Source organism: Ambystoma mexicanum, chromosome 5q (assembly GCF_040938575.1).
Source record: "Ambystoma mexicanum isolate Mex_15411 chromosome 5q, UKY_AmexF1_1, whole genome shotgun sequence".
Lineage (NCBI taxonomy): Eukaryota > Metazoa > Chordata > Amphibia > Caudata > Ambystomatidae > Ambystoma > Ambystoma mexicanum.
The window spans coordinates 165,983,328-166,127,506 of record NC_090933.1 but is presented as its reverse complement, the minus strand read 5'-3'; positions in this window follow the sequence as shown (position 1 = coordinate 166,127,506).

The window sequence follows — 144,179 nt, the reverse complement described above, 5'->3', positions numbered from 1 at the left end:
CCCACTCCTTTGACCGATTCAGATGGTATGAACTCCCCAACGAGTGACTCATGCGGAGTGAGGTCTTCCTCCTCTGGTGCAGGCCCACTGCCAGTCACAAGAGTCAAGTTGTAATTTCAGGCACGCTTAGCCCTAGCGCTGCATTTGAGGTCATTCGAACGCTTTTTGGACTCTTGCACCATGCGCACCTCATGGCTGAATGCACTCACAAGTTCCGCAACTTGCTTCCAGTGGGTATAACGGTGGGCAGCCGTAGTCTGACAATTAGCACCCACTAGCATGTCACGGCTGTGGTCCCGCACGTAGTCCACGAGGAAGTCCAGTTCCTGTTTGCAGAAAGGCTTCTTCCTCGACGTGCAGGAGGTCGTGGCTGTGTGTGGGGTCCCAGCCTGTGCTGCAGGTGCAACCTGGCTCCTCTTGGATTGTGGCGCAGACCCTGGCTGGCTAATGCCACCCTGATCAGTATGGCCAGTGGTTTCGGTGGATTGAGCCAAGGGAGTGGCAGGTGGAGGGACGACCAAAGGCCTGACTTGTGTCAGTGGCAGGTGGGTGCCCTCTAATGGACCATGCGCAGCAACATCCGCTGTGGCAGAGTCATTGACCGCAACTGTCCTGGGTGGCAGACTCACAACCGGGGTGTTGTTGGGTGCATCTGCCCCTGCACTTGCCAACACCCGGCTGTTCGGGGCAGCAGATGACATAACTGCCCCAAGGACACGTGTCTTGGTCAGGGCAGCCCTGCGTGCCCCTACGGTTTCCCTCCTGGCCTGTTGGAAATCTTCCAAGGGCTCTTCAAGTGCCAACGCAGCCTGCGCTGGCAGACCCTGAGCCTGGGTAGTGGTGTCCACAGCTACACCTGCAGCTACCACTATCTTTGGGCCCGTGGCAGTCGATGAAACGGACTGCCGGGTCACACGGGCACCAGTGCCAGATGCAGAAGCTGCATCTCCCGGAACCACAGGGGGTGGTGGCACGACTGCACCGACACATGGCACAACATCGTGCTCAAGTGGCGCACCCCTGCCTCTTCCCCCTCTGTGGCCACCCTGGACACCCTGGAGTCCCCCTACTCCCTGGTCACCCCGACCATGTCCCCAACCACGCCCGCCACGAGGAGGACGCCCAGCTGATGCGACCCTCACCTTTGGTGGCCTCCCAACCATGGCACAGATGTAGTAGTGCCGGCACAGATGGAGTAGTGCCAATGGGAGGTGTACACCACAATTGACCTGGGCAATTGGGGTGAAGGGGGTGGGATGCAAGATGTTAACAGCCCCCCTGCACCTGCAAGGCTGTATGTGACCCCGGTGATGTAGTGATGGGTCACGCAATGCTCAGGCACTCCAAAACTGCAGTAAAACCATGCACGCAACCCTGCAGCCTACGTGCGTGGAATCAACCTCCCGCAGTACGCGGTGGCACCCAGTAACACGAAAAACGCGTATGCCTGGGACACACAGGCTACTATGACCTCGTAAATGGGTGCGATACACAGGGGCACCCACAGTGGGAAAAATAGCGTGCGCGACTCACCGTCTGACTAGCGCGATGCAGAAAAACATGCGTAGCCAATACCCCACCAAAAGAAGAGATACTTCCTTGATAGCTGTGAAGTTCTGATGGCGCGCAAAACAACACGAAGCAGCAACACACTTCGGTCTCCATGAAAGGCACATACAGCGAACTGCTGGCCCCGCACACCTTTAACCCGTGCTGAGGGAAACGCCCGTGCGCATCACGTCACTTACGCGCATAGGCAATTTCCTCAGATTACACGCATTCACACACGGATGTGCAGTTTTTTCACTCGCGCTGAACCACTATGCCCACGTCACGAGGGAAATGCCCGCGTGCGTAACGTCACAGATGCGCTTACGCACTAAGGGCCTTTCCTCGAATTACACGCTGACGTGCAATTTTTTCACATGCCAAATCACTCCGTATCAAGCTGACCACCACGTGAAAACACATAGAAGACCACGCTCCTGCCCAGAAGGCCGATTTACTGCCCCCCAGAGCCCCGAGCATGCTCCCACCTGCCATCTGCTGCTGCCTGCTGCCCATGTGCCCTGCTATTTGCTGCCTGCACATCAGCCAGGGGTGCAGTTGCTGTGACTACCCCTGCTGGAACCAAAGACTCCCGACTGGGATACCATCTCTCCACAGCCCAGCCCCAGGACCCAGTTGCCCACCCACTCCTGCCTCTGGGGTCGCCATGTCGGGCACAACACCATCTGGCACCACTGGCAACCCCCAGCCAGAGAGGCAGAGGGCCACCAGCTTCAGTGCCAGGGAAGTTGGTGTCCTGGTGGAGCAAGTCCTGGGGCAGTATGATGCCCTCTTTGGAAGTTTGCACGCCGACAATGAAGGACGGACCAGGATCTTGATGGACATCATGACTGCCATCTACGCGGAGGGGGTGGCAGTCCACGACTTACAACATGTCAAGAAGCGCTGGGAGGACTTCAGGTCCAGGACCCTCAACAAGGCCCGGCGCCTCTCAAAGGCAGCGGATGCCAAGGGGTGCCGGGGCCACCTCGCCGACCACCAAATGAGGGTCCTGGAATGCATATGTCCAGCGTTCCACGTCCAGGTCCTTTTGAGGCAGACCTGTCTGGAGTCGAGGGGTAAGTGTACATGCATACTGATTGGACGCTGTGTGTGTTGTGGTGTGCCAGTAGTGTGCAGATTGCACATGTGTTTTTGTAGGGCCATGTAGGGATGTGTATGAACATGGGCGTGAGGCTGCCACATGTCAGTCCTCTCAGGTGTAAGACACATTGATGGTGTATGTGTTGGTAAGCATGCTGGGCAAATGCAGGTGTGGGAGCACACATGTTTGAATTTCTGTGTATATACATTGGCATGGTTGTGGTGTCACACATGGATGGTGGTTCCTGCTGCATGTATCTGCACTGTGTACACGTGCATGTGTGTGTATTTGACAAGTGTGCAACTGTGATGGAACTTGGATGCATATGACACTGACATGTAGAAGGCTGAATGCCAGATGTGACATGGATGGCGATATCATCACTGTGACAGTTGGTGGACATGTACACATGCATGTAAGTGTGGTGGCTTGTGTGCATGTGTTGTACACTCCCCGTGTTTCATGTGACGTATGCTCATGCTGTTGTATGTGTATGGATGGTGCTGGCTGGTGCAATATTTCTATGGAATTGCTCATGTGTTTGAGTACAAATGACATGTGTGTTGGGGAGTGTGATGCCATGTCTGAAGGATGACACTGCCACTCATGTACAACTGTCATGTGTGTATCAGTCCATTGTACAGTGCTCTGATGCCTGTGTTTTATCTCTCCCTGTCTGCAGCGTCAACTGATGAAGAGGGCGTAGAGGGTTCTGTGGAGCACAGCGGCAGGGATCGCACCACCAGCCGGAGATGCAAAGCCCGGCTCCCTCCCAGATTGTCATCTCTTCGGGGAGTGAGGAGTCTGGTGCCGCGTCCCAGGCCGCAGCTACCGAGGGAAGGTCGAAGAGGCAGATGTCAGAGGTGGACTCCTCGGCAGCAGAAGGGCCAGCTGAGACCCCACAGGGTCTGACAGAGGAAGATGGCATGGAGTCATCCAGGTTGGTGGGGGGGTTTGGTGGAGGAGGAGGCTGCAGAAGGGACACTCATGGGGTCTGAAGGTGGGGATTCCACTGGTGCTAGTGGTGCAGTGCAGGGGCAGGGACAGGAGGCAGCACAGGCAGCCGCGGAGGTGCCTGTGTGTAATCCTGTCCCTGATCCTGTCACTGCATCATCTGGCACCAGCAGGGATGCCTACGTCCAGACCCGTTTTCAGGGAAGGGATGAGCGCACAACAACTGGCTTTCCTCTCCCTGCGGACGTGGCTATCCGGGACCGTGTTGAGCCTGTCCTGGCTGGGATAGCGTTATGTCAACGGGGCAAGCGAGGTGACCTGCAGTCTTTTCGTGGAGAGACTGCACGTCGTCTAGCATGCCTCTTTGACCACGTTGACCTACTGGGACGCGTCACCGGTGCTGGATTCCTCCGTGTGCTGGACTGTCTTGCGACCCCCTCATCACCTGAACCCCCTACGCGCCAGTCGTCCTCCATGCCATCTTCCCATCCATGTATCTCCTGGGTACCCTGTGGGGCTGCCACAGTCGGGAGTCCGACATCCAGCAGGGGTGGCCACCACGACAACTGCACCCCAGCCGTAGGAGGACATGCAGGCAGCAAGAGCCAGGGCGCAGGCACAGGCACAGGCACAGCAGCAGCAACATGGTGGGAGCAATGATGGCTCAGGGCCTTCAACATTGGAGGGGCAGGCATCAGCCATAGGACAGGAGGACCCAGGATTTCAAGTGTCTTCCGTGTGGCAGCGGTTGGGCCATGCCATAGATGCAGAGTGGCAGCGGGCGGAAGAGGCACGGCTCACAATTGTCAGAACTCCATGCGGAGGGCCCTGAGGTGGGCCGAGTGCCTCGAGGCAATTGGCAGGGAGTTGGAGGTGAACATGTTGGCATCCCTGCGAACCCTCGGGGACATGGAAGAGGACCGTCTCCAGGACATTGAGCGGGAGTTCGATGATGCCCTGGCCCGGGACATCCAAAAGTGAGCCATTGGACAAGCCCGCTGCCATTGTAAATAGTTTTTAGAGTTAGGTTTCCTTTTCCTTTTCCTTTGATTTGTGGTGAATGGACTATGCCAAACACATTTGTATATAGATTTTTTATTAGTTAGTTTCTTAGGTAGGTTTCATTTCTTTCGTTGGGCTCATGGACCCTTGACAATGGATTGTACATAGTTGGAGAATGGATTTATTTGAACTTTTTCTTTTGATTTAACCATGGATCAATGGATTTTTCTTTTTACATTTCCTTTGGATTTGCGTTGGTGGAGGGAGAGTTTTGACTATTTTTCTTTAGGATTACTTTGGATTGGTTATACTTTTCATTTGGTTTTCATTTCATGTTTGCTATTTTGTTATGCTTTCATTTCATTGCTTTATTTTTGTACATAATACATTTTCATATTTTAGTTCCATGTGTGGGATTCGCTCATTGGGTTGATGCATGTGAAAATGTGGGTTTACACAATCAATGACAACCAGTGTGTGTGTGTAACGGACATGTGTTGATGTACATAGTTGACATTTGGTTTGTTTCTTGAGATAGGCAGGTCAGTGTGGGGTGGATTGGGAAATCACTGCGTCTGAATTTGGTTTGGAAGTGGGCCATGATTGGGGGCCTGCTGTCAGGTGCCCCTCACTCTGGGGGGTGGGGGTGCTGGGGGACATGAGTGGGGGCCTGCTGGCAGGTGCCCCTCATTGCTGGGGTGTAGGGGTGCAGGGGGACATGAGTGGGGGCCTGCTAGCAGGTCCCCCTCACTGCTGGGGGGTGGGGGTGCTGGGGGACATGAGTGGGGGTCTGCTGGCAGGTGCCCCTCACTGCTGGGGGGTGGGGTGCTGGGGGACATGAGTGGGGGCCTGCTGGCAGGAGCACGTCAATGGTGGGGGGTCTGCGTGCTGGGGGACATGAGCGGGGGCCTGCTGGCAGGTGCCCCTCACTGCTGGGGGGTAGGGGTGCTGAGGGACATGAGTGGGTGCCTGCTGGCAGGTACCCCTCACTGCTGGGGGGTGGGGGTGCTGGGGGACATGAGTGGCACATGAGTGGGGTCCTGCTGGCAGGTGCCTTCACTGCTGGGGGGTTGGGGTGCTGGGTGACATGAGTGGGACATAAGTGGGGGCCTGCTGGCAGGTGGCCCTCACAACTGGGGGTGGGGGTACTGGGGGACATGAGTGGGGGCCTGCTGGCAGGTGCCCCTCACTGCTGGGGTGTGGGGGTGGAGGGGGACATGAGTGGCACATGAGTGGGGTCCTGGTGGCAGGTGCCTTCACTGCTGGGGGGTGGGGGTGCTGGGTGACATGAGTGGGACATAAGTGGGGGCCTGCTGGCAGGTGGCCCTCACAGCTGGGGGTGGGGGTACTGGGGGACATGAGTGGGGGCCTGCTGGCAGGTGCCCCTGACTGCTGGGGGATGGAGGTTCTGGTGGACATGAGTTGGTGATCATTAGTGCAAGGTGACATGTGGCTTGGCTGGGGGGCATGCCCATGGTGGATGGGCTGCCTGCGGGACATGAGCAGGGGTGCAGGGTAGTCCCCTGTGGTGTGGGCTGCCTGCAGGGGCCGTGGAGGGGGTAGAGGGCACACCTGGGAGGACCCACACTGCCAATGCACATGTAGGACTCCCCATGCACCCCCGAAATACACGTACCCCGCTCTGACAGAAAAATCGCATGTGAAACTTCCTGCGAAACCCAGTAAGACGTGTAGCCCACTCGCACAGGGCCTATCGCATGTGAAACTTCCCGCAAACCCCCGAAATACACGTACCCCGCTCCAATCGCGTGTGAAACTTCCTGCGAACCCTAGTTATACACGTACCCCACTCGCAGAGGGCCAATCGTGTGTGAAAATTCCTGTGAATCCCAGTTATGCATGTACCCCACTCGCACAGGGTCTATCGCGTGTGAAACTTCCCGCGAACCCAAGTAATATGCGTAACCCACTCGCACAGGGCCTATTGCGTGTGAAACTTCCCGCGAACCCCAGTAATACGCGTACCCCACTCACACAGGGCCTATCGCATGTGAAACTTCCCACGAACCCCAGTAATACATGTACCCCACTCACACAGGGCCTACCACATGTGGTACATACCGCAAACCCCATTAATACACGTGCCCTGCTCGCACAGGGCCTACCGCGTGTGAAAGTCCCTGCGAACCCCAGAAATACACGTACACCACTCGCACAGGTCCGACCGCGTGTGAAACTTCCCACGAACCCCAGAAATACACGTACCCCACTCGCACAGGGTCTACCACGTGTGAAACTCCCCGCGAACCCCAGAAATACACATACCCCGCTCGCACAGGGCCTACCGCGTGTGCAACTTCCTGCGAATGAGTGGGGTACGTGTATTTCGAGGGGTGTGCGGGGCGTTTTACACACGATTGGCCTAGCGCGAGCAGGGTATGTGTATTCCGAGGGGTGCGTGGGGAGTTTAACACATGTTTTCGTGGTTGGGGGGCTGTATGCTGATCCACTGGCCTGTGCGCCATGTACTGGATGTGTGCGCTGTTCATGGCGAACGGGGCAGGGTTGGGGGCGTAATTGGCGCTGCTGCAGGGTCACTGCGCCACTCTGCGTCACGGCTACTTAGGGATGATAAAATCCATGAATACGATGTGCGCCAAAATGGGTTTTGGCGCACGTGGCTGGCGCAGCTGCTGCACGCGCACACTGTGCACCAGCCGTGTGCGCCACTTGTGCGCTGAATTCTTTGAGTTACCCCGCAAGTGTTTAAGTGACGTTGGTGACTTTAATGACATTTCCATCGATAATGAAGGCATTATATTTAGTGTCAAGTTTAGTGAATTTTGGTTGAGAGCCCACGATGAGTAACTCATTTTTTTTATCATTAAGGCAGAGCCCGTGGTGTGCCATTCAGGCCTGAATGACTGATTAGACTGAGTTGAGTAAGTTGACATCGGTTACATAGTCGCCAGAGATAGGGATGAGTATCTGGGTGTTGTCAGCATAATTTGTGTAAAAGACACCCAAATAGTCAAGAATATCAAAGAGCGGTTTAGTAAACACGTTGTACAATGTGGGCGATACGCAGGAGCCTTGCGGGACTCCGCAACGGACATGTGTATGGATCGGCTGCGGCAGAGGCTGAAAAGACCCTCATAGATCTATTTGCCAGAAAGGAGCTGATCCAAGAAGTAGCTGCGTCAGAGAAGTGGGCGGCTATCTTGAGGTGATGGCAGAGGATTTGGTGATCGACCAAATCAAATGCAGCAGAGAGGTCAAGAAGGAGCAAGAGAGCCAGTTTGCCCTTGCCTTTCAAGTCCTCGATTTGGGTTTTTAAGTCGACCAGAGCTGTCTCTGTACCATGTCTTGGACGGAAGCCGGATTGTCTAAGCCCTAATAAGTTGTTGGTCACCAGGTAATCCTGGATTTGGAGATAGGCTGCACAATCCAGAATTTTAAGTAGGTAAGGCACCGTAGTGATCGGCCTATAGTTGGTAGGATTGCTGGGGTCAAGGTTGGGTTTTTTGATTAAGGGGATAACCCATGCATCCTTAAGGTTGTCGGGTACTATACCCAATTTGAATGAAGAATTGATAAAGGTGGTAATGAAAGGTGCAAGGTCATGAGCTGCTTCCTTTACGACCGGCGCGGGGCAGGCGTCTGCTTGGCAGTTGGAAGGCTTAAGTTTCATAATGATGTTTTCAACTTCCTTGATGGAAAGGGGTGAGAAGGAGAAGGGTTTGAATGAATGCTTTGGAGCGGGGGTATTGTAGAACTGGTGGTTTACCCGCTGAATCCGAGAGGAGGCTTTTTTTGTTATTGATTTTAGCTTGGAGCAAGGCAATTTTGTTTAGTAGTGCTTTTTGTATATTGGAACACCAATCGGCGTCCGGGGTGCATGTCTCCAAAGGAGCTTCTAGGGACTCTAGTTCCTTAAGGATCTTGAAGAGTTCCTTGGTGTTGGATTGAGCTTGTGTGATCCTGATGTTGTACACTTCTTTTTTGGCTGTTAGGATAGCTTCTTTGTAGGTGATGGAGGCGGCTGTAAGGTTATTTCTATTGGCAAGAGTAGGTGAGCTTTTCCAATGTGACTCAGCTTTTCTTTTGGCTGTATACGAATTGTTTGTTTTACAACTGTTCGAATTACAATTGACCTTTTCACAATTGACCGAATGGTGAAGGTCAATTGTAACATATGTGTGGGGGGAAAACCCCCACAACCCCCCACCCAACGCCAAACCCCCCAAAACCCCTATATATATATATATATATATATATCTATATATAAATATATCTATATATATATATATATATATATATATATATATATATATATATATGGTCAGTTGTGAAAAGGTCTATTGTGACCCTTTAAATTCGGTCAATTGTTCATTCGAACAATTGTAAACTAACAATTTGGGTAATACCTTTCTTTTTGCTTTGCATAGTTCACGTAGGTGAGGGGTTAACCATGAATTAAGATGTTTGCATGTTAATATGAGTAGCTGCACCTGAACCTGGTTTGACCTTTATTTGCAGCAAAGTCAAACTGCCTCCCACTGAAATAAGGAACATTTAAGTAACCCTGCTCCCATGACTTACCTTTTAAGGCTCTAGTGCTTTGTCCATCAAGACATATCCTTTCAAGCCACATTGTTGCATTTCTTGCCTTGTTCTTCCCTGGAAAAGTATTGAGAGTGCTAATACATTTCTGTTCTGTATCTCCAGTCTTCTGTTCACATGGGTAGGTTTCTGAAGTGTTTTAATAGTTCGTTGTGTGTTTGATTTGTTTAATTTACTTATTGTGTAGAACTTTGATTGGACATTCTTTATTTTGGAATTTGCCCACTATTGTTATTTGTGTTGCTACTATCTCACATTCACACCCCTTCTAAAAGTACATCCTTCGTTTAGCCCATGTTATCACAATAGGAAAATGAGGTATAGCTCTTGGCTCAACCTGTTTTACCTTTATGATTGGGATCACTGTTAGTTTGTAGTGTTTGGGGGCAGAGAGGGCAGTTTAGCCATCACCAATCCTTTCACTCCTGCAGTGCAGAAGTCATTTGTCACATTTTACTGTTTAAAGTTATGATAGTTCTACTGTATATGAAATTGTGCATTATGTTGACCATAAAGTACTTTCTAAAAAATATTCTTTTTTTATATTTGATGCTGGAAAATTGCATTCCTCTATTCAATTACTTATGCATTACATATTGACAGGATATATTTTCTTGTTCTTGTATTTATATTTAGAGAGAAATTCTCTCCCACAACAGGTATTTCCCAGTCATATCATATATATTCAACAGAAACCAATTATGTGCCATTATGACGAGGTTGAGAGAACGTTTAACATGGTAAACGCCACATAGAAGTGGACTGCCGAGCTGTGAACACATATGAGATGTTATAAGGGAAGCTCCAGTATTGCAGCAGTTATCCTATTTTTGTTTGCTTTGTTCCAGCTGGTGACCATCTTGGCTACCTGTTCCTGTGCCTTTTATTTGGGACTCCCCTGGGTGCATGTGAAGCAGTCCTTTGCCATTTTCTCAACCGCTGTTGGGACAGAGTTTAGGGAGGGCTCGGCAGGAAAGTGTGTGCTCTACCTTAATCCATGCTTCCATGCCACTTGTATGCCTGTTGTGGACTTCAGAGGTTTAAGCACGTTCTCCAAAACCCATGCGCCTTGGGGGTACAGGAGGACTTATTACAGCAGAGGAATGAAACTAAGGAAGAGAACACACAATATGGTACTACTGTGAAAAGAAAGGGAATTGTTTAATGGCCTGTTGGGTCAAACCCAGTTCTGCAAACCGCCCTGCCCATCATTAAGGAAGTAGAAAACGATGAGCAAACAACTTCAAGTAAAGTTTCCTCTAACGGCTAGCATTTTGACAAGTCCTTAAAACACATACTTTGGAATGGAAATCAGCCCGGAAGTAGGTCTATCGATTAGTACCATAGATATGCTGGATTTGGGACACTCTAGAATGCTATTTTCAGAATTTACGCTAATGCCACGAACCTCATTGTTTTACGTATACTAATACTTAAATGCATTGCTGGCCCTCCCCTGTTATAGGGTGAAATCATGCACCTGAACAGAGCTTTGCTGGTGCAGTGTTTGGAATATCAACAGATTCTAAAGTTTGATTTAATTTATTCCCCACAATTTGAGGTCACTTTAGGGTACCCCCTCATTGAATCTACACCAGCTTGTAATAGAGGACAGAAAACTTTAACTGTCTAGTTAAATTGGTGCATGGCACATTGCCTCCCTATGGCACAAAAACCACAGCACGATAATTAGTTATTACAGCCTTTGGCCAGTCAAGAGCATCTGGGGTGTGTCAACCTCCTAGGAGAATATTTGAAGGTACATTCAATAAAGATAAAGTGTAGGGGTTGCCTCCACATCACCCCTAACACTGCCCAATCGATTCTGAATCAGGGGTAATATGTTCTTCAAACAAAGTTTACGCTCTTACAGTCAAGGAATATATCCAAGAAAGCCTGTGGCTTTTGGATGTTTGATCAGCAAACAAGATGTTGGGGGCTGGCTTTGTGTGGAGTATAAGGACTGGAATTCAAAAACGGTTAAGAATACGTACTCCTTGCACTGGCCACCATTCCACCGTAAGAACAAGACGACCACAGATTTACTCCAGTGGCCTTGAGAGGGGCTGTAATTTCTTTAGAATGTCAGACTGGATGAATCAAAAACTGAGTTCAAAGGCACAAATGGTACCTTTTGGTCTATGCAATGCCCCCTTCTCTTTTTTATCAGTGTGGCATTTCAGGACTACAGAAACCCATTATTGACAGGTAAATAGACAGGTCAATGGAAAATCTGACATGGGGGTTTGGGGTGCATTGAAAGGCCCCAAACAGAAGTCCCTATCACATAAACAGAAGGAATTTAAACCCTGAAACAAAAATGCCTTGGCCTTTGTTTTTTTTAAAGTAAAATTGAAGAGCCATGTGGAAAAGTGGCCTACCTGTGATTATCAAAGGAAAACCTGCATTTTAATTTACAGAAGAAGGAGGAAACAAAGATCCTTTTTACGTGTAAAACAGGATTTTTAAACAGTGACACCAAAAACGGCTGGCACAGGTGTGTGAAATGAAAGCAGTTTAAATGTGAAAATGTATCACTGTTAACAAAAAAATGTCAGGGAAAAGACATTATATGCAGGTTGACAAAAAGCAATGTATATTAGGTTCAAAACTCTAGTGACATTTGAAAAGCCACTTGTGTTCATAAAAAAAAAATTCAGTCCAAGACAGACCCTTTTGCTTGCTGTGGGAAACTTCACAAGGAAATCTCCCATTCACAGTCTGGATGTCACATCCCCCATCTAATTACCAACTGTGATAAAATGTCCTGCTAAAGGTGTCGCAATTCAGTGTTCTCAAAACCTGCTGATTCTGGAGGCATTGACTGCAAGAGAGGTTCACCTTGGCTGGAGCATGACTAATATGTGTGAAAATGGGAGCAGCAACTTCAAAGAGGAAGCTTTCAACACAAAGAGACTGGTAAAAAAACAAGCTCTGGGTGCAGGCTCAGCGGATGAAAATAAATGGCCGGATGGCAGGAGAAGTGCCATTTGTCCAACATGAAGATTCACAATTAATTTAAAAAGACTATTATGATTTAGGCTGTTTTCTCAGCAACCGTAAGGCGATTGATTTCATCTATGTACCATTGTTTAGGTAATTTCCAGGAGATTTTGGAGATATCAAATTCATCAACTTGTTGTAATGCTTACCTGGGGACTCTGCGGAAGAGCCTGAACTATTTGCCATGTGGCCGCAACACTCACCACCCCAAGTTTGTGCTGTTGTGCTCCCCCCCACTGGCTTGAGGAGGAAGGGATGAGGATGTTGGGTGAAAAACCCCAGAGGCTGCGTGGTCGGGTTATCTCCAGAGACTGCATTGAATTGGGGACTGCCGGAGTGCGTGCCTGCAACCAAAACACAGGTGTCAGGACAGGTGCCAATAGTGTACCTCAACTGTGGCTCCCCTTCTCTAGGTCCCAATGTCCCCCACCCTGAGAAAGTTGGACTTACCTGTGGTGAACCAAAGATGACACGTAGTGAACTCCGGAGCATCTGTTGCCAGTTACTTCACTGGTAGTTGCTTGTCCAGGCCAGCTGCGATTCACCAAAGGCTGTAAGTCTCCCCTATGCTTCTTGTGGCTTTTCTTGTCCTTAGCAGTTTTATGTCAAATGTTATTAATGTCTCTCTTGCTGCTAATTTGTCCTTCCTCTTGCCTTTAGTGATGACTACATATATGGTATCTCCTGCTGATTTCTGCTGCTGCTATTAATAACATGTACTGCCTTTCGCTGTATTTAGTTATTTGTTTGACCTTCCCTGGCTTGCTTTCTTACAGGTGCTGATGAGCTTCGGGTTCTGAGAGAAGCCAGTGGATTCCAGTGTGTGTGGTGATAAAAGAGGAGTTTTGACCTCCTGGGTGCAGAAAGCAGGTGAGATGCTTTCTCTGTCTCACTCCTTTACAGGTGCAGAGGAGCATTGGGTCCAGAGAGAAGCAAGTGGATGTCTTGTGCATGCAGTGATAAGAGGAGTTGTGGCATCCCGGGTGCTGGGATCAGGTGAGATGTGCTTTCTTACTCAGTGAAGGGTTGCCGATGGGGCCAGGTAACTGACTTCTCCTTCTCTTCTTTCTTTCAGGGCGAAGGCAACATAGATCGTAGCTCGCGGTAAGAGTTCTGCTGTGCATAGCGGTTGAAAATGCAAAGCAGCAAGGGGTGTGGTATAAATAGCAGAAGCCCTTTCAAGGCTAGCACAAGGCTTCTGCTTAGTTTCCATGGGTCTCCCAGTGGGCATGCTCGAAACCGGTCCAGTTGCAAAACAGGACGGCCATCTTGGAAGTGTTCTAGGCCATTGAAGCTAATGACACCACCAATGATGCACAAGGCCTCCTCTTACATTGTGGGTTTTTGTAGCCTGCCTTTGTACAGGCCAGGTGGATGTGGGTACTTCTGTGGGAGAGTGCAAGCAAAGTGATGCTGGTACTGGCATAGCCCTGACCTGTGATCATGACACCTGTGACTCATGGAACTGTAATGGCTATCTAAGATGTCTTTCTGGCAGATCTGAACACTTTTCAAATGTGAGAGTTGGTGAGTGGGTGGACAATAAAATAATACCTTGCATGTTCATAACTGTTATGCTTCTTATGGAAATGGCAGAAACATGCCAGATGGCTGTGCTTGGTGGTCGGCCTATCTAATTCCCCATGGTAAACTGGATCAGAAAAAAAAATGTTTTGCGGCAGTTGCTAGTAAAATTATGAAGTTGTGAGACATAGCTCATTTTTGCCAAAAATATGAAAGGAGAACACATGGCGATTACAAATGGGAATTGCCATATGTTGCTCCAGACCCCTAAACAAATCCTGACTTAGAGGCTGTTTTTGGTAGGAGAGAGAAGGGTAACTGTCTAATCCTAGTTGCAGGAATTATTGCAGGATGCGTCCCCAAGATTGTAAATTGGTAGTGTCTTTGCTGCTATATTAGGGGTACTGCACTAGGAGGAGGGGCAGACACACACACACACAGAAAAAGACTGACAGACATTGAGACGTACCATCTGACAGCTGTAAGGAATCACCAGAGGAGATTGCTGAGTTTGCATCTGTGTGGAGATGTCCATTTCTAAGAAGGCCTCAAAGCTGACAGGGTCTTATGGGGGAGAGCGGGAGGCCATCTTTGAGAGTGGAGGGACCAGACCCCTGCACTATCCTTACAGAGTGTGCTGCGATGCAGCTGGCTTTCCTGAACTTTAAACAGAGGATTTCTATGTAAGTAGAACTGATACCTGGGAAATCAAACGTTGGGGGAGTCTGCTTGCCTTTAATCCTTTCCCTTTATAGTGGGTGTGGGGGGGGAAACTGTGTGGATCCTTAGTCTATTTAACTAAAAATATTAATTTAATTAATTCCCTATTTGGCAGAGCACTACAGGGTGAATTTTGTTAAAATCCAAAATTAACAAAGCTCACTTCCCAGAGCGCTCAAATCTATAGCCTATAATTTAATTGGGTAATACTTTTGTCCTGCTGACCCCAACTTCTTTAAGGAAGAGGGGTGTCTTCATTCTTAAATCAGTCCAAACCTTTTATCCATCTTCCCCATCACAGACCTTTCAGTGGATTGGGGTCTCAAATCCAAAATTCCTGAAATCATTCCAATTTTTCTGTCTGTCTTCTTCAACACAGACCAAAGTAGGGTGTCTGAAAAACAAACAGCTAAATCACCATGTGTTTATTCTAAACTTAAAGTGTGGGGGTGAAACCGTAAATGCCATGTGTATTTGTACCAATCTTGAAATCCTACTGCTAGATTTGTAAGCCTGCAGGAAAATCAAAAGTGCACCACACTACATAATTGCTTTCGTTATTGATCAGTGTAATTATTTCTTGAAGTGACATTTGCAGAAAGTGAAGAATTGTGATTGTGTTATTTTCAACTCACTTTTGTGACTTATTTATGCTGAGAGAAGTTGATTGTTTTTGTGCCACGGATAAAGTGGTGTTTGATATTTTCATGCAAATTTCTATTACTTTTATTTAAATAAATACCAATATCTTTCCCATTCACCGACCTGGTTCTTGGCTGATTGTTAGCTCGCTCGGAGGGAGGGATCCAAGAGGCATGATATGCGTCAGAAGTAGGGCTGAAAGAAATAATCTGATAAATAGTTTTTTGCGTGACAACTTGAGTGGGGAGGGAAGGGACTCCCAATGTCGAGGGTGGTCTCTCAATAAGCTGTTAAAAATTGGGGGCTCGTGGCCAGGATTTAGCTGATTATTTCTGACCCATGACAAGTATATTGTGACAGACTATTCATTTTGATGCAATTGCATTAAGGTGGAGCAAAAGTCATCTTTGTTTTGTTAAAGTGCTGCAACGACTTGACTCCTGAGTTCCAGGGAGGTGTGTAGGTGAATAATTTAGATTGTGTAAGAATGTATTTGTGTGAGGAAATCAAACAGGAACAGGGTTATTTTGCCCCTGCATTAAAAAAGTTTTACTAAAGTACAAAAAAACAATTGTGAAAATGAATACTGTACAAAGTGGGGAAGCTAGAGTGCATCTCTAACTAAATTATTTCTTAAAGGAGAATGGGTTGAGGATGATGCAGGAAACTGGCAAAACAGAAATGTGCAGAAGGTTACCTCTGTAAGCAATGATATTTAGCTTGAAGGCAGAATATTTCATAAAGCACTAGAAGCATTTTATATAACCACAACTGCTCATGATGAACAGATACACATGGCTCAGCTAACTGCTCAATTATATTTTCATTTGCTTTTAGTAGAAGAGCATTGGTAAAATAGTGAGGCTAGTAGGATGAATGTGGCTTGAGACCTATGACAGGCCCAGGATCATGTTCTATAAATCAAAGATGAGCTGAAAACACTGCAGCAAGAGAGTGCAGAGCGAGAAATTCAGTTTTGCGCACTGAAAAATGCACATAACGAGTGTGTAGAAAATCTGAACACACTGCAATACAAGCTAAATGACCAGGCTGTGCATAATAGAGTCATTTGGATGGAATTATGGCCTTTCCATTGCAAATAAATCAGTTGAGAAATGGAAACAGTCAGTTAATTATCAAAGGGGTTGATTCCCAAAATGACTTTGATCAGATACATCAGCAGGTAAAGTACTATGAAACAACAGAGGACGCAGCTAGCTCAGGAAAAAGACCTCCTGAATCAGGATAACAGCAACCTTTTACAGAGGATAAATCAGTTGGAAATGGAGGTAGAAAAGAAATAGTCAGGTTCTCAGGAACTGACCAGAATTAGAGAAGAAAGGAATGAGCTTGTAGCGGGAGTGAGGCAAATAGAAGCTGAACTATTAGAGGCAGCAACATATAGGGTTGAACAAGAAAAAGAGGTTATTCTCCTGATGGAAAAGTGCCTTGAATATACATGCACCATACAAGGCTCACACAGGGAGGATGAGTCACTTCAGCATGAAGTGCCGCATGCCATCTATCAAGAACAGGGTGATATGAAGCAGTTAGACTTGCCCACGCCTAGCCCAACTGATCAAGAAGGCCAGTCCCTGTCTGATATTGGTGAGTATTCATCCTGCCAGAGAGAATGGAAAGTGGCCAGGCCAGTTTGTCCTAGAAAGTAAGGAATAATATGAAAAGTACTTCAAACCATGAAAACTCTTATAAGGAGAAAGTCAGCGAGTAAAGATTGGCTGAAGATATGATTACAAAGAGACCACCTTGCCTGATTCACTGAAGGAGAAAAGCCAGACCCTCAGCCTAGTAAGGGCTTTCTAAAAACCTCTATATTTTCAGGGAAAGGGGTAATTCCCCAGACTCCCTGACAGGAGGGATAAGAAAACTGAGTTCTATCCTGGGACTGAAAGGAACTCCAGGGAGAGTGACCTGAGAGTTCACTTTGGTCCAGGTGAGAGGAGTCTAGAGCCCGTGGTACTGGGAGATATTCCTAGTCGCATAGAGGAAGGGAGTGCCTACAAGAGCAGGAAGGGAGTAAGAGTAGCAGTTCTGAGTCAGAAGGTGAATGGACGTTGGTGCAGAAGAAGAAAAAGGCAGCGAAGGAGAGCAAGGGTTTTGTGAAAGACCCAATAAGACAAATCAAGGCCAATAAGAGCTTTCTGACCCCATGCGACAAGAATGCCATGAACACCTGGAACTTTATGAGCAGATGATGGGATCATTCCAGATCAGGAATTATGTGAAATGTATAGCATTTGCTAAATTGACGTTCTCACCTGAGTACTCCAGTTTCTTTGCAGGACTGGAGGACAAGGATCATCATAAATGGTCCACTTATAAGGCGGCTTTATTGAAACGTTTTTCCACCCATAGGAACCCACAAGAGCCTCGTAAGGCTGCATATAACTTGCAGTGTGGGAAAGATCAGGAACCTAGGGAGTTTGTGCAGGAGTTAAAGTGGGTATTTGCTCAGACGTCCTGGCGGGTGAACACCAATACTAGTGAGTTCAAAACCATATATTTCCTTGTTCTCCCCAAATACATAATGACTCAGTTGGTGCATGACTATCGTGAGCAAAGAACCCTGTGTTGGGTGATTGAACAGGCCACCAGGATTTATGAGGTCAAAAAGCATTCTGAGGGTAAAAATACAGCCAAAACCCCCAAAACATCCAACACACCTGCTGCTGCAAAGGTGGCAGATTTAAAAATGACCACTCCATTGGATCTGGCGACGGGGGGCCTAAAAGTAACCCTCTTGCCAACAAGCAAAATGGAAAGCAGAAGGGACCAACCAACCTTGCCCAATCAAATGGTAGTCAGTTGGGGGCCCAGAACAATGATCTCTCAGACGCTGTCACCCAAATAAGTCCTAGGTATAAGGTTAATAAACCAATCATGGGCTATGTATTCAATCCCCGGTCAAGGGGGTGAACTAATCAGGTAAGTACAAGCTAACAAAACCTCCCTCCAAACTTCCCTCAGGAGAGAAGAATCACTCCATCTCCCAATCTGAACTTTTTCCCCAGATATCCCCCGAATCAGAACTTCCAAAACAATCCTCTTCTCTCTCTCCGGTTCCAGGACAATAGATCCCTGAACCCGGTAGAAGGGAGATTCAGGATGGAAAATTATGGGGGGAGTTTCCAGACCCGAGCTACTCCGGGAGAAGGGATAGTTACCCTTTTTTTGGAGCAACAGAGGTATGACTAGAGACCTCCCAACCACCCAGACAAGGTCTTGCAACTGGAGCGACAGGTCCAGATACTGATCAATGATCTGGGGCGCATGCTAAGGGCTCAGCAAAACTCTCAACCTAACCCTGCTTCCCAGAATTCCCCAATGCCCTGGTCTAATGCCCCAGGGGGGAAATGATGGGAAGAAACCTCTAACACACCACAGGTTCCAGAAGAGAGGAGCCGGGGAGAGGAGATATCTAGCCCCAGGAATGCTTTCTTTCTCACCCAAACAGAACCCCTAAAAGCCTCTCAGGCTGAAAGAGTCTCTGGTACCCCCAAAATGTTAGACCCCATAGAGCAAAGGATAGCTAGGAGAAGTCAAAGAAGAACCCACTTTGTGGAGAAACTCCATTTATCCCCCTTGAAAGAGAAGAATCCCTTGCAGAATCAGGTTAGCAGACCTTCTCTTTACAAAATGGGGGATTCCTCCCAAAGGAAAGTGGGTCCCAAAAGACCCTGAGTGGGACAGGGTAAGTATGGAGACTGACTCAGAACCAGAAACTATTTAACCCCAAACATGTGACCCAGATAGAATGGAGACGGAGGGGGTGTCCTTTCTCCAAGCAGATTCTGAGAACTGTCACACTGTAAAGGTGGACAGCCAAGGTGCTAGGAAAAAGGAGGATTGCCCAAAAACTCCCATTATGTGTTTTTTACAGATTCCCAAATTCCGACACAGAAAATTGCCCATGATCACACAGTGTCAGAGTTCAATATTAAGAAAATGACCACCGGAATGTCATATAACACTTTCTTTGCTCCTTGGAGGAGAAAGAAGGCAGATTGTATGCACTGTTCAAGGTGCAGGGTCAGTGTGAATTATCAGCTCTGGTGGATACGGGATACCAACCACCCTCCTGTCAATAAGAACCTTCGACCAAATAAACTCAGGACAGGGAGAGGACCACCAAATTCCACTCACACCACTTCCCGAACAACTTAAAAATGTCAACAGGAATGATATTTCCATCAAAGGGACTGCAGATCTGGATATAAAAATTGGACAGCACCTGCTAAAACATTCACTGATAGTTGTGACTCCAGAGGGCACACCTTGTTAACTCTGGAACAATCTCTTGAGAAGGTTATCATCTCTGATCGACTGTGTAAACAAGGTTGTCTGGACACAGGCTAACTACCCTATCAAATTACAAATGAGTACCAATTATGTAAGCCTACATGGTACCTGTCACATAATTGATCAACGCTCTTAGAATGTAGAGTTCCAATTCAAGAATAACCAACTCCCAGACATCACTGTCATCTCTGGGGAACAAACTGTTTTAAGTGGCTATCCACTCTGTAACGGAACACCCTTAAAGGTTAAAACAGTCCAAAATCAGAAGAAAACTTGGGTCCTGTGAAACCATACAAGGAAGAACCCACTCAGAGTCTGACAGACATTCAGAGAAAGGGTGAGTAGTTGTTTTTACCCATTAAGGTAAATGAGGGGAAGGAACCGGTGCTCGCCAGAGTATGCTTGAATAATGGAAGGAGCTTCATCAGCGAAGAATTATTCAGCAAACTCCCAAAAGATCAGACCTTTCCCACATTTAAATTGATTGGCAAATGATACGTAGGTCTGGAAACCCCAAATTCCAGACATCACCTGCCTAGCAGCTGTATGCTAAAAATGTCAATTGGCAACAAAAGCATAGACCATAATTGATGGATCATGAGAGATGTCCCTTCCGCCTTTTATCTGGGAAATGACATTCTCCACCGATTCACAATCAATTTAAACCAAATTAATAATAACGCATGGTCTCAACTGGGGAGTAACCCCATGGGCTTTGACAACATTGAAAAAGCATTACGGTCAGCTCAATTGCTGCCTTATGCTGTTGAAGTTCAAATGCGAGAAGAGGTTATCATCCCAGGACAGGTGCCTCAATTTACTTTTCCCCTCAAAATTAAGCAAGGACAGAACCTCAAACATCAGGACGCCAATATAAATCTATATTCCCATCTCCAACAACAAGGTTTGTATTCAAAGCCAACACCTCTAGTAGTCTTAGAACATGACACCATTTGAATATTGGTGGAGAACAGTGATCCTCAAAGTATCACTTTGGGCGCAGACACCTTTATTGGAATGGCAGTTGCTGCCCAATATTATTCTATTGATTTAGGTAATGAAATCATGGGACCAATCCAAAATGACTGTCTTGACATCAGCAATGGTATTCCTCCCCAAAAGATTTTTACTAAGCATGGGGGAATTTCCTGGTGTACTCTTCCAGCCCCTACAGTGTGGAAGAGGTGACCTGTGAAATTAAGAGGGAGGAGGTAGTGTTCAGGATCAAGGACCACTACCTTGAATCCCCTGTCCATCTCAACACTGTCAAAAGAGATATCTCCACCCAAGTGGAGGATACTGCTGAAATTGCCAGGCCAGAGGTCTTTCCAGGTTTCATGCAGATGGTCCAGGAAAGGATGAATTTTGCTGATACCTGTGAGACCAAGGAGCCAAGAGAAAAGCTGAAACAGGTCTTCCCGGAATTCCAAGAAATCTTTTCAGAAGACTCATTCAACTGTGGACGCACATCCATTCATTTAACTAGCATTCCCAGGGACCACGAGATGGCTCCAGTATTTGTGAAACAATACCTGCTACCTCTCATATCCATGGAGTCACTCACTGAAATTAATAAGAATTTAATTTGTTCGATCCACAGTACCTTCAAGAACTCAATACTGGGAATCCTCCAACCAAATGGCCAATGGAGACTATGTGCAGACCATAGGGAGTTGAACAAATGAGTACACATGTCAAGATGAGGAAAGAGAAAAGAACCCAAATTTGGGATCCTCCTGTCCCCTCCTGTAAAATTCACAGTTTCTTCCCTTTTTCTCTTTTAACTAACAGTCCAGTTAGGCCCTTTCTGAAGAAGAGGGAATCCTCGAAACGTGTTGGCTGACTTATATTGGACATTATTGCTTGTTCATTGTGTTTCCCCTCGCATTTATTATGCTTGTAACATTAAATCATTGTTCTCGAAGGAAAATTGTGTTTCAGAACACATTGTGGTAGTAAACTGTGAATTTTACTTCACTTGTTTGACTTTTGAATATCTATATGTTTAACCGCCCTTGTGGCATATGTAGAAAGTGTGCAGGGGACAGGAGGACCCCAAATTTGGGTTATTTTCTCTTTCTTTCTTAAGTAGGGCTTTGTGCAAAGGCCCTTTTCCTCCCCCGCACCTCAAAACATTTACAACTAGTCACATCTGGGATTGTTAAAATATTTCCTACTAGTTGTTCTCCAAGATATTAGATGTGCATTGCTTATCGCATTTTCTAGTACACATGTCAAGATGGCCTCTTCCCTACATTGATCAGGGACTGGCCAAGATCCAAGGGTCAAAGGTGTATACCAACATTGACCTGACCAATGGTTACTGGACAGTACCCATGAGTAGGGAAGACCAGTACAAGCTTGCCTTTACCTTCGGGGGGAAACAGTACACATGGAGCCAAACCCCCTTTCCATACATAAACTCTGGCAATGAGTTCAACATCATCTTGCATAAGGCCATCCCCGATTTGGGCAAAAGTGGAAACTTGGCCTATGTGGATGAATGTTTTGATCAAGAGCCTCAACTATGAAGGAACATATCACAGAAATACATTTGCTATGTTCTAACCCAGTTGCAGAAGGCTGAAGCAAAACTGTCCTTTCAGAAGGCACAGTGGTGTAAGACCTGAGTGAACTTCTTAGGCCACAAGATCACACCTGAGGGTCTTAATCCCCATGCGAAGAAGGTGGAAGTCTTATTGAAATGTAAAGACCCTACCACTCTGCGAGAATTAAGAAGCCTTCTTGGACTTACTAATTATAGTCGAAAATTCATTGAACAAAATGCAGACGTCACTCGACCCTTGATCCATTTATAAAGGCCTGAGTCAAGTGGGAGTGTGGTCCAGAGCAAGTCGAGGCAGATAACACGCTGAAAAGAAACTTTTCCCAGGCTCTGTATTTGGCTTACCGCATAAAGAACAAGTAGTTATTTTTTGAGACAGGGTCCTCAGATACTTGCCTGACAGCTTTATTGTACCAAAAGCATAACAAGATCAACAAAGTCATCTCATACGCGAACAAGGTTTTGTCCTCTCTGGTGGAAAAATTCAATGACTGTGTGAAGGCACTACTGGCAACAGTGCACATGCTGAACAATTACCAGCCATTCATACATGGGGAGCACATCATTGTCAAGACTCCTCACCAACTCTTGCAATATCTACGAAGAAGCAGAATCCAGGCCAGGAACATTATTAATTCCAGAAGTAATTCCTGGATTCTGTCCATGCAAGGCATTCCTGTGGAGGTCAGATATGGCCAAAACAAGAAGAGTCCCCTAGCACAAGGGTTGGCAGACTTGCATGATTGTGGTCAAGAAAGCTGTCTGAAGGACGAAAGTCTAATGACCAACAACAACTTGCTGACATACTTAACGTCCCCAAATAAGGCCTATGAAGAAGACATGTGTAAGGGAATACCAACAGTTTATGTGGATGGGTGCTCCTACCATGTTGATAGCAACAGAGAAAACAAACTGCTGGATGTCATTGGGAATGCCTAGGTGAATGATACCCCGGAAACCTTTGCTGGTTATAAAATAGCACCACAAAGTAGTCAAGTTGCAGAGTTGATGGCCATTTATCAAGCCATCCTCACTGCAGTACACCACCAACTCAATGAACTGGTCATAATCACTGACTCTGATTATGTCAGGAATGGGTTTGTGGAACACCTGATTAAGTGGAAAATTTGAGGCATGCTTTGTGCCAACAAAATCCCCATAAAGCATGCCAAACTAATCTAGTCAATCAACGATCTGGTGACCTCCAATGCAATGACCATCTATTGGAAGAAAATAAGGGGTCATTCCAAAATAGAGGGGCCAGATAAGACTGGGAATGACCTGGCTGACCAGCTGGCTAAAACCATATCATCATAGAAACAGAATCCCTGCTGGGCAAAATCCAAGTTGGCGCTGTCACCAGGTCACAAATGTGCTAACAGCAAACGCTCGACAGCCCAGTGGAGTAAAGATACCCCAGATGCAGATTTGATCACTGCACAGAAAGAGGACAAAACCTGCTGCCTCCAGTCCTTCCATTAAACCTACAGCTGATGACTGTAATCGAGTACAAAGGGCATTTGCCGACAAACTACAGAAAGCACAAGATAAAATAAAGAAGGAGGGATGGTACCCTCCGTACCAGTATTGACCACTAATCAACCTCCAATTGAGATATCAGAAACAGATAACAACCCCCTAACAGAACAACTGAATCAGAAGCCTGTAACTCCTACCCAACTGGAGCCGCCTACTGGCTTCAGGATCAGGGAATCCACCACAATGGACATGATTAACATACTTAAAACCATGTGCACTACCAGCTGCCCTGGAGAGTTGCTTCCGTCCAAGTATATCTTGGAACATAAGGAGATGTTTGTTCCTTTCCACTGTAGATTTCTGAACTATCCCCCAGTCTATCAAGAGCGTAGCAGTTACACCGTTGCTAAAAAAAGGCAGGTTTGGAACCGACTGATGCAGCTAACATAAGACTGATCACTAATACCTTATTTTTTCTTAAACTTGTTGATAAAGTGTCTACTATACAATTACAATCTTATGTCCAGGCAGCTGGCATATTACATACAAAACAGTCAGGATTCTGGAGTTATCATGGCACAGAAAGTGCACTCTTGGACCTTCAGACATATCTGCTCCCCAAGCTGGAGCATAGCAAGTCGGGGCTGCTGATGTTATTAGATCCGTCGGAAGCCTTTGACTTGCTAGATCATACAATATTACTGGATCGGATGTTAACTGTTGGAGGCCTTTCCGGGGAGGCCATTATTTGGCTTAGATCATTCCTAGAAGGCCGCCAGTCACGTGTAAACTGGGGTGACAGTGCGTCTGTGTCACAAATCATAATATGTGGAGTGCCACAGGGGGCGTGTCTTTCCCCACTGCTGTTTAATATCTATATTCTTCCTCTATGTGGCGACCTAGGACTACTCCAGATATTCTTTTGTAACTACTCTGATGATTTTCAGCTTGTGCTGGACATCACTGGCGACCATGAGAAAGACCAACAGATGCTGAGTGGGGTTTACCACATGATAAAATGTTGGATGTCCACTAACTGGCTTTGTTTGAATGCTGCCAAGACTGAGCTTATGCTCTTTGGTCCCCGAGAGACACAAACTAAATTGGACCAAAGATATGCCAACTTTATAATAGATGGCAGCCAAATCAAAGTAGCTCAGAAGACGCTGGGCACATACATGGAAGTAAACTTAGATTGCGAAACCCATCTATCTGCTATTACTGCCAGTAAAAACGACCACCTTAAAGTACTTAGGCAGGTAGCACCACTGATCTCAGTGGAAAACCGTACCAAACTTGTGAGAGCTGTGATCCTCCCACACATCGATTACTACAATGGACACTTAGGAGGTGCAAATAAAAACCGAAATCCAACAGCTGCAAAAAATTCAAAATGCAGTCACACGCATCATCTTTCAGATGAAAAGATCAGAGCCCACGACCACAGCTAGGAAAAAGTTACGCTGGCCTCCAGTGACAGCAAGAATTCAGTTTAAGTTGTCAGCCACATGCCATAAGTGTATTTTTGGTAACACCCCCTCATACCTGAAGGATAAGGTTTAACTCTATCAACCCAAGAAAAACCTTTGATCAGCTAAAGGCTTCCTATTGGAATCTCATCGGGTGATTAGAACACGAGGCCTTGGACGCACTTCCATGTTCAAGGCGCCAAAGCATGGAATGCCTTTCCCCTACAACTACAGAACATGGAGAATCATATTACCTTCCGTAAACAACTGAAAATGATTCTCTTTAATTAGCAAACTGTCTAAATTCATCTTCCCACCACTCTATCTCTCAGCGCCTGGATGTCTACAGGCTTTGGCGTGGTACAAGCTCAATAACATAACAGGAGCCAATCATTAGGAAATGCTATCAACACCTTGAAAATCCCGTAAGCTTTCCTCTAACAGAGTCGGATTATACCAGTAAAGAGTATCCCTGGGTGTTGATGAGGTTTTCCAAGATGTTCTGGATCCAAGACGGTTTGTTGGTAGGGAGAGTCCTATCTGGCAGTGACCAGTGGGTCATACCTACCTCATTTTGAAGCCTGATGTTGAACCACGCCCATGATGCATCCACAGCTGCTCATAGGGGGTTTTATATGACACTGGAAATATTGTGCAAGGTTGCCTTCTGGCCAAACATGGGGCAGGACCTCAACATTTACCTAAAGGGGTGTCTTGGGTGTGCTCATTTCCACCCCAGTTCACTCACACACAGAGCTCCCCTACTTCCCCTACATAAAGGGGAATGACACTGCCTTGGTCAGATTTGAAAGTTGATTTTATCGGACCAATGATTAACTCTTCTAGAGGACAGTACACATTGACTGTGACATGCTTGTTCACAAAGTGGGTATAATGTCTTCCAGCCCCAAATTGTAAGGTGGAGAAAGCTGCTGCACCAATGATCAACCACATTTTCTCTCAGTTCAGCCTTCCGCAAAGGATTGAGTCGGACAGGGGAAGCCATTTTACCAGTGAGGAGATGGCGAAGATGTGGGAGATTCTAGGGGTAAAAGGAAAACACCACATTGCCTGCAGCCAAGCCTCAAGTGGAAGGGGTTAGAGGGATACAACAAAACAATTGTATCTTAAAAAGGTTTGTGGAAGACTCCGAACCCAGTTGGGACATCTGATTGCCACTTGTCCTAGTGGCTATTATGTCTACACCTTCTTCTGCAACAAAGATGTCTCCATTTGAGTACATGACCGGACAAAAAATGGTGTTACCGCAGCATTTGCTCCATAGTACTCAGAGGCAGGCACTGATAAATGCATCCACTACTCATGAGTACATTGAACATTTAAGGAAGCACCACCAGCATGCTTTTGGTAATGGTAATGGTAATGTTTATTTATAAATTGCCTATACACAGGCATGTGTTTCAAAGCACTCAAGGAGGGGGGGCAGTGGGGGCATGAAGAAAACAAATGGTCGCTCAGAGCCCTTGAAATTCAGAGACAATACTAGTCTGCACAGGCAGAGTAAGTGCTTATAATACATTTAACAGTTGAGACACAGCAAATAGTCTGGAGCGGCTATCCTGCAGTTTTACCAAGTGCATTTTGGGGTGAGGACAAGGGAGAACAGATAGACGATCTTCAGGTGCAGTGCTTTCGGATCGTGCACGTGCACAGATGGTCACAGGGAGGGGGCAGTCCATTTGGTAATTTCTCAAGTGCAGTAAGGGTGGGTGGGGTGTAAGGCCCTGAGGCAAGTGCCAGAGAGGACTGTGAAGGAGCCCAGAACCTGTGAGACTCTGAGGTACACCAGGTGGCCAGTCAGCAAGCTGTAGGGAAGAGGGGGTAGAATGGGGAAGAGCAAGGAGCTAGGTTAGGAGGGTAGAGGGAGAGAGAAGGAAGAGGAGAAGAGGAAGGTCTTGATGAGTTTCCGGAGCTTAAGAAGATTTGGCTCAAGACAGAGGGTGGGCGCGAGGCTGTTCCAGAGTGAGGAACCTGCTGAGGATAAGGATCTCCCACCAAATCTCTGCTTGGAGAACTGGCTCACTGTCAGAAGGATGGAACGTAGATCATCGGAGGGCTTGTGAAGGACAGTAGTTAGGGAGGCAGCGTTGCAGGTAGGTAGGCCCCAGGCTCCAGAAAGCCTTGTGAACAATGCAGAGGGTCTTGAACTTCATCCTTGCAGCCATGGGGAGCCAGTGGTGGGATTTCAGTATAAGAGAGATGCAGCACCTGGGCTTATGGCCAAGGATAAGTTTCGCGGTTCTGTTCTGGATGAGTTGCGCAGGACACCGGGTAGAAGCAGGGAGGTTGAGGAAGAAGCTCTTGCAGTAATCCAACCCTTCAAAGAATCAGGGCTCTGGAGACAATGAGCTGCTGGTGGAAGGTAAGAAAAGATAGAGTACCTCTGAGGAGGTGTGGCTGATAGACTTTTTAGAGATGTCTGAAATGTGAGAGTAGAAGGAGAGAGTGGAGTCAAAGATGACACCAAGTTTTTAGCCTTGCAGGTGGGTTTGGGTGCACGGCCAAGGGAGGCTGGCCGTAGTGAGAGTGGGAAAGTGGGAACAGGGGTCCCAAAGCGAACCATCTCAGTCTTACTGGCATTGAGGCAGAGGTCGTTTGCAGCACACCATTACTGAATAGTGGACAGTCAGATATGAGCATGGAGGAGGATACGGCTGAGGGTAGCCTGAAAGATAGTTGTGTGTCATCCACGTAGCACAAGATGTTAGAGGTGAAAGTGGTAATCACATGTGCCAAGGCAGCCATATAGACATTGAAGAACCACAGGGATAGGTGATGTAGAGGAAGAGCCAAATACCCCTAACAGAAGCTCCACCCCCATATTGCCTACATGTTGGGAACTGGAAATTGTGACATGCGCAGTACCAGTGAAGATGCTTATACCACAAAGAGTTCTCCAGACAAGGTATCCATTAAGAAAACCCTATGCGCATTTGCGAAGAAGCAATGGTCTTCTGGAGAAAGACCCGGACGAAGTATGGAAATATAGTGGGAAAGGGGACTGGTGACGTCACATGAAGCAGAACTGACGCACCTAGAAGAGACCCAGACAAAGAAAGAAATAGACGCTCTATATGATCTGAGGATGAGGTATCAGAGAAAAGCAACATTTCAGGATTGAAATGAAGATTGCTCATGCGAAGAAACACTGAAAAAAATGCAAAGTCATTTTACGATTGTACAGATGCTGCAACACAAGTAAAAAAAGTGATCCTGAGGCTGGCTATGTGGTGACTAGATTATGGCTATGCACCAAGGTATGTATATAGTAATATACAGAATCTGGATGTTTCACAATGCACTTTAGCAAACTTGGACGCCGTGAATGGAAAGACCTTGAAGTGTGGCGCAGTTGAAAACAGCTAATGGTGAAGGAACATTCAAGAAAGGCTGGCTGGCCCAGCACCAAGAGTCAGGGCTACCGTGAGCTTGGTTTTCTGTCAAGAAGCTACATGAACGTGAGAAAGGAACACACTTCTGTTTGAGGTGCAATGGAAAAACACTGAAGGTGTCAAGAGTTCATCATTTAGTAATATTTTATGCAACGAAAAGCTCGAAAACGTGGTCTCCAGTCACATGGTCAGATGGAAATAGACTTTGGGTCGAGCTACACTGAAACCAGAAGATAAGAACATGCCACACTCCCTTTTATTCTCAGGCACAGTGAGCCTCTACAAGGGTGAGTCCAAAGCCTAATTGAATTACAGATCGCAGGAGTGATGAAAGATGTTGAGCTAATTGGGTGGGGCGGCATGACCAGTCCAACGCTCCCAGCACTTGGGGTAATCAGCTTGTGTGCTGTTAGCAAGTGGAATATTCCAGAAGGGTACAAGTGTGTCACCAAATTATAGAGGGCCATGTACCAAAGAGCTCTATAGTTTGTGTGAACAATAAGGTGTCGAGGATTAGTATGACACAGAAGATGACTTGCACTTGGGATGGGCTTAGTTGTCCACCTGATCTTAGAGACCCAATCACAACCCCTGTCGTAAGGAACGTATACCTAGATGTTCCCTTTAAGCCTATCACATTCCCTAGTAGGTTTTCTTAGTTTTCCACGTAGGATGATGTCAGTAGTGACACATTTGTTTTCATATTATGCTTTGAGTGAGGACGAGAAATCAGGCGAACATCTGTTGATGTCCATTGTAACTCTCTGTTTTAGATCATTGTTAATAAAACAGTACTGAGTTTTGCCAACTTCCTGAGTTGGTTTGATTATTGATGTATGAGTAAGTTCTGCATCCCCATCCATTGCTTACTACTGCTACCTCGTCTTAAATGGGCCCTAAATCGGGGGTTCAGTTAAATCTTTGGTTGAGAGAGCGATTGTCAAGAGAAAGGCTCTGAGCTCCACCTGGGATTGGCGGTCGGAGAGAAAGAAGGTTAACCATGCCAGAGCCTGACCTGTGATGCCCAGGACGTCATGGAGGCATGGAATCAGGATGTTGTGGTTAACCGTGTCAAAGGCAAATGAAAAGTCAAGGAGAATGAGGACAGAGGGAGTGTTGGTGTCAAGGTTTGAGAGCAGGTCTTCAGAGGTGTTCAAGAGAGCAGTTTCCATGCCTCCAGATTCTCTAAAGCCAGACTGATGGTTGTGGAAGCAACCAATAGATTCAGTGTGGAGGGTCAGCTGACAGATAGCCAACTTCTCCAGGAGTTTGCCCAGGAAAGGAGTGATAGAGATAGGGCAGGTAGTTAGCAGGAAAGAAGGGGTCGGCAGAGGGGTTCTTGAGCCGAGGGTGCACAAGCGAGTGTTTAAGAGCAATTGGGAAAATTCCAGTGAAAAAAGGAGAGATTCCAGAGATCTGCCAAAGCTGGGGTGAGGGAGTCAATATTGTCCTTAATGGTTTTGGAGGGGCAGGGGTTCACCTGTTCGGATTAAGCCTTCATAGAAGGGATTTGTTTAGAGACCTCATTGGGTTTGACGGTGAGAGAGAAGAGAGTGGAGTGGAGGGGGGCCAAGGGAGGCTCCGGTGTTGGCATGTGCTGTGGTGTGGAAGAGATGGAGGAAAGAATGTCTTGGGTTTAGGTGATGAAATGTGCAGCCTGGGCTGAGCCAAGGTCATGGGTGGGTGTGATAGAAGAGGCTGCTGTAGCAGTGGCCAGTTCCTTGCAGACTTTGAAAAGTTCATACTTGATGCCACAGAGATGCACTCTTGAATATAGACTCTTTTTTGGAGTAGATGCAGACTCGGTATTGCCTTTGAAGGAGGCGGCAGACCAGTTTGTCAGATGGTTCACCTCGTGAATCCCATTTCCGCTCAGCTGCCCTACATGTGCGTTTAAAGGCAGCCAGATCAGAGTCATACCAAGAGTTGCACTTTTTAGAAGGCTTCAATTGGACTCTCATGAAAGGGGCAAGCGTGTCGAGAGTGTTGGAGATAGAAAGATTGAGGTTAGCGAGGGCTGTTTCCGGGTGGGAGTCAGCCACAGGAATGGGAGGAGGAGAGTAGGTGGAGGCAAAGGCAGCCACTGTCACTTATTTCATGGGTCTGGTGACCTTGAAGCCGAGTGGCCATGCAGGGTGTGTTACTGCAAGAAAAGAGGAGCGTTTCAGATGTGTTGAGAGAAGAGAGTGGTCAGTCCAGGAGAGAGAGGTAGGTAGAGGGATTGAGAAAGGGATGTCAGAAGAGATGAGAGCATCCAAGGTGTGGCCTTTGTTCTGCGTGGCGCCAGACGGTAGGATAGAGTGGGAGAGAGAGTTGCAAAGGTTTCAGAAAGGACATGAGGAGTCAAGCCAGTCGAGATTGATGTTAAGATCACCCAACAGGAGGAGATGAGAGGAGGAGGAGAGTAGAGAGGAGGCCAGGTCAGCCCATTCCGAGAGGAAGAGAGTGGACTGCCCTGGTGGCCGATAGAAGGTGGCCATAATGATAGAAGATTTAGGTGAGCGTGAGAGTCTGCAAACTAGGCACTCGAAGGAGGAGTAGGCCTGAGTGGGGATGATGGACACAGGTATCCATTCTGGGAAGAAAAGCACCACTCCCCCACCTGTCTTCTTAGGTTTGGGCACAGAGAGGATTTTGTAGCCTTCAGGGCGGAGTGTGTCAAAGCTCATGATGGAGCTCTCCTTGAACCATGTCTCTGTGATGGCAGGCACATCAACATCGATGAGTTCGAGGAGGTTGCAGATTTCAGACGAGTGTGTGATGGCAGAGTAAGTGTTGAGAGTGGAAATGCAGAGCATCTTGCCATCTTTGAAGGTCTTCCTCAGGGGGGCACACAGGCAGCGGTCCTACCGGAGGGTGACAAGAAGGCCAGAGGGATAGTGGAGGATGGCGAAGGAGCCAAGGTCGACAAGTGACCCGTGACAGTATGGCAAGGCGAGGGTGACTGTACAGAGGAGGAGGAAGGCACAGTGGACAAGGGGGTCTGTGTAGAGGAAGAGGAAGGCACAGAGGGCAAGGGTGCTTGTGCAGAGGAGGAGGAAGGCACAGAGGGCAAGGGAGCCCGACCGCAGGGAGAGGTGAGGATAGAGAGGCAAGCGAGGAGCCTGTCAAAGAGAAGAAGATTGGGTTCAGGACCCTGAACCATGATGGTTCCATTGAAATAGACATTAATGATGACTCTGGAAATGGCAAAGAGGTCAAGGAGAACCTCCCACCGAATGCCACCATTAATGGGAGAAGAGGACTTTCAGCAAGAATCTTAATTAAAGTGGATGGTCCGACAGACCACACTGACCTGAACCTGGTTGGCTAGAGAAGAAGAGAACTTGAACCCAAGGTTTTTCACTCACCTCCGAAACAGGTGAGGGTAATGGGCCTAGTTCAAGAGGCCAGAATGAGGAAGTCCAAAAGTGAGACATAGAAGAAGGAATGAAGAACCAACCATCAAGACCTCCATTTTCTCCCCATTCAATTTCAGCCAGTTGCTGCCCATCCACCCAGCAACAGCCACCAGAAAACCCCTAAGCTGAAACGCCATGTCCGATTGAGAAGCCAGATGATGATTTGGCTGTCATCAGCATAGGAGCAGCAGCGGAGGCCGTGGGAGTGCTAACTTCTGCCTCTGGCTTTTATGGATATTTGGTCTTTCTTGTTAATAGCTTGGTGGCATCAATTTGAATATGCACTGGCTCTTTGTTAAGTGTCAGCACTGCTTATTTTCATGTTGCAGCCATAACTTTGGAAGCACTGTTGACAATCATTCCACTAAATCTGCCTATGGTTTTTATCTACCCAACCCCTCTGTCTCTCTAAAGTTTGTTCTGTGTGCAATAATGCTATCACCATAGACTCCTGTTACCATGAATGTCTAAGAAATGTCTGTCTGGAATGCAATAAATGATGTACCTCAATTTACACAAGAGGTCCCTTTCCAAAAAAACTCGCTGGTGAAAACTTGGCTCAAGAGAAATACATGCTGATTTGAGATTAGTCCTGTGGACACTTGTAAAGGTGTAGTTATGGAATGGATTGCTGGATTGCTAATTCCCATACCTCACACAGTTTCAAATGACAATGCAACACTTTGAAATTCTTGACATTGGATTGCTGAACAATGTGCTCCTGTGTCTATTAGGCATCCTATGTTTTTCCAAAAGTATCCCCCACTAAAAACAAGCAATTTGTGGTCTACGGAATCAATGTAGCTGGATATTCTGGATGGGTGGATGAGAAGGAGCAATAACTCCTAAAACCTGAAGTTGAGATTAATCTTCCTCCTGTTTATAATAGTGACAGTCCGTATTGCTTTAGATACAAGCTATTTGGTTACTTTGTGGATCGGGGACACCACCCCCACAACCTCTACACCTTGCCCTTGGTCATGTGGTTCCTCTCACATCTACTGGCACCCCACAAGCACCATTCGCAAACTGAGCTTTCCTTTGCTCCATGCTGCAGCTGCAAAAACCGTCATTTAAGTGACATAAGCCTACGCTCACTCCGATCCTTGTTCTGCTCTTCACAAGAAACACAATGAAATGCTACAGAAACATGCTTTGAGAGGGGCTTCATTTGACACTTTCACAAATACTCTTCAATTGAGACTACATTTTAGTCAACAACCCCTGAACAAAGGCACACACGGTTACTTCCTGTGTTGTCACAAGTGAGCTTATTTATCCCAGAATGTTGCATTAAAATAAGGTTTCAAGAATAAAGTCATCCTGCAGGAGACCCATCTTTCCTATAATGTTCTGTATTAAAGCATCTGCCATGAATACCAATTCAACAAATGTTCTCTTCTCCTATGCAGGCCCAACAATCTTTTGAGTTCGACAGTCATGACCCCAGCCATCATTATCAAACTCCTGAGCTGGTTCCTGTCAGCCCAAGAAGGGTTTGTAACACCAGATCAACATTCTCCATTCCTGAGTAAACTGTTATGGTCCTTCACTAAGATTCAGAAACTCTTTGTAAATATTTCTCATATTCCCGGGTGCCCATGAGGTATGATATGATATTTTATATGATATTTTATTTGTATCGCGCTCATACACAAGTGTTTCAGAGCGCAACATCATCAGGGTATGTAACATCATCAGGCTACATGTGCCCACTCCTAATAATTGTCTCTGTTGCGCATTGGCTGAAACATAGATCACACTATTTGACTATGGGATTGACTTACAGGTTGAAAGCACTAGCTGCTTGCCCGGCCAAAGATAGAGCTAGGCATTGATTTTGCATGGCTATATTTGATGACCCATGGGACTTTTTTTGATGATGGCTATGGAGTAATGCTTGCACCTGTGCGATGGATATGCATGCAGCATTGCAAATGTGCATTAAGCTTGTGTTGCCTACCGCCTTCTTATTATCTTTCACTTCCTCTTCTTTATCCTGTGCATCATTATCCTTCTTAGTTAATTGTGAACTATAGTGATGTAATCAAACCATGAAGAAGAGGAGAACTAGACTTCAGTCCTCTATTTTGCCCATTCCTCTGCAGGTTCTCTATTTTATTTCTCAGATTTACATTAGTGTGCCCGAAGAGACTAAAAAGAAGATCCTAAAACTCATCCCTCGGATCGAAAATCAAGACGGCACGCGGAGGCATGGAGCATGGAGCCACCGCGCACCATTTTGCCTGCAAGTAAAGACCGTAAACCGCAATACACTTCACGAACAGGAAAGCAACGTGAGCAATGGCAACATAGGACAGATGAGAGGATAAGAAGTCCCATCAAAGTGCTGAACACGTTATTCGATGAAGAACGGGTACCTCATGGTCCTTTACCAAATTGGAAGATAACAATCGACCAAGATCAGGACAAATCAAGAAGTGCAGAAACCAGAATCACCAACGCACACATCATAAAAGACAGAGAACATAAAAGGTGGGCATGGGTACCGGAAGCACTGTCAAAATTCTCAAAATTGTAGCCACAAAAAACAACTACAGGCCAAGACCCAATTACACCGAGGAGCCCAGAAAAACAACAACACACTCATACACTGCCCTTGGGATCATGGAACACTCGAGGCTTTAATCACCTCACACAGCCAAGCGATGTTAACTTGGGCTCATTTGATTTATTTTGTTTACAAGAGACCTGGCTACTAGATCCGCCAACTTTAGATGGTTTTGAGGTAATTAGTGCACCAGCAAGAAAAGGCCTCATATGAAGACTGGCTGCGAGCCTACTTATAGCAATTCGATTAGGCAGTGGTTTACAGTTGAACACCATCTTGCTGATCGATAATTTCATCTTGGCATTACAATCTCCTGGAACCCAATCTCAACACAAATGGGACTCAACGCCTAGGGTCTCCTACTCTTAATTAACTTCTACTGGAATCCCAAAGTGCAGACTGACAGGAGATTTTTTAGCAAGATTGAGTCCATTATAGATGAAGCAACCACAGAACATGAGATCACCCACGTCCTGATATGCGGTGACTTAAATGCCACCTGCACTAATCAGGGAAAAGAAAACAAACCTGACACACATGGTAACCAAGGAACGGACGTGCAGTAAGAAAGAATCAAATCAACAGCCTGCCGAAGAGGTATACTGTAGTCCAGCCTAATGGCCTCCAAGGACCTTCACAACTTAAACTGTGTAAGGTCTGGTCACCAACTCTACATTCCGACATGGGAACACGAAGGTCGAGCAGCCGCCATCGACACGTTTATGTGTCAAGAAGTCTGTTGTCACTGATCTCCTTTTTTGAGGTCAAAAGAACAATTAACAGTGACCATAACATCTTAATTATGGCTTGGGTAGCATCGACACCTGAAAAGAGACAAAAAATGGATTACTCTATTGAACTGGCAAACCATGGCATGCATTTAATACTTACAAGTACCTCTGTAAAATGTATCCCGAGCAGTACCACAGAGCAAAACACGCAAGCAAAAGCCGTGAGGCACTAGCCAATATAGATTACTGCCCCTTGCTACAACCATAATTACATTCCTGGCAAGAGAAGAAAGCAAACCAAAAGTCACACATGCACAAAAAGAACATACACACTAGGGCTAAAAGAAGATTAATGAGGGAAAATATCAGCAAGGTGAAAATACAGCCCTCAATCGAAAACAAGGAAAAAGCTAAATTAGAGTTGAAGTCCTACAAAAACTGGTTGAAATTTTTATAAATGCACCCTTTATCAAGAAGATTCGGAAGCCATGCTTAGATCTATCAGTGCGAAACAAACCAAAGACTTCTGGGCACTAATAAACTCAGCTGGCAGCAAAACCCAAGGCGCACTTCTAAATAACGTCGGGAAGTGAAAATGGGTGGCCTATTTTGCAGATCTTTTCCAGAAACCAGCAAGAATCCCGGCATTTCAATATTCACTGCCGGCTGAAACATGGACCATCAATCACGAAAGTGACTTGATCAAAGACAAAATCAAGAAGCTGAAATCCTTGCCTGCCACAGGGCCAGTTGGGGTCACGAATGGTGGGCTCCCCTCATATCGGAGATAATCAACACCTGAGGCCAGTCTCAAAATATCCCAAAATCCTGGAAAACCATCAATTTGGTTCCCATCTTTAAAAAGGGTGATGGAGGAAACCTGGGGAACTACCGCCCCATAGCTCTCCTGGACGTGCTGGGTAAAATCTTTGGGTCTCTATTATTAGACAAATTCCAACTATGGGCAAAATCCTCAAAGTGCAACAATCCTTTTCAATCAGGTTTCGTTAAAAATATGAAAACCGTAGCTAACATTCTGGTACTCAGAACTTTGAAGGCGAAAATATTAGAGGGGAGCCCTAGAATATTCTTGGCTTTTGTGGATCTAAGCCAAACCTTTAACAGGGTTAACAGAGAAAAGCTATGGGCAAAGCTAACAACTTGGAAGTGCCCCAGCTCTATTTTAGACCCCATAAAAACTCTGTACTCCATGCGAGTGCGCCTCAGCGGTGCAAGGCAACGATCCAAAGAAATCATGACCTCGCGAGGCGTCAAACAGGGATGCCCGTTGGCACCAGTGTTATGTAACGCATATATGGGAGACATTATGGACAAAGATATCATCATAAGAACTTTTCTCCCCAGTTGGGCAAGTAGAAATCAACCGTCTCCTCTATGCAGACAACATAATCCTGCTCCACCACACAGCGATAGGTCTATAGTGTAGACTTGATGGTCTGTATGAATACCTAACTGAAAACGACCTCGAGATCAATGTCAGCAAAACAAAAATCATGATCCTGGAGAAAACTCAGAAATGTAAAGATCCCAGTCCATGGTTCATAGCGGGAAAACAGGTGGACAAGGTCCCAACATTTAAATATTTGGGCATAACTGTCAGTGGCAACCCACAAGAAACAGCTATGAAGGAGACTCTCTGTGCAAAAAGCAAGTATTTAACCGTGCAAACAAAGAAACTGGACAAAGAATATGGCCACTTTTCTTTACGAGCAGCCATCAATTTTTACAAAGCCAAAGCCATCCCCTCAATCATCTATGGCACCTAGGCAATTCCCAACATTCCAGAAACCATCTGGATAAGACTAGAGGGCTTTTTCTGGCGGAAAGTCCTAAACCTAACTCCCTCTACCCCGATGGCCTCAATCAGGAGGGAACTAAGCATGGTGTCCCTAAAGGCTGTAGTTGAATTAAATGGCTGGATGCTGTTCAGGAAGACACTAAGCCTTAAACTCAAAATTTACGAGTTACTCCGAGAAGAGATGAACAACGGGAAAAACAAGATGTTAAAGAAATGGGCACTCAAAAACCAAGCCCTTCTCGATGTGATTGGCAGTACGGAGGAGGAACTAGAAGATAACCCCACAAAAACAAGACTTAAAGAGTGGGACTGGATTCAAACACAGGAGGCTGCCGACAAAATAAGATGCCAAGGCATCTGCCAGCAAATACACAAAAAGTGAATGCCACGGTTGAATATCTGCTTAAATTCCCTAACAAGAGTATTAGATCAATGTTTTTAAGAGCCCACCTTAACTTGCTAAAAACAAATGAGATTCAAGCAATAAGATGAAGCTCAACATACAACAAATGCTGGTTTTGTGACAGTGCAGACAATGTGGAAGCAATACAACATTTAGGACTGTCTTGTAAGGGTACAACCACAAAGAGACTAGTGCATATGGACCATCTTTTCAAGGGCTTTTGTACTTAGAACGAGGCAAACTGGTGGAACCACCTGATGAACGGAAAGATTACCAGAAATGTGATCGCGGTCGTTCGATATCTGCAAAGTCTAGGCCTGGAGACATTGGAGGCTAGCACTTCAGGAAACTCTCCTGCAAGCGGTCCTCACTTATGAAAGATGAGCTCTCGAATAAGTGGAGAAACTAAAACAGGGATCTATCTATCTATCTATCTATCTATGAAAAACTAAAACTAAACCAATCAAAAAGTTCACTTATCATTTTTTTGAACCAGAGCATTTTCACAGTAACAAAGAGTTCAACGAGGAATTTTGCAAAAATTGTTCAATACAAAAAAGTTGAGAATAAAAATAAAATAAAAATGAGTATGCACCAGACCCCTCACCCATGACTCTCCTTCTTTCTTTGGCCATTCTGCAAAACAATTCAAAAAGATTTCCCACCCCCCTGGCTGTATCTTCTTTCACTTGTCCTTTAGGGTGCAATCATACATGTAAAAAGTTTAATCAGGTCAGGTGCTCCATCTACTTGGAATTGATGCTGTCTGTCCCCATTTTTGACATAGAGGGCCTCATTACATGGTAGGCGGTAGGGGAATACCAGTGCCCTACTACGAGGTCTCTCAGCGGGTCAGACCACACGTTAAGGAAGGGACCCGCTGATGGACTTCAGAGCTAATAACAATTTGCGGTACCGTTATTAGCTCTTTCCCCATTCCCATTGAGCCCTACGGAGGCTCGAATGGGAATGGGGAATGGTAATTGGCATGGGGACTTACCGGGTCCTCCAGGGTCGGAATGACCAGGTAAGTCCCCATACCGCCTACCCGGACCCAGGAGGCGGTAAGGGGTAGCCATGGCGCTAAGAGCGCCATGGTTACCTCCTACCGTTTAATGAGGCCCAGAGCCTAATTTTTCTAAGCATCTAAATATGTCAATGAGTAGTAAGTTTGTTTCAGTTCTTGTTCCACATTCTTCGTCCTAAATTATTTGCCCTTTTACATGCCTCACATCTGACTCAAGTTTGTTTTGTATTATATCGTAGTAAGACAGATTTTATGAAATTACATTTTTTCATTTTTACATTTTTTGCCAGACCCATGCTGGTGAACAAAAGTTACAGGTAAGTAACTTGTTCCTTTCTTGCTCCTGGATGATAGCTGAAAGTTCACTTCTGGGTGATGCAAGTGAAATGTTCTTCTCAAGGGATGCATCTCAAAAATCTCGAAAAGGTTCTTTGGATTGAGGTCCAATAAGGCAGGTGGAACAAAGTCTTCTATCTTCAGTGTTGTTGGGAATGACTCCCTCCCCCTGACCTTTCTCAGGTGTCTCAGTAGATTTCCCAATATCAGGACAAGTGCCTTTTTTCTGCTGGTCTTTCTTGGGTTCTTCTCTATGTCAAGAGAAGATCGATCGCACTCACACTCTCTCACGCCCCCCCTCACAATATCCACACACACCATGGGGTAGGTCTTCCATCTCCTGGCTTTCTCACAATACTAACTGTGGTTATAGCCCCCCCCCCCGATTCACTATCACGCCATTTACTGTGACTATGATGATGGTTTTGAATGATGTTCGTTATTGGGCGTGGATCCCAATTTTTTTGATTCTCAATAGTACCCAGTTCACTATCCTGCCAGGTATGTTTTTTCTCGGATCCCAGCCCCCTTTGGTTTCTTTCTCTCGCTCATGGTCTAGGCAGCTCTGGACTACCAGGGGCTGCCATGAAGATGACTACTCTGGATGCCCCTCTTTATTGGATGCAGGTCCCAGACGTCTCTTACTGCGGTATAGTCCCTCAGGTTTTCCCAACCCTCCTTTGGTTGATCACTGGTCGCTGCCGGCTGCTTCTTGGTCTCTCACCCTCATTCGAATACCTCCTCCTCTGTCCAAACTCTTCCCTACAGCTCTCTCGCTCAGCTAGTGCTTTGTTGTCCTGTTTCCAGACATGGCTTGACTACAGCGGTGCTCTTTGGACTGACTCTGCCGACGGGAAAGTGTACTATCCTTGATTGCTTTGTTTGGCTCCTGACCGTGGGCTCTGCAACTCCTGGTTCCTCCAGGCAGGATCTGTTTGAATGTCCCTCTTCTATTTCAGCTGTGCCTTGGCCAAAGGAAGTCTATAAAGACTAGACTGTTCTGTGTGGTTTATAAAGGTGCTCTTCATGATTCTGCACTTTTCCCTCGTCTCAGTACTGATCTTGAGGACTCAGTTTCTCTTCCTTGTCTCAGTACCTAATGGATATAGGTCCCTTGAGGAGACCACACTCATCCTCATCCCAGTTCTTCCTACCTTTCTTGTTTTACGGGAATGTATAGAAACACTAGGCATTGTATTGTAGGGGATTGGTGAGGAAAGTGGGTTGAGTTAAGATGAGCTACGGCGATACCATGTTATCCCAAGGTAGACACTAACCCCATTGGGGGCTTCCCTCCCCATGAGATCCACCTGCTGAGTACCAGCCTCAGGGGCATCATAGGGGTGTGGCCTCACCTCCCTGAACTCCTAGGAAGGGGCTCCCCCTAGGGGAGATGACATCTGAGATTTGTTGCACAACCTAGATTTGAAGATATCATTTTCCTTGTAAGCATGGAAACTAGTAACTCATATACGGGCATGGCCATACTGGAACTTCAGGTTTCGAGCTCAGTGTAATAATCAGATGCATCACCCTGCAGGTATATTGTAGGGAACCATACTAAATGTACATTATTGGCTTGCACAGAAATAATTGAATGTGGCAACCATCCCTAATTGGGTGGCAGACAAATGTTTAAATAATGCATCTATCTCCCAGCACCCCACCACACACTCCTACCATTAACATTTTTATAACAAAAATGCTTCCCCCATAGCAACTGAAAGGACTGGACTAAAAGTGTCTACTCCTGAACGCTTCAATCTGACTGCAAAATATTGCTAGTAGCTACGCTTTCCAGACCTCATCCTTGGAGAAAAGAGAAGCGCAGACACCAAGACGCGCAGACACCGAGATGCATGGGAACAGTCAAGTTACTGATTACTGACCTCATGGTTTCAGGTTGGCTGTGAATCCTAGGTGTGTCCAGAGAGCAGCCAGGGTTGGCACATGCGACCCCTGGAATCTGCTTGGCCACCCCATTACCTTAAACTATGATTGTGTGCACACTCGTACTTCACCCTACATAAGTGCCCCCACTCCAGTCGAAAACTCCACTTCTGTGAATAGTACTTGTAACACCATAACCTGCTTATCTAGTGTCTTTGACCCCCAACATCCCTACAACAGACTGACAGTAGGTGGTGGCCAAGACCTATGACTTGGGAAGCATCTTACCTGAAGTGGGAGAATGGAAGACCAGGCTCCCGTCCTTCACCTCTCGCGCTTGGCCTAGAGGGTCACGGCCCAGACACCCGCCGCGAGAAGAGTTTGTCCATTTACCAGACGACCAGGTACCCTGGTACAGGAACATACGGATGTGTCCATCTGCCTGCCCAGCAGCCCGCACTGGCCATGCCGACACCTGCGGCTCGGATCAGCTAGACTAAAATCCACACGTCGTTAGAGATGCCATGACGACCTAGACAACGGGAAGCACATCTGTACAAATATACACACTGAACATCTCCACACCAATCTACACGAAGAACATACTCAGTGCTCTGACGTAGGCGACAGGCATATTCACGGACATGCATCTTTATTATTTTTACATAGGCTTTCAGAATGCAGAAACGCAAGACGCATCATGAACTCATCTATAACGCTTGCTCACGCTTCTCTTGAAACCCGTTACCACCATGAGAGGTATAATGGAAACACGATACTGGTCATGGAAATATATGCTATTATAACCTAAAAGCACCTATGCACCAAACGGACTACTTATGCACCAGGCCCAAGTAGGCCTCAACCAAGAGCTCCCATGGACATTAACAAAGCAAGAGTCAGGTTGCTGATCCTGCAGAAAGAACCCGGAGGAGCAACCAGCCAAGGTCGCAATGTTGCAAACCCACATTCCAAGAACAAATCATCAAAGGCACGATGTTGCAACCTCGCACTCCGCGCCCCAAACGATAAAGTCACGCCGGCAAATTAAACCAGACGCGCAGTATAAAAAACAATATTAATTGTGCAGAATTCTGCCTCTTTCACGGTCCCTCCCCACGTGACCAAGCCGAACCTGACGAGATGCCAAAACCCAGGAGAGAAAAGGCGTCTGGGTCCCTCGCTACGAGACACAGGCCGATACACTTGAAAGGATCAATGGACATCTGCTACAGTGGGAGCGGTCAGCCTTCCACCTATGAATAAATCCTCACATTGTCTGCACGTACCCATATTGAAACATTGTTGCAATCACAGGTACACCGAGAGCTGGGAACAACGGTGGTCCCAGGCTGGGAAGCTCACGAGTGCACCAATCAGAACATGGGGCTCTTATCTCAGACGTCAGTAATATTAGCCAATCCTCAGGAGTCTTCATGTAACAATTCTTATGTATCTAATTGTAGGGACAACCCAGATATACCACCTGACTACACCTTGTCCACTAATATCATTCTCTATATGTGTACTATACTAACCCTACCACTCGAGCAACCAATTAAGAGTGGCGATAGGTTTTTTGTTAACTTTCTGAAGTGACGCAAGTAGCGCGTCATAATGCAGTAAAAAGGGCCTGCGAGCCCCACGATTGTGTGTGTGTCAGGACGAACGCGTACGCTCCTTGAACCATCCCTGCCGTTTTGTCTAAATAAACAGCAGAGTCACCTTGCTCCTTGTGTGTGTCTCATACTCTATCTCATCTGGGATATACGGGAGGAGTTGGGGCCTCCCTGCCCGGAGGTCTGCGGACGGCCCGGCCGACCCCGGCAGAATTTCCCCCCGACAAGTTGGAGGCACTGCTGAGATCTGTTTAAGATCGACTTTTATTTTTAATTTTTCCAGGCACTCCCGTTGCGAGGAGGCCCGGCGGCGCGGCCCCCTCTGCCGTTGCCCCCTTCTGAGGACTACAGGACCATCGCGGAGCTGCGAGAAGACCGGACAGCGCAATCCGGATATTGGCCCTCGGGAGCCGGTTGAGAAGTATCCCGCCCGCGGTCGGCGAGTGTCCAGACGTGGTCCAGACGAGGGGAGGTGGCGAGCCGCTTGGAGGGGTGCACGCAGTCCAGCGGCCCTGCATCGAGAGAACTTGGTGAGCATGACACGCACAACAAGCAATGCGAAATTGTGAGGGAGGGGGAGGAAGTAAATAAGGGAGGAGGGAGGTATTGTACAGATGTGCGGCGAAGGTTTAACTGAGGGTTGCCAATGGAATGAATGGTAGCGGACGAGTGCGAGAGCAGTCGGCTAAGTTACGCGAAAGAGGGGGGCGGGGCACGAAAACATCACGTGCAGCCGCTCGTAAGACACTGATGGCCTAGATTGCGACTACGTGTGAGGGTGGGTGTGTGTGGTTTCCTACGATTTGACATTTATTGATCAATGAGTAGATGAGGTTCCCTATTGTTCGAGCAAGAAACTCGATAGGTAGATGACGTTTCCCTGTGGACGGTAGCTAGTTACATAGTTGCCCAAAACGGAAGATAATTGGCTGGTTAAGCCCTCCTGTTGAGGGGCGTATCACACGCGAGGCGACGCAGCGTGCGCAGTCCGGTTATATTATTGATGAGATTACCTTGTTCCAGGAGAGACAGGAAGACAGCTGTAGGGTTAGCGGGGTAGATTGCAAGTGTATTTTGAACTTAAAGAACATAACAAGAATGTACCAGTAGCTCGAAGAAATCAGTGACGTCACCAGTAGGGATTTAATAAGATATCGCGAGCACAAGAAACTTTGGGTTTGAGAGTGATGGGGAAGAGAAACATGATAAAGGAGCGGATACGGAGATAAACGATAAACGAGTGGATCGAAAGAGGAGAAGGGGAAAGGGGCGTGGCTGCGCACGGAGAACGCCGGCCACGGCAAGTGTAAAAGGGGGAGGAGAACGGAGAAACAGGACGACTGTATAAGATCGTCGTAAGGGGTACGCAGCCGCGGGGGGCTGCGTGCGCTTCGGCCGCAGGGGGCCGTAGGGGAAGGAATATAATCTAACATCATACATATATACATATATATTTGTTTTTATTATTATTATTTTTTATTTTTTATTTTTATTTTTTTTTTATTATTAGTATTGCATAATTTGTCAAAGGATTGTCGTAAGTCCCCACACTTGCGGGGCAAGGTAAGCAATATAAGGTTGTATATTGTAAACTGCTAGTAAAGGGAAGGGTAACAAGGGGAGTGCCATTATGTCATACGGGAGAGGGTCGGGAGGGTGGGGGAATACCCTCACTACCCCACTACAACACATATGCACCACACTGCCACCACATAGGGAGAAATTAATTAAGTACAGCATAGAGTGGACCCAGGGGACGGACAACAAAATGTTAACACCATGGCCGCCTAATGGTAGTTTCGATCCATATGCCCAACATTCACTACTAAACCATCTGCACAATACGTACAAGGGGAAGAAGTTGGCAAACCATGTGGAAGTGTTTAACTTATGGAGGATGTTCCAGGGGTCCCGACCAGGACCAAATGGAATGTTCACTATGGGGGAAACACCGGAAGAAAAGGAGATTAAGAAAGAAGGAACGGATGGGGAAAAGGGGTGTGAAAGGACAAAGAATACGGGGAATGAAGGACAGGGAGGAGAAAAGATTGATAAATCAAACGACATAAAAAAGGAACCGAACAATGAGATACCCATAACACCGGGAGTGAAAACAGAGGGAGGAGGGTTGTACCCTTTAAGAGAATTAGGAGAAATAGAAGGACAGTTCAGGGCGGCTGAAGGATACTCGAACCCGGCATACAGCCCTCCACCATATGTGGCTCATAGGAAGATACCAATGGGGGAAGGGAGGATTGGAGAAGAGCAGACTGTAGAGATAGGAAACGATGAGTGGGTAGCTGCACAGATATTATTGAAATTACGAGGCTCACTAACTGGAGAAGAAAGGGAGGCGGTAAAGAGAACAAACGAGGATAGTGCCAGAGAGAGTGAAATGAGGGGAGAGGAGCTACTACGGCAGAAGGAAGAGATTTTGGAGGAAAGATTAGCAAAACTAAGGGATGAGCAGAATGAATTGATCAAACAACTTGAGAGGGAGGAAAGAGAGAGAGTGAGGAAAAGGAAAGAAGGTAAGAACGAATTGGAAAAATTAAGGGAACGAAATGAGGAGCAAAAGAGAGAAGCTGAAAGGGTAAAAGCAGCAGCAGATAGGGTATCAAGAGTAGTGCTGAGAGAGAAGAAGAAGGAAGAAGAAGAAAAGGAAAAGGAAATGGAAATATGGAGGAGGATAGTACTATCAGAGACAGCTAAGAAATATGAAGAGGGGAAGGTAATAGAGAGTATAGTAGAAAGAGAAAGGGTGAAATGGGAAAGGAAGAAAGAGGATGAAAGAATATTGGAACAGATGAGCAACGAAGTAATGGAGGAATTGAAAAGGAAAAGGGAGGAAAATAGTAGGGAAATGGAGGAGAGAAGTGAAGGGGGAAGAGAGGGGAGGAGTAGGGAGAGTGAAAGATGGGGAGATGTATATAAAAGTAGAGAGGTAGCAACAACATCAGCACTAGGGGGAACAGTTGGTAACAACGAAAGGGGAGAAAGAGACCTAATAGACTTAAAAACAGTAACAATAAAAGGAAAAAAGGCAGAGTGGGGGGTGCCATTTATGAATGACTTTTGCAGTGAGGAGGAAGAAGGAGTGGAGAAGGATGGAAGAAAGAGTGAAAGGGAAAGCTTAGATAAGCTATACCTCACTAGAACAAACATAGATTCGCCCTGGATGAGTAGAAGATGGGAGGAGCTGGAGAGAAGTAAGGAGGGAGTGAAAAGAATAGGGGAAACACAAACCCATGAAACCACGCCACCCACATCCCCATCACGCCCTCCCACGTCACACCCTACATGTTCAACCACCGCACGCTCACTGCACAGAATAAAGCTCGCGCCCTTCATGAACGAACTTACACCTTATGCATGTCGGCTTAGGGACCTCCCTAGTCGCAGGCAAGACAGACAAATAAACATACCCATATTGAACACAGGAATTGACGAAAAAAGGGGAAAGGAAGAAGAGGGAGGTAGGAGCAGAGGTAGTAAGGAAGAATTTGAAGTAGTAAAGGAAACGGGGGAAGAGGAGGGGTGTGAAGACTCAATATTATGGAGCGTAAAGGGTGACACAAGACAGAATTTAATGCCACTGTTGGAGAGAGGAGGGGTTAGACCACAGTATGTACCTTGGAAACATACGGATAAAGAAAATATAAAATGTAGGCTCCCATCACTAAGTGGAGGTGCGGGTAAGTGGATATATGAAATGGAAAAACACACCGCAGGACAGAAACTAGCAGTAGGAGATGTGAAGGGCCTGTTAATATCAATATTAGGGGATAGAGCGGATGACATTTGGAAAAGAGCGGGATTCCATGGGGTAACAATAACGAACACATCGCATGATGGGGCACCATTTGCAAACTGCAGACATGCGCTATGGCAGGCACTGAGAGTGCAGTACCCAGACACATCAGACATAGGAGCCATTACTTCCCGTAAAATGGGTGAAAATGAGGATCCTGTTGATTATATCCAGGATATTCAAGAGAAGTGGCGCATGGAAACTAGAGAACAATGGGACAAAACACCAGCCATATTTTATCATATACTAGTACAAGGGCTCCCAGAAGGAGTTCAGAAACAACTAAAGAAAGTAGTGGGGATGGAAGCAAAACCATGGCCAGAAATACAACTGACTATAGTACATCACTGCAGGACATGGCAAGGAAAAATGAAACAAAAGGAAGAGGACAGGAAAACAGAAGAGGCCAAACTAGTACAGAAAAAACTTACTAAATACACAATGGAAGGGGCACTAATAACTACGCCCACACCAGTGGCCAAAGCCCAACGCAAGTAGTGGCTGCACAAGATCCCGCTCAAATAGCGCCTCCACAAGGTGTAATACAGCAAGTGCCGCATCTGCAATTACACGCACCAAACATGGGAGGAGGGTACCCAATGCAAGGAACTGGGTATTATAGTTATAACAGAGGGAGAGGAGGGTTTATGAGGGGGAGAGGATACGGATATAATACCCAACAACAGGCTGGGGGACTTAGAAATTACTACCCCACAGGGCAACCCGTATACCAGGACAACACAGGGAGCTTCCCATGGCAAAGCAGGGAACCACCCGTGTGTTGGAGCTGCGGACTATTAGGACACATGTCACGTACATGTAGGGTCAGGCCAGGAACACCAGCATGGAATGAACAAGCACAACCTAGGACCTCACAAGAACAGCAGGGCATACAACGACAGCAGATGTCACAACAAGGGAGTGACCCACAACAACAAACAACACAACAGCCACAAACCTATTCACTGCCACAACAACAAATAACACAGCAACTGCCACCGCCACAACAACAAGTAGCGTTAATACAACCACCACCCCAAACTCAACAAACGCAATTGGGTAGGGTGACGGTGTTGGGACACAACCCTTACACAGGGAATGGCCAATCATTGTACCCCCAATAGGTCAGCCCACAGACGGCCTTGGTGTGTCCCATCGTGTCAGTAACACCTAATAGTGCGGAGGAACCACGCATAGAGGTAACGATAGGTGACAAAAAATTATCATTCCTTGTTGACACCGGGGCAACCCGGTCTTGCATAAGGGAAGGTAAATTTAAGATGTCAGGCGAAGCCATGAACACCCAAGGATTTTCTGGGGCTAAAGGGTTGGTTCCATTTACTGATAACGTTCCCTTATCTATTGGAGATTATGATCTGTCAGTCCCACTTTTGTATTATAGTGCCTCACCAGTAAATATACTGGGGAGAGACATAATGAACAGGTTGAATATGACGATCTCCTTTACAGAGGATGGCATAATTTGCTCTACTCCAGGGATTAACATGCTCGCAGCACGACAGATTTTGCAAGCATACTGTGGACAGACAGCGATTAGGGCGGAGCCAGTAGATGGCGAGCTATTCCAGTATGGCACAGACATGGCATTTGCATGGATGCCAGGGATAGAAGGGAAAATATGGAGGAGGCCAGCAGCCTATCTGTTCCGACCAGAAACACCAGTTAATGAACTGGAAGGGAAGGTGTTTGTAATGGACATTGAGAGCATTATTGCAACAGCTGATTATGTTGCTGTGCACGCCCAAGATAAAGAAGGGAGAGCATGGAGGGCGGTGATAGCACTAGCAGAAGGATGTAGGCTGACCCAGGTGTCAGATGAAGAGCTGTTCTCAGAAGAAAAGGAGGAAGATGAAATGGTGTTCATGATGAGTGTAGAAATATGGCTAAGAGTGGCTCACAAACAAGTAGCACAGAAAATTGCAATGGCACTTGAGGCACCCGCAGGCACCCCAGTCCCATTTTTTAAGGAGGATATGTCAAAGGTGCCCAAATCATTATGGACTATTAGCCCTTATGACGTGGGATGCATAAAAAGCATAGGGGGTGTAAGGATAAAATTGAAAAAAGGTGCCATACTACCAAGAGTGAAACAGTACCCATTGTCAAAAGAGGCAGATGAGGGCATATATGAAACCATAACGGCCCTTATAAACAATGGCATATTGGTCCCCTCAGAATCACCATGTAACACAGCTGTGTACCCGGTGCGCAAGGCTAAAGGGGGGTCTTGGCGCTTCATACAGGACCTCAGACCCTTGAACAACATAGTAGAAGCAGAGTATCCAGTAACAGCAAACCCGGCCACAATATTGTGTGGCATTCCAGCAGAAGCATCACGATTTACAGTGATTGACCTTAAAAATGCTTTTTTCTCAATACCATTACACCCAGACTCACAAGATTTGACAAGCTTCACTTACCGAAATACAAAGTGGAAACATACCAGATTACCACAGGGGTATTGTGAATCACCCTCAATTTTCAATAGAGTAATACAGATGGATTTGGGTAACGTTGAGGTGGAAAGCACAGTGTTACAGTATGTGGATGACATAATAATTTGCAGTACAAACGAAAGTAAATGTAGAGAGGACTCCTTAAAAATGTTGACAATATTGGCTGAAAAGGGGTACAAGGTAGACATGGAAAAGATACAATACTGTCAGGAACAGGTACTTTACATTGGCCAACTGATATCCCAACATGGAAGAAGGATTGCACCACAAAGAGCACAGGCCATCTCAAGCACTCCCGTGCCACAGACTGTGAGAGAACTGCAGCAATTTCTGGGGCTGTGCAACTGCTGTAGAGCATGGGTATTTGATTACAGCTCATACATAGGACCCCTGCTTGAGGGTTTGAAGGAAGCAAATAAAGGGGAGAAAAAGTTGGGATGGACTATGGAAATGAGGGAGGCATTTGACGAATTGAAAGACGCGATATCAACTGCTCCAGTACTGGCATCCCCAGACTATGAGCGACGCTTTTTTATATTTTCACATTGCGACTCAGCAGTGATGAAAGCAGTATTGGCACAAAAAACGAGCATGGGCTATAAACCAGTAGCATTTTACAGCGGGCACTTAGACCCTGTGATGTTAGGCCACTTCCCTTGTGAACAAGGTCTTGCTGCAGCTGCTTTTGCAGTAGAAAAAGCATCAGCAATAACTATGGGTGTCCAACTACACTGTTTGTGGAACATGCACTATTTGCGATATTGAATAAACCTAAGTCCACACTAACGACACAGAGGGCATCAGGTTATGAGATTATTTTGTCTAAAGCTGAACTAGCAATTGTTAGATGTAGCACGGTTAACCCTGCAAGGTTCTTAGCAGAAGTAATTGAAGAGGGAGATTACGCCCACGACTGCACCCAAATAACTAAAATGTACTCATGTACTAGAAAAGTTGAAGAAAACGCACTAGAGGGAGGTGAGCTTTTGTTTATTGATGGGTCATCAACTATTGATCAAGGAGATGGGATACGAAGGACTGGGGCAGCAGTAGTAAAAATGATGGAGGCGCCGGTGTGTGTGGCTATGAAGTGTGTACAACTACCACAGCATTACTCTGCTCAAGCCGCGGAACTGGTTGCACTAATATTGGCATTAAAGGAAAGTTTTAATAAAAGAGTAACCATATATTCCGACAGTGCATATGTTACATCCACTGTCCACTCAGGGTTATCAAAATGGAGAAGAAGAGGGTTTAGGAGAGCTGATGGCACTGCAGTACAACATGCCCTCTTGTTGGCTGAACTAATTGAAGTAATAAACGACCCCCAAGAACTAGCCCTAGTCAAATGCCCCGCACACACCAATGGTGAAGACTACGTCTCAAAAGGGAATGCAGCAGCAGACGCACATGCAAAATATGCTGCATACTTTGGTGAGATATGGAACCCCACAGACTCACAGAGAGGGAGAGGGAGGGGAATAGCTAGGGAGATGTTAATAAGAGAAGGGTACACCCATCTCCCAGCCACACAGATTATGGAGCTACAAGCGGCTGCACCAATGGCCGAAAAAGAAGTATGGGTGAAAAGAGGATGTACAATGTCACCAACCGACGCACTATGGCGCCAGGGTGGCACTGGGAAAGTTGTAATACTGTTAGCACTGTTAAATACCGCCCTGAGCCAATTACATCACCCTGCCCATACAGGCAAGGAAATAATAGCAGCACGAATTAGAGAAGATTGGTTTTGTCCTGAGTTAAACTCTCATGTGTCAAATTTTATCAGCAATTGCCTCACATGTCAACAGTTTACGGCCGGTCATACTCTAAAAGTGATAAGAGGTACCATACCCCGGCCAGAAGGACCTTTTCGGCACCTTCACATTGACTATGTTGATATGATCAACATATGTCAAGGTAATAGGTATATGATTGTAGTAGTATGCCCATTTTCCAGGTGGATTGAAGCAGGGCCCTGTTCACACCCTGATGCGTTTAGACCAGCCAAATTCATAGTAAGGGAGGTTTTCCCCAGGTGGGGAGTGTGCGAGGTGTTAAGATCAGACAACGGCCCACATTTCGCAAACGAAATGTTCCAGCATATCACATCCCTGCTGAACATTAAACACAAATTTGCATGTGCATACCACCCACAGGCTAATGGTGTATGTGAACGCCTGAATGGCTTATTGAAGGAGGCAATTGCAAAAATACAACAAACAACAAAGAAAAGTTGGTTGTATTGCCTTCCGTTAGCTTTATTTGAACTGAGAAATAGGCCAGGGTCCGACCACCACCTCACCCCTCACGAAGTGGTTACTGGACGTCAAATGCGCCTTCCCCTAACCCCAACGTCAAGGGCATTCACAGACCACGAAAGTTCAGCGAGTGTGTTAGGTGATGAAATGTATCAATATGTGTCTTCTTTGATTACTAGTGTCGTGTTTGTGTCTCAACAGCTCGAGCGCACACGGGGCGGGTCTACCATCAATAAAGAAAAAGGCGCAAGTACAGAATTGGGAAAGGAGAACTTGTGCAAACTTGCCAAAGGTGACCACGTACTACTTCGCAATTTCAATAGAAAGTGGAACGAGAAGAGGTTCACTGGCCCCCATCTGGTAGAGGACGTATCAACAAGAGCAGTAAAACTAAAGGATAAGCGTGCCTGGAACCACCTACATGACGTAAAGATCTACAAACTGCAGACCCGCCCCAGCGCCAACGACAGGTCCATTGGAAGAACAGCAACAACATCCCCGACAGCGGAAGAAAGTTCCACCACAGACAACGACCCAATTGTTCCCTCGGAGACGATAACTGACGAAGAAAGGGGTGACCCCCATACTACCCACCCCATGGTCACACGCTCAAAGAGTAAAAATACTTCCGCCATCTGAGCGCAAACCCCCCCCCATTGACTGCTAAGTACAGTTGTAACTAAAACTGAAGGACATTGCTTGCACCAATACACATGTAAACACGTGAATGTTCTCTTTTTTTTTCTCTCGCACATACAGGAACTGCGTAATATTGTATTGTTAAGAAAAGCTAATTAACAAGTTCAGTGTACAGGCGTAGATGGTGTTGCCAGACGATAACTACCCAGAAGAATTGTCACACCAATTTGTATACGAAATAAAAAGGCCAACATACCTAAAAAGGAGAAGGGTACGTGTCTACTACACAGCCTTCCTCCTGGCCATAGAATATTACATGCCCCACCTCCGCCCATACTTGCCGGTCCTAAGAGACCGATCACTTAGAGTAGCGTGGGAGCAGCTCTTCGCCTGGGCACTGAATGACTACTTGATAGGGAGAGCTTAAAGGAAACAAAACTAACATTTTAATAACGAGCACTTTTGAGAATTTTTAGGCGGGCAACTTTAACGTCACAAGAATACGCTGCCAGGACTGCAGCAAGGTAAGAGCAAAATGCCGGTGAGATTAGCATATGTAATAAAAATAATAGGGATTTTTATGATCACCGGGTTCTTGGCTGCCTCTGTCTGGCATTACAGCTATGCTATCAATTTTATTGCTGCACCCAAACATAATATACCCCCGTTCCCTGCTGCAACAGGTGTTACGTCAGGTGGTAATAGTAACATTGCACCCAAGCAAAATAGAGTTAAACGCAGCACATACTCAGACAATAAAGGTATTGATAATTATGTACAAGATTCAGCACACGTCGCAAACAACATATGGTACCAGCACATGACCCGCATTGGTAAGCAGACAACTGAGGATAGCTGTTACGTTTGCTCATTAATACCATACGCCATGAGCGCTTCACGAACATTTGTTGCCACAGAAATAGATGAAAAGACAGCACAGTGCATAATATATTTGGCCCTGTTCCAAACGAAAGGAAGATTTCAAGGAACAGTGGTGCACATGACATGGAAAACACGAGACTCATACCCATATGAAAACAACTTCCTCAAGACCTATCTGAGTTATCACAAGACCAGTTTACATGCTGAAGCATTCAGATACATAACAAGTGGCCCTGCAAAAGGAGAAACAAAGAAGGTAACACTGCAGTATCTACCATGTGATTGGTACGCCACTGAAGTTCCGGGTAAACAAGGATGCTGGGAGAGGCCGCTACTGACGATAACAGGAAAGGTGTATCTGGGCAACAGCTGGGAGATAGGAGTGATTGGCAGCAACATGGTAACAAAAGAAACTATCTCAACCATCGAGACACACAATCATCGATGTTGGACGACGTGGATCAAGTATGTACCAATGCTCACGTGGGTAGAAGAAGATGAAGACCCAATAACAATACTACCATTGACGGCGCCCAAAGTATGCTACCAGCATAAAGGAGAGGTGGACGTAGGATATAACACCAATTGTGCAAGCGTGATGGAGTTACCTGAGGGGGGAGCGGGAACAGCAGTAATAATGCACCATTATTGGGCCTGTGGAGAAAAGGCATATCATACACTGCCTCCCCTGTGGAATGGTGTGTGCACAATGGTACACGTCAATGTACCCTCACTAGTGGTACCTAAGAAGAATGTCGATGTGGCGAAATTTCCTAAAATGGATGAAGGGGATAAGAGAAGAAAGAGATCTGCACCACTTCAGAAGGAGCAAGAGAACAGCAGTGATACTGTCCTAAATAGGAGAAAAAGACAAGGAGAGCCACTGACAGGAAATTACCTGTGGGGAAGGTCGGAAACGGAACTAACATCAATACCGCCAGAACACAGACTATTCAGCAGAGCAGCAATGTTCTTCTCCTCAATAATACATCCGGGACTGCAGGCATACGCAAACGCAAAATGGCTCCAAATAACCAGATGGGAACTAATGATGACCATCAATTCAACAGTAAATGGGTTCAACGCAATTAAAGAGGAGCTGCGAGCTGTAAGGATGGTAGCACTCCAGAATAGATATGTATTGGACCTTCTCATAGCAATGGAAGGAGGAGTTTGTGCAAAGATAGGACAATCTTGCTGCACGTTCATACCTGCCAACGATGCTGACAATGGTACACTGACAGAAGCAGTATCACAATTGGCCCAGATGCGCTCCAAAATGATGGATGAAAGTAACGGTGTAGACAAGGATAAGAGCTGGTTTTCACTATTATGGTCATGGATGCCATCTTGGCTGTCAGATGGACTGAAAATAATAGTGGGGTGTACTATTTTGGCTGGAGCTACTCTGATCATAATTAGGTTTTGGAAGGCCCGGAAGGCACGCACGACTGACGAGTTGCTGGAAATGGTGGGAATGCACCCCTTAATGCCAGCAGATGACGGCCAGCATACAGGTGTGATAATACAAGAGAGGGAGAAGTTGCGCACCCAAATCATCACCAACCATCTAGACCCACCATCAGTGAAGATCGAGAACCCAAGGAACCCCAGGAGCTACATAGGAAGATGGGTATACTCTACTCCTGGAGGAACATGTGAATATATGTATTGGTCATTTGAAGATCATGTAAACCATTATGGACATCTCGGAGGGATAACTAAGATATGGAGGGTAAGAGGAGATAACGAGAAGGATATGTTTGTGGTCGACAAGTCGACCAGAGGGGGGACTGAAGTGGGAGAATGGAAGACCAGGCTCCCGTCCTTCACCTCTCGCGCTTGGCCTAGAGGGTCACGGCCCAGACACCCGCCGCGAGAAGAGTTTGTCCATTTACCAGACGACCAGGTACCCTGGTACAGGAACATACGGATGTGTCCATCTGCCTGCCCAGCAGCCCGCACTGGCCATGCCGACACCTGCGGCTCGGATCAGCTAGACTAAAATCCACACGTCGTTAGAGATGCCATGACGACCTAGACAACGGGAAGCACATCTGTACAAATATACACACTGAACATCTCCACACCAATCTACACGAAGAACATACTCAGTGCTCTGACGTAGGCGACAGGCATATTCACGGACGTGCATCTTTATTATTTTTACATAGGCTTTCAGAATGCAGAAACGCAAGACGCATCATGAACTCATCTATAACGCTTGCTCACGCTTCTCTTGAAACCCGTTACCACCATGAGAGGTATAATGGAAACACGATACTGGTCATGGAAATATATGCTATTATAACCTAAAAGCACCTATGCACCAAACGGACTACTTATGCACCAGGCCAAAGTAGGCCTCAACCAAGAGCTCCCATGGACATTAACAAAGCAAGAGTCAGGTTGCTGATCCTGCAGAAAGAACCCGGAGGAGCAACCAGCCAAGGTCGCAATGTTGCAAACCCACATTCCAAGAACAAATCATCAAAGGCACGATGTTGCAACCTCGCACTCCGCGCCCCAAACGATAAAGTCACGCCGGCAAATTAAACCAGACGCGCAGTATAAAAAACAATATTAATTGTGCAGAATTCTGCCTCTTTCACGGTCCCTCCCCACGTGACCAAGCCGAACCTGACGAGATGCCAAAACCCAGGAGAGAAAAGGCGTCTGGGTCCCTCGCTACGAGACACAGGCCGATACACTTGAAAGGATCAATGGACATCTGCTACAGTGGGAGCGGTCAGCCTTCCACCTATGAATAAATCCTCACATTGTCTGCACGTACCCATATTGAAACATTGTTGCAATCACAGGTACACCGAGAGCTGGGAACAACGGTGGTCCCAGGCTGGGAAGCTCACGAGTGCACCAATCAGAACATGGGGCTCTTATCTCAGACGTCAGTAATATTAGCCAATCCTCAGGAGTCTTCATGTAACAATTCTTATGTATCTAATTGTAGGGACAACCCAGATATACCACCTGACTACACCTTGTCCACTAATATCATTCTCTATATGTGTACTATACTAACCCTACCACTCGAGCAACCAATTAAGAGTGGCGATAGGTTTTTTGTTAACTTTCTGAAGTGACGCAAGTAGCGCGTCATAATGCAGTAAAAAGGGCCTGCGAGCCCCACGATTGTGTGTGTGTCAGGACGAACGCGTACGCTCCTTGACCCATCCCTGCCGTTTTGTCTAAATAAACAGCAGAGTCACCTTGCTCCTTGTGTGTGTCTCATACTCTGTCTCATCTGGGATATACGGGAGGAGTTGGGGCCTCCCTGCCCGGAGGTCTGCGGACGGCCCGGCCGACCCCGGCAGAATTTCCCCCCGACATACCCACTCTTGAACTGCTGTGCCCCTACTGCAGTTTCCACCAAGGCAGTGCTCTTCGCTACGAAATTGCTGCCCACAATTGTGACACGATCTCCTTGAATTCAGCATCATGGCCCAGCATCCTTGCACTGTCGTCCAGGGGCACTGCCTGTGTATACCCAGCATCTACACAGCTGGATTACAACTGAACAGCTCCTTTTTAATGCAAATGAATGCTTTCCATCTGGCATTGTCGCATTGACTTAATAAAATCAATTGGTGCAAGCAGCACAACTGACTTGTGAAGACACTGAATACAGTTGAACAGCCCCAATTCACTATAACCCACTGACATTGCAACGTTTAATCAAGTTGGTTTTTCAAACTTTGTTTGGTGCATGTGATTTGATTTGAGGGCTGGCGTCCAGATCATCCTTGTGATTGTTGGATACAGAGACATTTTCAGTGGACTACCTGGAGCTGCTCTGCACAAAGAGGCTGAGAATCAGGCTGAAGGCTGTTGCTGGAATAGTGATTCTGCTGCAAGGCAAAGTGGTCATCTCCTTGATCTGGTAGGCATAGCTGGGTATTCTCTGCCGCAGTTTTGCACTCCCCTAAAGATCTTGGCTCTTTGAATCCCCGCTGTAGAAGCGGCAACACAGTTTCATAGCCAGACTCAACTGCGTTATTTTTAGCATTGCCTGCTCATCCATGGAGTCTTCAGTCCTAGACTTTGCTGTTATCTTTGAAACGTCCAATGCAACATCCTGCATCTTAGTGCCCAGACCACAGCATCCACTGACTAGATCTTTAGGGTCAGTCTTGTGTTGTCTTGCTAGTCTTCGGCCACCAACTAGTTGCCTCATGGCTGCATTGGCACCCTTGGTCCATCCTTCCATCACAGGTGTCCTGCTGCCCAGAACCAAATAAAAACAGACATTGGAACTTGCCTCTGCCTCCTGATCCTCAGGACTTCAATGTACTTCCGCATCCATTTCTAGGGAGTGGGTTTGGCAGGTCTGGGTGTGTCTTCTGTTTCGTAATCCATTGTTGGTTACATTGTCCAACGCCTAGAGGCTGCGCCTGCCGATCTTTCTGCAGGAAACCACAACCGTGGCAGTCTGCTTCCTAATCTCTGAGCAGCTGTAACCTTCTCCTCTGGGCCTCTTCTTTGAATCTTTACTACATCTCTGGTGGGGTCACCTATCACCATCTCCTTCAATCCTACCTCTGATGCATTTCCCTTACAACGTTGGTGACTTGAGTTTTGCCCTAGGACCGGGCGCGGCGTATTGACTTGGTCTCCTTCATTTATGTGGACAAACTCAAAGCTAAAATGTTTGCCGCTCTTCAAAGAATGCTTCATTACATGTTTCAACTATTCTTTGCTGCTTAGGACCCACTTTAGTTTTTGTTTCTCTATTTTTTTTTAAATCAGTACTTAGCTGTGATGTTTCTTTTATGCACACCTTTTGATAAATGGTCCACAGTATACTGTGTACATTCTATTGTGCGCTTGCACGTGCATATCAACTGTACCTTACACCCACCCCATCATATAAAAGGTCTGTCAGGAAATGGGTCTTCCCTTCCCCCTAGATTTCTTATGGTAGTTTGAATGTCACTTTATCACAGGTCATGGAGGAACACTCTTCCCTTCAGTCTCCTTTTAAATACAGTTTTCTTGAATATGCAGTTTATCCCACTCTGTTTCTCAATTAACCTTAAAGGTGTATGGTTTTTCGCTTTTCCTTCGACTATTCCTCTTTATCCCTGATATGTCTCCTGCCAGGGTATTGTGACCTTATCACTGATCCTTAAAAGGATTATGGGTCTTTCCTTTAGTATTCGTTCTTACTGTACCATGTTTTCAGGTTTACTTCTCTCCTCACTCTTGGTTTACTCTCCTAGGATATCACAATTCTGTTTCTTAGGTGCAGGTCTCAGACTCGCACAGTGCCTAGTTTACTCTCCTGCCCAGGGCTTTATATCCTTCTATGGGTGAGAGTCCCAGACTCACGGTTTACCTGGTTCACTATCTTGCCAGAGCTTTTCCGTTCTCCTCTCTTTCTCTCATCCAATCTTTGAATGGTTCACCTTCTTAGCTTCAGGTAGGCTTTGGGTTTGGCCAGCCCTGATTGTTTTGTACTTTTGCTTATCTCCTCACGGGGGTGACTGTTTTGTTTTCTCAGCCCCGGGTGAACTGCAGGCCTGTTCAGCCTTACTTTGAGGGTTGTTTGTCTCACCCCCTTCTGGGGTATACCCATCCTCAGTCCCGCGTGGACTACGGTCTGTTCATCCCCTTTTTAGGTAGATTGTTTTTCTCAACCCCCTTCCTGGGTTATTCAGGTACTTAGTCCAGTGTAGGCTAATAGCTTTCAACACTTCTCTACTCCTTCGCCCCTTCGTGGGGCCCTGTGTAGACTGTGTAGACTTGTGCTTGTTCAGTCTTACCTTTCTCGGTTTCTTGGATATTTGGTCTTATGACTCGATGCAGGCAATGCTCTGGCCTCACCACCTGCCTTTTTATTATGAGGTTGCAAACTCTTCCAGCGGCGAGGTCTCAGATGCAGTTCTGCACCCAAGACCTGGTGTCAGTCTGCGTTGTCTTTTTGGTGGCTTCAGTTGGACATCTCCCTGCTGTTTCCCTCTTCTGCGTGGAGGCACAGGCCTGTGTTCCGTTACCCAGATGTCTCTGCTGCTCATGTCAAGGTGTATTTGAGTTCCTCCCTGTGAGGAGGAGAAAAATGCCATCGTTACTTCTGTTCACAAGTTTGCAGCAAAAAATACAGGTCAGATAATAAGCCATACACCTTAAAGGGGGAGGGGGCTGTATAATATTTTGTTCAACACCCCCCCCCACCCGCCTGACTCCCAACAACCATTGAAGCTTTAGAAGTAAAGGGAGGTGGGATGGAATCTTTACTTTGGCATTACTTGTCCCCAAAGTTGGACCCCGATTACCTATCCCTTATGGAAGGTGTCGCTTAACGGACTGACCTCCATAGTCACAAAGGGGGTGACTCACCTTGAGAAGGGACGAATTCCATGGATTTGTTAAAAATCATTGGAATGAAAGAGTACTCCTAGATCGAGATCCAGCTATTGAAAGGCGTCACCATTGACGCCATAGAGTTAGGGAGAGCTGTACTCTGGGTACAAGAAGCAGTTCTGCAGCAGGCAGTTTTGTATTTCGAAGAGCAGTCATTTTTCATATTTGGCAAGTTCTGGGAAACAAGTTAGTGATTCCGTTGAAGTGCATGCAATGGCCCCTGACCTTCCAAAATGGGTGAAAATCAAACCAATCAGCTTGCAGAATGTTTTTAAAGAATCCCATAGGTCAGTGAGTCTTTAGTGGCGCCCCCTGAGCAGACGGTGTGACTAGTTCAAGAAATGTGGTCAATTTTGTAGGCTACAATCATGCCAAAGCAGTGATCCATCTGTGGCTCTCGAGGATGTTCTGGTTTTCGCAACTGCCTTTATGATCCTGTTGCAAAATCGTCACCAAATTCACCAAACCTTCATGTACCACCACCGTCCCGACCCCCTCACAATCGCTCTCTCTCCACTTTTACACCACAGCTCTCGAAAGAACAAACACTCTAACCAAAAAACTAGCTCTCTTACCCCCACCAGGCAACCCACCCTCCATACCGGCCAACCCACCGCCTGTAACCACTACCCAACCAACTTTCGACTCCTTTAGTGCAATATCAGCTGACCATTTTCTCAAACTTCTCTCTGCCCACAAACCATCCGGCTCTCCGCTGGACCCTTGCCCAGCCACAGCCCTCAAAGAAATGTTCACATCTACCTGCGCAGGTGAACACGCAAGAACCATCATAAATTACTCCTTTCCTCAGGAATCTTTCCCGACGCATTCAAAACGGTTCATGTCAAACCTCTAATAAAAAAAACCTTCCCTCAACCCTCTCGAGCCCAAAAACTACTGCCCCATCTCAAACACCAGGTTCCTTGTCAAACTCATCGACTGAACCGCATACTCCCAACTAAATGCAATTGTCAAAGCCAACAATCTCCTCAACCCCACTCAATCAGGCTTCAGAGCCAGACACGGAACCAAAACCCCCATAACCTCAATCTGGGGTGACCTTAAAAACACGGCATACTCTGCGGGATGCGACGCATTAATCCTTCTTGACCTATCCGCCGCCTTTGACACAATCAACCACTCAATCCTCCTTGACCGCCTCCACTCCCTAGGAATTCGTGGAACCGCTCTCAAATGGATAGCATCCTTCCTCAATAATAGGAACCAAATAACCCTACTCTCCACCTATTCCTCACTAGCTCGACCAGTCGACACAGGAGTTCCACAATGAGCATGCCTATCAGCCCTCCTGTTCAACCTCTACATGGCCACCTTCCCACGAATAATTCGTTCACACAACATCCTGTGCTACAACTACGGTGATGACACTCAACTAATTCTAAAACTCCTGAACTCAAAACCCAACTGCCGACCTGACCTTGCTTCCTGCCTCCTCGACATAGAGGTCTGGATCACCACAAACCACCTCTTGCTAAACCCCTCAAAATCGAAATCATGGTATGTGGCAACACCGAACTTCTTGCACACCCACTACCCTGGCCATCTGCCATGGTCAACTCACCGACACCATCTAATTCAGTAAAAAACCTTGGATGCACCCTAGACTCTGACCTAACACTCTCGCGCCAAGTCAATGTCTCAAAGTCCTGCCACTACCACCTTAAAACTCTTAGGCGCATTTATCCATACCTCTCCTTTCTCAACAGACTTGCCGCAGTCCAATCAATTGTTATATCAAGACTGGACTACGCTAACCCCCTCTACCTCGGAGTCCACGCATACCAACTTTCAATACTACAAAGAGCACAAAACGCCGCAGCCAAACTGCTACTAGCGCTTGGCCCTAGAGACCAGATCTCCCCAGCACTGCATAAAACCGGATCTCAATCTTCAACACAAACTAAAACCCTGTCACCCTGCACATATTCTATGATCAAGCTCAGCCGGCCTCCTAGTCATACCAAAAACAAACTCAGTCAGTTTAGGCGGATCATCATTCTCAGCCTTGGCCCCCACGCTGTGGAACACACTCCCACCCCACATCCGACTCACTGAAGACCACATGTCTTTCCGCAAATTACTGAAAACTTGGCTCTTCCCCTAAAACCGACCCCGAACTTAAGCTAAGTCAAACTGATAACAGCATCTCAATGACTTTTGCCCAAATGCTAGATCATAAATAGTGGTGCAGCATCATGATCCGAGTGAGAAATCGAAAACTAATAACCTCTAAGGTTAGATGAAAAGGACAACAAAATAGAATGAGTAAAAAGGATCAAACCTTCGAGGTGGATAAAAAGAATAAGTTGTACGAGAGCAGTAAAGTGGCTAAAATGTATGAAATGGACAAAATAAATGTAATGGACAAGGGGATCAATGTGGACGAGAGGAATAAAATGGATAACAGCAATTAAACTAACCCAAACTACTAGATCATAAATAACAATAAAACAAATAACAATACAACATCAAGATCCAAGTGAGAAATTGAAAAGTAATAACCTCTATTGTAAACTGAAGAGGACAAACTGAATAGGATGAGTAAAGTGGATCAAAGCAGTAAAGTGGATAAAAAGAATAAATTTAATGATAGAAGTAAAGCGGTTGAAATTAATGAAATGGATGAAATGATTTCAATGGACGAAAGGAACAAAATGGACGAAAGGAATAAAGTGAAGAGGATGAGAAGATGAATACAGGAGATGGATGAGTGCACAGACAGATGGCATGGAATGTAAGAGTGCATGGTATAAATGGAACAAACAGAATAGACGATTCGAGTACATGAGACGGGTGTAGTGCATGGGACAGATGGAGAGCTCGGAACGGATCGAGTGCGTGCGACAAGTGACATGGGCTGAACCGATAATGCAGGATGAATGAACGAAGTGAGTGGAGCGGATTAAGTTGATGGAGTGGACGAAGTGCATAGAGTGGATGAGTGTGTAGAGCGGATGAGTGCGTGGAGCAGATGAGTGCGTGGAGCGGGTGTATAGTGCGGAGCAAATGGGTGAAGTGGGTGGTAGGAACGGAGGATCAATCTGGAAGAACAGGTGATTTATATGGACGAGACGGGTAAAGTATGCTGAATGGAACGGGTGAAGTATGTGGATGGAACCGTTGAAGGGGATGGATCAAGTGAAAAATGTGGTTGGAACGGAGGAAGTATGTGAGTGGAATGGATGGACTGGGTGGAACGGGTGAACTGGGTGGATGTAACGGGTGAACTGAGTGGATGGAATGGGTAGAGTGGGTGGAACAGGTGAAGTAGGTCAAACGAAAAGTGTGTGGATGAAACGGGTGAAATGATAGAATGGATGAAATAGGTGGATGAACGGGTGATGTGGTTGGAACGGGTGATGACGTATGTGGATGGATGATGCATGGAGAAAGGATACGGCGGGTAGAACGAATGAAAGGAGCAGACCGGATGATGAAGGGATGACATGCATAGATCGGACAAAGTGCACTTATCAGAAGGAACACATAGAACTGATCGAACTGAGCAAGTTCATGGAATGGATGAAATGCACGGAACAGATAGAGGGCACAGAATGGACACTACAAAAATGATAGGGCATGGAACGATATGAAGTGCATAAAATGGTTGGAGTCCATAAAATGGAGTGCATGGAACAGATTGGAGTGCATGAAACGGTCATAATGCATGGAACAGTCGGAGTACATGGAACGGATGGAGTACATGGAACTATTTGAGTGGGCTCGATCTCAAGCACCTAAGGTAAACCACCATATCACATCTCCACGCTTACTCTCTTCTTTACACCACCACTCAACTAGAACACAGCAATACTATGACACCATTCGGTATAGCTGTTCTCATACCATCATTTGCCTCATACTCCCCTTCACCCTAACCAAACACTGCTGGTTACACACCCTCCACCCTAGGCATTCTCCTCAGGCCTAACACAGCCAGAATCGGTCTGGATAACAACCTGCCAGAACGAACACATACTCTTGATCTCTCAACCACCACACTTACCGCTAAGAAGCAGCTATCACACAAATGCCACACCAGCTGTACACATATCTGGTGCTCACACGCACTTTTATGACTATCTCTATTCTCTCTACTGACTTGATCTTCGGTTCCCGAGGGCGTTCAACCTACCAGCGCCTTGAGACCATACCAATGGTACATAAGGCACTATGTAAATGAAAAGTAACATAACATAATATAAAGCCTACTGGCAGAAGAATATTTGCACCACTTTCTTTCTCTTTCCCCGTATAATTTCTGTATTGTGTTTTAGTGATCTGCAATTCATTCTGTTAATCTCCATTACTGCATTTAGCCCAATCTATCTTACATTTCCCATATCTACCGATGCTGCACCATCAATTAAATAATTCAGGCTTTTGCACAGCCCAAGAAGAAACACTGACCACCACCGGCAGCCCGCCATTGAAACTCTTTCTAAAAGTTTTAATTAGGCCTATTACCTATCCTTTGTGTGTACACAGGTGTTTGAAGAGACGCAGTCCACTACTTCTGTTATTGTATCAACTGGGCATTGCAAATGTGAAGCATTAAGGACACAGATTGTAGAAACCTAAATCCATCACCTTATAATCCAATAAGCAACAACATTAAATACACATTCATTAATATTTTATAATGTGCTTAATACCGGAGGCCTGTCTCTAAATGCAGGACTGGGATTCAAACTTGTGTTGCCCTGCAGTTTCTTGCTTCCAAGACAAACTTGTTGCCCCAGAGCTATCCTCCCAGCCCCAACAACAATGATAGAAACAGATTAAATTTCCATACATCTGTGCAGAAATCGAAATGGAAACTGGCAGGTATCCATGTTCTAAAAATGTGGCCCGATAGCATAGAAATCTCAGTACATAATTTCTGCCGGGCTATAAGCGCTCACACGTGCCTTCCAACCAATCAGATCTTTCACGGTGCCACCTCCATTAACATGGCTTAGGTCAATAATGGATTTGCTGCTGCTAGGTCAGTGGCTCACTTATATTCACAGCACATCAGAAATAAAAAAAATAAAAAAAAAACTTACAGCTAGGACAGTTGGCAAAGTCAAAAATTAGAATTTAGGAAGAGTCCACGTAGGGGGAGAAACAGTGAGTAGCAAAGTGAACCAAAAGAAAAACAGAAGGCGATCCAACTAGGCCATTAGAAAATTTAAAATGTGAGACCTGCTAGCCACTCTAGGAAGGTTCTGGTGGATCAGGTCAGTCCGAGGAAGGCCGGTAGAAGGAGGTACAAGATGGTGCTACAATACTGAGGCTAATGTAGGTCATAATAGGAGTGGAGAGGTTCGAGGAAGGTTTAGCACCCTTACCCCATAAAGAAAGAAAAGGGGTTCAAGAGGGAAGATAAGGACACATGCTTCTGTCTACTTTATGGGGCTTCAAATGAAGATCATCCAGCAAATGAGGCCAGGGAGCGGCCTCTCGGACTGCTGGAGCCAATGATTGTTAGAGTTGCTGAGTCGTGGAGTATGGGACCACATTTTATAAAAGGCTTGAACAATTGCTAATATTAGAGAAGGGAAACCTTTTCAAACCTCCTGTGACATCCAAGAAGGGAACCAAAGGTACACAGGGCCAGCCAAGTTCCTTGAATCACAGGAAAGATTTTCGGAAGTTCATTTTGTGTTCTCTTGGTTAATTTGCAATACAAAAAAAGTGTACACAGAGTTAAATTAATAACATAAAAATAGATGTTTGAGCCGTTGTCTCAATTCTGGTCACAGTCAACTATATTGCAGGGTGGAAAGTGTTTTAAACTGCAATGTTTTATTTGTTGTTAACATGTTGTTTTTCACATGCCCTTTGTGGCATAGTCACAAAAGGCTTCAATTGTAAAGAAGTTTGCACAGACACACAGACACACAGACACACACTCCCCCCCACACACACGCACACACACTGTAGCCAGTAAGACACTTAGGGCCTGATTCAGAGAGCATTTTCCTATGGGGTTGCGATATTATAACACGCTTCTATGAATCAGGCCCTTACTTTGTGTCCTTTGAGTCGGGACACTGTAAGGCAAAACTTCCTAGTCGAATATTCCAGATGTATAATTCTAAAGTAGCAATCATTTTGCAAAAAGCAAAAATAATTCTTTAGTACCTCACAATATAGCCTATAGGCAGAAAACTGTCCTTTCCAACTTCCTTCTAATATGTTTTTCTCACATGCCACAGATGGCACAGGAAGTACTTCAAGTATCAGAGATGTATCAATGGTTTTTATTTTCCTATTTGTGGAGCGTAGTTCCGTTCCTCTTGTTCTCATCTCGGTATGACCCTCATCCTTAACACAGATGAGCGATCACAGACCCACAGATGAGGAACACAGACCCCACATCCCAGCACAAACGACTGAAATTATACCGCTACTGTCTAAAATCTGCCTTATGCGAGAAATTATCATATAAAGGCCAGCTGTCTAAACTCCCTAAACACCCTCAGGACATTTCTAACTGCCTCTACACTGTCCAGTCGTTATGTTCTAATGGGAGTTGGTAAAGTGCTTTAAAAACACACTGTGTGTTTCAGGTGTCTTCTAACATGCCCACTCTCACCTCTCCCTTCTATACTCTTTCCTCTTGTCCATTCTGTCTCACTTCCACTTCAACTCTTATTTCCTTTTGTTGATCTCCCTTTTCTAATGTCTTGCCTCCACCTTTTGAGGCTGCTTCCCCTTCCATTACTCTACTACTCCCTCCTCCACACTGCTACTCCCACCACCACACTACTATTCCTTATTCCAGACAGCCTCCCTACAACATATTAGTCCTCCCTGCAACCAACTAATCCTCCTTCCAGAGTATTACTGAAGCACTCTATTTTCGCTCAGGTACATCTGCTTCACAATCACTCCTTACTATATCTTGCCTATACATTTGCCACAAAATAATGCACACTGTCGGACCGATTTCACTCCTGAGCCAATACCTCACCAGTTCAACAAACCGCCTTGACACACCGCTGCTTCTTCGGTCCCACTCCTGATCTCATGGTTGTACTCCACTTCCAACTTTGACCTCATCCTAAATAAATGCACGTCCATGATCCACCAGACTGAATAACTCTCCCTGGCCAATCTTGCACTGTCTTTCCCAAAAATGTCTGCTCACTTTCATAGTGTGAGCTCACTGCATAGTAAATATGGTGGCTCAGGAAGGCCAATGTTCATGTTTGTCTTGCGGGATCACTTTTTGGAGGTTCTCTTGCTAAGTCATGTAGGGGAGAGTGGGTCCTTCACTTTCATTCCCCGGTGGTCTAGGAGGCCTTCAGGCTGTTGTGTGAACTTGTTTCTGTTGTTTGGGAGCTCCATGAGGTCTGTAGTTTTGTTGCGTTGGGAAGCAGCTTCTTTCTTTCTTTCATTGTCCCAGTGTCGGGTAGCGCTTCTGCGGGCTTGTGGAAACTTGATTTATTTTCTCTCTCTGTGGCTGTTCACACTTATAGTTGACAGCTTGTTCAGGCCTCTTCTCTGCATTCTGAGCATAAGAGAAGACTGACGAACAACTGATTTAGGCACGGCATGAACAATTTAGTGCTCAACATAGGAAGATATTTGCACTAAGGGGTAGACAGGAGTGGGGACCTCTCAGCTGCCACCATCCACCTTAGGGGTAAGATTTGCTCTGGATTTCTCCCCAGTAGGCCTTCGACCCCCAGTTGAGAGGGCTTCTCATCCCCTTGTGAAAAGGCCAGTTTGCTTGCATTGCATTGTTGCATTTCTCCTCACCTTGAACTTCAGATGAGCTGTTCTGGAATTCGGAAGTCCTCTTCTGGTGTGGTTTCCTGGTGTCTGGATCCATCTTGTCCTTAGATCTCTTGTCCTTGTTGTCGTGCAAGTAAGGTCTGGCTCCCTCAGAGGCCACCTTGGCAGGATTTGGGTACCTGCCCCTGGAGGACTGTGAGGAGCCAAACCACCAGACCAGGGAAAAAGCCGGTTGGCAACAAAAAACCCTGGTAGTTGGAATCTCTTACAGTTCCGGAGTATTTCTGAATGGCACGATCTTGGGTTGTGTAGCAGTATCTATTCCCACAGCAGGCAAACAAATTATGGGTGTATGTGACCTAGTGAATGTTGGGAGTTGAAGTCCTGCTTCAGGTAAGAGTATGATTTCCACAGCAGGCGAAACAGATGCAGGGTGAAAGTGGCCCACTGGATGTTGGGAGTTGAAGTCCGCTTCAGGTAAGTGTAGAGGCAGGGGAAAGGAGGTCCGTTGATTTGCCTTTCCATTAAGAGTGCAAACAAGGACTGATAGATGTTCCCCCGAACGAGCTGCTCGCACCGTAGGATAAAGAAGAGGGAGTAACAGCACAAAAGGCAGAGACTGGGTGAGGAGTTAGGATGTGGAAAGCTATAGGGACAGAAAGGTGAGAGAGAGGGCACCAGAAGGCAGCAGTAACGTACACCGGGAAAAGGTGAGGGTAATCAGATAAAGAAAGGCAGAGAGTTATCTAAGAAGGCGGAGCAGCAAGGTATGCAGCACTAAAGGCAGCGACAGGGTGAGCTGCTAGGATGCGGAAAGCTATGGGGACAGAAAGGTGAGAGAGAGGATAGCAGAAGGCAGTGGTGATAGTCCACTGGGAAAGGCGAAGTAGAACAGGAAAAGTACAGAAAGAACCTTAAGTCGGAGGATCGGCACGGAGGAAGAGAGTGCCGACTGGAAGAGGAAATCTTTACAGGAACGGACTTGAGAGGGAAATTAACAGGCAATGACGGAGTAACAAAGGCGAGGAAGGAAAATAGACTGTGTGAGACACAGCAGCGTTGGATAGTCAAAGGACGGATACAACGTGCTGTAGAGGGGCGTGGCACAGAGATTTACCTATGACGGCCATATTGGTGGAAGACTAGACTGCTCCGCCGGTTCCCCTTACTAAACCCTAATGTTTCCAGGAATGCCATAATTTCCAGGGGCGAAGCCTGACAATTTTACAACTATGCAGAAATAATATGTTCCCATAAATTGACACACCCAACCTATCAAGATTCAGGAAACTATGTTACAACCCTTTGAAGGCCTTGAAATAACCGCTAAACACAAACCTAAGGAAATCTCAGAACAGTCCCACAAAAACATACCTATATCTAGGCCCTGATGCAACATGGAGACTGCCACCATCAAGGTCACTGATGATGTTATCTATATCATGAATAAAGGGAGCTGAAGCCAGTCCATTGGGTTAGGCATGAAGGGGAACAGGGGCGGGGGAAACTTTGCATATAACATAAGCTGGACACAAGGGAAGTAGCTGCAAAAATGTGAGAAAGGCAAAAACCACAGGTAAGCACTCTTCATAGTGGCACTGCAGGTGGGCTACCCCTCATAGGCATGCTTTAAACACATGGCCCATGGACCACAGCAGAGGGAGGGGGGATACTGAATTCAGGCTGCTCATCTCTAGCAGATCACAGTTGCTGGGAACAGCACCGGGTGATGCAATCAAGGCTGCTAAACCATTCCCATGGCTACTCGTGGGAGCTGGGGAAATCAATCTGACCCAGAGAGGCACTCACATAGCACTAAGGTGATTTCAAATCACCCCTTGGCCAGCAGGTATGAGAACGAGGAGGAGGAATGGTGGGGAGCTCCCAGAATAGCCAATCAGATGGTAAGTTCTGGTGTCCCTGAAAAGTAACAAGCCCTCAGAGTGTCCACAACAGTGTTTGTGAAGTTAATTATCTCACATGTGCAGTGTGAATATCTCCCTTCCCTCCAGTTCAGAGTGTCTCATGTTCCTTCTTTTCTGGTGCTGACCAATGGCCTATTAATAAAGATCCAGAGGTCAGCACAGTTATGTTACTACTTATTACTTACTACTTATTGCAAAGTGTTTGCTGGGAGGAGCAGGATGCAAAACGGCACCACACAGGAGGAGATGGACTAAAAGGGGGTAGGGCTGTTTGTTCCAATCATGTCTAACTAATGTATGTCTAGCTATAGAGGTATGAGGTAGCTTAGCCAGTAAAGCTTCTTGGGAACCGAGAAGATGCAAAGTTTGATGTGCAACTGTTTCTAATTGCACATACATTGTATCAGAGATATAAAACTAGCGTCCATTGTGAGCCAGTTTGTCAGCTCTCATCAATCAGTTCTGTTCCAGTGTGAAGTTTGGCTTGTGCTCGACCAGCTCTAATGAACCGTGTTACTCCTTACCCGGTGTGCGCTCTTTTTCTCTTAGTGGTGGTAACATATTTATTGCAAACACCGAAGGACACCTAGTACAACAGAATGGGGTTCACAGGTACAATCCTCAACTGGTTCACCAAAGCCTTCTTAAACATATGCCAAACACTCCACATGGGTAACTTCGGGTCCAACCATCATGCTGTCACCTCACGAGTTCCACGGGGATCAATATTCTTTAAGTGCTTTTCATCCTTTATACGGAGCCAATTCAAAGTGAATTGCATACACAACATTTCACAACTCAGGAAATATCTCACCTCTAACCAAGCTAGGATGACGAGCACCTACCAGAAAATCAATTCCACCAAAATTAAATGTGTCTTGATAATCATTCTAAACAGAAGTCCGTCCCAGTGTGGCTGAATCTCACACACCTTGATGGATTCACACCTCAGTTGGCTCTATGTGCCAAATCACTGATGTTCATAATTGATAGCAGTATCTTCTTCCAGCAACATATCAATAGTAAAGATCAAACAGCTTCCTTTGAACTAAGACACCTCTGGACGACAAAACCCTTCCACCCACCTGCGGATTTCAGTACCACAGTCCAGCCACTGGGCCTCATTACAAGTTTGGTGGTATCCTTGCCAGTAAAACCAGCAGGCTGCCGCCGAATTTGCACATTTTTCCGGAGCCTGGCAATGGGGAAATACAGGGCCATTACAGCCCTGGCGGACCCTGTATTTCCCCATTACCAGGCACCGGAATGCATTACTCCCCATTCCCATTGAGCCCAGAAGGGCTCAATGGGAATGGGGAGGCCGGATCACCGGCACCATTTGTGAATGGTGCCGGTGCATCCGACACGGTCTGCTCGCAGGTTCTATTCCCCCCGCCAGGTCTGTCCTGGCAGGCGAAAAAGGCACCCGTGAGCAGAACTCGTAGTTTGCCGGACCAGTAACAACAGTACCGACAAGCTTACTGGTACTGTTGTTACTGGACTGGCAAACTTGGAATGAGGACCTCTGGTAATCTCACACCTCAAACCAGTCAATGACCTCCTCACTGGCATACCAGACACACATGTAGCTCTGAATGCTCCGAATTCTAAAAGTATTACAGTGGATACCCATCTCACCCAGCAAACATTTTAAAACTGCCTGCATCACATATAAGGCAATTGTTCTCTGAAAAGCAGACAACCTAGCCACAACATTCATGCGATCAGTTGGGGCACTCTCATCTAGGAGACAGACTATTGCAAGGCTCAAGACTGAACAGGCCCCCTTAGAGAAACACAGTAAACAGCCCTTTTCATACCATCACCCAGCATACTGCAACATCATCCCAGTCGAAATCAGGACTGTTCAAATGCTCCTGCATTTCATGAAGGAACTGAAGACTTCATGAGATACACAGGAGGTGGTTAGGACCTGATACTTCTATGTATATACTACTTCTATGTTATGGGCTATCTAAGCTACTCCAACCTGCAACCTCCCCTTCCACTAACCTCCGTTAAACCCAAATTACTTGTATAGCACACTGGTGAGTCTTAACTAGGTTTGCACTATAAACACCCAATATAAATACAAATACAAATAACAGGTCATAAGCTTGGGTAAACCTCATGACTGATATGTCTACTTCCATCCAGGCATTCATGGAAATTTTATCGAACAAACACCATTGTGTTTATGCAGGAACTGCCTTAACATTTGTATAACTCACTTGCCTGGGTGTATTTCATTTACCTAAGGAAAGCTTTGCTTATTATGTAGCTCCTTTTAGATACAACCATTATGACAATTACAATCCATTTTTCATAGACCAATGTAGCAGTAGGCTCTAAAAATCTTCAAATGAACGATGTTAAAAATGGGGCCGGAAACGTAAGATATTGATATTTCTGCAGTGCGATTACTAAAGGAACATAAGAAGGTTACACTGTGTGACTCGACTTAATGAATTTATTGCTTACCATGGACTTTTGTATTTATTAACTTTAATATAGCGCTTTAAGCCAAAGCATAATTTATTTACCGATAATTTCTTTTTTATATTCCCTTTTAAATTTAAATACCACAAATGAAAAAGAATATGTTAAGCAAGAAAAAGGTATACAGTTAAGTTTAATACTCTCTATTACCCTTTGGCCCATCAGGCCAATACTTCAACATATGACAGCTTGTTGCTTGTGCTCAAATACCTACGGTTGTTTGGAATCATTGCATGCTGTGGTGGAATAAACAGCGCAAACACATTTCACTTGTCTTTTGCATGTCTTTAATTGAGTTAGTATGACTTTCCCTTCTACCACTGGAGTTTCTCCTCTCATTTTTAATCTTTTCCACCCATCAGGCATCATCTGTGTTAGAAGATGTACCTACTACCCAGCCAATGAGCAAGCCATGATGGTAACGGCACAGCTACTACTGACAGTCTCATCTTAGTAGGGTTTAGAATTTGGGAAGAAACGCCATTAGATATGTGGATATGGCATAGGTTTACCATCTGTGTGCAGTTATGGCAAGGACTGGACCTGTATTGTCGAAAAAATTAGAGACGTTTTGAAGGCAAATTATGAAGGATATTTAGAAAGAAAGTGAATATGTTTTCAATAGAACAAAGGCAGGCCTTTCTATTTCCTAGCACTAATGTTTCATGTTTCTCTGTGAACACCTGAGAAGCTGCAGCATAAATGTGTGGGATTTATTTCCCAGAGAAATGGAATTCTACTTTAAATGATGCCATGGGGCCAGTTTAGGGGTGTCAGGTCAAAAAATAGAGCATTATAGTCTCAAAAACTGTATATGCACTTGCAGCATAGCAAACCATCTCTGGGAACACTAAACAACATGGCAGCTTTGATGGAAGTACCCACCACCACCACCTAGAGGACACAGAAGAGGGGATAGTAGCGGCACAGGGACAAATGAACCAGAAGAGGAAGAGGAGGGTGGTGATGTGGAATAAAGTGCTGAGATGTATTATGGCCATAAGAAATCCTTGGTGTGGCTGTTCTTTACAACAGTTGGAGGCCTGCCAAAATATCACATTCATTGACTGTGCTGCACTGTGTGGAGTCACACTCAGTCTTGTCAAACAAGGCAGAACTCTTTTGTCATGATGTCCATGCAGCACCACACCCAAACATTCCATGCATTTGCCTTGAGAAAGGCTATTCCTTTCATAGGATGCCCCCCAACTTCTACAACATCATACTATTCCATTTCTGCCAACACTTGAAACACTTCAGTTAAATAGAAGATTCCTCCTTCCACAACACAGAAAATTCAGGATGCAATCAATCTGACCTCCAACAGACAACTGTATGTAGTGTGATGAACTCATTTGCCATGGGGAGGGGCAATATCTCAGTGGCTTTAAGGTGGTCTTTAAGGTGGTCGCGAAGGCACATGAGAAGGATTGGCCCCTCCATAAATGAACCATCAAAGTGCCCCAGTTCTCTCCTGATTGTAATGTCCTTCGCTTCTCTTTGTGGTGAAAAATAAATAAATAAATAAGAATGTTGTTAGAACCAACCTTTGTATTCAAAAGTAGAATAGTTCATTTAATCCATCCTTCTCATTGATCATTGGCACAACACAAAATGTGGGGACCCCACTGGGAGCCATGTAAGGGATTTCAATCAGGCACACACCCACGTCTCGCCCAGCATGTAGTGCTTAAAGGAAACCCTTATTTATTTTTGTCTATAAGATCAATATTCTGAATGATATACCACTCATATCACACGCTTCATCAAAATACCCCCCGTCCCCACCCCTCTAGGTCACACTGAACCAGGAATAAGGCTAGTTTGCAACGGTAAATATTTATTTATGGATTGAGAATTTAAAACACAATATATTTTTAAAAGGTAACAACAATCACCAAGGGATGACAAGGACAATGAATAATATTTTAATGCACTGGGAATTAGGTAATGAACACAAAAACAATGCAGCAAAGAAAAGAATATTTTTGGATTGGTTTGGAACAGATAACACTGTGGTTAGAGGTTCCCCCTGCGACACCCTGCGACCCACCAATAGGCAATTTAAATAGATGTGAGGAGCAAGCAGGTACTCAGGAATAATACAGACCAAACAGAATATCACCCCACCTTCCCCCTTAAACACAAGAGAAAAACAGATTTGACTTTTCAACTGTCAGAATGGCTTTGAAACTGGCTGATCAAAAACACTAACTGTAGTCAAAAATGCTTAAATTATTACAAATTTCTACAGGAGCCGCTTTGAACAGATGCAAGCAATCAAAAGCAATGATTTAATTAAATGTTAACAATTGGAATCTCAAAGGCAAAGTGGGAAATAATTTAAAGACAATTCGCACATGTAAAACTTTTGCAAAAATGTAAATTCGCTGCAAACTTTTACTATGTGATTTTTGATAGAAATTGGTTAACTACACTGTTTCGTAATGGATGTAGCTAAGAATGTTAGGTATCAGTCGGAGTTCAAATTTCGTTTCTATCTTTAAGACTGAGGGAGTTATAGAGGTTTTAGTGGGAGGTGTTTTTCGAAAAATAAAGAAACGAATTTGGACAAGAACTTCAGTTTAAAACCAGAAATTATGGATTATGCTTTTACTCAAGATTAGAGCATGCAGGTTAGATAACCTGGTTGGGACGAAGTAAGCTCTGAGACTGATTCATGTTTTCAGTAACCGATCCCCAGTGCTTTCCCCAGTGGAACCAGTCCAAACACTCAAAGTGGGATTTTTGGATCAGAGTTACACAAATAAAAATGACTATGAAAATGACGCTTTAGCAAATAGACAGAATGCGATAGCACTAAAGATTTTGACACTGTCACTGGTTATGAAAGTAATGATAGTTCAGATATGAGGGTGGAACAAGATAAGGTAAGGTATACAATAGTTCTCTAGCATCCTGTTAATATTCACAATCCACTGGGATTTAGGATTTTTGGCCTGTCAAGATTCTGTTCAATGAATCGGGTCTATCAGGGAAGGACAGCACATCAGCTAGGATCAGCTAGGCCAGTCCCCGGAACTGCACCGGATCTGCCCTTCTTGTTTCTGGATATTTCAGATCAGCGGGATGGCGAGTTCATTAGGCAAGAGTTATGATAGCAAGCCAGATAGTATCAGGATGTTTCCCCACACCACAGCACTTCACTGGGTTGTAAGGTTTAGTTGAGGAGTCATTGAGGATTGAGGCATAGCTGAAAACGGTTCAGCTACTGCTTGGCCTGGTGATTGGCATCTGGATCTGGAAGGATGTTAAAGGCTGTATGTTGAATGCTGGATCAGAGTGCTTCGCTGGAATCAGAAGAGAGAGTGTATGTGTTGTCAGATGTCTCTATTTATCCTTTCAAATGACATCACAAAAATGGGTGTATGGGCCGGCTTAACTAAATCTCGCCCCTGTGAACTAGGATTGGATCAGAGCCTCATCTCCGCCTTGCCTCTGATTGATTGGATCCAAGACAGATGATGTCAAGTATATGGTTTAGTTTTTACAATCCTTAGAAACCTCCTCTAGCCACTAGTATCAAAATTAAATGTTGTCCTCAATACATATTTATACATTTGTAACCTCTACGAAAATAACATACAAGGATTACATATTTTATGGAGCATCTGTTCATCAAAGTCCCACAGCTGTGAGACCTTGTTTTGTCTTTTTGCAGCATTTGGTCCATTTCGCCATGAAAACATTTTCCAAACTTTCTTCAAATTTCCATAACTATGTGTGTTTACCATAAGAATGTGTGTACAAAGTTTAACAATTGTAGCATAAATTCAGTTCCCATAAAACCACATATATTGCCATTCCTGTTCAGAATATGCTACACAGTTCCACCACGTTTTGAAATATAGGGCCAAAATTTAGATTAACAAATCTGCCCTTTTTATATTTTTCACCACTTCTGATAGCGAGTTTATAAGTCTCTAAAACAATGTTCATTACATATTCTTAGCAGCAAATGGTCAGCCTTTTGTCTGTCTCTAGGGGCAAGAAGCAGCCCCCACCTTTGGGATTTCCTTCTGCAAGCCTAGATTACAACCTCTTCACACGTCCATTTCCTGGCCTGGAGAATCTGCCATTGTTCAGTCCTTGCTAGCAGACAAAAGTCTGGCCTACCCCACAATTATCACGTGTCAGTGAGCATCTGCTGAGATCAATTCCCTCCCCTTGGGTGAAAACCTGTTTTTTGACCTCTTGCAGGCCCAGCCAGCCTAAGTTAATTTTTAATTTGTTGACTTGAAATACAGCATAAAACAAACTTGTTGCATCAGATGACATAGATAAATTACATTCTTAGGATTAAACCTGGAGGGTTCAAAACAACTGAGATCTGTGTTCCTTTCAGCAACAGTCCTTTTATATTTGCCAATCTGGCAGATCTTTAGTTTTAGACAACTTTAAAGTTTAATCAGGAGAGCCCATTTGACAGGGGCTGTCACAAACAGGTAGCCTAGTGTGGCTGCACACAGATTTTTGACAGGAATTGTCATTCACAGGCAATCCAATTTAGCTGAGAAAATGTTTTGCTCTTATCATTTCAGGACTTTGTAAATTCACAGTGCTTCATTAGATTAACTGAATTTTAGCACCAAGCAAGATTTTCAGTGTTGGAAAGTGTTATGTACAGGCATTTTGAAGTTTCAGCAGCAAAGTAAATGTCATTTACAGGCACATTTTGGAATTTCACTTGCAAAGTGCTGCTTTTCCCTCTCTACTCCATGTTTACTGGTCATGGAGCCCATTGGCACTTTTTCTGCAGCGTGTGCTCTGTTCCACCACACATGCACCATGGGTGGCAGGTTATGCAGCCAACTTTTTGTGTGTTGAAAAAACGCGGTTTTGGCACGCACAAGGGTTTTGCCGCCATTTTGCTGTTTCTCGCACAATAGATAGCAGAGTGAGGTCACATAGTATAGCAGAGTGGGTCAATACATCCCACAGCCAAGCTGAGCTCAACCCAAGCTCAGCAACAAAGGATCAAACTTTGTGATGCTCCATGCCTGCCTGCACCACCACGCATGGGCAATGCACATGATCATTCTGCTGCAGGGGCTCGCCACGCACGGCACTAGGCGAAAGATGCAAGTAAGTGTTTTAATCAAACTTCACATCTTTCACCTAGTGTAGAAACAGGGAGGCTGCCTCCATCTCCTGAGTCCTGACACCTTTTTTCTGTGCGTGGCCTGTAATATTTCCACCGTAATTATACCACAACAAATCATACTCATGCTTGCCCAGTCAGTATATGCCAGTATCCCCAGGTATGAACATTTTCAGTAAAAATCTCCTGCCACATGGTGAAAATATGTACCGCTGCTGCAAAAATGCTTGCCCAACACATGTGCCACCATGTAAGAAAACTGTTCATGCTGACTTTGGCATCTATGATATAATATGATATGATAAGGCATTTATAACGTGCCTATACACAAGAGTTTCCAGTAAGTCACACGCGCCTTGAAACACTTGTGTACAGGCAGGTTATAAATGACTCATCATACCATGTCATAATTCTGCATGTTTCCTTGTTTGGCTACACAAATGCTGCGACATACCATGTAAGAACACTCATCATGTTGAATTTGCCTCTGACACCAGTAAACCATGCAATGCCACATAAAGAAAATATTTATTTTCTGACTGAACAAGTGCCCTCACACTCCTTATGTAAGAATATACGTCATGATGGCCTTTCCCTTTATGCGAGTAAAAAATGTCATGCCACAGAAAGAAAGTGTCCAGTCTGCCTATCTGCCTGTCCCATTGTGCTATTAGCCCCCTGCCCCATCCTTCCTCCAAGTAATAGCATTCATCATATTGACTTTGCCCAAAAATAGCAGTAAAGCATGTAAGAAAATGTCCATGCTCCAATGCCCGTTGCCTGGCCTTCTGTTACGCTCACCTGGCTCCCACGGGGGCATCGATTGGAACTGGACCGCTGTTGTTTCCACCAGCGTGACGCGTAGCGCTGAGATGACTGACTGGACTGGCCCACTCAGCCTAGTTTGTCTGGCTCGCAGGAATATCCTTCTGCAAAGGAGAAAGGGGATTAACCACCCATGGAATTGAGCGTTAACCACCTTCCCCACCCCCCGTTGTCTTCCCACAGATCACTCTTGATATCTCCTCTTTACTCTCACCTTATGGTTTGGAAGGATGAGCTCTCCATCCTGCATCGAACGCAGGGACACGTAGATGACCAGTTACTTCACTGGTGTGGAGGAATTGGCGAGTTCCAGAGCGGTATTGACTCTAAGAATCCAGGCAAGGCGTCGTGAGACGGTAGGTAGAAAGAGTTCAAAATGTCTGATCTTCACTCTGTCCGATTCCTTGCAGGTTGCCGGTTTGCCGTCATGAAGAGTTCCACGTGGCAACTGGCAAGATTTAGGTAAGTCTATTGTGGCGATAGGTTTTCCCCTATAGTCCTTTGTTTTCCCCTTAGGGGCCGGGGTACGGTGAAGATGCAGTGTAAGCTGCGCCGACCCGAGATGAGCTAATTACCCCCTGTGGTAAATCAGGTAAGTCTTGGGGGAGTAGCTTGCCTTATTGTCCTTTTGTTTCCCCTTAGGGGCCGGGGTACGGCGAAGATGCTGTGTAAGCTGCGCCGACCCGAGATGAGCTAAGCACCCCCTGTGGTAATCAGGTAAGTCTTTGGGGGGTAGCTTGCTTACTTGTCCTTTTGTTTTCCCTTAGCTCACCTTGTTGTTCTTGTCTCCCTAGGTGTCGGCGAGCGGCCGGGAGATGCTGAAGATCGCGATGGAATGCGGAGATGCAGCGAAGGCCGGTGAGTTCAGCGCGGTGCCGCGAGATGCGAGGCGACGCACGTGTGACTTCTTGCTTCCAGCTCGAGTGCGTGATGGATCAAGGATTCAGGTAAGGATTACTGTGATGCTCCTGTTCTAACCTCTTCTCCTTTCTTCTTATTTCTAGGAGCTCCGGGCTTGAAGCGGGCGTGGCAGAAGACTGGAAGCTGCTGCAGGCATGGTGAGCGTTACGCTGCTGGATGCAGAATAACGCAAAGCGTATGCTGCTGTTCGGGCGTGGTTTAAATAGCCTTGGAAGAAGTCCCAGGTAAGTATCCTTCTATAGCCCCACCCGAGTAAAAAAGTAGTCCCTCAGGCAAAATAGTCCCTCCTAAGCCTCATTTGGCTTGAGGCCTTTTGCAGCATGGTCTGCACCAGGTAAGTATGCAGCAGGGTCTGCATCAGGTAAGTATGCAGCATGGTCTGCATCAGGTGGGTTTTTCTATTATGAGCCTGGCGCCCATGGCGCCATGACTGACTCTATGTTTATGAGCCTGGCGCCATAGGCGCCAGGACTGCACCCAAACAGCCCCTAGCTGGGGTCTTTGGGCGTGCTCAAAATGGCATGATGCCTGCTTTCGGGGTTGCTGGGCCTGATCTGGTTTCCCGGGGGCAGGCATCATGACAGCACTCCCCCTCAAGGCCCCTCCTAAAGTCATTCTTCCCCTTGGCTTTGGTTTGTTTGGAAATTCTCGGTGGAATTTCTTCACCAATTGCGGTGCATGCACGTGTTCACTAGGTTCCCAAGACCTTTCCTGTGGTCCGTAACCTTTCCAGTCAATTAGATAAAAGAGTTTTGATCTCACTCTTTTTGAGTCCAAGATGTTTTTAACCTCAAATTCGGGCTCTCCGTCTATGGGGACGGGATCTGGTGGTTTGGTTAGTCTTGTTCCTGGTTGTACTGGCTTCAAAAGGGACACGTGAAAGACGGGATGAATCCGCATTTGGGCAGGTAGGTCCAACTTGATAGCCACAGGGTTAATGATGGCCTTGATGGAGTAAGGTCTCTAAATACATAGGGTTAAAGATCCGTGTTCCCTTGAGTGGGATGTGCTTAGTGGCCAACCATACTTGGTCCCCTATCCGGTACTGCAGTGCTTCACTCCTGTGCAGATCAGCATCTTTCTTGTATTTTTCCTTAGCCTTTCGCAAATGTGCAGTTGCTTCTTTAAAGGCTTGTGTAATAACAGCATGGAGATGGTCCACCGCAGGCATCTCTAAGTGTTGGGGCGAATCAAGGTCCGAGGTTCGAGGATGGTGTCCATAGATGGTCAAAAAAGGACTTTGTCCAGTTCCCGAGTGTACGGAATTATTGTACGCATACTCGGCAATCCAAAGAATGTCTTTCCAAGTACCCTCAGACTGATGTAGCATACAACGCAAGTACTGCTCAAGAGTCTGGTTGGTCCTCTCTGTTTGACCGTCGGTCTGAGGGTGGTGACTGGTGGAAAGCCTAACATCTATCTGCGCCAGTTGGCATCATTTTCTCCAAAAATACGAAATGAATTGACTACCCCGGTCCGAAATCAACACGGATGGAAAGCCGTGTAGGCGAACAATGTTTTCAAGGAACTCTTTGGCCAGGACTAAAGCTCAAGGTATCCCTTTTAAAGGAATAAAGTTGGCCATTTTGGAAAAAAGGTCCACAATAACTAAAATGGTGTTAAAGCCATTGCACGGGGGTAGATTCGTGATAAAGTCTAATGACAAGGTATGCCAAGGAGTTGGTGGGATGTCCAAAGGTTGTAATAGTCCAGCGGGTCTTTTCTTTTGACTTTTATTTTGGGCGCAAATGCCACAAGACATGACAAACAATTTAATGTCTTTTCGCCAGGTGGGCCACCAGAATTGTTTCTTAATTTTAGCTTCAGTTTTTGCAATACCGGGATGACCTTCCAGTAAGGTATCATGGTAACGGGAAATGACTAGTTCTTGTAGTTCCTTGTGTGGCAGAAAAAGCCTGCCTTGGTAATAAGGTAAATCATTGGTGAAAGAGTACTCCGGGCCTTTCTTTGCCCAGTCCTGTAAGGCACTTGGATCAAAGAGTTGCTGGATCTTCTCTTGAATGTCCTCCAGTGTCTGTACTGTTGTCAGGCCGAGAACTCTCTGTGCAGGTATTATGGGTACGGGTTCTTGGGTTGTGTCCGTTTCTCCCATTCCAATTCGGGACAAGGCATCTGCTTTTCCGTTCTTACAACCTGGTCGATAGGTTATCACAAAATCGAACTCGGCGAAAAACAATGCCCAACGGAGTTGGCGCGAAGATTGGGCCTTGGCTGTTTTCAGATATTGCAAGTTTCGGTGATTGGTGATGACCGTAATGGTATGTCTGGCACCCAGTAGGTAATGCCGCCAAGCCTTGAAGGCGGACTTGATGACTAGCAGCTCCTTATCGGTAATGGCATAGTTTAATTCGGGAGCCGAAAACTTTCTAGACCAGAATGCCACTGGGTGAAGCTGGTTAGTTTCGGGATCCTTTTGAGAGAGGACAGCTCCCATGGCTAGACTAGATGCATCTGTTTCCACTATGTATGGAAGTTCTGGACATGGGTGTCTTAAAATAGGGGCAGATGTGAATTTTGCTTTTAACTCCTGGAAGGCGTTTTCGGCTTTTTTTGTCCACACAAAGCGTTTGTTTTTTCGCAGAAGCATTGTAATAGGATGTACAACATGAGAGAAGTCTGGGATAAACCTGCGGTAGAAATTGGCAAAGCCAAGCATACTTTGTACTCCTTTGACTGAGCTTGGTGAAGGCCATTTAAGAATAGCGTCCACCTTACGTGTATCCATCCTGATTCCTTTTGGGGTCAGAATAAACCCTAGGAGTTCCACTTTGGTAGTATGAAAGGTGCAATTTTCCAGTTTAGCATCTAGTTTGTGCTGGCGTAACTTTTCCAGAACTGCTCGGACATGTTTTACATGATCAGATTCTGACAAGGAGTATACTAGGATATCATCGATGTAAACGACAACACAAACGTCGATAAGTTTTCGGAGGACATCATTCATGAAGAATTGGAAGGCTGCTGGTGCATTACATAGTCCGAAAGGCATCACTTGATACTCAAATAACCCGTACTTGGTGCAAAAAGCAGTCTTCTATTCATCACCCTCTTTGACACGTACCAGATGATATGCCCCCCAAAGGTCTAGTTTAGTGTATATGCAAGCGTCCTTTACCTGGTCTAGTAGTTCAGGGATCAAAGGCAATGGGTATCGATTCTTAATGGTTATCTGGTTCAGAGCACGGTAGTCTATGCATGTTCTGAGGTCACCTTCCTTTAACCTCTCCGATTTGCATGGGTTCTGTTTTGAAGTCTATGATCTAACTGGACCACTAAGTCTATGTATTCTGCACAGTCTTGGGGTGGGTTCACGATTTGGGCTAAGACATCTTTGAGTTCTCCCCAAAGCCCTCGATGGAATAATGTGATTCGCTTTACTTCAGGCCACCCAGTTTCCACTATTAATCTGTTAAAGGTTGCAATATAAGATAAAAGGTCCTGATTCCCCTGCCGCAAGGATAAAAGTTTGTTATCCAGGGCCTGTCCTTGGGAGTGTCGGGCGAATAATCTTTCCATGCTTGTTTGAAAACCCTGGAAATCCCGAAGAATTGGGTCATCCTGATTGACTAGTGGAATAGACCAATCCGCCGCACTGCCGCTGAGATATGACAGTACAAAGGCTACCTTGGCTTGATCGTTTGGGAAGGCTCCAGGTCTGCATAAAAAGTGCAAGCGGCATTGATTCATAAATATGGCAAACCTTTTAGGGTCTCCGGCAAAACGTTCGGGCGGAGCCAATGGAACGGTTCCAGGTAGGTTTATGTGCACTGGGTTACTCGATGGTACAGGAGCTGGGCTTTCCCCGAGTCCTGGTAGAGGTGTTTGCCCAGCCTGGGCTTGCAATAGTTGTCTGGCCAAATCATCTGTTCGTTCTTTTGAGACAATCAGTTCTCTTCTGAGGGCATTAGTTTCTTGGCGGGCGGAGTGCACTTCGGCCCTTAATTCCCCTAATAATTGGGCCAACTGATCAGTTTCAGAAGTCTCCATGACGCCCAGGTGGGTGTTTGTGGGTAGGCTTCGCGTTCTGTTACGCTCACCTGGCTCCCACGGGGGGGTCCATCGGAACTGGGCCGCTGTGTTTCCACCAGCGTGACGCGTAGCGCCGAGATGACTGACTGGACTGGCGCACTCAGCCTAGTTTGTCTGGCTCGCAGGAATATCCTTCTGCAAAGGAGAAAGGGGATTAACCACCCGTGGAATTGAGCGTTACCCCACCTTCCCCATCCCCCGTTGTCTTCCCACAGATCACTCTTGATATCTCCTCTTTAGTATCACCTGATGGTTTGGAAGGATGAGCTCACCATCCTGCATCGAACACAGGGGCGCGTAGATGACCAGTTACTTCACTGGTGTGGAGGAATTGGCGAGTTCCAGAGCGGTATTGACTCTAAGAATCCAGGCAAGGCGTCGTGAGACGGTAGGTAGAAAGAGTTCAAAATGTCTGATCTTCACTCTGTCCGATTCCTTGCAGGTTGCCGGTTTGCCGTCACGAAGAGTTCCACGTGGCAACTGGCAAGATTTAGGTAAGTCTATTGTGGCGATAGGTTTTCCCCTATAGTCCTTTGTTTTCCCCTTAGGGGCCGGGGTACGGTGAAGATGCAGTGTAAGCTGCGCCGACCCGAGATGAGCTAATTACCCCCTGCGTTAAATCAGGTAAGTCTTGGGGAGTAGCTTGTTTTATTGTCCTTTTGTTTCCCCTTAGGGGCCGGGGTACGGCGAAGATGCTGTGTAAGCTGCGCCGATCCGAGATGAGCTAAGCACCCCCTGTGGTAATCAGGTAAGTCTTTGGGGGGTAGCTTGCTTACTTGTCCTTTTGTTTTCCCTTAGCTCACCTTGTTGTTCTTGTCTCCCTAGGTGTCGGCGAGCGCCCGGGAAATGCTGAAGATCGCGATGGAATGCGGAGATGCAGCGAAGGCCGGTGAGTTCAGCGTGGTGCCGCGAGATGCGAGGCGACGCACGTGTGACTTCTTGCTTCCAGCTTGAGTGCGTGATGGATCAAGGATTCAGGTAAGGATTACTGTGATGCTCCTGTTCTAACTTCTTCTCCTTCTTTCTTCTTATTTCTAGGAGCTCCGGGCTTGAAGCGGGCGTGGCAGAAGACTGGAAGCTGCTGCAGGCACGGTGAGCGTTACGCTGCTGGCTGCAGAATAACGCGAAGCGTGTGCTGCTGTTCAGGCGTGGTTTAAATAGCCTTGGAAGAAGTCCCAGGTAAGTATCCTTCCATAGCCCCACCTGAGTAAAAAAGTAGTGCCTCAGGTAAAATAGTCCCTCCTAAGCCTCATTTGGCTTGAGGCCTTTTGCAGCATGGTCTGCACCAGGTAAGTATGCAGCAGGGTCTTCATCAGGTAAGTATGCATCATGGTCTGCATCAGGTGGGTTTTTCTACTATGAGCCTGGCGCCCATGGCGCCAGGACTGACTCTATGTTTATGAGCCTGGCGCCATAGGCGACAGGACTGCACCCAAACAGCCCCTAGCTGGGGTCTTTGGGCGCGCTCAAAATGGCATGATGCCTGCTTTCGGGGTTGTTGGGCTTGATCTGGTTTCCCGGGGGCAGGCATCATGACAGCACTCCCCCTCAAGGCCCCTCCTAAAGTCATTCTTCCCCTTGGCTTTGGTTTGTTTGGAAATTCTCGGTGGAATTTCTTCACCAATTGCAGTGCATGCACATGGTCACTAGGTTCCCAAGACCTTTCCTGTGGTCCGTAACCTTTCCAGTCGATTAGATAAAAGAGTTTTGATCTCACTCTTTTTGAGTCCAAGATGTTTTTAACCTCAAATTCGGGCTCTCCTTCTATGAGGATGGGATCTGGTGGTTTGGTTAGTCTTGTTCCTGGTTGTACTGGCTTCAAAAGGGACACATGAAAGACGGGATGAATCCGCATATGAGCAGGTAGGTCCAACTTGATAGCCACAGGGTTAATGATGGCCTTGATGGAGTAAGGTCACTAAATACATAGGGTTAAATGTCTGTGTTCCATTGAGTGGGATGTGCTTAGTGGCCAACCATACTTGCTCCCCTATCTGGTATTGCGGTGCTTTACTCCTGTGCAGATCCGCAACTTTCCTTGTATTTTTACTTAGCCTTTCGCAAATGTGCAATTGCTTCTTTAAAGGCTTAAGTAATAACAGCGTGGAGATGGTCCACCGCAGGCATCTCTAAGTGTTGGGGCGAATCAAGGTCCGAGGTTCGAGGATGGTGTCCATAGATGGTAAAAAAAGGACTTTGTCCAGTTCCCGAGTGTACAGAATTATTGTACGCATACTCGGCAATCCAAAGAATGTCTTTCCAAGTACCCTCAGACTGATGTAGCATACAACGCAAGTACTGCTCAAGAGTCTGGTTGGTCCTCTCTGTTTGACCGTCAGTCTGAGGGTGGTGGCTGGTCGAAAGCCTAACATCTATCTGCGCCAGTTGGCAACATTTTCTACAAAAATGCAAAATGAATTGACTACCCCGGTCCAAAATCAACACGGATGGAATGCCGTGTAGGCGAACAATGTTTTCAAGGAACTCTTTGGCCAGGACTAAAGCTGAAGGTATCCCTTTTAAAGGAATAAAGTGGGCCATTTTGGAAAAAAGGTCCACAATAACTAAAATGGTGTTAAAGCCACTGCACGGGGGTAGATCAGTGATAAAGTCTAATGACAAGGTATGCCAAGGAGTTGGTGGGATGTCCAAAGGTTGTAATAGTCCAGCGGGTCTTTTCTTTTGACTTTTATTTTGGGCGCAAATGCCACAAGACATGACAAACAATTTAATGTCTTTTCGCCAGGTGGGCCACCAGAATTGTTTCTTAATTTTAGCTTCAGTTTTTGCAATACCAGGATGGCCTTCCAGTAAGGTATCATGGTAACGGGAAATGACTAGTTCTTGTAGTTCCTTTTGTGGCAGAAAAAGCCGGCCTTGGTAATAAGGTAAATCGTTGGTGATAGAGTACTCTGGGCTTTTCTTTGCCCAGTCCTGTAAGGCACTTGGATCAAAGAGTTGCTGGATCTTCTCTTGAATGTCCTCCAGTGTCTGTACTGTTGTCAGGCCGAGAACTCTCTGTGCAGGTATTATGGGTACGGGTTCTTGGGTTGTGTCCGTTTCTCCCATTAGAATTCGGGACAAGGCATCTGCTTTTCCGTTCTTACAACCTGGTCGATAGGTTATCACAAAATCGAACTCGGCGAAAAACAATGCCCAACGGAGTTGGCGTGAAGATTGGGCCTTGGCTGTTTTCAGATATTGCAAGTTTCGGTGATCGGTGATGACCGTAATGGTATGTCTGGCACCCAGTAGGTAATGCCGCCATGCCTTGAAGGTGGACTTGATGGCTAGCAGCTCCTTATCGGTAATGGCATAGTGTGACTTCTTGCTTCCAGCTCGAGTGCGTGATGGATCAAGGATTCAGGTAAGGATTACTGTGATGCTCCTGTTTTAACCTCTTCTCCTTCTTTCTTCTTATTTCTAGGAGCTCCGGGCTTGAAGCGGGCGTGGCAGAAGACTGGAAGCTGCTGCAGGCACGGTGAGCATTACGCTGCTGGATGCAGAATAACGCGAAGCGTGTGCTGCTGTTCGGGCGTGGTTTAAATAGCCTTGGAAGAAGTCCCAGGTAAGTAACCTTCCATAGCCCCACCCGAGTAAAAAAGTAGTGCCTCAGGTAAAATAGTCCCTCCTAAGCCTCATTTGGCTTGAGGCCTTTTGCAGCATGGTCTGCACCAGGTAAGTATGCAGCATGGTCTGCATCAGGTAAGTATGCATCATGGTCTGCATCAGGTGGGTTTTTCTACTATGAGCCTGGCGCCCATGGCGCCAGGACTGACTCTATGTTTATGAGCCTGGCGCCATAGGCGCCAGGACTGCACCCAAACAGCCCCTAGCTGGGGTCTTTGGGCGCGCTCAAAATGGCATGATGCCTGCTTTCAGGGTTGCTAGGCCTGATCTGGTTTCCTGGGGACAGGCATCATGACACCTCCAGCCATTCATGCACACAGTCACACCCATTCATCCACCAACCACTCATCCAGTGGCAGCTGGTGAATTTTTTAATTGGAGGGGCTTAAACATGTTCCACAAAAATTCTAGAGCAATGGAGCATAGCGAGAGAGCCCAAACAACCAAAGGAATATCCAGGTATGGGGGAGTTATTCCCTCATCTGACCCCTGCTGTCTCTACAGGGCTCAAGTTGAGGGTACACATGGGTGGATAGAGACCACCTACTTTTTTCATAGGGTGGACTCAGTCCCCCCAGCTAAAATGAGAAACATACAGGGGGTAATTCATAGAATTCAGCGCACAAGTGGCGCACGTGGCTGGCGCACAGTGTGTGCGTGCGAATTTCTGCATCAGCTGCTTGCGCTAAAATCCATTTCCGCGCACAGCGTATTCATGGATTTTAGCTTCCAAAATCAGCCGTGGCGCAGAGTGGTGCAGCGACCCTGCAGCAGCACCAGTTACACCCCCAACCCCTCCCCGTGCGCCATGCACAGTGCACAAATGCTGTACACAGCGCACAGGCCCCCAACCACATAAATGCCTGTAAAACTCCCCGCGCACCCCTCCGAATACACGTAGCCCGCTGCACGGGGTACTTGTATTCCTGGGGTGTGCGGGAATTTTCACACGCGATAGGCCCTGTGCGAGTGGGGTACGTGTATTCCTGAGGTGCGCGAGAAGTTTCACACGTGATAGGCCCTGTGCGAGTGGGGTACATGTATTCCTGGGGTGCGCGGAAAGTTTCACACGCGATAGGCCCTGTGCGAGTGGGGTACGTGCATTCCTCGGGTGCGTGGGAAGTTTCACATGCGATTGGAGAGGGGAACGTGTATTTCGGGGGTGCGTAGGAAGTTTCACACGCAAAATGCCCTGTGCAAGTGGGGTACATGTATTCCTGGGGTGTGCGGGAAGTTTCACACGTGATTGGAGCGGGGAACGTGTATTTCGGGGGGGTGTGGGAAGTTTCACACGCGAAATGCCCTGTGCAAGTGGGGTACGTGTATTCCTGGTGTGTGCGGGAAGTTTCACACGCGATTGGAGAGGGGAATGTGTATTTCGGGGGTGCGCAGGAAGTTTCACACGTGAAACGCCCTGTGCGAGTTGGGTACGTGTATAACTGGGGTTCGTGGGAAGTTTCACACGCGATTGGCCCTGTGCGAGTGGGGTACGTGAATAACTGTGCTTCGTGGGAAGTTTCACACGCGATTTTGCTGTCAGAGCGGGGTACGTGATTTTCAGGGGTGCGCGGGGAGTCCTACATGTGAATTGGCAGTGTGGGTCCTCCCAAGTGTTCCCTCTACACTCTCCACGGCCCCTGCAGGCAGCCCACACCACAGAGGACTACCCTGCACCCCTGGTCATGTCCCGCAGGCAGCCCATCCACCATGGGCATGCCCCCCCAGCCAAGCCACATGTCACCTTGCACTAGTGATCACCAACTCATGTTCCCCAGCACCCCTAACCCCAGCAGTCAGGGGTACCTGCCAGTAGGCCCCCACTCATGTCCCCCAGCACCCCCACCCCCCAGACAGTCAGGGGAACCTGCCAGCAGGCCCCCTCACATGTCCCCCAGCACCCCCATCCCCCAGCAGTCAGGGGCACCTGCCAGCAGGCCCCCACTCATGTCCCACTCATGTCCCTCGGCACCCCCACCCACCAGCAGTCGGGGACACCTGCCAGCAGGCCCCCACTCATGTCCTCCAGCACCCCCACCTCCCAGCAGTCAGGTGCACCTGCCAGCAGGCCCCCACTCATGTCCCACTCGCCAGCAGGCACCCACTCATGTCCCACTCATGTCCCCCAGCACCCCCACCCCCCAGCAGTCAGGGGCACCTGCCAGCAAGCCCCCACTCATGTCCCCCAGCACCCCCACCCCCAGCAGTCAGGGGCACCTGCCAGCAGGCCCCCACTCATGTCCCACTCATTTCCCCCAGCACCCCCACCCCAAGCAGTCAGGGGCACCTGCCAGCAGGCCCCCACACATGTCTCTCAGCACCCCCACCCACCAGCATTCAGGGGCACCTGCCAGCAGGCCCCCACTCATGTCCCCCAGCACTCCCACCCCCCAGCAGTCAGGGGCACCTGCCAGCAGGCTCCCACTCATGTCCCACTCATGTCCCCCAGCACCCCCAACCCCCAGCAGTCAGGGGCACCTGCCAGCAAGCTCCCACTCATGTCCCACTCGCCAGCAGGCCCCCACTCATGTCCCACTCGCCAGCAGGCACCCACTCATGTCCCACTCATGTCCCCCAGCACCCCCACCCCCCAGCAGTCAGGGGCACCTGCCAGCAAGCCCCCACTCATGTCCCCCAGCACCCCCACCCCCAGCAGTCAGGGGCACCTGCCAGCAGGCCCCCACTCATGTCCCACTCATTTCCCCCAGCACCCCCACCCCAAGCAGTCAGGGGCACCTGCCAGCAGGCCCCCACACATGTCTCTCAGCACCCCCACCCACCAGCATTCAGGGGCACCTGCCAGCAGGCCCCCACTCATGTCCCCCAGCACTCCCACCCCCCAGCAGTCAGGGGCACCTGCCAGCAGGCTCCCACTCATGTCCCACTCATGTCCCCCAGCACCCCCAACCCCCAGCAGTCAGGGGCACCTGCCAGCAAGCTCCCACTCATGTCCCCCAGCACCCCCACCCCCAGCAGTCAGGGGCACCTGCCATCAGGCCCCACTCATGTCCCCCAGCACCCCACCCCCCAGCAGTCAGGGGCACCTGCCAGCAGGCCCCCACACATGTCTCTCAGCATCCCCACCCACCAGCATTCAGGGGCATCTGCCAACAGGCCCCCACTCATGTCCCCCAGCACTCCCACCCCCCAGCAGTCAGGGGCACCTGCCAGCAGGCTCCCACTCATGTCCCACTCATGTCCCACTCATGTCCCACAGCACCCCCACCCCCCAGCAGTCAGGGGCACCTGCCAGCAGGCCCCCAATCATGTCCCCCAGCACCCCTGCCCCCAGCAGTCAGGGGCACCTGCCAGCAGGCACCCACTCATGTCCCACTGATGTCCCCCAGCACCCCCACCCCCCAGCAGTCAGGGGCACCTGCCAGCAGGCCCCCACACATGTCTCTCAGCACCCCACCCCCCAGCAGTCAGGGGCACCTGCCAGCAGGCCCCCACACATGTCTCTCAGCACCCCCACCCACCAGCATTCAGGGGCACCTGCCAACAGGCCCCCACTCATGTCCCCCAGCACTCCCACCCCCCAGCAGTAAGGGGCACCTGCCAGCAGGCCCCCACTCATGTCCCACTCATGTCCCACTCATGTCCCACAGCACCCCCACCCCCCAGCAGTCAGGGGCACCTGCCAGCAGGCCCCCACTCATGTCCCCCAGCACCCCCACCCCCAGCAGTCAGGGGCACCTGCCAGCAGGCCCCCACTCATGTCCCACTGATGTCCCCCAGCACCCCCACCCCCCAGCAGTCAGGGGCACCTGCCAGCAGGCCCCCACTCATGTCCCCCAGAACCCCCAGCAGTCAGGGGCACCTGCCAGCAGGCCACCACTCATGTCCCCCAGCACCTCCACCCCCAGCAGTCAGGGCCACCTGCCACCAGGCCCCCACTCATGTCCCATTCATGACCCCCAGCACCTCCAACCCCCAGCAGTCAGGGGCACCTGCCAGCAGGCCCCCACTCATGTCCCACACATGTCCCCCAGCACCCACGTCATGACGATCCTCAATCATGGGCCTCATGGCCACCCACATCACACCCCACGCCACCTCAGCCCAAAGACCCAACCAATTATTGCATCCACCCACAGAGAAATGGCCATTACATGATACAACCCGAATGGCAAGTATGTACATGAACACATGTCCGTCACACACACACACAATGGGTGCAAGTGAATGTGAAAACCCATATCATGACATGCATGAAACCAATGAGAGAATAGCACACATCGAAGTATGAAAGAAAAATATATTGAAAACAACATGAATGTAATGAAAAAAAACACTCAATAATGGGAATAACAAATAAAATGCAGCATGTCCGGAAAAAAAATAAAAAATATGAATTCAGAGTCCAAAGAAATCCAAATTAAAATGTGTCCAAAGTCTCAGTCCAACCAAGCAAATCCAAGGGAAAAAAAATATATGAAATCCATTACGCCACGGTGAAATTAAAATAAAAACGAGAAATATCCACTGTTCAACTATACACAAATCACCAATCCAGGGTCCATGAGCCCAACAAATGAAATGAAACCTACAAAAAAACACTACCTAATAAAGAACTATATATAAAAATGTGGTGCATTGTCCAAGCGGCCCAAAATAAACAAAAACAGAAAGGAAACCTAACGTTATCTAACTACTTACAATGGCAGCGGGCTAGTCCGACGGATCACTTTTTGATGTCCCGGGCCAGGGCATCATCGAACTCCCGCTCAATGTCCTGGAGGTGGTCCTCTTCCATGGCCCGAGGGTTCGCAGGGACGACGACATGTTCTCCTCCAACTCCCTGCAAATTGCCTCAAGGCACTCGGCCCGCCTCGGGGCCCTCTGCATGGAGTTCTCCGCCCTGACCATTGTGAGCAGTGTCTCTTCCGCCTGCTGCCGCTCCGCATCTATGGCGTGGCCCAACCGCTGCCACACGGAAGACACTTGAAATCCTGGGTCCTCCTTCCCATATGGCCGATGCCTGCCCCTCCGATGTTGAAGGGCCCGAGCCATCATTGCTCCCACCATGTTGCTGCTGCTGTACCTGTGCCTGTGCCGGCGCCCTGGCTCTTGCTGCCTGCACGTCCTCCTCCGGCTGGGGTGTAGTTGTCGTGGTGGCCACCCCTGCTGGATGTCCGACTCCCGACTGTGGCAGGGATGTGTCCTCCATCAGCCTGGGCGCTGGGTCAGGGGCAGCTACACAGGGTACCCAGGTGATACATGGGTGGTAAGATGGCATGGAGGACGACTGGCACGTAGGGGGTTCAGGTGAGGAGGGGGTCGCAAGAAGGTCCAGCACACGGAGAAATCCAGCACCGGTGACCCATTCCAGTAGGTCAACGTGGTCTAAGAGGCATGCGAGACGACGTACAGTCTCTCCAAGAAAAGACTGCAGGTCACCTCGCATGCCCAGTTGACGCAACGCTATCCTAGCCAGGACAGGCTCAACACGGTCCCGGATAGCCACGTACGCAGGGAGAGGAAGGGCAGTTGTTGTGCGCTCATCCCCTCTCTGAAAACGGGTCTGGACGTAGGCATCCCTGCTGGTGCCAGATGATGCAGTGAAAGGATCAGGGACAGGATTACACACAGGCACCTCCACAGTGGCCTGTGTTGCCTCCTGTCCCTGCCCCGGCACTGCACCACTAGCACCAGTGGAATCCCCACCTTCAGACCCCGTGTGTGTCCCTTCCACGGCCTCCTCCTCCACCAACCCCCCCAACAACCTGGATTACTCTGTGCCATCTTCCTCCGTTAGACCCTGTGGGGTCTCAGCTGCCCCTTCTGCTGCCGAGGAGTCCACCTCCGACCTCTGCCTCTTGGACCTACCCTCGGCAACTGCGGCCTGGGACGCGGCACCAGACTCCTCAGTCCCCGCGAGATGACAATCTGGGAGGGGAGCCGGGCCTTGCGTCTCCGGCTGGTGGTGCAATCCCTGCCACTGTGCTCCACAGCACCCTCTCCGCCCTCTTCATCCGTTGACGCTGCAGACAGGGAGGGATAAAACAAAGACATCAGGACCCTGTACAATGGACTGATACACACATGACAGTTGCACATGAGTGGCAGTGTCAAACTTCAGACATGGCATCACACTCCACGACACACATGTCATTTCAACTCACACACATGAGCATTTCCACAGCATATTGCACCAGGCAGCAACATCTATACACATACAACAGCATGAACAGCCGAAGGTGAGCCTGACATCACATGAAACACAGGGAGTGCACTAGACATGCACACACGCCACCACACTTACATGCATGTCTACATCTCCTCCAACTGTTGTAGTGATGCGATCGCCATACATGTCACATCTGGCATTCAGCCTCTACATATCAGTGTCACGTGCATCCATGTTGCATCACAGTTGCACACTTGTCAAATACACACACATGCACATGTACACGGTGCCGATACATGCAGCAGGAACCACCATCCATGGGTGACACCACAACCATGCCAACGTACATACACAGAAATTCAAACATGTGTGCTCCCACTCCTGCATTTGTACAGCATGCTTACCAACACATACACCATCGATGTGTCTCACACCTAAGAGGACTCACATGTGGCAACCTCACGCCCCTTTTCATACACATCCCTACATGGCCCTATGAAAACACATGTGCAACCTGCACACTACTGGCACACCACCACACGCACAGTGTCCAATCAGTATGCATGTACACTTACCGCTCGACTCCAGACGGGTCTGCATCTCAAGGACCTGGACGTGGAGCACTGGGCATATGTTTCCAGGACCCTCATCTGGTGGTCGGACAGGTGGCCCCGGCGTCCCTTGGCATCCGCTGCCTTCAAGAGGCGCTGGGCCTTGTTGAGGGTCCTGGACCTGAAGTCCTCCCAGGGCTTCTTGACATGTTGTAAGTCGCAAACTGCCACACCCTCCGTGTTGATGGCAGTCACGATGTCCATCCAGATCCTGGTCCGTCCTTCATTGTCGGCGCGCGAACTTCCAAAGAGGGCATCATACTGGCCCAGGACTTGCTCCACCAGGACACCAACTTCCCTGGCACTGAAGCTGGTGGCCCTCTGCCTCTCTGGCTGGGGGTTGCCAGTGGTGCCAGATGGTGTTGTGCCCGACATGGCAACCCCAGAGGCAGGAGTGGGTGGGCAACTGGGTCCTGGGGCTGGGCTGTGGAGCGATGGTATCCCAGTCAGGAGTCTTCAGTTCCAGCAGGGGTGGTCACAGCAACTGCACCCCTGGCTGATGTGCAGGCAGCAAATAGCAGGGCACGTGGGCAGCAGGCAGTCAGGCAGCAGCAGATGGCAGGTGGGAGCGTGCTCGGGGCTCTGGGGGGCAGTAATTCGGCCTTGTGGGCCGGAGCGTGGTCTTCCGTGTGTTGTTGCGTGGCCAGCTTGATACGGAGTGATTTGGCACGTGAAAATCTTGCCCGTCAGTGTGTAATTCGAGGAAAGGCCCTTTGCGCATAAGCACGTCAGCACACGTACGCGGTTTCATTGGACCAAAGGCCCTTAGCGCGTAAGCGCTTCTGTGACGTGACTTGCGCGGGCGTTTCCCTCGTGACGTGGGCATAGTGGTTCAGCGCATGTGAAAAAACTGCACGTCCACATGTGGATGCGTGTAATCCGTGGAAAGGGCCTACTGGCGTAAGTGACGTGACGCTCGTGGGCATTTCCATCAACACGGGTGCATGTTCATCGTTCACGTCCAAAAACTGCATGTCCGAGTGTCAGCTCGTGTAATTGGAGGAAAGGGCCTTAGCGCGTACACGCGTAAGTGATGCTGTACGTGTGGGCCGCTTTAAAAGGTACGTGTAGGACCCCATTCCCTTGTACCTGCTTTTCGTGGAGAGCGAGTGGGTGAATTATATACTTCTTGTCGGTTCACACGCGAATACTTCACAGCGTTTCAAGGTCGTACTCCCTGTTACCTCTGACAGCGTTCTTTATTTTTTTTGGGCCTGTTTCCTAAAACAGCATTCACTTCTTCTTTTGTCCTGTCTCCTCAGACACTGTACAGTTCTTCTTTTGGTGGCAGTGTTGCCTACGCGCACACGTGCGTTTTTTTCACGTTCTGTTTATAGGCACATGGTGAGTCGCGAACGCATTTACCAACTGTGCTTGCCCCTTGTGTCGTGTACCCCTTCAGAGGTAATTGTAGGCTGCGTGTAACATGCGTACGCTTGTTTTTGTGTTTCTGGGTGTCACAGCGTAGTGTGGGTTCATTTTTCCACGCACGAGTTGCGTGCACATTACTTTTTGTTTTTGGGGTGCCTGTGCGTTGCGTGACCTGTCATCTTCCCCCAGGGGTCACAGACGGCCTTGCTAGAGCACTAGGGTATGAATTCCATCTAGTACCCTACCCTTTTCACTCCCAATCGCCCAGGACAATTGTTTACTGCAACTCCCATACGCACAACAACATCAGTGCCATGGTTGGGAGGTGGTCTAGCGGTAAGGGAGGCAAAGGTGGCCGACCTCCAAAAGGTGTGCGTGGTGGGTGCTGTAGGGGACGTGGCCAGGATTTGCAGGGTGCCCATAGACCCCATGTGTGGAGGACCAATCAGGGACACCCATGCCCCCCCCCATGGATGAGGGAAACGTGGCTGACACCATCCCAGCTCAGCCCTTGTTGGACCAGCCCATTGTGGCACCTGAGCCGGCACAGGATGACTCCCAGGCTGACTTCCAGGTCAGCAAGTCTAAGCCACGTGTGCCGGTGCAAGTTGGTGTCACCAGGCCACGTGGATCTGGGTCAGCAATGTCATCTGCTGCCCCAAGTAGGCAGGGTGGGGAGGCTGCAGGGGCAGCTGCAGCTCTATCCACCCCAGCTCTGAGTCTCCCAGCCGGGACAGTGTTGGTCCTGGTCCATCAAACTGACATTGCCCCTGCCAACATCACACTTCAGCCAATGCCTGCACCAAGACCTATGGTCATTGTGCCTTAGCACACTCCCAGTACCCAGTCCACCTGAGCTTCTGCCCCTACTGACAAGAGCGGCACAAGCCGCTCAGGCTCTGTTCCACCTTTGAAGAAGAGGAAGAAGGGTGCTCTGGCACGACAGGCTGAGACCCCAGACACGACTACACAGTCCAGCACGTCAAGGAAGCCTAGCTTTAATATCCCTGAACTTGATGCACTTGTGAGCTATGTGTCGGCACATAGCCACGAAATGTTGGTGACTGCAGGGTACAAGACCACACCTGGTCAACGTAGGGCACACTGGCAGACCATCACGGACCGCATAAGTGCCCTTGGATTTGTGAGGAGAAGAGCTGATAATTGCTACAAGCGGTGGAATGACCTGAAACACAGAGCAAAGAACAAGCTGGCCTCAAATCATGCCGCTACTCTGGTGACTGGTGGTGGGTCTCCACAAGAGGACAACAAACTCACTGAACATGAGTCTGTTGCTGGGACCTTCGTCACAGAGGAACAGATCCAAGATGTGGGAGATCTACCTGATTACGACGCATTGTCCGGTGAGTGCCCATGCGTGTGTGTGTAATCCATGTGTATGTTGTTTGGGTCACGGGTTCTGATTGAGTGCCAGGTGAGGGTGTGTACTCCTGAGTGTTATGGGTCACCCATTTGCTTCCTCCCATACATTCACGTGCCTTCGATTTGGGTATGACTGTATCCCTTCTGCCCACAGTTGCCAATTAGGCCCACATTAGTGCACTTTACCTTGAACTGTCACCTTGCAACTACATTGTTCAGATTTTGTAAGTGTTCATTCAGGCTGATTGTTTCCACTGTCCCATTTTTGCTAGGCATTATTCTGCCCTATTGCAACATATGTGATATGCTTCGGTCATTGTTTGCAGCCCACACTGTGCCACTATTTTTACCTGGTAATGGTAATGATTACACCATTCAGGCCGATGGAGCATTGGGCTGTAGACATTTTCTATTAGGGCCTGTTTGTATGTGGAAGATGACAGATGTTTCCTGTAATGTTAAAGTGACCAACCATTGATCAGCTCACAATGACTGTGTTGTTGGACACTGGATGTGTTTCAGTGTGTGGCACATGCATATTCTGCAACACTATTCAGCATCAATTTTCGCATCATGTCGATGTAACATGGATGTGTGACAGTACTCATTCACTGATATATTGGTGTAGTTTTGTAATTTACTGTGGCTATGCTACATGACATCTGTGTGGTGGCATTTGTCATGTATGTGTATTGGACATGCCACTCACAGCCTGATGTGTGATGCCAGTGCTACCCAACATGCTGCAAATGTGTTGCTTTTCCATCTTGCTCTACCAGTGTCTGCCTTTTTGACTCCACTTCCAACTCTTTGACAGTGCATGCATGGCAGGGTTATAGTCATGTGGGACATGTGTAAATCATGTACTGGATCTCTGGCTTGTCACGGCCTATGTGTGTGCTATGGTGCTCATGCCTGTTTCCATTTGTTGTCTTTTTGATGTTTTTGCAGGTGATGATGCACTTGGTGCTGTTGAGGTTGAGGAGATGGTGCAGAGCCAGGAGGAATCTCAGGCACGACTGGGCACCAGTGGGGGACGTGGTGTGGTGGTGGGTGAAAACCCAATGTTACTGCAGACCATACTGTCCAGGGGTGTCTCTGGGTGCACCTCCCCAGACCTCTATTCAGGTGCTGAGTCAGATGATGAGATTTATGTGCCGTCTCAGGTAAGTGTTTCTGGCAGGGATTCTGTTCTGTTCAACCCACCTGGACCAGGGGTAGAACCCTCTATGGGGATTTCAGTGTCGGTAGGTCCGCCTTTGGCGGTTACAGATGGAGGGTCACACTCCACAGCATCTGATCCTGTTCCTGGGACAGCAGATCAGAGGGGGAATGCAGTCCTGCAGCCTCAGGCAGTGCCAGCACAGCAAGGTGCAGATCGTCTTGCCCCAAACAGGTGTGGTGCCCATTGACGCGGTGGCCATGCGCCACCAGGCAATACTGTATGGGAAAACTCCATGTACGGTATGGCAACCCAACAGGCAGCATCAATAGAAATGATGGCTCAAGCAATGGAGAGGGTGGCCACTTCTTTTATCCCACCTGAAAGGCAGATGGAGCAACAACAGCAGGCAACAGACTCCATTTGCCAATCACACAGGGAAGACATGTTGGCATCCAACAGGGACAGACGGGCGGTACTGGAGACTCTGCGCGAATCCATATCAATAGAGTCCGAGGGCCACAGGGAAGCCTTGAGGGTAGAATTACATAACCTCAGGCAGACTCTGGTTGAACTTGAGGCTTCCAGTAATTTAAGGGCAGAACAGCAGCTGGAGCAGCTCACACGTTCGCTCTCATCTGGGCTGCATGCAACACGTGAGGAGATCCGGGCATCACGCAAGGCCATGTGTGCAGAAATGCAGGCAACCCGTGATTTGCTGCATGGGGATCTCTGCACTTTAATCCTCCAGAATCAGTCCTTCCAGACCCGCATGCTTGTTGCCATGGAGGACCATGCCAGGGCTTTGCGTGGGCTACCTCCCATTGTGCCACCGCCTCCTGATGCAGCAGCAGAGGATGAGCAGAGTGACAGCAGTTCTCCCACAATGGCATAGCCGTGCAGGCCATGAGCCCAAGGAGGTTTTTTTTTTTTTTGCAACATCCACACAGGTGGGTGTTGGTGTGCACCTTGTCCTCGAACCTCCTGGGTGGCCTCCCCACACCCCTTGCCCCCACATGGCCATTTTTGATTTTTGATTTTTTTTTTTTACAGTGTGTTGCCTTGTGTGGCTCCCGTGGGCATCCACTGTATTCCGGCTGGGCACATGCAGGCTTGTCCTGAGATTGGGTTAGATGCTTGGGTTCGTGAGACACACATCCCTCCTGCTTCCCGTTTCCATGGGCTTGCAAAGGGTGTGACCAAGTGACAGTGAATTACACAGTGACGTTGGGCTCCCATGAGCTGTGTGGGCAGTCTGTAGTCAATACTGTGTAGACATCCCTAGTGGATATTTTTGTTGTATTGTACACTGCATGGTGTATTGATATGTGCTTTTGCATCCATGTCTTCCTCCCAATCTGTAGGTTCCTTCCTCATGTCTTCACAAGTCAGTCTACTTTGCAGATGCAGTTCATATTGTATGCAGTACACTGAGACATTTGCGTGGCAGCAACACTCTACAGTTGGAAGAGGTTGATGTGCTGGCATATTCAGGTTGTAAGACTACCACTGCTTGAACTTAGTACTGTCATGTTTTTACATTTTTCCATGGTGTGTTGCAGCATTGTGTTGGTGGTAAGTATTTGGTAATGTGTGCTGTTAGTTATACATTACTGGGAGCATATTGTGTGTGGGCAGTTTCCATTAGGGACAGTGTACTTTGTGACACTTGTGTCAGGTCTTGTGCATTGCTTTGTTTGCTTTCACATTGCATGACATGCCATGGTGTGTTTGGTGGTGGAGCTGGGGAGGGGTTGGGTGACATGGCGCTGTTCTCATGTTGTATTTAGCAAGGGGGTAATGAATTTAGCAGCATGGATGTATGTCTTTTGATGACACAGCACTGGTGATGTTTGGGTGGGTAGGGATGCACACAATGTAACACTTCCAGGTGACCAATCTCAGGATGGTATGGTTGTGACAGTTGAGTGTCCCTTATGTCATCATCATTGATTGTCAGCTGGTATGTGCCAGGGCTATGTGCACTCCACAGGGGTGTGATTTTATGTGAAGTAATTAGCCACCAGCTGCGTACGGGCTGCCTCACCACGTGCCCTTTCCCCTCCCATGCGCAGCGGGCGTGCATGTGGTTGGGGATGTGGGGGCACCACCATGTCCACCGGCAGGCCCCGGCGTGTTGCAACGTTGTGCAGGACACATGCTGCCACTATGATCCTGCACACTGATGGGGGAGCATATAACAGCTGCCCACCAGAGCGGTCAAGGGAGCAAAAGTGTGACTTGAGCACTCCGAATGTACACTCCACTATGCCCCAGGTTGCAATATGGGCTGTGTTGTCTCTTACCTCGGGTGGCGTGGTGGTGTTCCAAATTGGCGTCATCATATGGGTGCTCAGAGGGTAGGCACTGTCCCCTGGGGAGGCGGTGATGGGTAGCATTAGTGGGGTTGTGACATTACTCAGTATCTGACATGCATGCATGTGCAGTGGCATTATACTCACCAAGCAGCCATGTATCGCCATGCCGCCCAGCTTCTAGGTCCCGGTTTAGAGTTGACATTCTGTAAATGAAACTGTCGTGGGTGGACCCTGGATAGCTGTCATATACTGAGGTCATGATTCCCTTGGCATCACATACTACCTGTACGTTGATGGAATGCCAGTGCTTGCGGTTTCTATAGATGTGCTCAGATGCCCTGGGGGGATGTAGAGCCACATGGGTGCAATCAATGGCACTTAGTACTTTGGGGAATTGTGCCACCCCATAGAAATCCTGGACGGCAGCCTGCCTTTCTGCAGGTGTTCTGGGCAGGTATATGTGCCTGCGGACTGATGGGCGTGCAGTCATGATGGCCAACACCTGGTGTAGGCAGCGTGACTGCGTGGCCTGTGACACCCCCCCCACTATAGCACTTGTCCGCTGAAATGATCGAGTGGCCAAGAAGTGCAGTACATTGAGGACCTTCTCCAGGGCCTGAGTGCTTGGGAGCACAGGGTGGGTGATGTGAGGTCATCCTCCCACTCACTCACCAGGTCGAGTATTATGTGAGGTGGAAACCTGTACCTCCCATACACCTGGTCATCAGGCACCCCAAAAAGGCTGATTCTGGGTGTAAAAATTCTGGGCCTGACTATCCTCCTCCTCCTCCTGGGGTATCCCACGACCACTGCTGCTAGGAACGGTATTTTCATCTTCGTGTCTGAGCTTGTTTGTTGTTTGCGCGCACTTTTATGCTGCGCGGGTCCACGTACGCCTTCTTCCTGCTGGTGTACGTGTTTCCGGATTAGCGCGTCTTTTTTGGCGCACGCATTAGCCCCGTTCGATTCCATGAATACGTGTTGTAGACGCACGTGTGGGCGTTCTGCGCATTTGCTTCCTGTACTTCCCCCGTGACCCCCACATTTTCACGCGTTGTTCCCCATTCTGCATGTGAGGCTCCCTGTTCCACCTACTTTTGTTGTGTGTGCTGCGCTATGTGCGCTTAGCGCATGCTGTTTGGAGACGTGTGCGCCAGCGTGCGCCACGCAGAATTTTAGCGCACATCCAGGGATTTACATGCGCACGGACTTCAATGAATCGCTGCGCGCGGGTTTCGCTGCGATTTTCGCACTTGCACTGCAATTCGCACGCTTGCGCCAAAAATTTCAGCGAACATTAATTCCATGAATCGGCCTGTCAATGTCCTCTTCAAATTTATGAATTAAAACTGACCTCAGGGATCGAACATCATCAGGTTTGCAGGTTGGACACTTCACCACTGCGCTTTAATCTGATGAAAAATAACAAACAACTAAGGGTGAGATGCCCCATTATAATACTGCAAGTTCCAGGGAAAACATTTGTATTGGTTCTTAGAGTTTAAAACATGCACAATCATTTTTTTACGTTTACAATTTACTATTGGAAGTAAATATCCTTTCTTGGTTTTGTGTGTTTGTTTATTTTATGAAAGGCAAATGTCATTCGTCCTGTGCAATTTGGGTGATAATGCAAAGACAATTTAAAGAAATGTGCATATTTCACCTAGATACGCTAATTTCTGGTGACATCACATCCCATTGCATTTGTTGATGAGTCCCTCCACTTGAATTTGTAGGACTTGACCCCTGCATCTCCACATGAATTGTTAAAAAATTGATTGAAATTGTGAATTACACAGCACACTTACTGTGGAAAAGCCAGACATTTTGCAATTGGTGTTTTTTTAGGGTTACATTTTCACAGTGGTTGGGCCCATACATGTTCATAATGGCTGCACCAACATATGCCTGTATTCCCATATAAAAACATGTTCACGTTTACTTTGCACATAATGCCAGTAATGATACTGTAAGCAAACTTGTCCAGGCTGGCACTGCCAATATTTGGCAGTATCCCCATGTAAGGACACACTTCTGTTGCCTGTCCAATTAAAAATACCAAAACTCAGCAAGAAAACATGTCAAAACTACCTGCACCAAAATTCCAATCTAGCAACATAATAACACTTCTCATTCTTACTTTATCATAGAGGCCCAAAAGAAAATGCCAAGCCACATTAAGTGATAGCTAGACTGGCTGCACCAAAATGGCATTATAGCAAGGAAATGATAACATTTATCATACTTGCTTTATTATGGATGCCCAATAAAAACAACATGTTGTAATGGTGCACCCCACCCCTCACCTGCCAAAGAAAGCTCTTGAATTCACCCATTCACACATCACTCACTCATTTACAAGCACACCCATACATGCTACACTTACACATTACATCTATCTATTTAGACATATATACAAGTGGCATTTATGGATATGCGTGTGTGTCTGTTTGAAATATTCAGCATACTTTTGTGAGCATGCAAAAAACCTGAAATTTGGCATGTGGATAGGTTCCATGGTGTAGACAATGCAAAAAGTATAAAATTAGCATTTTTGAATTTCTTTAAGCTGTCTGCAATGCTTGGTTATGTGTGTGTGTGTCTGTTTGAAATGTTCAGCATACTTTCCAACATGCTACAAACCTGAAAGTTGGCATGTCAGTATGTTCCAATGTGCAGACAATGCAAAAAGTATCAAATATAAATGTTTCTTTTTTTTTTTTAAAGCAGCCTGCAATGCTTACCCCTGCAGTATGGCTCTTTGCACCATATTTCTGCCACACTGCTTTGTTCATTGTTCCTAAAGTTTAGCAGTTCATGAAAACATCAGCAGTTCAATGTCCCTAAACTCTCCACACTATCAGCATTCTAGCTGACATTAGTGGCACTTACTTTTGAAGTCATGTGGGTAACACAAAATGGTGCTTTTGTAGTAATGCAGGTGACAGGAAATGGTGCATGTCTCTTCAATAGTGTCCACAATGATTTTGTCTGTCACATCGTGGTAAATCTCTCATGATAATTACAGGCACTTCTTTTCCCACAAAGTTGATGATTGCATGCCACCTTAACAGTACGAAGCTTACATGCTTCAGCCTTACACGTAGGCGTATGGCACTTCAAGCTTGCATGGTTCAACCCTAGGAATCACTGTGCGAAGCACGGTTTAGCAATACATAACACACCCTTGCATGCATGCACGCACGCATGGATACACAAATACATACATCAAACATGTAGCACCACACACACACACTTACAAAAAAATGTTTTTCTTTCTGTTCTGGACCTGAATCCCCCTTACTTCAAGGACGGAGTCTGCTCTGCTGTGGCAGCCAGCTCCTTTTCTCCAGCCTCCGCCACATAGACAGGAACCAAGAAGCAGGGAGAGCTTACTGGTTCCTGTCATGCGCATTTGGGCCGACCACTGGGCACTGCAACTGGAACCTTTCGTTTTGAAGTCAAAGTGCATTGAGCCCCAACTTCGCAAATAAATAATGTAATCCCTTTATGAAGGCAGAGCGAAAGCCCTCTGACTGCACAAAGAGATTAAATCATTTCTTAAATACTCTGCATCCAAGTGCCCAATTTTCAATACATTCAATAGTTCAGACAAACCATCAGAATTGAAGGCTATTTGAGATCCAGCTATTCCAACCTCCTTTTTTTAAAGTCCTTTTTTGACAAAATTGACATATTTCATGCAACCCCATCCAATATCTTGCTCTTCTGTGCATGACTCATATCTGAATCACCCCAGGGCTAATTATGTCTTGTTGACCTATTCCATCCAGTCCCTAATGTATAACCAAATGACCATCCAAAACACCTGCCATGCACCATCAATGAGGGTTATGAGCCTGTGATTAGCCATGCCAGGGTGTTCTCCCTTCTTGTAGACTGAAATAATCTAAAATAATGTCCAAGCCCAGAATCCAACATTGAATCAAAACACTTAATTAAGAGGTGAGCCCAAATGGCAGGGTATGCTTTATAAAGATCCATTAGGATGCAGCCTCCACCCAGAAAACAAACTATTTTCTGAGATGCAAGGGCACAGAGCAGTATGTCCAAAGAAAAGGGGGGGATTAAAAACCTGTCAATTCTATATTCATGTTCAGTCTCAGGTGCAGAGGGCAGGTAAGCTACTGCTCCAGGGACTGAGTCTTGGTGCAAACCTGCAAAATATGAACGCCACAGTCCCGTGTCTCGGATGCCCGTACCTTGCTCCCCCATTCCTTCCTGTGCTGCCTCTTTGAATGATGGTCCCCCATTTAACCCCCTTCCACCTGCCACAAGGTCACCCTCTCCTTCTCCCAATTCACACTCACACCAGGCACGTTGTTTCATCTTGTGCACCAATCAGCTTCTTCCTCTTCCACATCACTTCTAATGCACCCCACCACCTGCATGCCACCGATCTGCCCCTCCCCCTGCGCCCCCACTAACCACCCCCTCCCACGTGCATAAACTTCCCTCATCTCTCACGGCTGAAACGTTCTTTGCTACACCACAAAGACCCGTGTGTTACTTTCAGCATGGCAAAAACATGCCACCAATTCCAGTACTCCTTATTAATGTGTTACTCCATTGTACGGCAGGTCCCTTTTTCCTCAGGTGAGCAGACTCCAAAAAGGCCTTATATATTTCAAATTAATTGCATCAATGAGTTTCTCCCATGCACCCCAGCTGTCTTTTGTTAAATCAACTTGTTATTTGCCTGTGGCATGGCAGTAATCTGATCAGATGATTCTTTACTGCACTCACCACAGTTAAATGTCCTGTGGACGCTGTCCTGGCCACATTCCTAGTCATACCATCCTAACTTATTGGCCTGGGCCCTTTTTTAATCTTAGAAACCTCTTGTGTCACCTCCAACTCTGTTTTTGCTAATGATAAAATCTGGTAAACGATTATATTATGATTGGCGAGATGATTACGGGGTATGAGCATAGATTAAAGATCAGCTATGACATCTCTTTAAATGGTTCAACAGAATTCTTCAAGGTTAACTTTTTAAAATGTTAACAGGCATCCCACGAACCACTTGAACTCGCTAACTGCCACACTAGGTGGGTGACAAAACCCTATGGCAGAGCAATCAACCAACACACAGAGAATGTCATGATTACTCTCAACCATTTTTCAACCCTAGCTTTTCTCACTTTAGCCAGGGCCCCAGCTGGAATAAAATAGTAATCAACCAAATATCTCCCCTTGAGTTCTCAAAATGTTAAACCAGTGAGTGAAAAGGAAGTGCCTCTGACTGAATAAAGCACTGAATTACGTAGGTAATAAACGTAATCATCTACTTTGCAGTATGGGATCTATTTAATGTATATTTTCTTGGGAAACAACCCCCACTAGACTTTATTACATTGAGCAAACTCGATTTAACCTTAGCCGCAGGACCCCAGTGTTAAAGATGAGTTGCTCCCATAATTTAACAACCTGACATTAATACGCTGACATTTAAATTAGACTGCAAATAGTTATTATTTATTGATACATCAATAAAGAATGGTATATTGGGTTGCAATACCCAGAATAAATATGAACACATTGTATGCAATCTTCTCACTGGGTGGCACTAAAGTCCTGCACATGGAACTCTATAGCTTTTCCTTTCACATTTCGTCACTAAGCTTAACCTCACACAAAACACTTTTTAGACCCAATCTGCTCTTCACCTAAACATGTCTTTGAAACAGTAGGCAAGGCAACTCTCTTTTGTATGATCATCGAGACTTAACATCAGCACTCCTCATGCTTGTGTGTACCCATTATAGTTAGACTAAGGTACACAATGGGCCTCATTACGACCCTGGCGGAGTGGGTTTACGCCAGCGTTATTCGCGGCGGACCCGTCCGCCCTACTACGAGTTCCCGTAGCGCCATGGAGCGTTTTCCGCCTGGTTTTTCCGGGCGGAGAAATCCATGGCGCTACGGGACCTTGTTGTTAATTACGCCACCGTATTTTACAGTGGCGTAATTAACGCCTTCCCCACTCCCATTATACCCTATGGGGCAAAAATGGGAATGGGGAAGGGTAAAATGGGGGATGGGGATTTACCGCCCCGCCAAGGTCGGAATGGGGCGGAAAATCCGCCAACCCCCATGGCGCTATCGGCAGCTTTCCGCCGTGCTCCAGGGTGCATTTTGCACCGCGATTTCCGCCAGGGTCGTAATGAGGCCCAATATGTTTAAAGTCAAACCTTTTTCTGCTTGTTCAACCGCATCTCTGGAACAACCAAAGTTAGGAATTGTAGAAAAAGTATTTTTCTGGAAGGATTGGGAATCAAAAGCAATTGGGCAGACACATCAAACATAGGATTCGGTTACTGCAACGTGCAGATCTCTAGAGGTGTTGGTGGCCCAATATTACTTACAAGGACAACTTAAGTTGTGCTTAGAACAACAGATATGTTGTTTACAAATTGAATCCATCTCTCTTAAACACACACATGCCCATTTTCCGATAGGTGTTCTACTCACCTATTATGGTGATTCTAAGGAAGTCTTTTGATATGCGACATACAACACACTCTTATTTCATGTCTGTCACAATGACACATGTGTTAAATTTAAAACAAAGGGGGGAGGATAAAAATGGGCTGTCAAACACTTCATTCATCATGGTCACATGCCTATCACAGCTGACTATACACCCTACCTGCACTTACAAATGTCTAATTTTGTTTGTCCTTAACCCATGTAGGTCCACCCCTTTATTGTCCCCAGTGTCTGTTCCATTTAGCCCAATTTGCTCCCCTCCACAACCTGGTCAGAACGTCACTCAAACTCAAACTCACCCCATTTTAAGAAGCTCACTGCTTCCTGTCAAATCTAATTACTTATTTATGGTACGTTCTTTTGTGATCAAAAGAGCATTGTTCCTCTATGTATTTATAAAACTTCAAAAATGAATAAACATTCACAGCAATCTAATGGGCTGCTGTTTTGAATTACCATAGCACTGTCTTGAGAGAGCCAAGACTTACATTTATGCAAACTGTTAAACTGCAGGCATTGGACGTTCCATAGATTACTTAAATCTAACCTCCTGGCAAATGATACATGTTGGAGCTGCACAGATGACATCATCATTAATAAGCATAGGCTACTGTCTTGACTGGGAATAAACCAATGGTGGTAGTCCATGAACGTCACATACCGAAATAACCATCAACTCATGAAAACGTAATCACTTTAAAATGATATTCAATATATGTGGAAAAAGTGATGATGAGTATTGGCAGTCACTTAATATTGTGTTTACCAGGGCTCTGGGTGAAACCCTCCCTCTAGAACCCAGAATACCAATGCTGCATGACTTACTACGCTGGAAAGGTATGACAGAGCACTGGCCTAGACGGCTTTTGCCTGCATTGATGTTGGTGCAATTGGATATCCTCAGGAAACGGGGAATCACAGCCATACTGCTCTTAAAAGACCAACTAAAAAAATAGACTCCTATGAACGATGACTGTATTGTCTCCAGGAGGTGGAATCAGTGTCTTTAGAATTTTGGGGCACGTTCTTTGTGTTTGAACTTTCATAGATGACAATATCAAATGTGTAGCATTATTAGGTGTATTAAATACCAAAGCCCATTTGTCTCTCCTATATTAATTTTCTTATCACAGCGTATAGACCACCCACCTTACCCCTTTTATAAATGATTGCATAGTTCTTTGAATGTTTTTATCTCTCCTTTAGTTATGTCCATTGCAGCGACATAATGTTGGATGTTCCCTAGGTTTACGTATATAAAATAATACTGTTGATGCCTATGTCAGTGCCCAACAGTTTCTGAAAAGTCCTTTCTGCAGCTGCAATGTTGTTAACCAATATATGATGTACTGGTCACTTCTGTCAATACTTTCATGCAAATCTCATTGCATTTCAGCATGCGAGTCTGCTGTGTGCTTTTTACTAGCTTCTGGGATGAGGCATATACTTTAGTTGTCATTAGCAAACATCAGTGCTTTTGGATGAAGAACCTATATACTTTCCTAAGCGGGATACCATAGTAGTATTTCTGTATGTCCACCGATGTTTATGAAGTTTCAGATCACATGTATACAATCAAAGGCAAAGTGTTATAACATTTAGTAATAGGAAACAGCTTGATTTGCTAGAGCAGTATTTTGATCCCCTTTTTGTTAGATGTGGTCAGTCATTCACTTGCTACTCTTAGTTTTCCTCTATGTACTTTCTATTATATGAACTTTCAAAATAAAAAGAATATGACAAAAATAGGAAGAAGCTTCATCTCAAATGTATAATAGTCAGTGAGGTTCAGAACAGACCTTGGGACTGTTCCTCCCTTACCCAAGAGCAGTAACTCTCAACAGCAGCTGGAAACGCTCATACACTACAATGAATCCACAGTGAGAATGGGGTTGTACCTGGACATATGGCAGCATATGAAGCAATGGTACCATGGACATGTTATTATCTGAAACCGTTCGCCAATTTCTGTTAACACACTGAATGATTCTTCAAGAGTGTGTAAAACGTTCAATCTGGTAATGCCTGACATTCTGAACAAGTTGAAAGTCTGCGTAACCAGGGAAAATGTGCTGGGTGTAATTCTATTGAGTGCAGAATATTTGGATAACAGTAGTAGGGGCTAGTAGGGGCAAATGCTTGACCTTGGGGAACTCGACTGCACCATCCCGTGTGTCTGGATTGGATACTAAGAACAATTCCAACTGGATGGAACATTCAACACTTGCCTGGACATTACTCCATTCCCAACATGACATAGAGAACAAACATGAACTAGAGGATACACATGTTCTAATCAGGAGGCACAATCAAGTAGTGCAACTTTATCTCAGTAAGAAACAAATGACCAGGTGCCATATACTCAACATCTATACAGATAAGCTGTTCTTTTAGGTAAAGGTAGACCTCCTGTACTTCAAGGCAGACAATTTACTAGGTAAGCTGCTCTAAAATGCAGATCACTAAGCAGAGTGGACTTTTTTCTGGCTTCCAGGCTACATTATTCCTGCATGTCCAATCAATAGTAGACGTTTGCATCTAATGAAAATAACTTACTCCAGTGGTTTTAATACTGCATCATGGAACAGTGGTTCTAATGGTGGACTCCCTTTTGGCTGCATGATCAAAGGGATCCCTATATGACTTTGTGCAAATGCCACTTCTCCATCAAAGACTCAGGAAGACACAACAAGAAAAAAATCCAATAATTGTGGTTCTGCCATACTGGACCAGGATGAAATGGTTCCATAAACCTGGGGTACCCACTGACAGCAACCTCGACCTCAAACACGTTATCACAACCACCTCTTCCACTGCCAGGTTTAACTCCTCAACATCTGCAACTCCCCCCACTCACCTCCAACACGAAGACCCTGATACATACATTAGTAATGAGGCATTAGAATACTGTGCTAGCATTCTCTAGGGGTTCTCCCCTGCTAATTCTCTACCCTAAACAAAGTCATAAACTTTGCCACTCGTGTCCTCTGTAGTCTCCATCATGCCTCACCCACCTCCAAACACCACCTCCATAAGTGGCCGGCTTTCTATTATAAGCTAATCCCTATTGAAATTCTTCCTACTTGGGTTCAGATTTATCAATGGAATTTTCCCCCTAACTAGCTGATTTGATCTGCTGCTTCTCTCTTCCACACACCCACTGCTCCACGTTCTGCCTTCTTCTCTTTGTTCCTCGCCTGCCCTATGCTTGGTAAAATCGCATGGCAAAACCACCACCACTGTGCTCTCATTTAAATCTGCTCTCAAATATTTCCTCATCAGCCTTGAAGGCCCCCCCTCTTCTTACTCCCATATTACTGCCACCCAACTAACTTGCTGTTTTTCTAATAAAGGTACCCATCTGTAGCTATCTGCCCCTTTAGTGCTGACTATTGCTTTTATTGTCCTGTCATTGGTTTGTGTACCACTTACTCCAAATCACTGATTGGTCCATTTGCTCAATATCTTCATCCCCTTTTATACGACACATCTTTCTTGAGATTCATATTTTCTGCTGTGCTTATCTTGTAAGTGTTTCTTGTCGACACACTTGTAGGCAATACGGAAATATTCGTTACACCTCGTACTCGCACCTTGTCACAAGATTCATGCTTTTCCTTGATTAGTACATGACTGCGTTTGTAAATGAAAATCAAAGAATGTGTTCAGTGGTAGAGGAGGTTTGTCCAAATGCCCACAAAATATTGCAGTATCAGTAGGACGGCAGTACCCCTAAAAATAGTAAGAACTGTACTGACTGATCAAGACTAAGAGTTACAATAATTACTCTTAAAAGTCTTCAATTATATCCACACTCTGACGTCTACAATTTTTTAATTGACTTCAATGTCATAGAGACAAAGGTTGTCTATAGGAATGTTTGGTTTGCAGATAAAAATGTACAGAGTGCCCCAGATATAAAATATTATATTGGAAACATTGTGATTGTAGTCCAAACTTGATTCCAGAAGTGACCTATCATTGAACATTATCAAGGCCGAAGCATACATCATTGTTTGCCATAATGCCAATTCATTGGTGACTTTCTCATCTCTATTCTTACTTTTATCAAATGTTATAGCCCATAGGGTTTCACAATAAAGTACTAAAGGTCATATAAATGTGGACTATTTGCTCTGTGCCTATAAATGCACACTCAGCTGCACCTCACAAATATGTCCAACATGGCATACAACTGTGCCCTGTGTTGCTGCTGCTACCGTTGCTCAGAAGATAATTAATCAGCATTTAGAAGAATGTGACGTCAGGGTCAAGCTCACATCACATGGATAGTTCTCCTCTCGCATGCAAAGAGTGTTAAAACGTGGTTGCAGTTCCCCCAGAATGAGCATCATCCCACAATGTAGGTTATTTGGACTTCCTCATTCTCATTGCAGTAGCTTCCATGCTTTTGACAAATGTCCATTATGTGTTATAACACTTTGGTGGATATGGCCTCATGCATCACAAAGATATTGCAATGTGATACTGGAAGTCCACACATTACAGTTGAATGAACGTTTCCAAAACCTGGCCCACATAAAGCAGGGCTATCCCTTGTTTCCAATATTGTTAAATCACAACATTTAGACCTATTTGAACCCATGATCTATTTTAATTAATAAATGCACAGGCATGAGAATTTTATTAAATATTGTTAGATATATAGCATGTGCCAGCTCTGTCAGAAGGATGATTTTCCAGTTTCGCATATGTTCTGCAATTCTGCATTCTGGTGTTGCTAGTTGGAAAAGCGGTGTGTCTGCATTTGGATACCAATATGCAATTTCTATAACAATATATTGTGATTCCAATACTAGATGCACTGTCTTCTTCCCAACATCTACGACTGCAAAAACGCAGGTGGCCCATGATGACCTGAAGACTAGCAATACTTTGACTCAGATAAACAAGATACTTAAAAGCAACGGAAGATGCAAATAGCCATGCTGTGATAATCTGCAAGAATATTGAACAGTCTTAAGGTAAGCCTGTTCGTGGAGTATGCAGTGGTCAGTCCCTAACACTATTTGAACTTCTCACAACTATCCTTTCTTGTTGAGGAGCTGAGTAACCAACATGACTTGTGAATTACTGCTGTAGAGTGTCACCTTTGGGAAGTGTGGAAACTACACTCTCACAATCTCTTTGGGAATCCTTGGCAGCTAGCTTTAATACCAACTGGCAGGCACATATTCGACCAGAAATGAGACCCAGTAAGGTTGGCATTGGGTGCATCAGAAAATTAATCTCCAAGTATATTAACACACAGTTAATAAAATAAGTGTTCAATCTTGACTCTTACACAAGTGACTCCATGGAGAGCCTAAACATACTGGAAGATATGATATGATATGATATGATCGTTTATTTATATACCACCTATACACAATGTGTTTCAAAGGGCTTCAAGGCAAGGGAGGGAACAAGGGAAAATACAACCACATTCTTACAGGGCATGAACAGTAAGGATGTGAAATTAACTATCGTACTCAGCCTGACGACATTTCAATAGCTAAAACATAGATAAGGAAGGGAGGGGGAGAGTGGGGAGGAAATGGAAACAGACAGGCGACTACGGTACTAGGCCTGACGACATTTCTGGTAGAGCCGGAGAAAAACAAAAGGTGAGGGAGAGGGGTACAGAAAGGGAGGGGAGGAAAAAAACAAGCAACTATCATAGTAGGCCTGACGACATTTCAGATAGTGCTGGAGAGGTTGTGGGGAGGAAAAAAACAGTAATGGGAGGGTGGAGGAAACAGACGAGGTTGCTATCATATTAGGTCCAGGGACAATTCTGATAGAGTAAGTGCATAGAAGAAAGTAAGGGGAGGAGATAGGAGAAGGGAAAGGAGGAGAGAAAGAGTAAGCAGTCAAAAAGAGTGGAGAAGCAAGAGTGGAGAGCGAATACAAATGCAGAATTGTATGAGATGGAAGGACAGATATAGATTGCTGAAATATGATGTGAAGGCCCATCATGACTTAGCAATACAGAATATTACATTTTGGCTGAAAAACAAACCAGGGTCATATGTTTTATACTGTTACATGTTGTGTGAAATCTTAGAATTCAGGTTATCAAATATTTCATCTTCAATTACCACTATTGCTAGCAGAAATTGGGGTTGCCAATGGCAGCAACATATGCTGAAACACTTGACAATGTATTAATGCATCAATTTGAGATTTCCCATGCTTGAAATCCCACCACAGGCCTTGAGATACATGTCAAATTACGGAAATGATATATAGACGTCATATTTATGATAGGGACTGGGAGTGAACATGACTTGCATATGTTTTTCAGACGAACTTAATGCTAATGATTTCATGATTCCACTGATGTGTACATGAAGCATGACAAGAATAGATTTTTGGGATTCTCATATGATAAAGAATAATAAGATTGAGATATCAAGATTATGGAACGACACAGGCATTAAGCCAATGTCACACAACAAGCAGTCATAAACACAGTACGATTTGGCAAACTTAAAGGGGGATACATATGAGTTAGAGGAAATTGCTGTAGTGTTTATTGTTCAAAAGATGAATTGATAAGGCAGATATTCAGAAAAAGAGGCTGCGATAATAAAGAATTTAAGAGAACAGTATAGGCGGTTAAAATATTGAGAAGAAATGTATCGGCACTAAAGAAAAGAAACAGAGATAATCAAGAACAAGACAGAGCCAGGTTCATTACTGCGTATTCAGCCCACACAAAGGTTCATTATGGGATTCTAAAGGAACATTGGAACATTCTGGCAGTAGATGTCAAGATATTAACTGATGAGAAACCTAACGTTATCTTTATAAGAGCAGGCTCTACTGGATAGAGAGTTGGCTTGAGTTTCATGACAATGCACAAACCAGAAAGTAACAAGTCCTGGCTATCAGTGGATCTAGTTGTTTTTAGAAATGTTCGACATATGATACGTGCACATGTTTAACGTCAAAAAAAATATGTTTGTAACATACCAATAGGGAAATTATAATCAAATATTTAATTATTTGCAGGGCATCCTTTATCTTTGTCACAATTTCTATATGCAACATTATTATTTCGGTATTATCATCAGATAATTAGGATCAGCAATTATAGAAAACATGTAAGGAACAAGGGTCAGTAATACTGAGTATGCATTAGCAGAGTACTGGAATTTAAAGTTTCCAGATGGTGATCTAACTGGGTTAAGTTTCTTTAGATGCCAAAAAGCTCATTAGAACATAAGAGGTGGAGAAAGAGAAGGACCACTGAGAAGGATATTGATATTGATATTTTATTTATATCGTGCTTGTACACAATTGTTTCAGAGCACGACAAGGCAAGGGAGGGGAACAGGGGAGAACAAAACAACGATCTTACTAGGCCCAGTGACATTGAGAACACACAAGTGCATGAGAGAGGGAGAGGAGAAAAGTGCATGGGAGGGGGGAGAAGTGGAAAGTGTGGATCAAAGTAGAAAAACAGAAAAAAAATATTAAATGAATACATAATAAAGGCAACAAACAGTGGTAGTGTAGCCATCAAGTGGCAAGTGCTGGGTTTAAGGCAGCCGACAGGGGATGTCTAATTGCATAAAAAGAAAAAGAAACAGGGGGGGGACTGTATGGACACAGATACAGACCCCAGAGCAAGTGGTGGCATGGAGGCAGTGTAGGAGGGAGGCAGGGTGAGCAGGTACCTGGGCACAGTAGAAAGATTGTAGGCCAGCTGCATAGTGCTGAGTGAGAACAGATCAGCTGGGGAGTGAGGGGGGACGAAGGCAGAAGCAAAGGGGAAAGTCTTGAGGTACTTCTGGAACCAGAGACGGTTCTCCTCAAGTTCCAGATTGGCAGGTAGGCTGTTTCAGAGGGAGGCCCCAGAAGAAAACAGAGATCTACCCACAGCATGTTTCTTTGAGAAGCTCCTGACCCTGAGGAAGTTGGAGGTAGAAGAACGAAGAGCTCAAGAGGGGAGGTATTTGCGGAGGGATAGCTAAAGGAATTTTGGACCCAGGCCCCAGAAAGCCTTCTGGACAATGCAGAGGGTTTTGAACTTAAACCTTGCATCCACTGGGAGCCAAATGGAGAGATTTCAGAGCTGGAGAGATACAATCCCAGGGCTTGAGGCCAAGGACAAGTCTCGCAGTCATGTTCTGGATTTGTTGTAGAGGGCGTAGAGTAGAGGCAGGTAGATTTAGAAAGAGGCTGATACAACAGTCCACTTTAGAGAGAACCAGAGCTTGGCAGACAGTGAGCTTCTGGGGGAAGGAGAGGAAAGGCAGAATACCTCTGAGGAGGTGCAATAGGAAGACATCAGAAATGTGGGCGGAGAAGGAATGTTTTGAGTCAAAGATGACCCTGGGGTTCTTAGCCTCACAGTTGGGGTAGAAGGAGAGCCAACGGAGGCCGGCAGGAGAGTGAGGGGAAAGGAGGTTGAAGGTGTGCCAATAGGCAATCAGAGATGAGAGAAGGAGAGGAGGTGGCCGAGGACAACCTCAAAATGATTTCATTGTCATCAGAATAGCACTGGAAATTGCAGCAGAAAATACCAATGCAGTGGGCGAGAGTTGCCAGGTATTGGTTGGTTGAACAGGATGGTATGGTTGACCATGTCGAAGGCACACAAGAGATTGAGTAGGATGAGGACAGAGGGAATGTTAGAGGTTGGAGAACAGATCTTCACGGATGTTCAGGAGAGCAGTTTCCATGCGTCTGGTAGCTCTGAGCAATGCCAGAAGTTAAGATTTATTCTAAAACTTCTAGCCATCACCTCTTTTGTTTTGCTATTATCACGCCGAGTGGGACGGGTATGCCCAGACATGGGCCCTGTGCCTGCTGTGCCTAGAGACCCAAGCTACTCCTCACTGGTGATGCCCAACAAGGCTGAAACATGTCTGTTGATGCTTGTGGTTTTATGCAGAAGGGATGTGACCTAGCAGTTCGGGCTGGACTACCCCTTTCGGGGTGGGACCAAGCCTGATTTGCATATGGTCTTTCACCTTTTGTAATGGCTTGGCAGGCGAAGAACGATGGTCGGAGGGTTGCCCAGAGCAATGCCAGAGGTTATGTTTTATTCTAAACCTTCCAGCCATCACCACTCTTGTTTTGCTCTGGTAGCTCTGAAGCCAGACTGGTGGTCGTGGAGACAGCAAACAGAATCAGAAAGAAGGTTAAACTGAGAGATGGCTGGCTTTTCCGGTAGTTTTCCCAGAAAGGAGTAATGAAAATTGGGCGATAGTTAGCTGGACAGGAAGGATCAACTGTGGGTTTCTTGAGAAGAGAATGCACAAGGGAGTGCTTCAGAGGGGAGGGGAAGGATCCTGAGGCAAAGGAGTGGTTGCAGAAATCGGCAAGGGCCGGAGCAAGGGTATTGATGTGGCAAAGATAATGTTTGATAGAGGCAAAGCTAACGTATGATGTCCAAATGACCAAGGATGGACTGAATAAGGTCAACAAATGACATGCTTTTCAGGATTAATTGAACTTGCAGTGTGATAGCATCATGAATATGTTATGAGTGGATCATTAGCACTTTTTGTGACAAAACATTGGTCATACAGTAATATGGCCACTACAATTTGTACATAGATTAGGTGTGTCTTGTCAGGTTGAAGTTTTCTTTTCAAGTATTGTGATTACAATTTGTACACAGAATATGGGGCCTTGTTTTGCCCAAGTGCATTGAACAATGTTCTTGAACACCTAGAACAAATATATCACTTGTAACACTGGCTGTATTCCTCTTGGCATCCAAAACCCAGCTGCATAGGAAAGTTGGATCATATAAATAAACAAATTAATATAATGATTAAATCAGTTGATGAGCAGAAACACAGAACATTGAATTGGTGCAAGGCAGATACATCTAGACATGAATCATGTTGTTTATTGGTTATGAAGAACATTTTTACAACTTTAGAACAAAACAGAGGAAGAGTTAATTAAATTGATAAATCTTGATATGTGTTAATGGCTACTATACTATATGGTGGCTGTTGATGACGTGTGGGAAAATCCCAGGACAATAGGTGCACCTATGCTATTTTAGGATTTTTTTAGTAACTACCATATCAGTCAAAAGAGTTAATTTGATAGTGAAAAGCGAAAAACAAGGAGAAAAATGACACCAGTGCTGGGCAAATGCTGTTAGAATAGGTTATATGTCACAATCTTTGAAATGTGTTAGAGAAGGCAACTTAATTATAAAATAGCCACCGTTGTTATGCTGGTCAATCTTAGGACTCATGGTTAGACATTCATCTATTTCCTGTACCCAATATATTAGTCTGTAAATAAAATAGAGCTGGGAAGCATTACAAATGGAACATTGATGTGCCCAACATGGAATGAGCAAGGATTAGCGCCATTCTATGCAGGTGAGGAGGGTTTTGGTTTCCAGGTATTCTGGAAGTGATGTGCAAGTATTATGATCAGAGACAGGAATAGTCATTGATTATTGGGATTTTTTGTCTTGACAGGACATGCTAATAATAATCATAAATAATTAGACATGTTTTGGAAGAATGAATGAGGACAACAACTTTTGAATCAAAGTTTAACACAATAGGATATTGACTGTTAACAAAATACTATTGCAATAGTTAAATAGCGTGAAAGTATTATGATAGGGTTAAATAGACCTGTGGTGACAGAGATTTCTGTTTTGGCAGGTCGTGTGATGATATATGAAGGAATTGTAAAATGTCTTATACAAATGCAATGTACATTAATGTAACCATTATTTTAAGTAATGGAATATCTGAATGTAGCCATGAAGTTTAAACATGTATGAATAATGTCTTTACTAAGATCACAATGGACACCCATATTAGATACATTGATGAAGGTGACATACGCATAATATTGGTGTGTATGTTGATGGGAGGTTGTTACTTGAGTACTGCAAGGTACCACACCAGAATGCACAGTGAACACTGAGCGGTGTAAATGATACAATGCAGATCAGAACATAACTAACTAAAGCAAAACAATTATTTAAAATCATTTTAGGTTAGTTTAGTACAGAAGATCATAGTCACTTTATATTTTAAACCCATTAGTTGAAGTGACTGCAGAGGTATTGAGAATAAGTCTTGTGCCCACAGTCATACCAATGTATATGTTGATACTGATTCAAGAAAATGACTGTTAATCATTGGTTTGTTGTGATCACGAGACTAGCAACAGTACATCGCGTCCCCTTAAGAATCCTACCCTTTACCAATCCCCTTCTGCCTGTGATCACCATACATACACATTTTGACTTCGTAAGATTGTGATACTTTATGTCCGGTTTTGAGAAGGGCTCAGTTCCGAAACACGTGTCAACCAGAGGACATTTTAGAATACTTTTTTAACTAAAATGGACGAATATAAACCAGAGTAGTTCTTTGATTTATTTTGTAATCTAAGCTGACAAATACTAAATACAAGTAATAATCAACAAATATTCACATTTGCAGCGTGCTCAGCGCTTGCTTGGAAACACCAAATAGATATATTTGCTTACATGAAGGAGGGGGTACTACTTCTCGGTGTTCCCAGGAGTGACATGCCTATTTCACAAAATAATTAACCAATGGCACAGTGATATTCTCGTTAATACCCCAATTGGCTTAAAAAAACGATGTTGGCAAACGTTTGTTTAGGAAAATCCTTTTGATTTATTTGGGTAGAAGCTGAATGCAAAACTTTTCTGATTTTTGCAAACATTTTTGATTTAGTTCATAATTTGTTCAGTAATTGGAAGACTGAGCAAACTTATTTGTCTGAGGAAATCTTTTTAATTACTTCCAGAACTGGTTGATCAAGACATTTGATTTGATTTGAATTTTAGTTTACCATGAACTTTATACAATAAAGTGATACACAATTAGTATCAGTCGATGAAGCAATTCACATTACAGGGTGTAAGCCCACATATTCACAGACTTGATTGTGCATTGATGTATTCAACCAGTGTTTTAGCAGTGGAGACTTTGGGGTTCCAATACAAATGGTACAGCTTTTCACTGCACATGTCATACTGTAAAAAAAGATCCTTATATATGAGTTATGCTGTTTTCACTGAAAACATTTTCCACATTTACGCTCAAAACAAGGCTTTAAGGCTTTGCATTCCAATGCATCACATATTTTAAGAGTTCTCCCTTTTCTCTATTTGCTAGGCTCCCACAGACACACTCTCCATCATCATCTCCCCTACCACTACAATACAGTTTGCCTGCAGGATATTTCATTGATTGACAATGGTGGTGAATTGCATATCTAGCGTAACCTAGATGAGTCAACATTTTCTGATGAGTAAAATCCCTATTGAACACAATCCAATTTGTTCATTGAAAAAAATGAAGCAATTATGAATGTGAACATTGACACAGGAAATTACACAAAATACACAACACGGTTGTGCTACGTTATGCTAAGTTATGTCATGTTTAATATCCTTTATACTGCACCAAATCAAAACCATAGAGGTGTCAACATTCAAAAGCTTGTCTGGAATTTGTCATATCGTGTCCCCACCTGCGATATGTAGAACATAGTTTCCTGAGTAAGGAAAGGGAAAGATGTGAAGCAGTGCATGAAAGAGGGTACATACAAAAGAAACAGGGGGTTCAAATGCAGGTGTGGCATGTTAAAGGAAGAAGGATAGTGTTTGTGATGGGTTGGTTGAATATCAATCCAGACAAAGTTGCTCTTACATCAGGATTTCTGGCAACACGAGGGTACATTTTGGAAGTGAAAGAAATATTTACATGAAAGCAGTTTCATTTTTATAGGTATTGTTAAATGTACTTTGTTACTGGGTGATGGACTTAAGGTGTGCTCAAGAACACCCTTGAAGTGTGTCAGCTTTTATTGACAAGGAGTATGTTTAATTCCCCCCACCACCGTTCACAACACAGAGTGGATAAATCAAGAATGGACTATGTGGAAGGCGACTGGAGACAGAGGCAATTTTGGCAAGAAGAGAGGCATGGAACAACTGTCTTTCCTTTGGTATACAGGGGCAGTCTGGCACAATTTTGTCTGCAATATTTCAATGAAGAGTATGTGTTTCGTTCACGGACGTTCTGGTTTTGAGTCAAATTTTTGGGTTATGTGTGTCTTTGTCTCAAAGATGGTCAAGCTTCGAGTCTTCCTCAAATACCTAGGTGTCATTGATATCCGTGATGTGTGGAATGGATGCACAAGGAAATAGGGGAACCAATTGCTGTCTACCTACTCACAAGTCCCTGAATGTTCATGAATGGCCAGGTTCTATGGCGAGAAAAGCTGGCAGGAACTACATGCCCTTTTACATGAGTGTGGGCAATGAACTGTGGCTCCTTTAGGAGCAACGCCCCGGACCAGCCTACCTGGGAGTACTTAGGACTTGCTAGGAGCTTCATGATGTTGCTTATGGAGGCATGTGAGGCAGAATTCTGCTGGCCTGGCGCTCTCTGGCAGTTAATTTACATAATACAGCATTCGGTGCCCCTCCTAGCATGGGCTGCAGTCCCTATGCCTGATGAAAGTGGGCAGTAGTGGGGTTTAATTTCCAACAGAGGTGCAGAGTCTGCTTGCCAGCTTAAATGTAAGATCTAATTTGGGTATTGTGGCCCTTTTCAGGTACTGGGTGCAACTTGCGTGTTTTATTCATGTGTGCATTTTGCAGATTGTTAGACGTCACTATCATCAAAGCTCTTATACGCCTTGCACGAGAGCTTTTTTAAAAGTGCATTGACACATTTGCCTGTCATCTTTCAGATGCCGGAATGCAGCGCGAGGCGTTGGTGACAGCCGATGGACCAGGTAAGAGATGCGCAGCCACTGAAGACCGTAGTGCTAACCTGTTCTTTCTTTGTCTTTACAGGTGCTGCTGAAGACTGGATTCAGAATGGTAAGCCTTTTTCCTTAGGCCCAGGATCAGATGCAGAAGACACGATGAGCGTTCTGCTGCTGAGAATGCAGAATAACGCAAAGCAAGATTCATCCATCGGGTGTGGTTTAAATAGCCTCCTGTAGTGCTTAGGTCCCTCCTTCCACAGCCACGCCTAGGTAAGAAAAGAGTTCCTGCTTTCCAGAAGAGTTCCAGTGTTCTGAATCTAGGGAGTGGCTCCTGCCCCACCCAACAGGAAAAGTAGTTCCAAACAGAAGAGGATCAGAGACTCAACTGGCAGGCAAGTAAGCAGCATGGTCTGCTGCAGGTAAGTCCACCCAAGCATTATGAGCCCGGCGCTTCCAGCGCTGGGACTGGGCATATTTATGAGCCTGGTGCCACTGGCGCCAGGACTGGGTCCAAAAGGTCCCAATTGGGACTGGTTGGCACTCGGAACCTGGGTTATGGATCTGCTTCCAAGGGAGTTGGGAAAACCCTGACCTTTTGGAAGCAGAGATCATGACAGCGAGGCAGGGTAACTGCTGTTACCATCGGCAGCTGAGAGAGGGGCAGCCCCAACTTTCTTTGTGCCTGCTCCTCTCCCCAGCTACGGAGACACGCAGTCTCGGCAGCACAAAGCCACGGAAGGGTAAGGTGCGAACAGTCATATCACCCTTCCTCCAAACAGCAAGGTGCTATGCACCATAAGGAAAACAACCATCAGGCAGGGCCCAGGTTCAAAAGATCTACCCCCACCAGGGGGCTAGACAGTCGGCTATCCGGCCGGGGGTTTCGACAACAGCAGCCCCCACCACATACAGAACAAAGACCCAGGGCCTCCCTGGGTGCTATAAAGATGAGCAGCATGCTCAGAGTAAACACAATCTGTTTGTGGACCCTGAACGGGGACCCAAGCAAACAGGAGGTTCACTGTTTACTCAGTGTCTTCCAAATCTTCTTGCTTCTTTACCACAGAACCCGCCCACCCTACAAAAAGGGGAGAAGAACAAATAGAAGTACAAGGCACTGTACGGTGCCCACAACAAGTCGTGGGACACAAGAAGGCGGCACGGGTCAGAGGGGGTAACCTCAGGACACTGTGCCCAAAAGTATGATACCATCATGATATGTGATATTGTGTATTTGCCATAACTCATATCTGTACAATAAAATCCTACGGCCTTTTATTGCCAACACTTGACACATGTTGTGAGCCTATCATTAAGGGAGAGAGATTGGGGTTCGGACAATACCAATGCATGCATATGGGTTCAGCAGTAATGCAATATGATACATAATGCTTTTCTCTTGCTGATATAATTCACAAAACCACATGAGGCATTTGTATTCAAGATGGCCGCTCTATGGGCACTGTCTGTGGTAGGAGTAACAAGTGAGTTAAGCATTTTGCAATGAACTATCATTTGCATTTCTGCTGACTTTGCAAGCAAAGCTCAGATTCTTGCAATAAAGTGTTGTCCATTTAAGAGCACTATCTATATTCCCGACAGCAGAAAAATGCACTGACAGAGAGCAATATGTTTTCAGGCAGAAAGTGGAAATATATCGCTTCAAAAGTGAAGAATCCTTCACTGTGCACAAGGTTTTCATGGAAAACAGAACACATTTCAAGATGTTAATGTTTAAGCAGTTATTCAGTTTTGCTTTTTTTTTTTTTTTTTTTACTCTGCACCACTTCATCATTTAGAAGTTTCTGGGCAAGGACATGCTGGAAGAAATAGTGATCGGTTCTGTTGGGATTCAGCCATTTCACTAGACATTTGTCTTTCAGACTTTTGGTTTGTGTTTCATTTATTCCGGCCTCCCTGGATTCTATTTTTAAACACGTGAATATTGAACTGAAGTTCTCTACGGAAGTCAGACTTAGAATTCACTGTACATTTTATCCACTGAGGTCTGGTGAACATTTGAATTTTACCGGCATAAATATTTCCACAAATACGCTAGAGCGGCTGAGTATTGTCAGGGAGCCTGAACCAACCAAGGGAAGGTTCGGGGGATGGAGGAATGGTTCCCCTGCAAGAACATTTTTTAAATAATGTGTTAAAATAGTGCATTTTGCAGTACACGTTGTGGGAAAAATGGGTAAAAATCCAAATAGTTTGCAATAGGTTCTGTAGGATAACTCGTGGAAAAATCCAATAGATGCAAGTTACCAACAGTTCATAGGATCATTTTCCAACACATTTTCATGATGCCTTTGCCCGCAATAAATGCCAGTATAAAACATTTTCACGTGGACTGTACCCATGCATTTCTTTGCTGGCTGCACCATTAAATGCCAGTATTCCCATATGTTAGCATACTCATGTTTGCATTGCAGATGCTGCCAGTAATGATAAGAAAACATGTCCATGCTGTTTCTGCAAATATATTGCAGCATTCCTACGTAAGGACATATTCCTGTTGGCTTTACCATTAAAAACGCCATGCCACGAAACATTGTACTGAAGTCCAAACTGGCTGCACCAAAGTAGGCCAGTCTAGGCACTGTCACGAATTATGGAATTATATCACTTCTCCTCAAGAAGGAGCACTTTCTTTTAAGTCTAAGGTGGTATGGCTGCTAACCAATATTCACCCTTGGGGGCTGAGGGGTAACATGCAAGAGGACCTTCCAGGTGAGGACTCCCCTCTTGCGGATACGGATGTACATTTGAGGCCAAACAACCTTGAGCCCATCCTCTCCTCCATCACACAGCACATACCTCCATCATGGGCACTCTTTCCCACACCCACATGTTCTATTGTAACACTACCAGCTATTGTGGTTCTGACATGAATAGGCTCAGAGGAAACATGAAGTTGACATAATTGAAACCAATAAGGGACTTTGACAGTACTGACACAAGGAAGCCCTGAGGAGGTGTAAGATTACACCACTGATCTAGAATAAACAGTACAGCAGTACAAGCCCAACAGAGGAACAGAAAAAGCAAACAAACACTCAACAGGAATTCAAGCTGGCCAAGCCAGTCAAGTGCACCGGGAAGAGGCAACAGGTGTGGAAACCACCCAGAGCAGGAGTTTCAAATCCTGTCGGCAGACCGGGGATATAGAGGAGTGGAGGAGACAAGCGAATCCCTTAGGAGTTCTCTGTGGGGCCAGCTGGAGTGGACTTGAGCACGAAGCAGGAAAAGAGAACCGAGCAGTACGGCAGAGCGCAGAGTCGCCATGGTGTTGCGGAAGCAGAGGAAAAAAGCCCAAAGAGTCAAAAAGATGGACCCCAACTCCAGGAAGACCTGGTAGCATGCCGAAGTCTGAAAGAAGGTAACAGGAGGTATGAGAGAACTAGAGGGGACAAAGTGGTGGAGGAAAGGCAGTTACGAGTCGTACTACCCATGCCCAGTAGTTACAAACAAACTACAGGGAAAAGTTCAGTGAGCATCGAAGGAGATCTTACACATCGCAGTGGCAGCAATAAGCCCAGTGACTACCAGAGATGGGTCGGATACACCAACACTATTGAGTCAAGACTCTGTGGAGAAATTCCTCATTACAATGGCAGCAATAAGCCCACTGACCACCAGAGAAGGGTCTGGGGCCCCAACATAAGTGAACTGAGTATCCGAGGAAAACATCCTCATCGCAGTGACAGAGAAAAGTCCACTGACCACCAGAGAAGGGTGTTGGGACCCAAACATAGGTGAACTGTGCATCTGAGGAAGGCATCCTCATCGCAGTGGCAGGGATAAATCCACTGACAACCAGAGAAGGGTCTGGGACCCCAACATAATTGAACTGAGCATCAAGAATAGTGTCCTCGTTTCAGTGGCAGGGATAAGTCCACTTACAACCAAAGAAGGGTTCAGAGCCGAATGCCAGTGAGGAAGATATCTTCCTCATCACAGTTACAGAGATAGGTTCACTGACACCCAGAGGAGGATTTGGGACTTTTCCAATACTGTAAGAGAGTGACAAAATAAACATCAAGTTGAAAAATACGGACAATAACTCTCAAACACCAGGAGAAGAGAGTCATTCTTCTGGAGAAGACATTGAAGCCCTTTGAATAGACAAAAGAGATGCCAGGTGAGGGGAGTCATTCCCTCTGGCTTTGTTGTGATATTTATGGCAGTGTCCAGAGCAATACTAGGAGAAGGGAGTCATTCTCCTGGTCCCGAAAGGTGAGTTGTACAAAGGGTTTGTTGGAACCACCAGCCAGAGGAAGGGAGTCATTAGCCATTGCAAAAGAACATTTTTGGGACAACACCCGAATACCAGGAGAGGAGAAAGGAGTTATTCTCCTGGAGAATGACCTTTCTGTTGGATTATTCTTTAGTTTTAGTGCAGGGGATAGAAGTTGGTTGTGACACAGGACAGTCGAGTTTGGTTTTGACTGACATTCTGACATATCCTTTAGTATTAGTTTGAGGTAGAGAAACTCCTCTTAGAAGATAGGGATAGTGAGGGTTTCTTTTTTACTATAAATACAAGTTTATAGCAACCATCATGACATCCTTGTGTCAGCTTCCTTCTACAACACCTTAAGAGCAGGTGGACAACACTTAACATGTTTACTTCACCCTTGATGCCTAGTAAAAAATTGTATGTCACAGTAAGACATTATCGCCAGTCTAGCTCCACCAAAATATGCCAGTGTCCAAAATATGGCACACTCGCCAGGTAATAACACATATAATTCTTGCTTTATGATAGATACCCAGCAATAAATGCTGTGCCAAAGTAAGAAATAGCTATACTGGCTGTACCAAGATGCCAGTCTACCCATGTAATAATACTTACCTTGTAGACTGGATTAACCGAAATGCCAGTCTAACCAGAAATGGATACATATCATGCTTGATTTTTCACAGACACCAAGCATAAATGTCATGTCTCCATAACAAACTGCTGAACTAGTTGCACGAAAATGCCAGTCTAACCATGTAATAACACTTATCTTGCTTATTCTACCATACATGCCCATTATTCCCATGCCATGTCAACCTGCCTGAACTCTGACTTCCTCCCTTCACCATCATCAGCACTCCGCCCAGCCCAATTTCACAAAAACTCAAGCGGACTGCACCCAACTTCATTCAATCGCTCATTCACACATGCACTCATACTGCATACACTCACTCATTTACACATGCACCCAGCCACCCATGCATCATACACACATACATACAGACAACATGTATTAAATGTAATCTTACCTTCAACCGTGGTCCGCTGGTGCCTCGTGAAACCTTCCGGCTCTCATGCAGAATGAATAGGAACCAGGAAGCAACCAGCCCTTCTTCATTTCTGCACATGTGCGCAGGAGCCAGAGACCTTAAAATCAGTGGCTGAGGCCATCTGAATATGTGTGGATGAGCACCTCCTATGCACATTCAGAAGTGCAGTACCCCAGCCTATATTCCCCCTGGGCTACGAAAGGATGGGAAAGCAAAATGCCCCAGACTTGCATGGTCCATTGCACATGTACGCTGGGGAGTAGAAACTTTAAAGGGAAGTGTAACTTTCCCTTTGACAGTTTAATGCAGCCAAGGAGTTTTTTGTCAGCTGCAGCAAACAGCTCTGGGTGGGCTCAGTGTTTACACTGGGCTGGCATGGCTGCTTAATCATGGGTAACAGTACTTGCAGGTTTTTGCCCCATCACCCATTATGAACAACCTCCCCCTGATTTGATCACTGGATTCAAATATCTGTAATAAAAGGAAACATGTTTGGGGTATAATACGGTGTTGAGAAAATGTTGCATTGTTTATTGCATGTCCATATTGGTTAGACAAAATGCACTGAGTAATTGTTCATAATAATTCATTTCTTTTGATTTGGCTGTTTTTTGACAACAGACAATAAATAGCTGCTGTTGTCAGTGCATAATAGAGAGCAGCTGAGTGGATCGACTGCATTAATTATGTCAAGCTTGCAATAAGTGAATGGCATGAGTATTCTTGTTGGAGTAGTAAGTTGCTTTGACTATAACAGAAATCAACATCACATCTAAGTGTTGTGATGTTGCTTGTCCCCTTGGAAGCCATCATCCCTTTATCCCCCACCACGCCAAAGTTTCAGTTCTCTACCGTCTCCCCAGCAGAGGTTCTCACCACTATCCAATGCCTGAAAGCCTCTAACTGCCCAGCCATCTTGTTAAAATGTGTGCAGAACCTCTGGCACCCACCATTGCTAACTACATTAACGTCTCTTTCAATCCAAATCAATTCCCAGCTACTTCAAAGAAGCCTGGTCACGCCACTACTGAAGAAACCCTTCCTCAATGCCAGTCTTCCCACCCACTAGGGCCCTATCAGGACAGTACTCTACCTCCTCAAAATTCTGGACCACACTGCCTACTCACAACTACAAATCCATCTCAAAACCCATAACCTGCTGGTTACCTGCCAATTGGGTTTCAAACCCAGACATAGCACAGAATCCACCCTCCTCAACCTAAAGTTTCAGCTTGACCACATTACGGACAAAGGAGAGCTTGCCATCTTCCTTCTTCAAGATTTATTGGCAGTGTTTGATCTCGTGGATCACTCAATCTTGTGGAATAAACCTTACCACCACATTCAACTTCTCCCATGAAGCAGCCAACTGGATCAAGTCCTTCCTCTCTGGATGCTTCTCCAAAGTCTTTGTGTGCTCGGAAGCAGCTGATCCCATCCCCATAATTTATGGTGTTCCTTAAGGATCGTGCCTCTCCCCCACTCTGTACAATATGTACACAAAACCCCTCTTTGGCCATCTGGACAGTCTCAACAGCCCATATACCAACTTTGCTGACTATACACAGGTCCTTCTCAAAATCACCAGCAACCACAAACTATACTCTTCTAACATCAACCGCATTTATAGCATCATTCAGGCATGGATGCTCACCGACCATCGCTGCCTGAATGATGACAAGACAGGGCTCCTTATCGTCGGATCTCAACACCACCTCAAACACCTCAACCCTGACTTTACTTCCTTCTGCATCAATGGGAACATTACCCCGGTATCCTACCACGTCAAAATGCTGGGAGTCTACCTCAACACTGAATTTAACATGCAGAAACATGTCAAAGCAATTGCCTCATGAGCCGCCTATTCCAATAAACTTATTAACCTCTCCAGAAAATATCTCAACACAAGTAACTGCCTCACCCTACCTAGGGCCATTATTGGCAGCAATTTGGAAAATTATAATGCCATACTGTCAGGAACATCAACGAACAACTAAACTTCAACTGACACAAACTAATACACTCAGAGCGGTCTGGGGTCTGAAACGAACTGACCACATTTCGCAAATCAGGCAGAGTTATTGGCTCCCCATTAAAGCTTGCATTGAGTTCAAACACCTTGCAATCACCCACAGCAGCTTGCACAATACCGCCCACCTTACCTATCCCACCGAACTGCATCACAAAAAGAAACACACCACTTGCAATCTACACTCCTGTTCCTCATATGCCCTCATCACCCCCGATTGAATAGAAAGAGAGCTGGGCTCTAGCTTCACTACCATCGCCCCCACCCTTTGCAACCCTCCAGTGTATCCAAGAAGAACCATCTTATCCATCTTTAACAAATACTTGTAATGCATATACTGTAATGACACATGTGACCCAATCGCAACGTTCTATCTTCATTTACTGTACCATTTTCCTAGCGCTGTGATACCTCTGGGTCTGGGAGCTACAAACACATGCAATAAATAAATAATAGCAGCCAAGGTCTGGGGATTGAAATGTATGGGCTAGTATTGCCTTGCTGATAACCACAAGGTAATAAAAGGCCCACACCCCACAGCCACCACACCTATCAGAAGTCTCATTAATAATAAATAATAATAATAATTTGGCATTTATATAGCGCTACGAACCCTGAGGTATCTGAGCGCTGCTTATTATTACCCACGGTGTGTGGTGCTCATTTATCGACCTCGGAAGGATGAAAGGCTGAGTTTGGCCCTGCCGGGATTCGAACCTGCGTTAGCAGCCTCTGCACGGATGTCAAAGCGCTATGCCACATGACCACATGTTAAAGACCTAAACAACTAGTGGTGGGGGATTATTACCATATAGTGAATGATGCAGTACATAGCCATTAAATGACAATAACCAACAAAGAGGTTTTTACTCATTTGGGAATGTCATCTACATAGAACTCTGCCTGCCATTTATCCAAAGGTCAAATACGTGTTGAAGACATTTTTAGGCTGTTTGGGCTAGTAATTTTGGCTTATGGAAATCTATGTTTTTATGTGCTAGGCATGATAATCTGCTTGACTGATACCATTTGTATTTTTTGAGGGTTGTGATTAAATTATCTTGACAAGGAAGAGCATTTCAGGTTTTATTTTTCACCGCTCTTATTTGTTGAAATGTGTTGGCTTGAAATACAAATTTGTCAGTCAGGTTGTTTTATAAATAAAAATAGAATGCACATTTTTGATGTTGCCTGTTGCCATGTAATTGTAAGAAGAAAATATTACTGTCTAGAATACATGGCACAATGTGGATTGACCCACTAACAGTATGGAGGGTGTATTGTTGATTTGATATTGAATCGTTGATACTGTGATAAAGTTTGTCTCCACATATATTCCTTTGTCATCAAAAGCCACGGAGAGGTTGAAGGTTCATGGACAAGTATTTATTTCTTTTGTGTGTATTTCTAAGGCGCTTATACAACAAGAAAGGCAAAGGAGGAAGGGAACATGGGAACAACAGGAAATAGAAAAAGAAACTGATGTAGAGGAAAGAGGAGGTTCTACTAGACCTTTTGAGCCTTCAGAACGTGCAAGTGCAGAGAGAGAGAGAAGGGAAGGGGAGGGGGTGGAGGGCCAGTTTGTCAGCAGGTAAGTGCCTGACAGAGATCACTTGGTAAGCAGTGGTCAACTGACAATAGAGTTTGTTGCTTGTTGTCCTCGCCAGTGTCTTCAAACTCTGAATGATTGACTTCAGCATGTTGTAGGCCTCTCTTAGCAGCACACAGTGGACATTGTGCAGTACAACCTAACGGTAATGTCCTTTCAACAGTTTTGATAACTGATGATGTGTCATGTTGTTCCAGCACTACATGTTTGTTATTAAAAAGCCCTATATTATCATATATGTAAGAACTATAACGTTTTATTACCAAACATATGTTTTTTGCAGCTCACATTAATCTATGTCAATATGAATAGCACTGGCTTGAGTTGCAAGTTATGGTTGAATTGTCCTAGGACATGTGGTTCATCAATAGCTGAGGCCCCAACAACCCACCAGAAGAAACTGCTGGACCGGGTATGTGGCCTGGCCCAGTCTCTACTATAACCATATAATGTTCTGAGGATTGTTTCACATAATGAGGAAAAGTGGAGGACATTTTGAAGTAATTCATTTCAAAACCTCACAGGTATTGTGGTGGAGCATGTCTTTCCAGCAGCAAGCTAACTTCTCAACATTTCAGTAAGTGATTTTTTTTTTTTAAACCAAAAATAATATTAGCCATTATTTATGATGATGCATGCAAGTTTACTTAATGCAGAACGCTTGTTTAAACTTAAGAACTAAAAGTACCTTTCATTTTCTGTTTTCAAAACACTTTTTGAAATAACTTCATGACAATATCAATGTAATGTACTTCATTTCAATTCAAAGGATGCATCATCAAAATGTGTGCATTATAACAGAGATATGTTTTAAAAAGAATTGCAAAGTTTAATATTCCAAACCAGTTTTAAATACAAAGCTAGAAATACATGAGAATTATTTTGAAAGCTATAGTACTATTTACAGATAAATATACACATGTGTACATCAGAAGTATATTGAATATATTGTAGTACTTCACATACAACTATTCTCTCTATTAGATATGATCAATACTTCAGAGTGGTTTGACATATTCTTTTTCAAAGAAGACATGACTCAAGAAGAAGACAGTGAAAATGGTTAAAAGATCATTAATGTTAGGATGCACTCAGAGTCTCTTCTCATTCAGAAAGTACATATAACCTTTTGATGTATGAAACAAATAATGTACTACACAACTTATAAAATAAATGATTAAAACCAAGCAAGAGGGATGAAACCTAATATAATTGTGACATTTGTACATGTGAATAATACCCCAATAATTCACCAAAGACATAAGTGATCAAAAGTTTAATTGTAAATAATTTGAAAATGTATATTTACCGTGGTCAGACTGACACATTCAGGTGACGTCATTCTGGGAGCACTGATATTTGAGAACAGTGTGTCCTGATTGCACTTGCACACATCATAACACAACCACTCCCATCTTGCATGACTGCATAGTCTACAATCACCACCTCCTGTCCATGAACACATACAAAGCACGTTTTCTCATTCCCTACCGACTTTGAAGTATGCTCTGTTAACATGTACAGGCGATACAACCATGTGTAACTCTTCCCTCCACTTTACTTTTCTTGTCTTTTTTTCAGCCCCAGAGACAGCACACACACAGGGGACCTATCCGTGTATTCTATTTATTTCCTGAGAGTTCTACACCTGGAAGTTTGCTTACCTGTCTGGGAGTCTTCCACACAGGATGACCTCTGTAATTGAGCCGGCACGCCCAAGGGGGCCCACAACACCTCTACCACATGGAGAACACAAAGTGGGAAATAACAGGGTCACAAAAGAAAATTACCTGAAGGTGGAAGACAAGGAGAATGATGAAGTGGAAAAGGTTCCTGAGACCTCTGCCAGAAGTGTGGAGTCGTAGATGTGGTCGTTTTTCACCAAATTGGAAATGTTTCAAAAGCTCAAGCCGCAAAAATGCAGAACATTTTCGTTTTGGCTAAAGATTAGTTGACCATTTTGCTTTCTGTGGAAATGTAAAATACAATTTGTTATTGATTTTGTGAAAATGATAACAAAAATATAATAGATGCCTGGTTTATATGACTTTTTAACTCTTCCTTTATGTGTCCTAAATGTTGGCAGCCAAATGGGAAACACGTTTCAATGTACAGAAAAATTATACATGTGGTACTTCTGATGAGAAAAGATTCAGGGCATGATATTTTTTGTGGTTATTTGAGGGTGCAGTAGATCTGTGTAAAACGTATTTATCATTTTTGTACCCGTACATAATTTTGGGCTAGCTTTAAATTGTGGTAACAGTGCAAATGTCATGGGTTGTAGCACATTACAGCACTTACACTCAGAACTGTGGTATATTGCAAACATGCATGACATAAAATACCTCTAATCATATGTTAAAATGATATTGCAAGACACGAGGAGTTCAGTGACCAAATAGTTCATTTTTATGTATGGTAAGGCATATTTGTCAGGTACCTTTTCCTTTGATGTGCGTGAGTATATGCATGATGTGTGAAATTACGACTTGTTCGTTTAGAATTTTCACTACTTGCAAATGAGCATTGTTTCTACTGTTAGCGTTTTCCTCACTTAGTCTGAGGTCACTTTGATGGTATATGCGGAGGGATAAAGCACTCTCAATTGATTTTGTAACACAAGCTAGACACTCCATTTGAGAACTACACTTCCCAGACTTCTCTGGGCTGCTTATCTAGAAATGTCTGTCACTTCAGAGCTGTCTCTTCTGTGACAAGCCAGTCTTCGCTGGTCCATGCTGGACCGTGCTGCCGATGCTCTACGACTTACTCTCCAAAAACTGAAAAGGGACTAGAAAAATCGTTATCATTCTTTTTCCTGAAGGCAAGCTCCTTCGTGAAAACTCTGTCTCCATTACTTGCTGTAACGAAATTGCCCATTACCTACTTTTCTTTATATCAACTGGGATTTCCCCAACAAGCTTAATCTTTTACTAGTGCCTCTAAAAGCTAGGCAGCTGGCCATCGTGCAAAAATTCTTTCCCTAAAACCTGAACCCCCCTTTAATCACTGAACCACCAAACCAACGAACCACCAAACCAACGAACGACCGAACCACCAAACTAAGCATCCCTCTTGAATCTGAGGTATCATTACACCATAGAAATTAAACTCACTTGGGGATCAGGTGCAAGTGCTCTCCTTACAGAGGTTACATCAAAAACTTTGGCCCCTAGCTCACACAGAATCACCACAATGAAATCACCACCCTCTAGGTTTTACAACAGCTCAAATCTTGCAGATAATTTTATCCGCCAGACAACTCTTGTTTTTTGTCAGGCAAGTAGCGACCTTGAGGTGATGAAGGCTACGATCTTTACTTCTTCTGATTCAAATTTAGATCTAAATAACGTATTCTCATCCTAAGCCCCTCTCTTACCGGCCACACAACTCGAAAAAATGATACCCTCATTGAACCCTTGAGTGTCATTCGACCTCAGACTCCCACAAGTTGTCAAACCACAGAACTTGCCCAAAGTACTCCCGTGATAGATCTAAAAATCATAAACCAGACACATTGGCTAAACACCTGGGTGCCACTCAATCACTATCCCTTTAATGTGCACTACTTAATACCAGGTCCCTTAACAAGCATGGGTCTGACATAAACGATTACTCCTGGAGCTAGATCTGGATATACTTCTCTTAACTTAAACTTGGATTACTGATACAAGCGGTCCTATGATTTCTTTGGCAATCCCTGATGGATATTCTATCACATGTCAGAATTGAGACTCAGGACATGGTGGGGGTAGTGCGATTATTACCAAAACATACCTAAAACCTTTTCTGTTTCCCAGCTCCTGTCAAAATTGTGAGACCTTACATTTAAAAATCACTCCAAACCCATGTAGATGTGTCAATTTCATCCTACTCTTATGCCCCCCACTTACATGCCCAATTTGAACTGCGATCTCCTTTCACTTATTAGAGATTTGAATGGTCCAAACTGTGCAACCCTACTGGCTGGTTACTTGAACCGATGGCTAAATAACAATGTAGAGAAAGAAGCCTCTGCACTTGTTTCAGCTTTGAACAGCATTGACTTTCTTGTCCTTAACAATGACCAGACCACCACCCAAGGTAATGCTCTCGACTGGGTTGTTGCTAGGAACCTGAACATCCATATTAACAATGCAACCCCATCTACTTGGTCAGATCATTATGCCATAGACTTTCGAATCAAGTTGCAAGATCCATCATTAAAAGCTAAAACCTATTAGCCAAGGCTATCAGTCGTAATTTTAATAAAGTTGTCTTAATGGATTTACAGGCATACATGGGTCAGGTCATGCTGTTCTTCAATGAATTGGATTCCCTCACCTCCCTTGTTTCGACTTTCATCTCAGTGGTGGACGCTATGCTTAATTAAGTGTCCGCGTTTAGACCCACATTTATCAGAGGGAATGCAGGCCACCACAAATGGTTCACACAAGAATTGAGCATCTTGAAAAAGATAACAGAAAGGCAGATTTCAGGTGGTGGAAAGATGCCACTGACACAAGTAAGAGCACTTGGAAGGTATGTGACAATGTCTACCAGGCAGCCATCCTTGAAACTAAAAAGAATATCTTTAATAAACAGATAGACAAGGCAAAACAGCAATAAAAACGTATTTGAGATACTCAACATTCTGGAGAAACCAAAAGCACAGCAAACACCTGTCACTCTCTCCATCCTAGACTGTGCTAGACTCCAGCTTTCCTTTGAGGACAAGATCTCCAAAGCTTGTGACAAGATCACAACCTCTTTGTCTAAACAGAAATTGTACTCCACCCCGATTAGGGAGCTACAGCATCGTGCCCAGAAAATGTCATTCCCCCTAAACTTGTTCTTGACAATAAGGAGATTTTTGCTCCTTTTCTTGTCAGATTAGTGAACTCCTCCTTCCATTAGAGGTTAGTGCCAGAAGCAATTAAAGTGGTTACTGTAACCCCTTTCCTGTTTCCTAAAGAAGGAAGGCCTAGATCCCATGGATGCTAGTAATTTCAGACCCATTCCCAACTGTTTTCTCTTGTTGAAGGTCCTGAACAAGGAAGCTACAATGCAACTTCAAACTTCTTGGAGACGTCTAACATCTTACACTTTAGACAGTCAGGCTTTAAACCAATACATAGTACCGAAACAGCCCTGCTAGATCTTCAAACCCACATGTTCGGTATTATGGATATGGATATGGGACTATCTGGTATTCTGATGCTTTACACCTATCAGTGGCCTTTGACTTACTAGATCACCAATGCCTGATCCACACCCTTAAGGATGTGGGGTTATGTAATCAGAACTCAATTGACTCCGTACAATCCTTTTTGTCCCAATAGGATGGCAAGAGTATGCTGGGCAGAAGCTTCTTCCCCTCAAGCTCCTATCATCTGTGGTGTTCTGCAAGGAGCATGTATTTCTCCACTTATGTTTAATCTATACATCAGGCCCCCTGTGTAGCATTCTGGAAAACCTGGGAGTCTGCTTTACAAACTACGCTGACGACACCCAATTGGTGTTGGAACTATCATTTGGATGTGCCTTAATGCTAACAAAACAGAGCTCTTTATTTTTGTATTGCCCCAATCTAAGATCAAAATGGAGCCTAAATATCATTGGATGACTGTAACATGCCAGTCGCTGAAAAAGTTAAAACACCCAGGGCTTATCTTAATTCTATGGTCTCTGCTGATTTCTACACTAACCCAGTATCTAAAAACTGCTTTTATTATCTCAGTTTGGTGAGAAAAATCTGGCCATTACTGTCTGAAAATAACTGCACTGCCATTTCACGGGCTTTAGTATTGTCAAGACTTGATTAATGTAACTGACTCCTAATTGGAGCCATTAAGAAATCCCTGACTAAACTTCAAACTCTTCCAGAATTGTGTAGTTTGTATAGTGAAGAACAAGTCAAGATGGGAACACATCTCTGGGTGCAGACAGGATCTTTACAGGCTCCCAGTGGTTTCCCGGACTTCTTACAAAGCAGCAGTGTTGGTACATAACTGTATCAATGGCTTGTCACCTACCTACTTGAAAGCCATGATTGTGCCTTATGCTGCCACTAGAACACTCTGTTTCTCTGACAAAGGACAAATTAAATCTCTGTGCTTTAAACGGTCGACTGACGTAGGTAAACCCTTTCCTTCCATGGCAGCCAAAATATGGAACGTGCTCCCTCTTAACCTAACACTTGAAAGCAACATCTACAGATGTTGCCGTCAGCTAAAAACTACCTGTTTGAATAATCTCCCCTCTTCCCTTCCCCTCAGGTTCCTCCAGGTCCTGCCCTTTTTTGTCTGACTAAATGTGTTTATGTTTGTTGCGCCCTGATACCTGCGGGCTTCGCCAATAAAATAATAAATAAACAAACAAATAAATAAATAAATAATATAATTTCCCAGTTGTACCACTTGACCAATTTCACTGCACTTCCCCAAATGCCAGAATATTACATCTGCTTCCGATGTAAAAGCTTGGTAAATGGGAATATGGAGCTTCATTAAAATAATCCACAGGGCCATCACAGGCATGAACAGCATATACACCCTCACGTGTGTCTTATCTAATGAACTATCCTCTCTAACTGATGTCAAATGGTCCATCAGTCTATTTTTTATCATAGTCTTCGAAATATTTCCCATACTTTGAGGATCCTCAAAAAACAATCAACAAGAAAGAATATACATACTTGACTTAATGTGTGGTCAGCACCCTACTTTGTTTGAGCCCTCTAGTAAGCAGATATAAAATCAGGCATGCTGTTAAAAATGTCTGCTTGTCGGCCCATAGTGCAAACAAGAAATAAATCAGTCTTTACGTATCGAAAAAAACGGGTGTCAAAGGAAGGACTATCAGTAATCTCCATAAAAAATGAATTTTCCATCATTTGAAGGCCGTCCGCTTTAGAAAAAACCCAGACCTCACACCTATAGATTCCCTTTGGTATTGTCTTCCCCTCATATACTTTGAGCATTTGCGGTACTGAATATTTCCCCAATGTGTTAGCAAATCTAAACATACCACCAAAGGTCTGATTCATTTCAATGTTTTCAGATATGGTCACCCCACTGAAGTCTCTTGTGAAATCTCATACCGAGATAGTCAAAAGATATACAATCTTCATGATGCTGGCCTTCCAAAATGACTGGCACATATCTTTTGGGTCTGCGGGAGACATATATTGTAAAATATTTAGATCTATTAACCCTTATACCACTGTCCCTCATTTGCCAAAACAAACATCTGCAAAGATCTCAGGGGTTTTGCTTGAAGAACAGCATCATCAGCATAGCTGAGTGCTGGGAGTTTCCAGGCACGACATCATGGCACATCAGCAGAACATAGTTCCAAAGTTTCAGCAAGGGCATTTACATATAAATTAATAAGAACGGGTGCCAACTCATAAGCCTGGCAGACACCTTTACTTACACCTATACTTTTGGATAACCTGTCATCTGGCCCATATCGCACAGAGTTTTTGTGTATTTACTCTGTCATCCTTATCAATGGTCTTGGCCACCCAAGTCATCAAGTATCTTCCAAAGCATCCACCTTTCTATGTGGTCAAAGGCTGAACTAAGGTCCAAAAAGTCCACGTAGACAGGAGAATCCGGAACATGCACATGTTTTGCCAGAATTAAGTAAAGGTATATAAATTGATGCAAAGTGCCTGTTCCCGTTTTAAAAAAACAGCTGTGCATCTGAGAGGATCTCCTTCTCCAGGACCAATTCTTTTAGCCAATTTAAAATTAACCCAGCAAACATCTTTTATGTCTGTTGTGAATCCAGTGATGTCATCACTCCCTCTCTGGGGCATTTCTCTTCCTATGTGACCAGCGAAGCGCAGCCGCTACCTAATCCTGACCCTGGGGGTGGCTGCCTAAGGGGGGATCACATGGGGTGAGACAACCTTAATGGGAAGGAAGGAAACTCACTGACAGGTACTTGCTATCCCCTTTCCACTCAAGCTATGACAATTTAAATCCCCCAACCTGTATTGCACACAGCGACATAGAACCTGTTGCCCCACTCAGTACTTACTATGAGGCTTTTTTCCATTCTCCTTATGGAAAGACTGAGATGAGAAACATAATGGGAGTAATGCAGAGCACTGAACAAGAGACACACTCTAGTCGTTGGATGTATCCGATAGGTGTTGGGACATTTGAAAGCAATTAAAATGGAGAGTGAGGGATAGCAGATCCACTTTACCGAACGCAGGTCGGGGAACAAAGCAGATGACAGCCGGAGCAGTGAGCAGGACAGAGGCTGTTGGTGCCATCTCAAGAAGCTGGAAGGAAGGTATGCTACCCGAGATGCTGCAGCAGGGTAGAATACGAGAAAGAGACCATGGTGAAATGGGAACCAAAGAGCTGACAGGACAAAGTCAGCAAGCCAAGGCTCCATGGTGAAGGAAGTGAGGACCACAGAGAACGCTGATGCCACCACAAGATATGCGTGAGCCCAAGCAAGGGAAGTGGGACATCAGTGAACTTAGTAGCATAGACCGTCCAGCACACAAAAGTATTAAGAAGGGAAACCATTGTAGAGGGGTTGTAGACCCCATGGATAAATGAGCGAAATGGACATATGTTTAAGAAGACCTGGCAAGCGAATATACCAAGCAACTTGTGGCGTTCTGGGACCCGCACCGAAAAGTGCATGTTGTAAAATCCTTGGAACGAGAGAACACCAGGCAATGAGATTGCGAGTCGTGGACTGTGCCCAAATACAAAGTGATCATTGTAAAAGCACAAGGGAAGACTCATACCCTTTGGTGCAACTTGCTGTGAAAGCCCTTGGAAGAGAGTATACCAAATACGGGAGAAGTATGAGAACACAAGGGAAGACTCATACCTTTTGGTGTAGATATACAACACAGCCCTGGCAGTAGAGGTACCAGGTATAGGAGAAAGGTGAACGTACAAAGTGAAAGTTGTAAAATGCAAGTCTGGGACCCACACCCAAACAAAGTGAACATTTTAACACAGGCACAAGGGGAGACTCATACCCCTTTTGTGCAGCCTGCTGTGAAAGCCCTGGGAAGAGAGTATACCAGGTATGGGAGAAGTGTGAAAGTACAAGGGAAACCTCATACCCCTTTGGTGCAGTGCGAGTATACCAGGCACAGGAGAAAAGTGATTGTGCAAAGTGAAAGTTGTGAAAGTCTGGCAGGAGAGTACACCAGGCAATGCAAATATACTGTAAGAGCTGGGAAGAATGAGAGTGAACTATTAAGATTGTGGAAACTGTAGGGGAAGAGAAACATCCTGCCTAAGCAAGAAACTTGAGTACATTGTGTAATTAAGGAGTGGCAGAGATTCCCATAAATTTGTGGAATCTAGGGGACGGGAGCCATAGCCCATTGATTGGAGAACTATATAATTCAAAAGATGAGAAACTTAGGGCCAGGGAGCCCCTCTTTTGAGACTAGTGGTACTGTTATTATGTTTATTTTTGGACCTTTTAGGAACCACCTTCAACAAGTTGAGAGACTATACCCCTTTTCACATTATCTTAGATTTAAAATGTGAGAGTCATGTTAGGATTTTGGGCACAGGATGGAAAACTCTTTTGCTTTCAGACATTCTGGCCTTGACATACTTTAGTTTTGTTGAGGCCGGGAAACCCCTCATAGTGATAGAACGAGATTGGTCTTTCTCCAACCCTCTTTTCTATTAATACAATTTTACAGCAATAAACACAATGCCCTTGTTTCTGAGTCTTACTCCTGTTTCTTTACATGTCCCGTCCAGTAGCATTATAGGGCGGTATGAGGATGCCACAAATGTGCTCCCTTTTTTATACACTGGGACAATAAATCCTGTTTTCAGCTATCTGGAATATGATTGGTCAAATTAAGAGGATTGAACACAAGAACTAAAAAGGGGCCCCATACTTCCAGTAAAGCCCTGCAATAAATCATTTGGGACACCATCTATCCATGGGGATTTGAAAGGTGTTATTATAAGATATTATGTAACATACATATGCTTCTCAAGAATTTGGAAAGCTGTGCATATTATTTTTGGCAGGATATATAATTATTGTATACAAATATTATGTTATTTTAGTTTTCAAATATACAAATATTGTATTGTAATACATTAATTATTAATATACAAATATTGTATTGTAATAAGTTAATTATTATTCAAAAACAACATCCCACATATATGAATAGGCAAGACAAGTACAAAAGTGCAATTAAGTTTTTGAATATACATGCTATATTGTAAAAGATGTGTGGTTTTAATACATATTTACTTTTTAGAAGTATTAGTTAATTGCTAATAATTACATTTTTGTAGACATGAAGAGGCATTTGTTTCTCCTACTGCAATTATTGGTACCCATTTTAAGCAGTTTAAAAAAGTACACGCATAATCTGGGTTAATATTTGGTAAAGTAGGAAGTGACACAGAATCACCACCCTTGATATGTTTTGGGAACATTTGAAGGCACAGGTTCATGGTCCTATCCTACTATAGCACTCCATATGTTTTCTTTTAGTATTGCATTCTTCAGTCATACTAACTACAGTGGAGCTGGCTTTTTTATTGATATTTTTCAGTTGTTTGTATTGTCAAAAACATTTTTAGATTCTATCTGCTCCTGTCAATTTCACATATGTGCCAACATTGCAGTATTGACTGAATGATATTTATGAGTGTTACCCCTTTTTAAATTTTCTTTGTGTATGGTGCAAATACCTTCCATAACATTTCACACATCATCTGGTATAGGAGTTTTAAAGTGGTCCCAAATCCATGATCTTAAGTTGACAAACGGAACTGTTCCTGAGACAGTTATATTTGTCATGTTGTTTTTTGATTTTGCTAAAAAATACTGCTTGAAATAGTTGTAATACTTTCAGTAGCAAGGACATTTTGTTGTCATGTTTCTTTATTAGTTGAACTTTCTGATGTATATGTTAAAAAAGTAGCAGTTACAGGTAAATTAATTTTTAATGTTTTGTGGGCCACATTAGTTTTAATTGTTAAAATACTATTACTTGAAATAGAAGACTTTTTAAGTTGCTTTTTTGATGATGTTACAGGAGTTGGCATTGGCAAACCATTTGTCATATTTTTTGGTATACATAGTTTTCATTTTTGAAATACAAAGTGACCTCCGTGCCATCTGGCCTCCGGACTCAGAAGAGACGGACACACCAGAGGCCTTACCTGCCAGTGGTGGAGGTGGGAGAGCCCAACCCCAGATGGCACTCTCATCCAAAAGATCCTCCCCTGGGCGGGAGGCACCTGAAAACGTGACTCCTCCCACTGCAAAACCACGCACTACTGGAAGCTCAAAACAGGAGAAAGGCAGTCTTCAATTACACCACAGTGATCTATTTCTATGGGACTCTGCAAATACGGGCCCAAACCTAAGAAACTCGTTGGACTCCCCCAGAGTATGTAACTCGCAACGCTTGGCCCGCTCTCTACTCTGGATAGATTCTCCAACTAAAGGGAGACACTCGCTGCCAACAGAACCAGTGCAGACAGAGACTCCAACAACGAAAGTAGACATACTTTTGATAATGTTGGCAGTCACAATAGTGTTAGCCCCCTTCCCAAGCTGTATGAAGATGTGAGTGACACCTTAAAAGACCACAGGACAATACAAGCCATGATGCACAGCAAACTCATCTTTCTGGAGGCGTACATAATGGCTTGACAACAAAGGGAAAAAATTGGCCCAACTTTGTGACCACACGCAACTGCCTATAATAGCACCATTGGCCCACACCTGACCATCCGTGACCACAAAGGAGACTAGGTCCCAAACATCAATGATGATTGACCTCACAGTGGACAAACAACAAGTTCCAAACAACCTACATGACTCAAACTCTGTACAGCCGATCGACCAAACCCCAACTAACCAAGTTATTTTCACAAAGACCAAAACCACAGCGCACTGTGAGGAAAACAGAGGGAAGGCACCTTCCTCGCCGACCGTGCTATCTGGTATTAAGGAAAAACCCTCTGCAAGCAGTGTTAGGGGAAAGAAAAATCCCAGAAAAAGTACAGGGGCCATCAAGACAACTTTGCTGGTTCCTGTCTTCTAACTTAACCGTCTTCCCAAGGGCCCACAGAAAGACAGTTCAAACTTCGCCACTCGAACATTCTTAGCATGAGAGTCACCATCTGTAGAAACAGCGGCCCTAGAGCTGCTGTCCCAAACCACAAACCATCACCGAAAACAATAGATGATTTACTCGAGAGCGATGTCCTGATGAATATCAGCCAACATTTCAGTGATCAATCATTCTCTGAAGTAAGGACAGCCAAGAAACCTTTGTCGCCCCGGGAGAACAATATTCGGCTCCTCAGTCTGAGTCCAAAAGACGAGAGGGAGAAAGATGAATTCCACACTTTGGAAGATCGATGTAAAAAACTAGCACGGAAAGTAAAGTGGAATGACACGTCGACAGTTTCCTTGCCACAAGCCTGGGACTCACAGTCGTCGAAAGGATACAAACAAGGACTAGAGGCTAGTACACGGGACAGACTTCAAGATACCAACTATGCAAGAAAATGTTCCCTTTGCAAAGAGAACACGAAGACCTCTAAAACTGCTAGAGCATCACCAAATGATTTAAACTCTAACAACATCACCACAAAGGTGAACTGCACATCCAGAATGCACATCTACAACAAGGTTGCAAAGAAAAAAGATGACACTAAATGGATTTTAAAGTTGGAACAAATTCTGGGAAACGACGATCAAGTCGTCCTCAACCAAAGATCGGTGTTAACATTATTCAGCTACATCCCGAATCTGCAAAAGATCAAATCGGACAACTTACTCATCGTCAACCCTAGCCAGATACATCACAAATCCATTGCTCATCTGTACATTGCTTCCTCAACAGTAAAATATTTGCTAAGAGAGGAAACAAAGGCATTCCTAAAGATGGGCTTTGATCTGACAGAATCTTCCAGAACAAGATCAGCCAGTTCAAAGAGTAAATTAAACTCAGCCAATGAGTCAAGCAGCCAAAACAAATTCCAGCATCGAAATCATCGAAAGAGGGCGGCTGAAGACCAGAAAATCGCCACTACAATTGCCGATGTAAACAACATCGCCTTGAAATTAAAAGACTGCTCGGAGGAGTGTCCCCCTAAAATACCTTCTAAGGAGCGAAGAGACACTTCAAGCAATTTAGTCTCGTCAGCACGGACTTCCATCTCAGAAAGTAATAAAAGTGATCATCCTAGTATTTACTTACCCATCACAAGAACCACTACGCAAAACATATGTTAGGGAGAATTCTCCAGAATAGCTTATTTCCCTTACCCACTGAGTCCCTCAGCAGCTTTGCTGGATTTCTAGGATTTATTTTTTTCACCTGGTAAGAATGTGAGCCTTTTTTTCCCCACTCTTACATGTGTTTTGTAGTGTGTTGAACATTTTTGTGTTCATAGACTGTGGAGCCTCACCTACTCCATAGACATCGTCTTTTTACTGTGTGTCACACAGCACCTTTAGTGCAGTGACACAGGGTTGTCTTTTTCAGACTTCCCCCTTTCAACTCCATTTTCTGGGACTGACTACTGTCTCCCAGAACATGTAAAGTTGCCATTGACTTTATTAACCTTTTTAAATTCACAGACCCAGTACAAACTATCTTGCATAGAGTACTGGTGAGGGTTAATAGTTATCCCTTTTTGTATGTCTCTCATGGAACATTATTTTGTTCCCCTAACTTTAAGATTTGGCTGGTGGCAGTGGTATCTACCATATTTTTCCTACCGCGGTCTATGAAAATAGCCTGGTACTGTTTTAGGCTAAGTGAGTAGCCTCGAACTTTAATCCGCTGGACCCCAATTACTTTTATTTGGTTCTGGCTGGGTTTATTCGCCATTTCTTTTTGTAAAGGTCTTTCTCGTGTTTTACTCTGCACGCCAAACCAGGTTGGGTTCCTTTGTTCGCCATCCTTTGGCGGGCTTCTACACAGAAGCCCTCCTTAGTCGCCTGAGAGTCTGGGTAGACAGGATGTGAGGAAGGGGTTTTGGGACCCCTGCACAGTGTTCCCTTGGAAACCCAAGTCACACTCTTGTTTGATTGACTAGGTGACTGTCCTGCCAGGACAGCCACCCTGCTGTGTGATTGACAACCAGGCTGTGTGAATGAGGGAAAACTGCATAAAAAGCAGGTTCTGGTACTTGGAAGGCAAAGTCGCCACTGGATCGAGAGAACTGAAGAGAAGCTGAACGAAGAGGACCACTACCATAACTGAACCTCCCAGTGAAGCCCTGCTGCGGCGACAGAGATGATCTGCAAGGAATCGTCTTCCCTTGAGCTGGTGGGACCAACCAGTTCACCAAACACCAATCAAGGCCTCCCTCCCCTGGTCACATTTGCTCTGCACAGCTGCAGTGAACCTGATAGCCAGGAGGACCGGACCCCATTTGGGTTTTAAGGAGCACACCTTTTATTTGTTGCTTTGCTCTGCTGCTGGTTTCTTCCCTGGGCAGTGCAGGACCCTCCAGCCTTCCTCCTTCATGTCAGTCCAACAGTCGCTTCAGGAACGGTGAGCCTGCATGATCTGCCAGGAACTTTTGCCTCAGCAACAGCATTCTTCTTCTTCTAAGGTACTTTGAAAAACCCAGTTGTTCGTTCCATCCGACCGCAGTGTAAGTGTTTTAAATCTTTCGCCAATCCGAGGGCTTGTCCTTCTCTATTCTTTTAAGTTCATTTTCTTCCGACCAACTTCGTTTCGAACTCTTGGCAAAGACTTAACCGCAAACTACTCTGAACTGTTTGATCCTCTGCAAAGACTCTGAACCATTAACATTGGCCCAGGCCTATTTATTTGAATCCTCATTGTAGCAAGCCTTTTCTAGATTGCCCTGACTACTTACTTGTTGGTACTGCTTAATTTTGTAAAACCTTGTCTGTCCCTCCCTTTTTAAATTGCTGGAGTGCTATTTTGCTCACACTTAATTTTGAGCTTGTCCAGAATTGATTGGGTGTTGTGTAATGTATTAAGAGTGTGATTTTTCTGCTACTTTATTTAGTGAACTGTTTTACAAATTAATGTGTAAATAAATGTATATTCTTTTACTCAGAAACCCTGAATCAGTGTTTGTTTGAACCATAGTAATTGCTGTCCTTTGTGTAACTTCTGATACTGCTCACTTTACTCTTGAGATAAGCCTGGCTGCTCAGCCATCGCTATCACTTTACTGTGTAGTACAGGCTTGTACCAAAGGTGAATTTGTACTTGCACTTGTAGTCTTAATTGTGTGTGGTATTCCCAAAGGGTACTGCATATGATTCTGCCTAACAATATACCTGAAAAACATGCCACGGCAGAGACATCCGGTAAAGCTTTTTCCTCACAAAGCTTGTGGCCATGGCTCCCGAAAGTACTTTCCATTCAGTAAAAAAGATAGCAACTCCTAGATCATGCGCAGAGCCCACAATCAAACTCAACAACTGAAGATTCGAAGAACTCAATTAGGTTGTGCTCATGGAACTCCAGGGGTCACTCCCACTTGACGGCTTCAAGAGATATAAAACTGGGTGATTATGACATCTTGTGTCTTCAAGAGACCTGGTTAACGCACCTTACAACACTAGAGGGCTACAAAATCATCCTGTCCCCAGCAAAAAGGGGCCTATGGGCCATCCCTCATCGGGCATACTAACGGCCTGCCAGCACGGAAGTGGTATTTCCATCAAGGAAACGCTCATAAGCAATCAATCGTTGCTTATGATCAAGGCTAAATGGCCAAACATAGACAGAAATGGTGCTAAAGGCACTAAGGCAGTGATTTTCATTGCAATCACGTACTGAAATCCAGCAGTGATTGATGCCCATCACTATCTAGAAATGACAGAAGAAGCCATTGACGAGGCAATAGCAATTCACTTGACTCCTTACTTTCTGATATGCGGAGAGATTAACGCGACATGTCCAGCCCGAATCGATCTAGTTACTCTGCAACTGAATGCCTCTGCAGCAGTACAGAGAGGCGTCGCCTGGATTAATGTGATGATTTCACGGGACTTACAGAACCTAGACAAGGCGTTCCCAAAGCCAAACCGATTACCAAAGTGGGAACGATAAACATCAACAGCGACAATCAACTATATATTCACCACAGGACCGTTACTTCAGTTGATGACATCTTTTGAAGTTATACACAACAACGCAAGTGACCACAACCTTTTGATGTCGTGGCCCGCAAAATCCACTTCCACCACTAAGTCCTCCCTCTAGGTGGAGTCCAATAACCAACATACAAGACTTAAGATATCGGCCTCATCAATAAGAGACCTGATGTATAAATACCTAGCACTGGCACATCTAGAAGCTTCAAAGCAGGTAGATTATCTACCTCTGCTCATGATCTACAAGCAGACGTCAAACAAACACAGTCTTGCACAGTCAAAAAAGCATGTGTATGACGAAACCTTGGTAGCAAAAAGAAAAGAACTGGGAAAATTTAAGAGGAAAGCAACTCGCTTTGCAACGCCAATGGCAATATCAGCAGCCACAGAAGCCACTCGAGGATATAAAGCCTGGCTAAAAAACCATTGCATAGCCTTATATCAGCATGACGCCGAAAACATCCAAAGAGCAATAAGTGGCCATGACAGCCAAGAATTCTGGTCACTATTGAAATCGGCACTTCGAGCTTCAGAAACACCCATCGTCACCAGCATTGGAGAATCAACTTGGGTACATTT